Source organism: Crinia signifera, chromosome 5 (genome assembly GCF_055691185.1).
Source record: "Crinia signifera chromosome 5, ASM5569118v1, whole genome shotgun sequence".
In the NCBI taxonomy this organism is placed as follows: Eukaryota; Metazoa; Chordata; class Amphibia; order Anura; family Myobatrachidae; genus Crinia; species Crinia signifera.
Genome location: NC_139221.1, coordinates 107516678 through 107638573, shown reverse-complemented (window position 1 = coordinate 107638573; position 121896 = coordinate 107516678). Strand labels below are relative to the sequence as shown.

General features: G+C 44.8%; 1 protein-coding gene across 1 annotated transcript; it reads right to left on the bottom strand.

Annotated features, from left to right (window-relative positions):
- Window positions 1-10755: 10755 nt before the first annotated feature.
- On the bottom strand, window positions 10756-51437 carry LOC146080473 (Y+L amino acid transporter 1-like). Its single transcript, XM_083187815.1, has 9 exons — window positions 51178-51437; window positions 45010-45536; window positions 35055-35199; window positions 22911-23034; window positions 17850-17953; window positions 17039-17135; window positions 15054-15203; window positions 12841-13024; window positions 10756-11516 (listed from the first exon to the last, which is right to left on the bottom strand). Exons 2-9 carry the CDS (start codon window positions 45452-45454, stop codon window positions 11437-11439), a joined length of 1329 nt encoding a protein of 442 aa, XP_083043941.1. The 5' UTR covers window positions 45455-45536; window positions 51178-51437; the 3' UTR covers window positions 10756-11436.
- Between the last annotated feature and the right edge of the window lie 70459 nt (window positions 51438-121896).

Below are 121896 nucleotides of genomic sequence, written 5' to 3'. Positions count from 1 at the left end.
AGTCACCAGCCCACACACAGGACACAGCAAAGACGACCCATGAATTATGTAAGTGCTAGATGCAGACTTTCCCATCAGGAGCTACAGTACTTTTGATTTTCTTTGTGTGAGGATAAAGCTGCCTTACCCTTGCAGTGACATCAATACAACCCAGATAACAAGGTTATTTTACACTGCTGCTCAGTAACAAGAGTCGCACAACAATTTATTTCCAATACAGATTGACTTTATGGAGAAGGCTTACACTGTGAACAATTATTTTCTATTATGTGTTTGAAGACCATTAAATAAATATTTGACATAAACCTCTTTACCATTAAAAGTTTTGCAGCTATAAACCTAGACGTTGACATACTGCAGTGTATACTGTACAACAAAGTCATTTTAAATAATTAATAATGTATGTCTTCTGGTGATTGCTTTATTTCCATGTCTGTCATTCAAATCATTGAATATAATGTGCTCCCTCCTTATAGAGTGGGTGGCATTAAAACGAGGGAGATAACAGACATATACTGTACTTACAGTGCAGCCAGCTTTATTGAGGCATTGTCCATTGTACAGTAATACAATAGCAAACACTCAGACATCCACTGATGTAGTATTGATAACATTTGTCATCAGTTGCAGTTTTGGTAAAATAGCAAAAACGGCAACGACAGACTTTTGATGACACTTTGAAACATCACACATGAGGCTCAATCCTGAATTGGGCCCAGTATCTTATCAGTACATTAGTGATTGTGAATATAAGTCATCAATTGTATTACCATCAAAATCACATAAACAGGTTACATTAGTTACACAGGTGCTGGGTCAAATAGCCTTCTGTTCCACCTTCCGTAAAGACAGACCCGTAAGTAGACTTTTTGGTGCCTTATGCAAAAAATAGCTGTTTTTTTTTTAAATCAATTACAGTACCTTTTAGTAAATAACACATTTCAATGAACTTCCACACACAGGATTCAAACCAATAACCTGTTGCATTCAAGTCAAACACCCTACTCATTAAGTTAGTCAGGAGATGCTGGGCCTCAAAAAGAAGGGAAGCTTACAAGTGAAAGTAATTAAAACAGCTCACCCTGCAGCACTGTGTGCGTTGGCACACTCCATACCACCCTAGTTACGGCCCTGGCTAAAGATATATTATGAATCTCAGTACTTCTTTTACACATTAGACTACAGCTCATACCATCCCATCCTTACAGTATATTGGTAAATTCCTTTGGACAATTTATGTATGTGCATATTTTTTATGTTCTGACCACTACGTGAACTGACATTTTCCACTTTATAATTTATTGGCATAGATTCTAACATAACTGTGTAGAAGACCATCTGTACAACCCAGGAACTCCATGGATGTATATAGTATAGCAATAACGTCTTCCCAGAATTGTCCTAGCTTTGGACAATACCATAACATAAGCAGCAATGTTCTACAGTGTTTAAAGAATCTTTATCACGTGACTCTAATTGATAAAGCCACCAACCTTACTGTCTGCCAAGAACATAGGCACGTGGACACCTGTGTTTAGGGAACTACAATAACAATCAGTGACAGTTAGTCACGTCTTCTGATAGCGGTTCCATATCATCGTAATATAATATAAACTCATATACAAAAGGATGCCCTGATAAACAGGCATCACTATTGTTAATAAACATCAAATTAGAGACTGCGACTGATATCATCTAACTGCCCTCTACGGCCCATATTCTGGTTTACTCGCAAAGTCAAATTCCTTCTCAAATTGACAAAACCAAGTGCACTGCAGCTGGGGCAGATGTAACTTGTGCAGAGAGAATTAGATTTGGGTGGGGTTTTACTTCAAACTAAGATCTATATTGCAGTGTAAAACTAAAGCAGTCATTATTTTCCCTGCACAGAAACAAAATTACTCACCCAAATCTAATTCTCTCTGTACAAGTTACATTTGCCCCAGCTGCAGTGCACATGGTTTTGTCCATTTGAGAAGGAATTTACCTTTGCAAGTAAACCTGAATAAGGGCCTAAGTGACTAATTACTGATAGTTTAACCATACCAACAACAATATATATATATATATATATATATATCTCAAATATTGCATACTTTTGTGTCATTTAATAACTGTCACATTTTAATGAAGTACAATATCATAACAGAGTACAACAATGACACATAGTAAAGTGCATTCAATGAAACTCAATTGTCTAGGGAACATTGAAACAACAATAAGCTTTGCTGCCCATTTTTGTACTTTATCATATATACAGTATTAAGCAGCTGTGTGTTTATTTTTTCCTTTATAACACTATGCTGCACTAATCAATGTTCTTGCGTCAGTACACTAATTTTCTGACGATAGTGTATTTGTATATATATCTCTGGCACGCCAGCCTATTATTACATTACTTTATTAGTAGGTAGTCCACTGACTTATCAAATACCCATGATACTTACTTTGAAAATATCTGCCTTGAACTCGATTCCTCCATAGTCTGTTTCGAATCCATCGTAATCGGGATGAAACATCCATGACTGCATAAAATATTCTTTTAACTTAAAAAAGTCATTAAATATAATCCATGTTCAGAGACATCTCTTGAAAAGTACATTATCCCCGGTTTGTAGGGACGCTGTAAACATTGTTATTTGCTGCCGCCTGTGACAACCAATCTCCAGCTACTGTGTCCTGTGCGAGACAGATATTTTATGCATGAAGATAGATTGTAATTTATTCCACCACTGAATCAAGAGTATCTCCTTTAAAATGAGGGTAAAAGTGAAGCTATTGCCATACAAAGGCAAGGCGTAGACATGTGTCGCTGGTGATATTTCCGCTGATAGATTTTTGAAAAATAAAATTTTTCTTGAACATGAAGTATTGTATCGTAACACTGGCCATCATAATTAATTCATGCTAATGAATATTGAAAGATTCTGTCTCTTCATCCTCGGGTACACAGAAAGAACAGATGTGTGTTATATGAGTCTAAGAGGACAGATAAATAGTATAAGATGCCAACTAAGGATCTCATGTATAGTCTGACATTTTTTGGGGGAGGAGTGTAAAATATACAACAAACAAATATGTATGTTTCCTCATCCGCATCTTTCGCTTATTACTACTTGTTACACTTAGAAAAGAAGAACATAGGAGGGAAGGAGGAGGAAAGCACCTAAAGGGTGTGTGAATATGGGCCTTATTCAATTAGGATCTCAGGACAAATTTGTTTTCAAAATGGGCCAAACTATGCTGCAGTGCAGGTGGGGGAGATGTAACACTTGCAGGGAGAGTTAGATTTGGGGGAGTTATTTTGTTTCTGTGCAGGGTAAATACTGTATTGGCTGCTTTTTTTGCACACCCCACCCAAATACCCAAATCTAACTCTCTCTGCACATGTTACATTTGCTTCATCTGCAGTGCAGCATAGTTTTGAAAACAAATTTGTCCTGCAATCTGTTCTGAAGTAGTCCCGTAGTTTTACCACCATAGGCGCGCGCAGCACATTTTTTTACGGTGTGCACCTCCGGAGGGGTGTGTCTAGCACTGCACATTGGGCATGTCTAGCAATATTTTACATTTACATTTTTTTTTATATTTTGTATGTTGTGGGAAAGAATTTTTCTAAGTTTTGAGTTCTATTGAAGATGGGATGTCACCCTGCTCGCCGGGTCCCTTCCTGCGATGCAAATGCAAAATTTTGCTTTTACACTGCTATTGTGTGAGCAGCGAAGCTCTCGCACATCGGTAGTCCCCTTGCTGTGCATTTTTTGGGGTGCAGTAGCTGCGTGTTATGTCACACAGTCACCGCATCCCCTCTGCAACGGCCGGTCACTGCCCCACCCATGGCACCTTTTACTGTGGTCACCATATGACCGTAGTCTTAGGCTCACACACGCGCAGATCTACATAAATCACAATGTGTGATTTTTGCAGATTTGTGCATTAAGCTGAATTGGGTGCTAAATTATGCATGTGTGATAACCTGGAAGGAATGGTAAGGGTTACATTGGATGCAATTTAATTCAGTGTGATGTTGAATATAGCTGGGATGAGTGCCTGGAGCTATTCAATTAGCTACGACTAGAGAATTTCTGTTCACACCCTCTTGAGGTGCTAGCGGAAATGTGACTAAATTTGTGCCACAGTCCTAGTTGTGGTCTTACTGCGTGCCCTAACAGCAGCACACCGAGCACTTACGTTGGAGAATGCCTTTAATTGCTTGTACTAACTTTTGTGCTGCGCATAATACAGTCAGGTGAATAGCTCTGGGCACTCTTCCCTGGCACTTTTTGATATTGCACTAAATTGAATTGCACACATTGGGGCAGATTTATTAAGCCTGGCGAGGAGCTAAACTGGAGATAAAGTTGAGATAAAGTGGAAGGAGATAATGCATCAGCCAATCACCTCCTAACTGTGATATTTCAAACACAGCTGATTGGCTGGTGCGTTATCTCCTTCCACTTTATCTCAACTTTATCTCCAGTTTCACTCTTTGCCAGGTTAAATACATCTGCCCCAATGTGACTCGAAATAAATCAATGGTTCCCTAATTGTGTGCTGTGGCACCCTGAGGTGCATTGGAATAATTCAGCAGGGGTGCCCTGGGTTATTGGTCCAGGACAATTTCAATTTAGTGTTTGTGGCTTCAAATCATAACATATGTGGACAAACATAAGTGAGTCCTGTCCCTTCCCACATTAAGTGACATATAAACAAAATTTACTTAATTTAATACTGTATTTTTTCTTCTCAAAACTTCAAAATTGGTATAAGGGTTCCATTAATACAATTTAATTACTTTGGGGTGGTGTGATTCAAAAAAGTTTGGGAACCCCTAAAATAAGTAACAGGAAGTGTATAAGGGAGGGAAGCCTGAGCGGTTCACTCAGCGCTGCCTACCTTCTCACATTCAGGATTTTTACAGGAGCCTCCTGCTGCCCCGAAAACCCCCTCCATCCTCCTGGTTTTGGGACCCCTCCATAGAAAACCAGACTAGGGGCGAGATGTATCAAATGGAAAATGCGGTAAAACCCCGGTTTTACCGCATTTTCCAATGTATTAAAAATGATACCGCACTGAAGGGTATCGCCACCTTTGGGTGGCGATACCCTATAGATGCCTATGGGCTTCTTTTCGCCGCCCGCCGCAAACCCGCCGCCTCGCCGACCCCCCCCTCTGGCTTACCTTCCTGAAGGGTCCTCCTGGACCCCGGAAGGTAAGCCCTGCCTCCTCCTAATGAAGCAGCCGGACATCCTTCTGGCTGCAGGGGGGAGGAGGAAGCGCCGGGGACAGCATGCATAGCTGTCCCCGGCGTGAGGGGAGAGCGTGGCGGCAGGGAGGTGATGGGGCCCCCCCGCACACCACATTCCAGGTATCGCGGGGGGCCTCCGTCACCGCACCGCGATGCCAGCCGCATATGTTAGTACATATGCGGCAGCATCGCGGCGGGGGGGCGCCCTAGAAATGGTGGGAGCGGGGCCCGCAGGGAATACCACGCAGCCGGCCACCGCAGGGTTGTGGGTAGCGGTGACCAAGCTGCTGTGCAGTGTGCACGCTGACAGGAAGTCTCTCTGTGTGGCTGTACATTGGGAGGAGCAGAGAGCTGGCAGCCAGGGTTATGCTACTTCCCTGAGCCTGGCCCCGCCCACCACACTCAAAGTGCATTCTTCTAGCAAAAGGGTAGAGACTAGTTCCCATGCAGTATAGGTTACAGGATGTGAGGTTCAGTGAGGGCGGAAGTTGTTAGATGCCCTCACAACGTTTTTTAATTTATGTGTAATTCATGTAGGTGTCGGTTATTTTGTTTTATTTTTGCAGCATTGTACCCTCGCGGGCTCGTTACGCCTGCACGCTTCGGGCACGGTGGCTCGCTTCGCCTGCCACAGATTTATATTCCCCCTCCAGGTATACGTGGACCCAGGGCATGATGGGAAAATTACCTAAACTGCATGGGATCTAGACACTACCCTAGCAAAAGTAGGCAAGTATGGGTTCACTTAGTATATATAATATTGTGTATTGGATGTGGATGGGAAGGGGTTGGAGCGAACCCTCACACTGACTAAAATGCTAAAGAAACATCCCTCTTGCACATCTGGTGGCAGAACATACCCAGTCAGGTGGCTGGCCACATCTGCTGAATGGTGTACCACCACCCTTCTCCAAGGGTACCCTTGGGACAATTGGTTTTCATTGGTTATACTGTACCTCACTGTATGCACAGCTCATGCTGATAGCTGAACAGTCGTTAGCCATTAATGTACATCATAAAAGACTGATTTTATCATTTAGAAATATAATGTTCCCATCTGTTTAAAATCTGTTATACAAACATTGCACTATTCTTTCCAAAACAAGCCCACATAACAGCTGACAACTGTGTCACCATTTTCCTGAACAAATACAGATCAGCTTAATGCCACATTGACTGGTATTGTTGCGAATGTCTATATATCCATTTACAAATCTGCAAGATCTGAAACCATCCTCACTTACATTTTCCAGGATATTTTATTTTGCTCATTTACAAATAAAAATCATTGAATGGCAATCTTTCATCATCTATAAAATGAATTCTACCATGTGCTTGTTCGCTGTTTTGCTATAGAAGTATAATGTTCCTGTATATGATTAAAATGATATTTTACAGTGAAAAGTGGATGTGTTTTCCATGCATTTATTATGAAGCTGTGTAAGTTCACTATTCCATATGCATCATTAGCCTTTCCAAAAGAAATATAATTGCGGTATGTATGTAAAACTCATTATTATGGAACTGAACAAAGAAAATTAACATGCAAATTACAATTCATCCTGTGGTATTTATTTTTAGCATTTGAATAATAATAGCTAATGACCTAAAGCACTTTTCCATTCACTGCCACTGAATGTAGGGACTGGGGCCTGCAGTGGCGCACACAGGGGGGGTTTCTGAGTACCCAGAACCCCCCAGGAATCTGAGGGCCTTAAAATGAAAGCTGAGGGTCCTCTATTTCCATGGGTACAAGAATTTTAAAAATTGGCCATGGGGAACCGGAGATATCTGACTTCAAAGCAGTGGTCCCCATCCAAGCATGTTAATTGCTCTTCCCAGTCAGATATTTCAGGTTCTGTCTGACTAAAGGCCCCCATACATTATGCGATTTGGGCCCGATTTCACCCAATTCGGATGAATCGGGCTGAGAAATCATCCCAAATCGCATGTTTTGACACCCTATCCGACCCGATGCACGGTCCCGTGCGCATCGGATCGGAGTCGGGCAGTCGCACCGGCTGCACATAAGATTTCCTAAATCTTATGTGCAGTCTCCGGGCAGGGTCAGCAGGTGGGGGACGCCGGGGAAGGTGAGCTGACAAATAGTCAGCAGGCCGGGGACGCCGGGCATGGGGAGAGGCTGGCAGGGGCAGCTGACACTATATAGACAGCGGGCGGGGGGACGCCGGTGAACCGGCGAGGGGAACAGCTCACTGCTGGGCAGGAGGACCAGACAGACGCAGCTTCAATACAAACGAATGGGGAGGCAGTGATTGGCTGAGAGAGCTCTCTCAGCCAATCAGCAATTGGCTGAGAGAGCTCTCAGCCAATCACTGGCTCCCCATTCTTTGTATTGTTTTTTTTATTCCTTGAAGCTGCGTCTGCCTGGTCCTGCCCAGCACGTGAGCTGTTCCTCTCGCCGGTACACCGGCGTCCCCCCGCCCGCTGCCTATGTGTACGCTGCCCCTGCCAGCCTCTCCCCATGCCCGGATCAACAGTGTCCCCTGACAGCTGACTATTTGTCAGCTCACCCTGCCCAGCTGTTCCCTGCTGCTCCCCAGCGTCCCCCACCCGGCTCTCCCCCTGCAGCTCCCCGGGGACTGCAAATGTTAAATCCATGAGATTTATCATATGCAAAATTTGGCACATCAAGTGCCTAATCGTGTATCCCCCTCCCGGGGAGCTGCAGGGGAAATCAAGTCCGACTTGTCCCTAGGACAAGTCGCACTAATGTATGGGGGCCTTTAGAGTTTTTCTGAGGGTATATTCCAAAAGCTGGGACTCTCTCCCTTTGATGGACACTAGTAGCTTGTCTCTACTTGTTCCTATAACCAGAGATATCAGCCTTCCAGCAGCTGGTTACTGATCCAGCTCCACACACCTGGTATGTAGTTTTATATCCTCGTTGGCAGATTGCTCTGCCTGCTGAACTCTGATCCCCTAGTCCCTAATACCATTTGTAGGTGGGATCCTCTAGTTTTTATTTCTATTAAAATCTAAGAAATCTATTTCTGGGAACTGGAGATATCAGACTGATGTCAAGGCGGATTGCCTTATTCTCAGGGAGGAGACGCAAGTGTCAATATGCTCGCGCTCCTCAGTGCGCTTGGTATCGCATTTTGCCAGTTTGTTATTCTTAAACCCCTGGATGCCTACTAAGGACTGAGGAGGACTGATCTACGCTGGAGGGATGGTAAGTATAATTTTTTTTCACAGGTACCCATTTGGATTTTCTACAGGAGAAGAGGACCAAAGCTACAGGATCAAGATAGGGAAGTATGGATGGAGTGTGTAATTGAAGTTGTAGTTTATTTATGTGTGAATCACTTCTTTTGGTATTGGTTTTTTAGTGGGATTACAAGTCCCAGCAGGCTCATTAATGGCCTGCATGCTGGGACTTGTGGTTTTCCAAGTTCCAGGTGTGCAGGAGGCAGGCAGGGGTAGTTCTATGGCCGTATACAGATGAGTTGCTATTCGTAAAAAAAAAAAAGGAAAATCAGCCAAATTCATCTGTTAGTAAATTAAACGGCACTGGGTCCCAGACATATTGGACCAGTGGTAGCCAACCCTAGCCCTCGAGAGCTACCAACAGTGGACATTTTCCAGACAACCTTGCTGCTGCACAGCTGCACTCATTACTCACTGACACATTTTAAAAGATCCACAGATGGAGCTAATTAGCTCACTTGTGATTCTGTGAGGAGACCTGCAAAACATGCACTGTTGGTAGCTCTCGAGGACTAGGGTTGGCTACCCCAGTATTGGACTATATTTACTCCATATACATATGTGTAGATAGATAGATAGATAGATAGATACAGGGCGTAACTAGATATTCGTGGGCCCCATAGCAAAAGTTTGTAAGGGCCCCCTATTTAGCAACTGATGGTGATAAATGTATGTAAAACATATTACTTAGACAGGAAAGATGGGCCCCCTTCAGCTCTGGGCCCCATAGCAGCTGCACCCCTTGCACCTATGGTAGTTACGCCTTTGGATAGATAGATAGATAGATAGATATGTACACACACACACACACACACACACACTCACTTGGATTGCAGACTGCCCCTTCCCACATAAACAATTGAAATGCAAGTATGATTCGCACACTACATTACCTGCTATCAGGAGGCTATAAAGAGTACAATGAGTGCAGTGGCAAACGCAGAATTTTCAGAAGGGGGTTTCCAGAGGGGCGGAGCAAAGCACGGAGATGGACACTTAGGTGACCCAGTATATGCCTGGTCAGTTAAAGTATTATAGATAGACCAAATGTATATAAATAATAATTATATATATATATATATATACATACAGGGGCGTCAACAGCAGTGTATGACCCCTGGGCATAGCAATGTATTGGGGCCCCTACCGATCCTCCAGTGGTAGGGGTGGAGGAAGATTTGATGTCCTGTAGGTGGTAGGGGGTATTATATCAACCGCTCTGCATGTAGGGCCTGGTTTAGTCATTTCCACTAATTACCCCTTTACTGCACAGATGGTGGGAGATGGAGTGGGAGAAGGGGGCATTGGGCTGAATGAAGGGGCTCTGATATATAACTTCCAGGGTGGTAGAGGATGTTTAATATGCAGAGGAGGGGTGTATAGTGGAGTGGGCTCATTATTCATAATTTTCTGGTGGGAGGACAGCTTGCTCGACTGCAGATATCTCCAGTTCCCAGAAATAGATTTCTTAGATTGGAATGGAAAAACTAGAGAATCCCACCTACCAAATGGTACTGGGGACTAGGGATCAGAGTTCAGGAGGCAGAGCAATCTGCCCACGAGAATATAAAACTACATACCAGGTGTGTGGAGCTGGAGCAGTAACCAGGTGCTGGAAGGCTAATATCTCTGGTTCTGGGAAGAGTAGAGACAAGCTACTAGTGTCACTCAAAGGGGGAGAGTCCCAGCTTTTGGAATATACCCTCAGAAAAACTCTATGTCAGACAGAACCTGAAATATCTGACTGGGAATAACAATTAACAGGCTTGGATGGGGACCACTGCTTTGAAGTCAGATATCTCCGGTTTCCAAGGGCCGATTTTTACAATTCTTATACCCATGGAAAGAGGGGACCCTCAGCTTTCAGCTGAGGGCCCTTAGACTCATGGGGGGGGGTTTCTCAGTACTCAGAAACCCCCCCTGCGTGCGCTACTGGAGTGGCATAACTGACACTAAAAGACCCTTGGGATCTGCCTGGTTCCCTGTAAAGCTTGGCCAACTCTGTGGTAGGTCTGACTACAGCCCATTCCCAGCTCTAAAATCAGCCTGAGTTCTCCAGCTCACCAAAAAAACCTGATGCATTGTGGTGATACACCGAAAGGGGGGGTTTCTAGTTACCCCCGCCTCAGCATACACCACTGCTTATGTATACTCCAGAAATGGCCCACAGTGCCAATCTGTGAATGCTTGCAGTTTAGGAATTAGGTAATGAAGATTTTAGCATAACCATATTTTGAATAAATAAATAAAAGCAAAAGTACAAGTTAAATTTTTTATTACATGCATGCAGGAGTACAAATTACGTGAAGGGTATGCAAGGGTTCTGGTAATAGAACAATGGCTTGTACTTGTACAGTACTTCTCTGCAGAGAAAACTGTCTTAAGGTGCCCATACACAGTGCAACTTGCGGGTGCGATGCACGCTCCCGCGAACATCCCATCGCACAGTTCAAAAAGTATGTGCTGTGTGCGATGCGATCGCGTTCAAAACGCATGCATTGATCTCACCGTATATGGGCACCTTTACTCTGATATTCAAATAATCTAATCTATTACTAAAACAAATTCTGTCTGAGGCCAGATTCAACAAGCTTCAAAAAGTTATGAAGTGGAGAGTGATAAAGTACCAGTCAAGCAGCTCCTAACTTTCATTACAACCTGGGTTTGAAAATGGCAGCTGAAATGGCTGGTTGTTTATCTCTCTCCACTTTATCACTTTTTGAAGCTGGGTGCATTTGGCCCATGGCATAATTATGTTTTTTGCTAATTGTGAATAGGTTATTCATAATAGATAAAGTAAAGGTGGCTCTTTAAAATAGCAGGTGATTGCTCATGTCTGTAAAGACTGTAATGTTTATAACAATAAATACTTAAATACATTCATTATTACACAGCTGGATATTGTAATACTGCGAGGGATGCTCACAACACAGTCACTGGACAGCTGTGATCTTTTTCTATTTGTACTTCTCTCCTTCATCAGGTGAATGAGTAGCACAGCACATACACAACTTCTGTGTGTACAGGGAAATTAGACCTGCAAATATAAATATATATATATATATATATGAATGACACAAAATAATAAAAATAAAACTTAAACAGTGTATGTATTCAAATGAATTAAATAAATAAGTTAACAAAAACTTTCTGATATTAATGCTGTCTTCCTCTACATGACCAGAAAAGTCTTGGGCGGGATCATTACCTTGGTAAAAAAAACAAAAACCTGTTACATTGCAGATGAGGCAGATGTAAAATGTGGAGTGAGATTTTCTTTAAAGAGCGATGTATCCAAACTCAGATGTATATTGCCGTGCAAGAATAAAGCTGTCCAGCATATATGGTTACTGAGTTTACATGCAAAAGAAGTAAGTCAAACAATTTATCTGCACCCATTGAATTGAAAAGTTACTTGCAATTTTATATTTGCTGCGCTCGGCACTTTACCGGTTCAAATCGGAGTAAAGTGTGATAATGCGGAAATAAAAATGTAAAAAAACCTCATGTCGACATTTCCTGTGTCGACCATTGCTATGTTGACCTATCCTTGTTATCGATTTTTTGACCATGTTAAAAATATTATGTTGACCACAGAAGGTGTAATGGTTAGCATTACTGCCTCACAGCATTGAGGTCATGGGTTCAATTCCCACCATGGCTCTAACTGTGCAGAGTTTGTATATTCTCCCCGTGCTTACGTGGGTCTCCTCCGGGTACTCTGGTTTCCTCCCACAATCCAAAAATATACTGGTAGGTTAATTGGCTTCCAACAAACTTAACCCTAGAATGTCTGAGTGTGTGCGTGTGCATGTGGTAGGGAATATAGAGTGTAAGCTCCACTGGGGCAGGGACTGATGTGAGTGTTCAAATGTTCTATGTAATGCGCTGTGGAATATGTGTGCGCTATATAAATAACTGTTATAAAGAAATAATAAAATAAATACTGTATGATGTTGACTCATTGACTTTTGACCCAGACATTGTCTGACAGCCATCTGGATACCCTCGATTTCAGCCATAATCGTTAGGGATATGGTCGCTGAGCGACCATATAGCCATGTGTACGGGGAACTGTCGACAAGAGCACGCCCCCACGACCAGTTCTCGGGTGGATGCTGGTCGCAGGAGCATGCTCTTGTGACCAGCGGCTTCCCCAGGCAGAGAGTCTCGTCTTTGTCAGTGACAATCTCTAGTCCCTGATGAAAACGGGACACTTAGCAATATATTGCTGAACAATATATTGCTCAGCGATCATATTGCTCCGTGTGTACGGAGCTTAAGACTCAGCCCTTATTGAATAAAGCTTCATGCACAGACAGGCAAGTGGTAACTTTAAGCAACATTGTTGGCATTCTTACCTAAGAATTTCTTTACACATGCTGGTTGTTTTTCTGAAGGAAGATAAAGGCAGAGGTAGTATACGGGTGCCCCAGAAAGGACGACGGCGATACCAACCAGTGAATCAATAGGATCACTGTATAGTGGAACCACTACCAGACAAACGCTGCATATGCAATACACCACCGGGAAAAATAAGCTCAGCTACAACACAACACAAAAAAAATAGAGAAATTAAAGAAAGAAAATTAAAGAAAAATAATATAAATGTAAAACAAGACATAATGTAATAATACAGGGTTTGGTTGTTATGTATAGAGTTATTCCCTGTATTATACAGTATATAGTTTTTATATCTTTTTTTGTAACCTCTACAATCCAAATTCTATGTTTTATCAGTAACTGGAGGATTTGTGACTATGCAACTGTAATCTGCATAGTCTCATAGTATACCCCTTTTACACCACCGCAAAAACCCGGGTCAGACCCAGGTCAGCGGCGGTGTAAATGGGTCACACCGTGTCCCTTTACATGGGACTTTTACACAGGTTCTAACCTGAGTAGAACATGGCTAGGACCTGGTTAGTAAGCTCCCATTTACATGAATGGGGGACGTCCATCCTGCAGACCGCAGCGTTCGCAGGTTGGGGGGGGGGGGCACACACAGCCCCCGCTGCTGTTTGCTATACTCTGCAGACAGCAGCGGTGGCAGTGGAGGAGGTGAATGGATGCCTGTGTGCCGCATCTATTCACCTCCCCAAAAAGAGCTGGGGGGGTGCCGGGGGCTAGGGTCCGCCCAGGAGCTTACCTTAGTGCTGGGCTGCCCCCAGCACAGCGATCACGATGACCGTGGACCTGCCACTTGGAGATGATGTTATCTCCAAGTGCCGACCTCCGTCTACACTGCGGGTAGGCACCGAAGTGTAAACAGGGTAAATCCCGGACCCGACCTGGCTTGGATCCTTGTTCCAAATGCTGGGTCGGATCTGGGATTTTTGGTGTCAAAGGGGTATTACTAACCACAAATAAGAATATGGCCGCCATCAAGTTCCTTACGATTTATTTTGCCTGATAAAAATGCCTTGTTTTTGACCAAAGGTCATTATCGTGTTATCCAATGACAGGCCTTCTATATTGGCCCCAAAAAGTACCCGTGATAGTTATATCGTGAGAGGCACCTGATGCCTGATAAGTGCAGTGAATCGAGCTGATTGGACAGGCCTGGGCGTATCCATTAGCTGCAGTAATTTACTGCAGCTATTGTAATTGGATACCGGCCTATGAGTGCTTAGTAAATTTCTGTTTGCCTTATGCATCCATATAGAGAACATGCCCAGAGTATGTCTTATAGGACTGCCACCGTTATAGAGCTGTGTGTGTGAATCTTCCTGGGTTCAACTGTAAATGTCTTTCAAAATTCTAACAACTGCTACTCAATGAGCTCCTTTCATTAGTTTCAACATTTGATTTTTATTCTAAAATACTGCTTGGTTTGGCCTCATGTAGTGCGATATGTACTAAGCCTTGAAAAGTGATAAAATGGAGAGTGATAAACTACCGGTGACATACCTCCCAACGTCCCGCAGGGCAGTGGTAAATAGACGCTGTGCGCATGCTCACAGCATCTATTCCAGCAGGCAGAGGGGCAGCAGTGGTAAAATGGTTGCATGCCCCATTGTCACAAGGCCATGGCCCCAAATTTTGGCAAAGGTCCCGCTGCCTCAGCATTGAAAGTTGGGAGGTATGCGGTCATTTTCAAACACAGCCCGTGACATGGCAGTTAGGAGCTGATTGACTGGTGGTTTATAACTCCGTTTTATCACTTTTAAGCTTAGTACATTTGGCCTTAGTTCTTAAACTAATCACAACAGTGAAGGCACTTCAACACTTCAATTGCAGTCTTTATTAAGCACTTGTGTGTCTGAAGTTTATTTTTATTACATTGGTTGAAGTGCACATGAAACATGCAAATTATGGCACATTGAAACAATAAACTAATTCTTGGTTCTCACCACCAGTGAGGATGTATAGTGTGTGTGATTGTCTGCCGAGGTGAATATGGGACATGACTGAGCGTCTGCTCTGACTAGCTGGAAATATCCTTGCATTGGTCACTTATATTATATATACTATTAATCTTTTTCTTGCCCTTAATACATTGACTTTTTTTATTGTTTTAAAATCCTTACTGACATAAGTTGCAGAAAATGAACAGAAAAGGGGACTACAGTACCTTCACAGGTCTGGGCATGTCCGGCCGCTTCACCCGTAAAAAAATTTGGCTGCCCACTGATAGGCCAATAAATAACCAGTAACTGAAGCTGAAATAATCAATGAGCTGAAATACATCATCCACACATAGGAACACAAGAGCCATCAACCCCTGTCAGTGTAGAAGAACACAACATGTTAGTTTGAATATGACACTGTACAGTACAGTTATTCAGGGGCTGACTGGCCCCTTTCAGCTTCGGTGGCAAACACTAGCAAGTGGCCCTGGATTTTCTTTTAGCACACATATTCTTTTGATCAGGACCAGTGCTAGGGTGTTCGGCACCCCTTGCAAACTATAAATTTGCGGCCTCCATACTTTACAAAGCGACATCATATGCCGAAGAAAAATGTGTATAATGCCTGAAGTAGTAATAGTGCCTCTTATATACATAGGGCTTGATTCAGGTTCACTCGCCAAGCAGCGAATGAACGACTGATTAACCCCCCCTGTGGCAGCGAGGTGCCAGGACATTGCCACATCGTTGATCATGCCTACACATGGAATGATGTGACCATGATCCTGCATGATGGGTCATTCATCTTTCTGCCTGCTGAAGGGATCAGCAGGCTCGATGTATGACCTGCGGGCACCCGCATTCAATCTTCATCATGCCCACACCTTGGAAGGTTTTAAACGATTGGCCATTCCAATCAGTCAGAAATGGCCATAATGTTTAAAATATCGTACCGTGTGTGGGCACATTTAGGGTTAGGCTGCAAGGAGGGGAACGTTAGATTTAGGCACCTACAAGGGGGCTTAGGCTGCTGGACAGAGGTTTTGTTTAGGTTTGACTTAAGCTTATACACTAGCTGGTTGGGTTAAGATTAGGCTGCTAGAAAGAAGGGTTAGGAGGGGTACGAGAGAGGGTTGGGGTACCTTCCAAGTATTAAGACCACTGGCATCCACACCACTACTCCCTCCCTGCAGCGAACCACTGTTGCCACCCTCCCTCTCTACTCCGCACCACTCCAAAATTGGGCACAGCTCACTTACAGTTTATGTTCCTGCATGTGGTCTGAAGCCCCAAGATTTCTATTACTGACTCTGACTGAAGTGCCAAGGTTCTGTCTGCCCCTTCTTTGGTGAGTATTTATGAGGCAGGACAAACCTGCCCTGGTAGGTTTGTCCTGCCCCAGGAAAACCCACCACTCAAGCGGTTAAGGGTCACTTAATGGAGTCTGTTTATTGGGTTGTATTCAGTGCCATTGAGAGGTGGGGAGCAGGTCATTTTTACCGGGTTTGATGGAGGGTCCCGGTTCTCACGCCCCCTTCCCCCGCTGCAGAGACCGGGCAGTGGGAGTAGAGAGCACAGCCTGTCTCCCCAGCTCAGCACATGTTGCTCAGTGCCATGTGCTGAGCAGGGGAGAGAAGCAGCTGCAGTAGTAGCCTGCGCACAGGCACACAGCCTGCAAATTATGTTTTTACAGTGACGTGGCCATGCCCCCTCCCATCGGCCACACCCCTTCTCTTGACCATGCCCCTTTTTTACGAGGGCCTGGCAGCGCTTTCAGTGGCACTGGTTGTATTCAGAAAGTCAGAAGCCAGGCATGTCCAAAGTATGGCCCTCCAGCTGTTGTGAAACTACAAGTCCCATCATGCATTGCCACAGTTTTGCTATTAGGGAATGCTAAAACTATGTCAAGGCATGCTTGGGTGTGTAGTTTCACAACAGCTGGAGGGCCACTGTTTGGACATGCCTGTCATAAGCTTTCCAACAACAATGCATGAAAACAACAAAAATAGCAGGGACCCTTATGGTAGCTCATCCGATTAAATCCATCTTTGAACTTAGATTGTCCCTTAAGATGATAAGGTAGTATGCAATATGAAGATGATTAATTAAAGCATTTAGAGAGTTATCGTGGAACGTCCATACACACACAAAAACATCATTCAATTCTAGATATGTATATAGGCCTTGCAACAATGAAAATGTTCCTTACATTGAATAGTAAGGCTGGAATAGGAGTGTATCTAGTAATGTGGATCATGCACAGAAAATCTGGTAGCTGACCCTCTCTGGAGGCTACAAAAAATAATCTGAAATGAAAAAAATAGTTAATAGATATGAATTAGTGTTTCACAAGTACACATACAGTAAATGGCTTATGGGGGTCTGCACCAGGTTCCATAAAGTTGCATACCAATTTCCCAGATTTATCTGCTAAGCAGTTGGATCTGATCCATTGCACAGCCTGAACTGTGGGACATTTTCAGTGACAGGAGTGTGTGGTGGATGTTATGACTGAAACGGGGCACTGTACTGTGGCATAATTTTAACTGGGGGCCACTGTAATGTGAATGAGTTACTGCTGCAGATAGTTGTCCCCTTAAACATGTTGTTATGGGGCTCACAAAGTTCTGGTTAATTAGCCTCTAATCATGGACTCTTGTGTGCAATGTGCAATGAATTCACCTAAAAAATCCATCTGATTGTGTGATTCATGATATGGCAACTTTTTAAAATTGATATATCAGCACTTTTTTTGGGCTTTATTCACAAAGTGCTTTCTGAGGAGCTGGGGGTACAGCACGTGTCGTCTTATATTTTCACCTCCAAGCCACTGGGACGAGGTGGCTACATAAATTAGGCAATATCAGGGGAATTCAATTAAGGATGGGAAATGGAAAAACCATGTGGTGCACAGGTAATGCGGTAATCCAAAATGGGCTGTAAGAACCACAAACTTTTTACCTCGCTCCCAACTGTATTCCCTCCAATGTCATATGTAACAATACTGGTATTATTCTCACCTTGAAGATGAAATGACTACTGAGTTTAATCCACCACAACAGGACATTGCCACTGATATTGGGATAAACCACTTTATATATCCAAGAACTCTTTCAGCAAACGTCTATAAAATATTACCAAGAATCAGATTTTATTATTATTAGTGTATTGACAGGAGAAAATGTTTTAACGCACTTAGATTATTTGCTATAGTATATATATTATGTGTCAGACTATGGGCTCCATTAAGCGGATATGACCCATAAATGTAAAACATCAATAATATTAAAAGCAATCAAAATGCTGTTTTTGAAATTTTTTGTGTCAAATCCACCAAGAATTGCAGCCGGCCGTGGCCAAGTTGATGCAATCACCCCTGTACCGGCTCCCATACTGAGACACAATATTCCCCCCCCCCCCCCCTTGCTATATCACATCCACCAGCACCATGCACCAGCTGTGATGGGCTGACTGCCTTCTCCAAGAGGGGGCAGCCAAAAAGTCCGCAATTGTGATATAAATGCAAACTAATACCCCTTTTACACCGCCGAAAAATCCGGGTCAGCGGCGGGTCAGACCCGGATCTTCGGCGGTGTAAATCCCTAACGCCGTGTCCCTTTACACGGGACTTCTACCCAGGTCCTGACCTGGGTAGAACACGGCTAGGACCTGGGTAGAGGGCGGTGTAAATGGGAACGCAGGGTCGGATAACCCGGCTCCCATTTACATGAATGGGGAACGTCCAACCTGCGGACCGCAGCGTCCGCAGGTTGGACGGGTTGTCAGCCTGACACTGACAGCCGGCGCTGCTGTCTGCTATACCCTGCAGACAGCAGCGGCGGCGGGGGAGGGAGGTGAACGGATGCCTGCGTGCGGCATCCATTCACCTCCTGTGCGACGGCGGGGGGGGGGGGGGGGTGCGCGCGGTGACTGGGGGCAGCCCAGCAGCTTACCTTAGTGCTGGGCTGCCCCCAGCAGCGTTCTGGTCCGGCGGCGGCGGTGATTGTCGCTTGGAGATGACATCATCCTGTCATCTCCAAGCACCGGGAGGGGAGGGGGGGGGTGCGGGCCGGGCTGTCCGCCCGGTGTAAATTGCACTAAACGCCGGGTCGCACCCGGCTTGAACCTGGGTCTAAAAAAGCCGGGTGCGACCCGGCGTTTTGGTCTAAAAGGGGTATAAGCCTTTGAGTGCCAAGAGAATTTGCCAAAATAGGTGTGAAAATTGCCAAGCAAACATTTTTATTCATCATAATGACCAGTAATGCTTACCTTTATATAAGAAATCTTTTTGTACACAACATTTTTTATCTAAATTTATATAAGAAATGTGAGCGACACTGGCATTTTTAACTCGCTGTCACAGCTCGTGGGTCAGTATTCCACTCACCCCCTGCACGCCCGTTTTCACATTGCTGGGTTTTTCCAGCGAGGTGGAAATAGCAAGTGCAAACGTCAAAATGGCGGGTTGCTGCTATATGCAGCGGGCTTGCTGAATTAGCGGTGAACCTCACCATTCGGGGAATCGTCGCTGTCCTCTGGTGGTGAGGATTCCCCCCGGAACATAGAATAGGGCGAAGGGGTTAGCTGGCGAGGATGGTGAGGATGGCTTGATCGCAGCAGAAATCCCCTAGCCGGCGACATTGAATACCGCCCAAAAAAAGGTATATATTTAATTGATTCTGACATTCTTTTGCCAGAATGGAGATGGCGTGAGGCAGCGGGAACCTGAGAGGGAGCCTGGATGGAGCCGGGAGAGCTGCTCTCACTTGGCCCGGCAGCGCGTAAGTACGGGAGTTGGCGGAGGGTGCGGGCTGCGGCAGACAGGAGGACAGCGCCGTGTAAGCTGCTGCTGCTCACCCGGCGCTGTCCTCCCTGCCTCAATCTGGCATCTTGTTATGTCGGATTGAGAATGACAGGAAACACAGCCAAAACCTGCCAAAGCAGGTGGATTAGTGATTATTCCGTCAATCCACTTCCGTCAATCAAACAACTAGCACTGAATAGATCGGAACCCCTTCCGATCTATTCATGTCAAAAACTGCCGTCTTTTCGGCAAGACAGCAGTTTCGACACTCATTGAATATACTCCAAAGGGTTAAGGCACAGAATATAAGCAGAAGAATAAAGAGAGCCATGAGCCCCCACAGGGCCGGCTCCCCCAATCAACTGCTTTAGCTGCAGTTACATTGTTACACCACTGTAGAGGCTGCTGTAATTCTTGTGACAAGATAGATGATTCAATAGATTTTATTTTATTTTTCTATGTGTATTTTAAGGTTGGTTAAGTTGTCTTTGTTCCACTACAAGAATACTTTATAAAATAATTATTTCTCAATTAGGTGGAGCAATAAACAGTACCCGAACATTATTTAATTACTAGTTTAAATCTAATATACTGCAGTGGTTTAAACTTTGTATACACTCTCCATCAGGGTGTATACTCTCTACCCCCTGCACCCTTGGAAGTTACGCCACTGCTATCTATACCTCCCAACATGACCTATTCCAGGAGAGACAACATTTTCTTTACCTGATCCTTGCTCTTAATTTATGATTGCAATCACCTGGGTTCATAGGCGTGCGCACGGGGGGTGCCGGGGGTGCACAGGCACCTCCTAATGCCTGCCGGCACCCCCCACGCGATTGCACGCAAAATGTTTTAAATGCAGCACAGTTACTAGCCGGTGGCGGTCAGGACAGTCTTACTTGCCTGCCGCCGCCGCTGCCCACTGCCGATCTCCAGCCCCGAAGCGCTGGCCGGGACGTGGGCTGAGCACTGCAGCTCAGTGAGCTCCCTTCACAATACATTAGCCCCGGCCCGCCTCTATAAACGTCACACACAGACGTGGTGACGTCGCACCGCGCTCCCGCCGTCCTCCTGCCCACGCTCCCGCCGTCCTCCTGCCCACGCTCCCGCCGTCCTCCTGCTGCCTGAGAGAGCAAGCCCAGCAGCAGCACGCGCCCTGGGCTGGCAGCAGAGGCACTGACTGCAGTGAATGATCCATTGATCCACCACGAGTAGGAGCCAGCCAGCGTGAGTGACCTGGCTACCTGTAGTGTTCCTCCTAGTAGGAAGCAAGCTAGGTTAGGTTTTTATTCATAAGTGAAAAATTATCAATTAACCCCCTGAGTTGTTGGTTTTGCTGGGGCAGGACAAACCTACTAGGGCAGGTTTGTCCTGCCCCAGCAAAACACACCACAGATATTAGGAAGCTTCCGCCGCCCCCTCCTCCCTTGTCCGAGCATGTTTAGACTGTATATTTAATATAGTTTGCATTGATGCCCAGTGGGCGGTGATAGACACGCCCAGTGGGTGGTGATAGACACTCCCAGTGGGCGGTGATAGAAATGCCCCTCCAATTGTGCACCTACTAATAAAATGGGCTGCGCACGCCTATGCCTGGGTTGAAATTCCTTTATTAAAAATTAAATAGTGACGCATATATATAACAAGGAAGTTCCAGATAGTGAGCATTTTGTCCCTCTTGGAATGGGTCATGTTAGGAGGTATGCACAATCTAATTTACACCCCCCCTCCTTTACCCAGTCCCCAGTAGCGCACGCAGGGGGGTTTCTGAGTACCCAGAAACCCCCCCAGGAATCTGAGTACCCTTCTCTGAAGGTCCCCTCTTTCCATAGGTACAAGAATTAATATCAGCCATGGGGAACCGGAGATATCTGACTTCAAAGCAGTGGTCCCCATCCAAGCCTATTAATTGCTTTTCCCAGTCAGATATTTAAGGTTCTGTCTGACTTAGAGTTTTTCTGAGGATATATTCCAAAAGCTGGGACTCTCCCCCTTTGAGAAACACTAGAAGCTGGTCTCTACTGTGCCCAGAACCAGAAATATCAGCCTTCCAGCAGCTGGTTACTGCTCCAGCTCCACACACCTGGTATGTAGTTTTATATCCTCGTTGGCAGATTGCTCTGCCTCCTGAACTCTGATCCCCTAGTCCCCAATACCGTTTGGTAGGTGGGATTCTCTAGTTTTTAATTCCATTAAAAGCTAAGAAATCTATTTCCGGGAACTGGAGGTATCTGCAGTCAAGCAAGCTGTCCTTCCACCAGAAAATTATGAATAATAAGCCCACTCCACTATACACCCCTCCTCTGCGTATTAAACATCCTCTACCACCCTGGAAGTTATATATTGGGACCCCTTCATTCAGCCCAATGCCCCCTTCTCCCACCCCATCTCCCACCATCTGTACAGTAAAGGGGTAATTAGTGGAAATTACTGAGCCCTACATGCTGAGCGGTTGATATAATACCCCCTACCATCCGCGGGACATCAAAGCTTCCGCTCATAGCACCTCCCACCCCTACCGCTGGAGGATAGGTAGGGGCCCCAATACATTGCTATGCCCAGGGGTCTACTCTGCTGTTATGTATATATATATATATATATATATATATATATATATTATTATTATTATTATTATTAGTTATATACATTTGGTCTATCTATAATACTTTAACTGACCCGGCATATACTGGGTCACCTAAGTGTCCATCTCCGTGCTTTGCTCCGCCCCTCTGGAAACCCCTTTCTGAAAATCCTGCGTTTGCCCCTGGTCCCCCCGGTCTTAAGTGCCCTGCCCCCCCAAGATTTGATACCGTGCTTACTGCAGGTGTCTGAATCAGAGGCAGAACTCTGGGAGGCAATGGAGTCATCTGCCGCCGGGCTCCTGCTCCCAAGGGGGCACTTCTCCTCCCCTGTGAGTTTGAATCAGTTAATTGAATGCCATAAATATCACTTCTGTGGCTGACTCCCCTCCTAACATCATTTTTGCAAGTGTCACCCTGTATTAGAACCCATTATCTGTCTTACTGGAGACAGACACTTTACTGATTGAACTATTGGGGGGGGACCAATATTTATCTTGCCTCCGGGCAACTGGGACGAACTTACGCCACTGGTCTGAATGATCAGCGCTACTGGTGGCAGTTCATACATCCCCTGATATTGGCATGTTTTTTTGTAGATAGCAGTGCCAATAATGACAGCAGTGCCAGTGGATGATCTATTTATTAAGTAAATGGTGATATTAATAGGGCCTGAACTTTATAACAAGCCTTACCACAGCCACTGCACTACTGTCCATGATAGAATTCATATCCAACTCCGTATAGTATGCAATGTTCGTCATCACATAGATTACTGTCACCAGTGGCATAGAAATCAGCATGGAAAGGGGCAGGTTTCTAGAAAAATAAAAAGCAAATATATAATGAAATTCCATTCTGACCATTGAGGTTTTGGCAGCGAGACACTCCACACAATCAGGACAAAGGCCGGTATTCAATCGGGGGTAATTGTCTCACCGCAGTTCTATTCTATTAGTGCTGGCTCATTGGGGATTATGTTTCACCTGACTTCGGCAGGTGAAGCAAAATCCCCCAAAACAGCCCATTTTATTGTCAGAAAATAGAGCTTTTTCAAGCGAGACCACACAGATTTCACTGAAATCATTTTACTGACAAATAATGAACTGGACAAAACACAGACACTATCTTCAACAAGTTGTAAACCTCCTATAATATTATGCAGTAATGCCATTTGTGAATCTCCTATAACACAGTCAAAGGCAGTAAGACATTTGAGAACCTCCGATCACATAACAGAAATCAGCAATGCGAGTCAGGTAGAAATCACTATTAATGTTTGGAAGTCAACCAATTGTCTAAAGGCAATATGTAAAATCATAGTGTTTCCTTATTCACACAAACAGTTTAAAGGTTTTGGCCTGAAACCATGCCAAATAGCTATGTAATATATACAGCTTCTTGGAAGGCAAAATTACAGTCTGATAAATGTGTACAGAACACAGAAGTAATGTAATCATTTAACAAGATTTTTTTTATCCCCCCCCCCATCAGCACGGCGGCCGGGCACCCCCTCTGGAGCAGCACGGCGGCCGGGCAACCCCCCCTGAGCAGCACAGCGGCCAGACACCCCCCTCCTGGAGCAGCACGGCGCTGGGCAACCCCCCCCCCCCGGGGAGCGGGTGAGCACCTGGGTGCCCTTCCTGCCTGGGGCTCTCTGGTGCCTAGCACCGGCCCTGAATAAAGTATAAATAATCAGGGCCGGATTTGTGCCTAGACCCATGAGGAACGGGCCTCAGGGCGGCACCAATCAAGGGCGGCACGGCAGGCTGACGTTCTTTTAAATAGCAGCATGGCAGAGCGGGTGGGCAGCGGCAAGTGACAAGTGGCGCCGCCACCGCCATGATTCATCATATGTCGGAGGCAGTGCCGCTCGTCTTCCGCCGCTGCCCACCCGCTCTGCCATGCAGAGTACATCACCGGCTATCTCCGACGGTCCCCCTGCGCGTCCGGCTCCGCGAACCTCCCTGCAGTCAGTCAGTGTGAGAGAGACTGACTGAGACTGCACATAAAGTTAATTCACCCTTCCTCTGTCCGGGTCCTCCATACAGTTAGCAGTTCAGACTGCTTTACATTTTTTGGAGGATATATATATATATATATATATGTATATAGACTTATACCTTAATAATGATTATATTAAAATATGGGGGGGGGGGGCGGCCAAAGATGTTGTGCCTAGGGGCGGCCTGACCCCTAAATTCGCCCCTGTAAATAATACAGTATATGTCTTATGGGTCCTACACACGGGGCCACTGTGCTTAGCAATCAGAGCAATGCTAGATCTCTCAGATCCCACAGCAAGATCGCTCAGTACACAGCGCTGTGTCCTGAGCGATCTATCAGGGCCAGTGTTCTCTTGTGTCCTCCGGTGAGATCACTGGTCCTGACTGATGATCTGACTATATTTATCCTGCATGCAGGATCTTAATCGCCCAGCGATAGTGACGCACAATATTATCGCTATGGCCCCTACAAATGGAGCGATGTAGGGTCATTTTCTAAGCGATCTAGTCAGATTGCTTAGAAATGGTCTGAAATCGCCCCGATTGTAGCCCCCATTATTGCCAATATAAATATCTGTATACGACCAAGCATTGTGCTGCGTATTTACTGGAGCTTGCACATGATCGTGTCTTTGGAAACTAGAACTGGTAAATCATTTACTGCTGCTATAGTGAATATTTTTTTCCTTTTTACCGTAATATGCAATCTGCTTTATGCCTTATGTGCATTTGTTCCATTTTAATGGATTATATTTAGACATTTATATTTATCTTCCATAATGATGTATTATAATTAATTTAGTTTGTCTGTTTGTTAAAAGTTTTATACATTTGATTTACGTCCCTTGGTTTATCAGCTTGGTTATCTGCAAAAAACAAGAACATTTGTAAAGAGTGCCCTCTTGTGGCATATACACTTACTTGAAATTGTCTCACCTTAATACTTGGAAGCAAGCTTGTTTAACTAACTAAAGATTATACACCCATAGGTGTGCGCAGCACATTTTATTAGGGGGTGCACCATCTATTGTGCATGTCGAACAACACCCATTGGGTGCGTCTAACACCACCAATCAGGCGTGTCTACCATCAGCAATTCGCACTCGCTACAATATAAAACGCCTCTCAGCCACACTATAATCTCCTGCCTATTTCAGTTTTAATCTTCTAATTACTCTGTGTAACCGTGCATGCAGATAAATTTAGAAACATATGGATGACACAGATATGTAGTGATATGACAATGGTCTAGTACAATTAACAATGCAAAACACACATAATTGAATGATGGGCTCTTCTTTTAAAAGAATATCATTCTAAAAAGCAAAAGTCTTTGGTAAAAGGTATTGCTGGTTGCTAGCAGCAGGGAGGTGCTTATAAGGGTGGGCACAGCATTAGGGGGTGTCTGTGCACCCCTAACACTCTATGTGCGCACGCCTATGTATACACCTTTAAGGTCCATACACACTGGGCGACTATGCCCAGCGTGTATGGACAGCGATGATTGCTATCATCGCTGGGGGGAAAGCAGCTCAGTGCATACACACTGAGAGGCTTTTCCCCTGCCCGGCGCTGTCAGCGGGGGGGGAGGACGGCTTTGCATAGCGCAGCGCTATGCAAAGCCCTCCTCAAACCCACTCTTATGCTGGTATTACCAGCATATGAGCGGCTTTCCCGGCGATGATGCAGGAGCGTGCAGCACTACTCACCGCTCATCACTGGGGCATACACACTGGGTGGCTTTTCCCCTGCCCGCCGCCGTCAGCGGGGGGAGCATAGCACAGTGCTATGCAAAGCCGTCCTCGAAGCCACTCTTCTGCTGGTATTACCAGCAGATGAGTGGCTTTCCCGGCGATGATGCGGGAGCGTGCAGCACCGCTCATCACTGGGGCATACACACTGGGTGGCTTTTCCCCTGCCCGGCGCCGTCAGCGGGGGGAGCATAGCACAGTGCTATGCAAAGCCGTCCTCAAAGCCACTCTTCTGCTGGTATTACCAGCAGATGAGTGGCTTTCCCGGCGATGATGCGGGAGCGTGCAGCACCGCTCATCACTGGGGCATACACACTGGGTGGCTTTTCCCCTGCCCGGCGCCGTCAGCGGGGGGAGCATAGCACAGTGCTATGCAAAGCCGTCCTCAAAGCCACTCTTCTGCTGGTATTACCAGCAGATGAGTGACTTTCCCGGCGATGATGCGGGAGCGTGCAGCACCGCTCATCACAGGGGCATACACACTGGGCGGCTTTGAGCTGAAAGCTGCTCAAACATGCTGTTTTGAGCAGCTTTCAGCTCAAAGTCGTCCAGTGTGTATGAGCCTTAAGTTTATCTGTTCAACCATCCAACTGGCTGGATGGAAAAAATCTGGTAACATAATGGAGCAAATTACATTTGCTCCCAAACACTGGGAAACTGAAAAAAAAAAATGGTTGTTCAAACAAACTGGTCATATCCATTTGTTTTCGGCTCTTTTCAAAGCTTTTGAGAGCAAATGGTTGATTGTCATTTGCTCCCATCCATTACCAGATTTTGTTTACAACTAGTCAACGGATGTAAATCATTTAACTTAACCTGGGTACACACTATGCCAGGCATGTCCAAACTATGGCCCTCCAGCAGTTGTGAAACTACAAGTCTCATCATGCCTTGCCATAGTTTTAGCAAAACTGTGGCAAGGCATGATGGGACTTGTAGTTTAACAACAGATGGAGGGCCATAGTTTGGACATGCCTGCACTATGCTCAGTCAATGTTATTGTTAATAATTTCCCTTGAACTCCCAAGAGCTCCAGAATCAGCTATATAGTGCATACACATTGGACAATTTAAAAAATGACAAAGATAACGAAATATTGTTTGCTTTACCAGTGACCATCTTGTTTTATAAAAATATTGTTATTGTTTGTCATTATCTTATACACTGCATACACACTGAATAATATGCCCCTAGTCATCAAGGGCATAGGTCTATTTTTGAATGCATGTAAAGATGTCATGGGGTGTGTGTGTGTGTCACTAACGACCCACGGGATTGCGCATCGTTAATGATAAAGGGGGAGATTCTCTATGCAAGATATGCAGTAAAAACCCCGTTATCGTTATCGCCGGGTTAACGCGGCGGGGGGCATCGCCAGAAAAATCTGGCGATGCCCCATAGAAGCCAATGGGCTTCTACCGCATCCCACCGCCGCCCCGCAATGACCCGCCGCCGCCCCGCATGGACCCCCGCCGCCCCGCATCTCCCCCTCCTCCCTCACCTGTGTCCGGGCAGCACAGCGCAGTGCTGCCCGGACCTTTGACCTCCTCCCTGCACTGATCCTCTTCCGGGTGCAGGGAGGAGGAGAGCCCGGCGCAGCAGCAGCAGCGCCGGGTGTGTAAGGGAGGGGGGAGCCGCCGGGACCTGCTGGGACCCGGCGACTCTCACCGCAAAGGACAGCTCTTCACGCAAGAGCTGTCCTTTGCTATAATTATCGCATATGTTAGAACATATGCGATAATTATAAATGCGATGGGCGGCGAAGGGGGGCGGAGATTCTTAGAGAGTGTGTACACACTAAATGATAGATAATCGTGTTATATCGTTATTTTAGTGTGTACCAAGCTTAATGTCGCTTTAGTGTGTACCAAGCTTAATGTACCAAGGTAGACAGCTTTGTAAATGTTATGTGTTATCCTTAAACAAGAGTAACATCAAAACCATACATTTTCACATTTTTACAAAGTGGTTGATTTACTTAAACTCTGGACAAAAATATATTAATTTTATGTTGATGCATTACAGTGGCGTCCCTATCTTTATGTTTTTCATGTTTTTAAATGTGCGGTGGAGCCAAGGGCGTAACTACCATAGGTGCCAGGGGTGCAGCTGCTATGGGGCCCAGAGCTGAAGGCGGCCCATCTTTGCTGTCTAACTAATACGTTTTACATAAATTTATCACCATCAGATGCTAAATAGGGGGCCCTTACATACTTTTGCTATGGGGCCTACAAATATGAAGGTACGCCTCTGGGTGGAGCTGTCCACCAGCAAAAAGGAGCATGGCCTTGCAGAGAAGGGGTTTACTGCCTAAACCCCCATTTTAGTCACTGTGGAGGTCTGGGTGATGCGAGCTGTCACCAGAGAGTGCCTTGGCTGCAGTGCCAGCTACTACTCAGGGACAGGATCCAGGTTCTGCAGGAACCGGAGGAGTCAGCACTTTGGTGTTACCCCTCGAAGGGTACCACTCGGATGCAGCCCACTAACCCTTAGTGACTCCACTGATGCAGTATGAAGATTTAATGGGTTCTTGCATAGTTGAGAATTGCAGTTATTTTAAAGTTCTAATACATTGTAGCCCCGATGGAATAAAAATAATTTGCCAACCACAGAGTTTATGTTGTCAGCACTTTAAAATGTCAGATAGCGCGGCCTAATAATAGACTTTTAATTTATACACATTATGTTTGGATTCCTAAAATGTGAACTGACCCAGAATAGAAAAGTATAGGCATTACAACCATTTTCATAAGATGATCTGAAATTAATTATCAGTAAAGAAGTCAAATGGGTATAGCACCTGATTGGGAGTGATATCGTTATTCCTATTGTAACTTATTAAAGCATTATATATGTAACAAGTCGCTCTCACATCTCAATATGACCATGTAACAGGAGGCATTTAAAAAAAGAGCTATTGGTACTTATGTAATATCTGGGCTTCCGTTTTTCTTATGAGACCGCGTCGCTCGCCACACTATATAAAATCAACTCCATGCATAGTTGGATAGTAGGGGTATGAAAAAATGGGGTGCATTTAACATGGGAGCTCAGATAATACATAAGTACCGAGCTATTTTTAAGGATCCACTCAAATCTACAAATGTCTGTAGAAACTCTGATTACACCATCTACTACAGGTTCTGTTGCTAATACAATATAAGAGCAAGGTGCTGAGATACCCTGAGTGCAGGGGCTGATATTACTGATGGCAAAACATTTTTATGTACCTTTAATTGACTAATAATGACTGGGCATGCACTAAATTATTACTCTAGCATCCAACTAGCATACAGAATTTAGATAACATTTAGAAGTTAGTGAGTATATTTTATTACTAGGTAGTTCCACTCGAGCATGTTGCAAAGATGGACCTTGGTGCAGTGCAATATCTAGGTGAACCATGATGCAGTGTATGTCTAAGTGAACCATGGGCAGTACAATATCTATGTGGACTCTGGGCATTGCATTGTCTAGGTGAACCTTGATGCAGTGCAATATTTAGGTGGAATCTGGTGCATTGCCATGTCTAGGTGGACCCTGGTGCAGTGCCATGTCTAGGTGGACCCTTGTGCAGTGCCATGTATAGGTGGACCCTGGTGCAGTGCCATGTCTAGGTGGACCCTGGTACAGTGCCATGTCTAGGTGGACCCTGGTGCAGTGCCATGTCTAGGTGGACCCTGGTACAGTGCCATGTCTAGTTGGACCCTGGTGCAGTGCCATGTCTAGGTGGACCCTGGTGCAGTGCCATGTCTAGGTGGACCCTGGTGCAGTGCCATGTCCAGGTGGAACCTGTTGCAGTGCAATGAATGGGCAGACCTTGGTGCAGTGCAATGTCTATGTGGACCATAGTACAGTGCATTGTCTAGGGGAACCCTTGTACAGTGCAATGTCTGGGTAGACTTTGGTGTAGTGCAATGTTTAGGTGGACCAAAGAGCAGTGCAATGGTTAGAGGGACCCTTGTGCAGTTTAATTCCCATCATAATATGTTGAGTATATATAGTTATTATGTAGTTATAGATTTGGTATACAATATAATTAGCTGGTGGCCAATACCAGTAAATACACAGAGACATACTGTTAAAACCTAAGGATGTCCCTGGATATTATGGAAAGTGGGCGGCTATGGTATTAGATGTGTTGAAGGCTGCACAAGATAATAAATACAGTAACTAGAGATTTACAGAAAGAGTCATTTTCTAAATGGACTTAAGGAAATAATCTCTATACAATTCGAATGGAATTCACCAGCTGCAGTGTAACTTATTTTTTTTAATACTTTCAAATGGTTAATAACATTCATGATGAAATGAGTCAAAAATCGGATTCTATTCTTAAAAACCATGCAATAGTCACGAGTTTGGAACGTTGCCTTTTAGGAATAACAAAGATTTGCCAGTTCAGAAAGTCAACATGAAATGACACAGAAATGGCAGTTTGAAAACATACGTGCCAAAAGCTTGTGATAGTTTGCTGAACTTTGTGGCAAAGACCATGCATGGTTGCATAACCAACACTGACAAACTACTCGTACATTTGTAACTACTATACAGTGTTTGCAAATGTCAAAAAAATTGGGTCAACTTGTTCTTTTGATTTTAAGTTATGTTGCCCTCTAGTAAGAAGGTAACCTCAGTACTTGCTTGATGTAGACAGACTGCCTTTTATCAAAAAGAGGATTCATAGGGACTGAATAGAGCAGCATTCATATAATCATACTATATTGGTCCAAGACCTGCTAGACCAGTGGTAGCCAACTCCAGTCCTCGAGAGCTACCAACAGTTCACATTTTCCAGACAACCTAGCTGCTGCAAGGTGCACTTGTTACTCACTGACACATTTTAAAAGCTCCACAGGTGGAGATAATTACTTCACTTGCGATTCTGTGAGGAGACATGGAGAACATGCAATGTTGGTAGCTCTCGAGGACTGGAGTTGGCTACCCGAGTGCTAAGGTCTCATAAATATAATTTATTTTCTTAGAATTTTTTTTAGCGTTAAAAAAAAAAATATATGGTAGAATAATTATAAAATAATAATAATAATAATAATTATTATTATTATTATTATTATTATTAACACATCATAAAGTTTTGGCCTCCAATGCCGATGATACACATGTCTAACACTCATCCCTTTACTTATCTTTCCCTGTTCACACCCGTGTAACTTCCTGTGTCAGATGTGCTAAGCCTTGGAGAGTGATTAAGTGGAGAAAAAGAAACTACCAATTAATCAATGCACTGCACCAGGGTCCACCTAGACATCAAATTCGGGTTGGTGGGTCTGTCGCACAAGACAGGATTGGTAGGAATATGTACCCTACTTGTTGGGTGCGTGAGTGGCCCCCTGTTTTATCTCTATTCCATGATTCGTATTCTGATCATGGGGATGATTGGGGTGTGTTACTATGGACAAAGATAAGGACAAAAAGGTGAGAAAGGAAGTTTGTCACGTTTATAGTGCACCAAAGAGGGATAATATTGTCAGTCCTAAAAAGTGTAATTTTTATTCGGTATTGGGATAAAAGGCGGAGTATAAAAACATACAAACAAACATATAGTGAAACAAGACACCATCAATTGTTTAAAAAGACTGTGTGTGTTTCTGTGTAGTGTATCAATTAAATTCTTTCTGCCCAGCGTCTTATTTAATAGCCACTATTATTAGTATCAATATGCTTCTCAGCTGATAATGGATATTATATAGCAATGTTGCTCCTCAATCTTAAGGCCCATACACACTAGTAGACTTTCATTTCAAAAGACTTTGCCAAAATCTTTGATAGATATATCTTTCACCAAAGTAGTGCGTACACACTAGACTATTTTCCTCAAAGAGCGAGAGATTTTCAGGAGGCGAAAGACTTTGCTGAAAATCTTTCATATACAAGGCTATTTACATAATGGGCTGGGTTTAAATTCCAAGGGTGGGAGCAGGGTCCATTTTAATCAGTGCATTCCTGTTCTTGGTGCCTGATTCAGAACTGATTGCTGGCAAAATCCCGCCCGTGTGCACGGCAAACATTTTATTTGTAGCTGTGCACATAGGGAGAAAATTATTCACACCATCATGTCCATTACACATTATACCACATACTAGAACGCCCATTACACAATATGCCAAACACCATTGGGTGATCGGCAGTGGGTGATAGTGATGGATAGCGGGTGACAGCAGTGTAAGGGTGGTGGATGAGGGTGACGGGCAGTGGGTGATAGTGACAGATAGTGGGTGACAGCAGCATGAGGGTGATGGGCAGTGGGTGATAGCGATGGATAGTGGGTGATAGCGATGGATAGTGGGTGACGGCAGCATAAGGGCAACATCGGTGTGAGGGTGACGAGCAGTGAGTGATAGTAATGGATAGTGGGTGACAGCAGCATGAGGGTGGTGGATGAGGGTGACGGGCAGTGGGTGACAGCAGCGTGAGGGTGATGGGCAGTGGGTGATGGTGACGGATTGTGGGTGACGGCAGCGTAAGGGTGGCCGGTGATGGTGACGGATAATGTACTGGCTGGGGGGGCACATGCCATCCTGCCACCCTGCCACCCGACACAGTCCGCTACTGGAACTTGGGCCCCTAGGATTATGGGGCCCTAGGGCAACTGCCCATCAAGCCCTTGCATTAAGATGTCCCTGAATATATACATTGCTGGCCTGTGCCAGCAATGTATATATTACTTGCTAATACGTAATCATTGGTGCCCTGTGGCACCAATAATATATACATTGCTGGCATGTGCCATCAATGTATATATTAATGGATTATTAATAACATTGGTGCCCAGTGGTGCCAGTAATATATACATTGCTGGCATGTGCCATCAATGTATATATTAATGGATTATTAATAACATTGGTGCCCAGTGGTGCCAGTAATATATACATTGCTGACCTGTGCCAGCAATGTATATATTACTGCATTATAAACATTATTGGTGGCCAGTGGTGCCATCAATATACACATTGCTGGCATGTGCCAGCAATGTATATATTAATGGATTATTAATAACATTGGTGCCCAGTGGTGCCAGTAATATATACATTGCTGACCTGTGCCAGCAATGTATATATTACTGCATTATAAACATTATTGGTGGCCAGTGGTGCCATCAATATACACATTGCTGGCATGTGCCAGCAATGTATATATTAATGGATTATTAATAACATTGGTGCCCAGTGGTGCCAGTAATATATACATTGCTGACCTGTGCCAGCAATGTATATATTACTGCATTATAAACATTATTGGTGGCCAGTGGTGCCATCAATATACACATTGCTGGCATGTGCCAGCAATGTATATATTAATGGATTATTAATAACATTGGTGCCCAGTGGTGCCAGTAATATATACATTGCTGACCTGTGCCAGCAATGTATATATTACTGGTTTATTAATAACATTGGTGCCCAGTGGTGCCAGTAATATATACATTGCTGACCTGTGCCAGCAATGTATATATTACTGCATTATAAATATCATTGGTGGCCAGTGGTGGCAGAAATATATACATTGCTGGCATGTGCCAGCAATGTGTATATCACTGCCTTTAACATTGGTGGTCAGCGGAGGAGCAGGGAGGATGCGGCCAGTGGGCTGGGGGCGGGGCGTTCGGCTGGGGGGGCGGGGTGCTCCGACGTGCTGCTGCCTGTGTAGCCTGGAGGAGGGGGAGAGGAGACTGCGCTGCGTGCATACAGTATCTGCAGCCTGTGACCGGACAGCGTGGGAACGAGGAGGGGTGAGTATAAGCAGGGGGAGGGAGCGGGCGGTCAGCTGGGCTGAAAGTCTGTGATCTTTCAGCCCGGCTGCCGTACACATTTAGCGATGATGGCTAAAAAACCAGCCATCATTGCTAGATGTGCTGGTAAAACCAGCAGACTTCCCACCTCGCTAGCGATGATGCGGGAGCGCGCATCATCGCTAGTCGGGGATCTCTGGCCCATACACACTAGGCGATTTTCAGCTGAAAATCGTCAAGTGTGTATGGGCCTTTATTTGTAATCCTTAGTACATTTCAGTGTCTATGATTAGATATCCACTGAATCGGACAAGCAACAATTGTTGCAATAAGTGTGGAGAGACAATTCCTATCAAGTGGTAAAAGAAAAAGATTACATTTGTCTCAATGTTATCACTCTCCACATTGCAACCAATTGGGTGCTGCAGATTCTTTGTGCTGCAATATAAATAAAGGATAATAATCAGATCCAGACACAGCCTGTAAAATGACAGTTATGAGCTGAGTGGCATTTTCCACTTTATTACTCTCCCCCTGTCTGAAAGAAGAAGAAAAAACTATTTGTGGATGTCACAAAATAGTCTGGAAAAAAAAAAAAAAACAGAATATTTAAAAAACATCCTTTCCCCAATAAAGGTCCATCTACCTCTTCCATTATTTCTCTCTCTGTTGATAATATCTCCCTGTCCCAAGTCTGATGGTTGGGTGTAACTGCCCTTTCTTTTTCACATCATTCAGTTCCTCCACCAATCCTGTCATCTAGGCCTCTGCCATATATTTAATTTGCTTCTACTTTATTACTCCAAATGACACAATCTTATATTGTAGATACCTGCCTACCCCAACGCTGCTTAGACACTAATCAATACTTCCAAAACTAGAATTTTATGTGCATATCAACAAATGAAACATAATTCAATATTGTTTCTTTGGCATACATTGTCCTTATAAAGTGACGTAACTTCATACTAGGAACCCATAGACTTCATGTAAAATGCCTCATGTAAGGGATGGCAGGACCTTGTAGGAATTACACTATGAATTCAAATTCAGCAAAATAAAGAAACCAAGATCCAAAGCATTTGGTTGTGTCCTTAACATTGTGCCACTTGACTTTCACAGTGATGATGAAAGTTGTTGGAATGTGTCTGTCCCGCGAAAATCGGGACAGTTGGGAGGTACTGTAAGTAGATTTGCTCTATATTGTTTAATAGACAAGAAAACCCCCTATGCATAGTATTTTAGTTACAGGTAAAACAATTACTTGCATGTAAAAAGTATAATATAATTAGCTGTTTTAAACAATTAGAGGAATATTAGTTACTGGGATACCTCTTTGGGTTTTTCATTTCCTCTGTTACATAATTGATGCAATCCCAGCCAGAAAACGAATACAATGCTGAATAGAAGGCCATAGTTAGTGAGCCTATATTTGTCTCTGAGCCCTTGAATGAGTTTTCCAGATTATACGTTTTACCTGGAAGAGAAATCGTTTGTTATAATAAACCCCACAAAGCTGAAAACTAGTCAACCAACAATGATGATGTATTTTTCCTTTACGTAGCAAATATATTTGTTTTGCATACAGCAAATGTACTGTTAAAGTACCTATGCTTCTTCTTACAAAATACTTTTCTTATTTTATTAGGATACCTTGATGATACTGCATACCTCCCAACTTGTAGGGAGACAAAGTAGGGACACATGGATGCACGCCGGAGGCGCGTTTAAATTTTTTTTGGGGGGGGGGGGGGGGGGGGGGGCTATACGTGCGGCTCCCCACGAGGCCACACCCCTGTTTTGACGCTATGGGGGCATGACCCAGAGGCTCTGTGAGCCTCTAGCCATACCCCCAGCCCATGCGCACAGCGCTTATTCCCCGCTGCTCAGCAGCCGACAGGGGGACTCCCAACAGCACCCCGTCGCCGCGGACCAGGGTTACCTCTGATGATGAATCCGATGTCTGCCGGGGATGTCTGAGTAACACAGTGGAAACAGGTGAATATGAAAAAAACAAAATTCACAATCAGAAAAAAATACCTTCTCCAAAATGCTTGCAGACCCAAGCATTTTGGATAAGGGATACTCAACCTGTCTGGGATTTGATTGATTGAACTCACATTTGGCTTGCTTTTCTGTTAGCAGAAGGGCCTGATATCGTAAGCACACACTAAATGTTTTTGTTTCGTTACTGATTTTCTGCTTGCCCACACTGAATTTGCATTTGTCAAAAGGAGAAGGAGGTAATCAGGATAAACCATAGGAAATATGGAAAGATTATTATGAATACACACACTGCACGGTTTTGTGACCCTTTAGGCAGTATTCAGTGTGAATACTCGGCATGTGCAGCGAATCCTGTTTAGGATTTGCTGCACAGTCGCCATGTTCCGGAGGGCTGGAGCCTTCGCTGCCAGCCCTCGCTGTCACAGTATTCAATGCCGCAGGGGCTCGCTGCCCCTGACGGCGATTCTTGGGAGCCAGGGGATGGCGGCAAGCAGGGAGATAGAAGTGGGGGGGGGGGGCTCCCCGGGACCCAGGGGGGGCTCCCCGGGACCCAGGCAGCACAAGCTGCACCCCAGGAGAGCTAGCAGGGCACGCAGGTAGGGAGCCGCTTGCACTGCTCCCGATCGTGCATATGTAATGATCGGGAGCAGTGAATATATGAATATCTAATGAGCGGCTCTCGGCCCTCTGCTGGCTGTTATGTGTAAAAAAAATTTTTTTACATTTCATTTTATTTAATTTCATTTTACACCAATTTAAAAAAAAAAAAAAAAAAAACCTTTATTTTGAAAATTCACATTCCAGTTCATCATAAAAAGATGCCGATTTGCTACACAGTAACACGCGAAAATCACTTAGAAAGCAATTCGCCATCTGATCATTGAAAACACTCACGGCGAATCACATTGAAAAACCCATTGAAAAACCACAGCGAATTGCGGAGACTATCAGACGGTGAATTGTCCGTCATTCACTGTTCGCTGTCGGCGAATATTGCACGTTGAATAGGGTGATTCACTTTTTCAGTAAAAAGATTGGTACTCTTTACCTAGAAGGGCGCCCGCGATTTTGATCTTGGGCATCGTAAGGGAAAAAAATCGCGTCGGTCGCATCGCATGCGACCAAAAAATCGCATGCAATGCGACCGACGCGATTACCGCGATTTCCCATAGGGAACAATGTTAAATGTCCCAATTGACCCGATTTTCCATAGGGAACAATGTTAAATGGCCCACAAAGGCTAAATAGGCACCCTGAAGTGTGAAATGGCCCCCCCAATTGTTAACGCCACCCCACGATCAACGTCAACCCGAAGCGTGGCGAGCGGCGGCGGTACGCGTCCTCCGACCTTTTCATACCCCCACTATCCACGTCGGCGTGGAGTTGAGAATAGAAAGTGTGGCGAGCGCAGCGAGCCACCGAGCCCGAAGCGTGGCGAGCGCAGCGAGGCTTTGCAGGTGTCTGCGTCCCCTCGCGGGGCTCGCTGTGCTCGCCACGCTTCGGGCTCGGTGGCTCGCTGCGCTCGCCACACTTTCTATTCTCAACTCCACGCCGACGTGGATAGTGGGGGTATAAAAAGGTCGTAGGACGCGTACCGCCGCCCCTCGCGGGCACGCTGCGCTCGCCACTCTTCGGGTTGACGTTGATCTTGGGGTGGCATTAACAATTGGGGGGGCCATTTCACACTTCAGGGTGGCTATTTGGCCTCTGTGGGCCTTTTAACATTGTTCCCTATGGAAAATCGGGTCAATTGGGACATTTAACATTGTTCCCTATGGGAAATCGCGGTAATCGCGTCGGTCGCATCGCATACGATTTTTTGGTATATGCGATGCCCGCAATGGGCGCCCTTCTAGGTAAAGAGTACCAAAAGATTCACCTTAGAGCATGAAAATAGCACACATTCACCATAGAACATGGCGAATCAGCCTCATTGTGGGGTATTCAATGCCGCAGCGAGCGGCCGGCGAGGGGGTTAAACAGCGAGGATTGCTGAAAACCAGCGATCCTCGCTGTTTAACCCCCGCGCCGGCCGCTCGCTCTATTCAACGTACTGGGGAAATCCTCGCCGTCACAGGACGGCGAGAATTCCCCAAAACAGCGAGACCCGCGGCTACTGCAGAAAACTCGCTGTTTTTAGCCGCGGGTCTCGCTGATTCTGGAGCCGCATCTGCCAATTCTCCCTCGCTCAAAAAACGGAGAGAGGGGGAATTGGCGGATGCGGAGGCTGTGTTGAATACTGTCAGGGTGAGTGGTGACAGCGAGCAGGAAGCTCTGCTCGCTGTCACCACTCGCAAACAGCATTGAATACCTGCCATTGAATACTGCCCTTTGACTGATATTTTCTGGCAAGTCTGACTGATCAAGTAATTGACACTGGACTCATACCTAAGCTGCTAAGCACCACACAATAACACAGGCCAATTGCCTTCTTATTGGCAAATTGTCCCAATAAGTGTTTCTGAGGACAAATTGACTCTTTTCTTTTGTTATATCATGCTCCTATTTTAATAGGTGTATGCATACTTTGGTCATGTATTGGCACACCTTATTGTCTTTATCAACAGCCAAGTGTAATCAGAGGATTCTAGGACAGAAGCTGCCCACACAGTGCTGTAGGTTTCTTGTCGGCCCTTCCTAAATAATTTGTTTGGTTTTGGGTACTTGTTTCCTATCTGGGCGCCCAGGTTTTCTACGTACGGCACCGTAATGAAATCGGATCGCATCGCATCGGATTCGGTACTCGATGATGTACGATGGCATACGATGCTATCCGATCCGATTTCATTTTAAATCGGATCGCATCGCATGCGGTGACGCGAATAACCCCGATTTTTACATTGGAATCAATGTTAAATGGTCCCTGAGACCCGATTTTACATTGATTTCAATGTAATAACCCCGCAAACCCACGATTTGTATAGGAACCCCCCCCCCTGATGGTTTAAAATGCGCCTCCATTGTTAACGCCACCCCAGTATTGACGTCAACCCGAAGCGTGGCGAGCGCAGCGAGCCCCGCGAGGGGCGGCGGTACGCGTCCTCCGACTTTTTCATACCCCCACTATCCACGTCGGCGTGGAGTTGAGAATAGAATAGTGTGGCGAGCGCAGCGAGCCACCGAGCCCGAAGCGTGGCGAGCGCAGCGAGCCCCGCGAGGGGACGCGGATACCTGTGAAGCCCGCGAGGGGACACGGATACCTGTGAAGTATCCGCGTCCGCTCGCCACGCTTCGGGCTCGGTGGCTCGCTGCGCTCGCCACACTTTCTATTCTCAACTCCACGCCGACGTGGATAGTGGGGGTATGAAAAAGTCGGAGGACGCGTACCGCTGCGCTCGCCACGCTTCGGGTTGACGTCAATACTGGGGTGGCGTTAACAATGGAGGCGCATTTTAAACCATCAGGGGGGGGTTTCCTATATATCCTATGGGCCAACCATAAAAGCGGGAACGAAATCGGATCGCATCGCATCGTTCTATATCGTGTATGTGCATTTGTGGTATCCGATGCGATGCGATCCGATTTTTATACGGAGAATAGCATGGTGCGCAATTAACGTAGCGGGCGCCCAGATAGGAAACAAGTACCTGGTTTTGTCACTGGCGGGACAAAAGCCATTTTACTGGTTATTTCCCCTGTCCTCTCTGGGCCTAAGGGTGGTGATTGGCGCTCTTGTAATAAAAACTTCACCCTAATTATTGGCACAAAAGTAAAGTAGATATTTAATTCATTTTGTAATATATTTATTTTAAAGATGCCGTTTACTTCTAGCCTACGGGTGGGATTGAGAGATGAGAGATGCCTCTGATGAAGGACTACTGACAGTCCGAAAGCGCTCAGGCACAGGAGACTGCTTACATTGGATGTCCAGAGAACGCCTATTGGTGAGACCAGACGGGGAAACACACGGACAGTAACCGGGACTGAACGAGTGTCCCCTTTATTACATCACCTGGAACTCTACCTTGGAACTCTGGCTTCCCCTGGATACCATATTGTTATGGTGATATGCGTTTTTATTACTTTTTAATTGTGAGTGCATTTTATGAATAAATATATGTGTGGTTTAAAAACGTTATTGCACTATTTGTTTGCATTTGGAGTTCTTTGCAGTGGGATCGTGAAAGATTCCAGGAATTGAAAAATATCTGAATTCCATATGGATGGAATGATATGCCTATTTAAGTGAAGGCACATGTGAGTGTGAACTTGACTGAATAAATAAAAATTCCATCCGATACAGACAGTATTGCACTATTTTTGTTTCTCTAAAAGTTCTTTCAGGATAAGGACAAAGAAACAAAAAGAAAATTGAAATTCTTGGGAGGAAAGTGCTTTTTATCATTCTCACACTGGCCCTTATTCAGAATCGTGCGGTACGGCCCGCGTGCGGCCGTACCGCCGATGTTTTTTGTCTGCACATGCGCAGAGGTCATTCTGCGCATGTGCAGCCCCCTTCGCCGCAGACGGATTTCGTCCGCCGCAAAGGGGGCGGATAGGGGCGTGAGGGGCTTCAGCCCCTCATTTCCCTATGTGTACGCCCCGCGTTTCATGGGCGTTCCCATGCAAACGCGGGGCGTATGCATGGTAATGAGGGCATGACGCCCTCATTACCATGACATGGGGGCGGAAAGCTGACGTCGCCGGATGTCAGCTTTCAGCCCCCTTACAAGCTCCCACACGGACGATTGTCCGTGTGGTCTGAGCTTGCGGGAGCTGCCGCGGCGTGCGGGCCTGCCTTCGATGGTCGTCGACCATCGAAGGCAGGGGGCAGCTCCCACCATGGTGGAGGCGTAGCCTCCACCATTTTTGAGCGGATCGCCAGCCGTCCGTGTATGGACGGCCGTGGCGATCCGTCTGGTGGGCGGCCCTTGGTTTGTGCGGTCGGAGCCCCGTGTGCGGCTCTGACCGCACCAACCAGAATAAGGGCCACTGTTTGATTAACTATTGGGTGGCGCTTAATTTTAGAACACATTGTAAAACGATTTTGTGAATATTTTTTGGTGAAAGTTCCTGGTGTTTTGAAAAAGCTGCAACCTATAAGTGAAGCGCAATAAGTAGACAAAATCCCCTTTCCTATAAGTCGGAAGAATAGAGCCCAGATTGAATAGGTAGAATGACATTCAACCTAACAATGTCGTAAAAGGGCGCTATTTCCAGCCAGCGAAAATAGTGTCCAGGACTGACTACCCCCCATAGGCTTAATTCATAATACAGCAAATCTTTGGCTCTGAACATAGGCCTATTTCTAAAGCTAGAAGCTACCAAGAGCTTAATGGAAACACATGTTGCAAACATTTTTAACAGAGCTATTAACAATGCTTCTATTAAGCTCCATTGAAGAGGACAGGATGTAAGGTATGCATTAATATTAATGATATGGCCGCATGGCTGTTGAGACCTCCAGCAGTTGTGTGCATGTGCGTGTTTCCACAAGAGGGGGTCTTACTCCACTCTCTCATTAACCCATTGAGTGCCAGGGAATTTGTCAAAATAGTTGTGAAAATTGCCAAGCCAACCTTATTTATTAACCCTTTGAATGCCAACATTGCTGTGAGAGATCCTCAAAATATCTCTTAAAAATGCCAGCATGCTCACAGTGACTGTATACAAACACCATAGGTAATAAAATAAGACTCTGCATTAATAAAGAGATAAAGAGGTAACAGGTAAGTACCCTGAATCTTTTTGCACTGTTAACTGTAGTGCAATGTAGCTCATGGTAATTCCCTGCCATACTTAACTGGAGGGGTCCTGATTTGATTTATTAGCATGGCAGTACAGAAAGCAGTGGTTTTGAGTACAGAATGGGGCTGAGAATGAGGACTCCAGATGCTAGCCCTGTCTACAGAGGAAAGGATGGAGTAGTCAGTCAGACAGACAGGCTAAAAACTCTGTCACTCTGCATGCAATTTGTGGGGACAATTTCCTCAAAGATATCACTGATAAGATGGCACTGACCTTAAGTATAGGTATGCTGGGGAGGAGGGGGGGCTGCGGCCCTGGGCCCCTACAGCAGCGTAGCTTAGGTAAGTAGTATTTGCCTCCCCCCTTCTTGGTGCCACTGTGCATCTATAGGGGTTTTGGTAACAGTATGTCAGGGAGAAATTATTATTACTAGAGTTATTCTTGTTTCTTTTGGGAGAAGTAGGAGCCTGAGAATTGCATCATTATTTTGCCGTCTGCGCTTAAACAATGCTTGGATCATAGCCCTGAGCTGTCAATTCAGTGGGTTCTACTCTTTAGTATGCATCCAGATAGAATGTGAGGGTTTTACTTGTTACTGATGACATAAAGTAATACAAGAGGACTCATTACTTACCCTAACACAGTCTGACAATCCCAGCAATGATAATGATGACCAATGCAAAGACTTTGGCAAATGTTGCCAGCACTTGGAGGAAGGCTCCCCATTTCACTTTCGCACAATTCACCACAGTTAAAAATGCTGTAATTTGAAGTAATTCGATTAGTGTCCATATTTCAGAAAAAAAGAATATTTGGAAGCACAGTTATCAATTTGATAGCATCAATTACCAGACTCAGGGACACATTTAGGGGTCTATTTATTAAGCAAGTGGTGCTTGAAAATTTATTAGACTTTCGGAATTTTCTATAATTCTGCTGCCATTTGGCCTAAAGCTATTTTAGATTTATCTACTCAAGTCCCAAAAGTAGATAAAGAGAACTAAATCAAATAAATGAGACCCAAAATTTTGTAATGCTCATTTTTTTTATTCAGAAGAATGATCCAATATCACATATCTATGAGTGGAAAATGAGTGTAAAAAGTACAGGGGTGGATTGGTAATGAAATCCGGCCCGGGAAACAACTGGAAGCAACCCGGGGGGTGGGTGGGTGGGTGTGTTTGTTACTGCTACTGCCTGGGGTGTGTGTGTGTTACCGCTACTGCCCGGGAGTGTGTGTTTGTTACCGCTACTGCCCGGGGGTGGGGGTGGTGGTAACGCTACTGCCGGGGGTGGAAACGCTACTGACCATGGGGGGAGAGGCGCTCCACACAGGTTCCGTGATCCATCCGTGCTGCAGCTGCTTCCGACGTCACCGAACAGCGACCAGCAGCCGCATCCTGGTCACAAAGGGCAGCACAGCCCTAATCAAATATGGCCACCGCATATATTCCCCGCAGGATGACGCCAGCACCGGCCCTGGTAGAACAGCTTTTTGGTTTCAACGAAACCTGTTATATTTGGTGAAAAGAAAACACTGCTTTCCTACCTAAAAACCACATACCATCTATGAAACACAGTGGGAGTGGTGGATTAATGGTCATTTATGAGATACTAAATTTTGTATTATACCAGAATATTTTAAAGGAAAAGGTCAGGACAGCTGTCCAAGAGCTGCCTCTCAATCTCAAAAGAACATGGGTCATGCAGCAAGACAACCACCCAAAGCACACAAGTCATTCAAGCAAAGAATGATTACAGAAGAATACATTTAAAGTGTTGGAATGGCCAAGTCAAATTCCTGACCTTAATCCAATCAAAATGGCGAGGAAGGACTTGAAATGAGCAGTTCAAGGGAGGAAACCCACCAAACATAACAAAGTCAAAGCTGTTTTGTATGGCATAATGGGGTAAAATCCCTCCATGCCGATGTTCAGGAATAATCAACAATTATAGTTAATGTAGATGCATTTATTGCTGCACAAGAGGCTCAAAACACATACTGAAAGCAAAGGTTGACATACTTTTTCCATTCACAGATATGTGATATTAGATTATGTTCCTCAATACTAAAACGAGCAGGTCTAATTGTTTTGTCTCATTTGTTTTATTTGGTTCTGTTTAACTACTTTTAGGACTAAGGTCGTTTTTGGCCATTTTTCAGCACAAATATAGAAAAGGGTTCATAAACTTTCAAGCACCACTCTATAAACTTCTTTATGCCTATGGGGACTTTGTTGTAGGAGAGGGATCCCGCAGCACACAGAAGCTGACACTGGGTGCATGTGCATTGTCAGTTTCTCAGGAGTCCCAGAAATATGGCCTGATTTTGGTGCGCACATGCAACTAATCTGCACTGTACATGAGCAGCAAATGATTTTTGATTGCACAGAGTATTTATTTGAAAATTGAATGTAAGCTACTTTGTGGAGGTAATCGGATGAGGGCTCAAAAATCACAGGCACGTAGAGTCCATTTTCTGACCGCCGGCGCTGCAGGAGCTTCAAACAGTGATCCTCTGGGATTGGGAAATGGGGAGTGGCAAGGTGTTGTATCAGCAGGAAGGGGTGGCGGTGATAGTGACAGTAATGGTGGCAGAGGAGCATGTGTAACCAGTGGTGGAACTTGTGTGTGGTTGGCCCAGGTGCAAAAAAATAATTTGGGCCCCCCTCCTCTACTCCAAACCAAGTTCACAATATGCCATACAGCCTGATAATGCTGCAGAGAGCCATCGTAGGGACAGAGCTGTAAAGTTAGTGGCACCTTCATTTGGCTAGCAGGATGCCTAGTGTGGCAACCTGCAGACTACAAAACCTCATATTTCCTCTACAGCACATAACGAGGATGCTTGGGGCAGACAAGTAATTCCTTGCACTGGTGAACCTGCTGCCTCATTGTCATAGCTCCCAACTTTTTTCAGTCTCAAATTGGGACCAGCCACGCTGAAGGCATGAAAAAGGTGTGGAGCTACCGGATGATTGGGCATTTCTGGTAGAGGGGGACACTCATTTCCCTATACTCCCTCCCTCCCTGCACTGAACCCCCCTCCTCTGCGGGACATTGCCACCACAGGAGGGACAGCGGGACTCCATATAGAGGGACTGTCCCACTGTAATCGGGACAGCTAGGAGGTATGCATTGTGCCATGAAGATGTCAGTTTTTAGGGGCGGAGCCAACAGTACAGAGTATCACCCTATTACACCTCTTCTTATCAACAGCTGCTGAAAATTGCTTAGGGGCAGATTTATTAAGCTTGGTGAAGTGATTAAGTGTCTGTTTTTTATCACCGTCCAATCAGCTCCTACCTTTCATTTTTCAAACCAAGCCTGTAACTTCACAGGTAGGAGCTGATTGGCCGGTGATAAAAACCAGACACTTTATCACTTCACTGAGCTTAATAAATCTGCCCCTTACTTCTTGTATGTGAGAAGAGTAATAGTAGAAGAAACTAATTATAACACACAGTCCAGTACCATATGCCGACTTATATGAACAAGAAGATGCTTTCTTACTAAGCACCATAGTGACATAATGCATGCATTTTATGTATAATGCAGTTTCAGGAAATGAAGAGAACTTTCAGATACTCACCCACACAAACAACAGAGAGCAGCAATACTGCTGACTGAGGTAGAGAACATGTTGGGAAAAATGACTCCATTATGTACTGAGAAAATGTCACTGCCAGAATAGCCTGACTGGCAGGATTGATAATCAGAATGTTGGTCCATAGGTTTAAAAAAGCCAAAAACCCTCCAAATGATTCCTTTATATAAATGTAGCTGGCACCTGATTTTGTGATTGTCGTTCCCAGTTCAGCGTAGCAGAGAGCTCCAATTACTGAGAATATTCCTCCTAGTGCCCAGATGATGAGCGATAATCCATAAGAGCCGCTGTACATCAGAACTCCCTTTGGGGAAACAAATATTCCTGCACCAATAGTATTCCCAATAACTAGGCTTACGCCATGCAGAAGGGAGATTTCTTTCTTCAGTTCTACTGAGTTGTTGGGAATATCTTCTGTGGACGTTTTCATTTTAATTTGTGTGTTTTTACAAAGAATACAAAGACTTCAGACTACAGATATAGAATAAGTGAAGCCCCGGAAAAGGAGAATGCTAAAATAGAAACATAAAAAAATGCAATTATTAAGTATTTGTATAAAAGTAAATCATCCACTTGACAATTTATAGATTATTACTATAAATTTACCTTTTGGCTGCTGTCTCACCATCCATATCAGCAGTCAGCACTTACTGTGAGGGTACTGTGGGGAAAGAGGGGTACGCTACTGCATTCTGTCCTCCAAATAGGCTTCATGCCATAACCAAGATGGCCACTAAGATTACAACTGAGCATGTGCATCTTGTCTTTACTGTGCAGAGCATGCCATCCTAATCTAGGTCCTCAAGGCACACCAAAAGAACAGGTTTTAGTGATATCCATGCTTAAGCACAGGTGACAAATAGTATCTCAGTTATTTTGATTTAACCATCTTAAAACCTGCTCTGTTAGTGTGTCTTGAGACTGAGATTGTGAATGCCAGAGGTAGAGAGCTGTTCCAGCATCCCTGCACCATTACTTGTTTGCATCATACACTCTCCATCTGGTGAGCAACATGAAAATTCATTCTACTCAAGCACTACTGTATCATCACTGTGCATGTAACAGTGAGTACGGATAAACCCGCTATATCTCAATAAACCAACGCCACTGGTTAAATAACTGGGTTGTTCAGAGTGAGTTATCCACTGGTGTCTGCATGTATAACTGCAATATCAACACTTACACACACATATCATTTTCAACGATAAAAAAAATAAATGAGTATAATTACATCACTCAGTATTAGGGCCCCTTGTAAACTGGGAGTTGTAGGTGACTGTAATGTCACATGTCTATTATAAAGATGCAGAATTAGCATAGCTGAACAAGAGGTGAAGATTCTAGAAGCTACAAGAGACATTCTCGATACACAGATTGGGCACACTAGCATATAATTATGCCACAACTTAGAGACTGACATATTATTATTTGCATAGGCTTGTTCTCTAGTGATAATGAAGAAAAGAACTGTGGATAAATATAAAACCCCCATTTATAAATTACTAAGAAGGCATACAGTTCAATTGTTCAATATACTCTGAAATTGAAGTATGGAATAAATAAAGAATTAAGATTGAAAAGAAAAAATCATAGAATCATTTTGACTTTTTCAAAGTAGCCTCATTAGGCAGGTATAACTGCTGTTTTATATTGAGACATTTGTTCTTCAATATAAATCAAATATTGTTCGGGTGGTTCTTTCCAATAATGTTCTACAAGTTCCCACAAAGCTGTTGCACTTGTAGGTTGCTTTGCTTTCAATCTTCTATCCAGTTCATTCCAAACCAACTTGATGGAGGCTTGAGTCTGGAGACTGTGCTGCCTTTTATAGGATTTTAAGACTATTGTCTTTATACACGGATAATATTGACATACTGTAGCCTGTCTGAATGTTCTGGGGCAATATCTTCGTGTAGGATGGACCCTTGACCATCTAGGTACAGAATACAGTGTACTACTGCATGACACTTCAAATGGCTGTGGTAGCAACCAATCTGCAAGATGCCGACTTGGGATTTAGCAAAAGAGCCACAATCCATCATGCTCCTTCCTCCATGTTTGATCGTTGGTTTCAGTAGGATTTATTTACAGTGTTCCTTCTTTGTGCCATGTTTAAGTCTAAAATGTAAAAGGGCAATGCTTGTTTGGGTGACAATATGCAATCCTTTCGGTTGAATGTACTGTATGCCCCTATAATCTGCTTCACTGGTTGCCAGGGGGTGTCTGCGCATGTGCAGTCAGCACTGACCCCCCGCCGATCCTGCTGACCACACCGCACAGCTTCAATGGGCTACCGCCATCTTAGAATGGCGCTAGCCTGGGGACCTGATGTGATGATGCCTGATAATGATACACTGGGCAGCATTGCATCCCCCATAGAAATCTATAGGGGATGCGGCTGGCAACGGGACAGGAGGGTTTCACAACAGGGATCAAAGAATCCTGCTGCGGCATGGTACTTAATATTTCCCCCAAAAAATGGGTTTTCGGGCAGCTAGCTGCAAATATTTAATAGTAACTGGGCCCCATAATGAGAAAAAATCAGGAAAAAAACCTACACAATGAACTACAGGTGTAACATGTTTATTTATAGGTCCATAAGACCTTTCTCCAGTCTTCAGAAGTCCCTCTGACGGTGCTTCATGGCCAAGGAAAACATCTCCTTTATTGCTGCAGCACAATTTATAACCCATTACTTGTGCCCTGAAAAGGCCCTTTTACATTTTTATCATAATTGTGGGTGTACGCCACCCATCCATTGGCTTCCACTGTGAGGAAGACAGTACACTTCTATTGCCATAGAGGAGTAGGACTGGACTGGCCTCAGGTAAGGGATACATGCTGGGGACCGTGTAATTCGTTCCCACTGATCTGGAATTGTTTTTTTTTTTTTTAAGTGTGCAGATGCAGCTCTGTGCAGCAGGAGGTGAGGGGAGTGGCCTGCCTACTAGCCTTGCAAGAGTTGCTCTGCATTGGGGGTGCTCTTGGTCCTGTCACTGCCACCGCTGCCCTTGGTCACCTGCAGTCCCGCTTCTCCTGTTCTTAACACTGCGGCTCGCTCTCCTCCTTGCTGCTGCCGGATCCCCACAGGGCATCCACGTGTGGCACACCCTGCTCTCCTCCTGGCCACAGCTGGATAAACGCTGGGGGGGCATCCATGTGTGTATCACTGTGCAGATGCAGAGACAGGAGCTCTGAAAGCCCGCCACTGCGATTTGCTGTGCCGGGTTGCAGGACTGCGCATGTACTGACCTCACTGCATAGGGGTCACTTCCAGGGAGGGTCTCAGTGTAACCCTCTGTCCATCCGGCAGAGTCTAGCCCATACATTACTAAACTATCGCTTTCTGAGATGGCGGTAGCTGCCGGGACAAAATCTGACCGCCTGGCAGAGTCTAGCCCATACACTATAATGAACTACCGCTTTTCTGAGATGGCGGTAGCTGCGGGGCCAAAATCTGTCTGGCTGGCATATACTACAATGAACTACCGGTTTACTGAGATGGCGTTAGCTGCGGGGGCCAAAATCTGGAATGTTTCGTAAATTGGGCAGCATAACATTCCCTATTAAAACCTATGGGGGGGGATGTGGCTACATGCGGGACTGGAGGAATTGCAACAGACATCAGAGATACCTGCTGTGGTCACTTCTACTTACATTCTGGGGAAACGTAATGTTTGTGGCTTACCCTAAAAAATGGGGGTGTTCAAGGAATTAGTCGCAAGTATTGAATGAAAAATTAGCCCCTGTGTCTGGGTAGAAAGTTGTTGGATAGGTCAGAAAGCAGAGAACATTATCAGGATAATTATGTTATGAAGTCACCATATGGAGCATTCGATTATCGCTGAATTAGTCTCATGCATGTGTTGAGTGAAAGAGTAGGGTGAAGATTAGCAGCAAGATTGGTGGTGGCAAAGGGAGAATTTATTATGTGTTTGCTGCTTTCTTTTTATTAATACAGAATTGTCCTCTCACCCATACTCAGACACAGCAGGGGGAATCATTTAAGCAAATTTTGGAGTAATGGTATCCTGCGCATACACCTTTGGCCACCTTCCAATTGTCACAGAAAGGTCTCCCCAGACCTTTTAGTGGAAAAGTGGTAGTGGGTTGGTGTGAGAATATATCAGGCGCCAAGGTAAAATCTTGAACATTTATTAAACAAGTAAAAGGTACAAAACAAAACAATGAGGTAGATTCTTACCCCTGCAGGTAGTCCGGAAGTGTGCCCTGCCTGGCTCCAAAGGATTTGTGCACGGGGTAGTCCCAACAGGTAGATGGTCAGGTCACGCCCAACGCGTTTCGAGCATCACAAGTGCTCTTCTTCCTGACCATCTACCCTTTGGGACTACCCCGTGCACAAATCTTTTGGAGCCAGGCAGGGCCACTACCGGACTGCTCCCTGCCATTTTTCCATCCTTGCTGGCTCCAAATACCTGCAGGGGTAAGAATCTACCTCATTGTTTTATTTTGTATCTTTTGCTTGTTTAATACATTTTCATGATTTTACCTTGGCGCCTGATATACCGTATTCTCACACCTACCCACCACCACAGTAGAGGGAATATTAAGACCAAAAGATACATACTAAAGGCCAGTAAACAGTAGACGACCTGCGCGACCATTAATATTGTTAACAATATTGGTGGTTTCGGGGGTGGACGATATTGTGCGTACACACTGAACGATATTGTTCAGTGATGTCAGTGGCACTTTGCTGTCACTCTCCTTGTTCTTGCTGTCACTCTCCCTGTTGGTATATCCTTGCTGTCACTCTCCTTGTTGGTATGGCCTTGCTGTCACATTCCTTATCCCTGAATTTTGGCTCATACCTTGTGGCATAATGTGTAAGGGGCACTGGTACTAGATAGTAAAAGGGGTCCTACTATTGTGGTGCATAATTAGTATACAGGGTATTTGGTGTGCTACATGACACTTAAGGACATACCCCTTGTGAGTGGCTACCAGGGGCGTAACTAAGTTTTTAGCGCCCCCCCGCCGGATGGTTTTTCGGCGCCCCCCCTCCCCCCTCGAACACCCCCGCCGCCGCCGCCCGCCCGCCACCCCCCCACCTAACCTGACCCCCCCTTCTTACACTTACCTGTCCCCGCAGTCTGCATCTCGTCCGGCTCTCTGCCGGGACCTGCCTGACGTCACGGTCCCGGCCGGCTCCTGCTGCTGCAATGAAAACTGACTCTTAGAAAATGGCTGCCCCCATACTGCAGACAGAAAACTGTCTTCAGTATGGGGGCAGCCATTTTATAATAGTCAGTTTTCATTGCAGCAGGAGCCGGCCGGGACCGTGACGTCAGGCAGGTCCCGGCAGAGAGCCGGGCGAGACGAAGACCACAGGTAACTATACCTCTGCAGCCCCCCGGCGGCGCCCCCAATTTCTCTGCGCCCCCCCGCCACCGCGGGGGCTGCGGAGGTATAGTTACGCCACTGGTGGCTACACCCCCTCTTTAGTAGCAGGCACGCACATAACTACAGCCATCACTTTCAATACCCACAATTAAAAATGTCCACTTCGACAGCTGCATATATAGTATGTACCCTAACTACAGTATTTGAATGAAGTGTTTCTTTAGGTTGGATTAATTTGGAGTAAGGATAGAAGGTACGTATTACCCATGTTTTATGCACCATACTGTAGGTAAGGGGTACAAAGCCAGAAGGGTTCAGTGGGATTGATATGGAGAAAATTACACAGGGAAGGCAGACAATTAGGCACATAGGGGGTTATTCTAGTTCATTCTTTCTGACAAAATCCTTCTTAGATGGACAAAACCATGTGCACTGCGGGTGGGGAAGATGTAACTTGTGCAGAGAGAATTAGATTTGGGTGGGGTTTTTCTTCAAAGTGAGATCTATATTGCAGTGTAAAATAAAGCAGTCAGTATTTTCCCTGCACAGAAACAAAATAACTCACCCAAATCTAATTCTATCTGCACATGTTACATCTGCCCCCCTGCAGTGCACATGGTTTTGTCCATCTAAGAAAGATTTTGTCAGAAAGAATGAACTAGAATAACCCATAGAGAGAGACATTAAAGTAGATATGTAGGAAAGAGCAGATAAGAGAAGTTTAGTTTAAATATTCATGCTTTAAAAATATGAGACTTTAGCATAAGAGATCAAGCACCTTATACTTACTGTCACTGAAACAGGTGGATCAGCAGAGACTGAGAGAAGTCTAGTACAGATAGAAGTACTGGGCTACTGGTCAGCGGAATTGATTACATATCTAGTTACTGACCCCAATATGTGTAGTGCATGATCAGTGCTTGACCTTGCATCACCAACCTTTGTCCTGTCAATGAGCTGAATGTTGCAAAATACAAAGTGACACAATGTAAATGCACGTTGTATGTGAATGCTCGAAAATGTAGGTAAAGGGTTATAACAGAAGTGGAAATTAGGTACTTGTTTCCTAGCACGGCCACAACGATCATGATCGTAGGCATCGTGAGGAAAAATCGGGGGCATCGCGGCCATCGCATGCACTAAAAAATCGGGTGCGATGGTACAGACGCGATGCCCGCGATTTCCCCAAAGGGAACAATGTTAAATGCCTCAATTTAGCCGCGATGCCCCCGATTTCCCATAGGAATCAATGTTAAATGGCTCAATTTACCCAAATCATCATAGGGAACAATGGTAAATGGGCCAGAAAACCCAAAAAACACCCCTGAACAGTGAAATGTCCCCCCAAAAGTAGTTGACGCCACCCCACGGTCAATGCGAACCCGAAGCCTGGCGAGCGCAGCGAGCCTGCGAGGGGCGGCGGAACGTGTCCTCCGACCTTTTCATACCCCCACTATCCACGTCGGTGTGGAGTTGAGAATAGAATAGTATGGCGAGCGCAGCGAGCCACCGAGCCCGAAGCGTGGCGAGCGCAGCGATCCCTGCGAGGGGACGCGGATACCTGTGAAGCCCGCGAAGGTACGCGTTTACCTGTGAAGGTATCCGCGGCCGCTCGCCACGCTTCGGGCTCGGTGTTTTCCTGCGCTCGCCACACTATTCTTTTCTCAACTCCACACCGACGTGGATAGTGGGGGTATGAAAAGGTCGGAGGACGCGTACCGACGCCCCTCGCGGGCTCGCTGCGCTCGCCACGCTTCGGGTTCGCGTTGATCGTGGGGTGGCGTCAACTACTTTTGTGGGGACATTTCACTGTTCAGGGGTGTTTTGGGGGGTTTCTGGCCCATTTACCATTGTTCCCTATGATGATTTTGTGAAATTGAGGCATTTAACATTGTTTCCTATGGGAAATCAGGGGGCATCGCGGCTAAATTGAGGCATTTAACATTGTTCCCTATGGGGAAATCGGGGGCATCGCGTCTGGACCATTTAAGCCTTTTTTAGCCGCATACGACGCGACCGACGCGATTTTGACTTTTTTTAATGCATTTCAATGGGAAAATTGGGGGCATCGCGTCGGTCGCGTCGCAGACCACTAAAAATGACACCCGATGGCCGCGATTGTGGCCGTGCTAGGAAACAAGTACCGGAAATTACAATATGGTTTGGATCATTAGCTGATTGTTTTCAGAACAACCTTGGGCTTCAGAGATATATGCAGGGCGGACTGGCCATCTGGCTCTTCTGGCAAATGCCAGAAGGGCCGATGGCCTTGTGGGCCAATTTTGTGCTGCCAGTTTGCATAAGATTCAGCAGCAGCACTGAGGTGACTGCCCCCTGGGCGTCACTGTATTCAGTGCCACTGCGCGTCATTTGCATATGACATCCATTAGCGTGCGCAGGAGACCAGCTGCATGTGTGGAGTCTCCTCCTTCTGGGATGCTTCACCCTCCCGCCCTGATTGACATAGACACCTTGTGTGGACCGCCATGCGTTTGATGTCCCACCAGGAAGAAGGCAGCGCATGCGTTTGATGTTCCGCCAGGAAGGAGGCAGCGGAGGAGTGCTGCTGACCGAGGGAAACGGCTCAGCCTGATCTCCAGCACCGCGGTATAACTACAGCCACAATATTAAAACAGCCTACTGTCGGGCCCCACCTGCCACCCCTCATGGGAGCCTGGAGCCGCACACACCACCATGAGCCAGGCCCCGCCTGCCATCCCTCGTGGGAGCCAGGGGCCACACACACTACAGCGAGCCAGCCAGGACAGGGTGACATTTAAAGTATTTGGGTCGCGCTGATCTGCCTTTCAGTGGACTGCTGCCTTGACATGAAGTTGGAGCCAGCCAGCCAGACAGCGGCATGCTCCTTCCCTCCTCCCCAGCTATAGCACCTCTTCGTTTTGCATGCCTTTAACCTCTATGACTAGGCTTGGCGGTGTCTCACAGGACCAAAGACAGGGATACTTAGCCGGTGCGAGTTGCCCTGGTATGAATTGCTAGGCAGCTGCAATGATATGTGGAAAGCCAGCAGTAGCAGCGCACCCTGCCTTGGCTGTCTGCAGCTCCTCTACACTGCCGCATCCTGCCCCTGCTAAGAACAAGGAGAGAACTCAGCAGTGAACGTCCCAGCACAGAGGAACAACTACCAGCCTACTATTTAGATGAAAAAAGTAGGTTAATAGTGTGTGTGGCATCATGAACTAAGCATACAGTATATACGTTGGTGTAAAATTGTTGGGGGTGAGGATGCTAGGCATATATGTAATGTATATAAGGGGTATGTGTGTGCAGCAAATAGGCATAAGTATATAAGGGAGGTGATAGTCATAAATTAAATAGTGTGTCTATGTGTGGAGGAGGTATATATATATATATATACATATACTGTATATATATATATATATATATATATATATATATACACACTGTCCCCTCTCTCTCCTTCCTCCTCTCTTCCTTCTCACTCACTATCCCCTATCACCCCCCCTTTCCATTCCCCCTCCCCCCCCCACTGTCCCCTCTCTCTTTCCCCTCTATGACATTTCTTCTCTTTTCCCCTTCTCAATAACTTTTTTCTCTCTCCCCCTCTATATACCTCCCTGTCATATACCTGCTGAGCCCAGTGTAATGCCTCCTTTTTGTGATGCCAGGCCTCCTTTCCATTAGGCCATACCCCTTTGCGCTGCACGGCTTCGCCACACAAGGGTCCCGTCTGCTGCAAGTGGGCCTGTGTGCTCAAAATGCCAGGGCTGATTTCTGGTCCCAGTCCGGCCCTTTATATATGCAACCATAGGTGCCGATTCTGTGGGTGCTTGAGGGCCCGAGCACCCATGGAAATCGATGAGCACCCACCCGCTCAGCAGCGGCCCACCCGCCCATGTCCCACTGCACTACCCCCTCCCTCGTCGCTGGCGCAGGTACTGTGTGGGCATTTATGTACCTGCACTGTGTGGGCATTTATGCATTTGGCACTGTGGGGGAGATTTTTGTACCTGCACTGTGGGGGCATTTATGTATTTGGCACTGTTGCCATAATTTGAATATTGGAGGCAACTGTGCTGCATAATATACATCAGTATTATTTTTTGGCCATGCCCCTTTCCCATGATGCCACTCCCCTATATTTTTGGCTTGAGCACCCACCAGCAAAAACATAAATCGGCACCTATGTATGTAATATAGATGTCCCTCGCATCAGAGAGATTTTCAGCATTGCGTGTGTGTCAAGGTGCTACTGTGATCCCACTCACAATGAGGATTTCATCACAAAGTGATTGACAGGAAATTGTGTAAAATGTATATTATATACAGTAGAGGCCACTCAAATTGTGGCTCCATTGTGGTGTGATACGCATGCAGCAACGCGTGCGGCCACTGGCATGCGTCTCTATTGTACTCACACCCATAAGCGCCTGCATGCTTGTTGCCAAGGCATTCTTGCTTGTTGCCAGTGGCTACAGTATATGCTTGTTGCCAGTAGTTACAGGTGTTTCATGTTCTTTGCCAGGGGTTACATGGCAACCTTTGCTTTGCTTGTTGCCAGGGGTTTACATGCTCTTTGCTAGGGAGTAGGTGTTCACAGCGCGCCAGTGTTCCCTGGAATCCAGCACTTCCAGGTAGAGCTGTACGCACTGCGCTTCCCTGAGAGATGCAAGAGGTCAAGTAGGATTTCTAGCATCTGTCTCATGCAAGGCAGCAGCCGTATTTGGTGGGCCATATTCAAGCAGATTCTATGTGGCCAGACCATATGGAAATGCTGATAAAATTCCTGCGCAACCCCAGCACTGGATCCATCTCTTCCTCCCAGTGCTTGGGATGCCGTGGCATTTTTACGCAGCTGGTTCGCTCACAATTCAATGGCTTGCTCCACTTCTCTTTTATTTATGGGCTTTTTCCTTCCTCTTAATAAACACTGTGCATGTTCCCACCTTGCCGTGCTGCCCAAGAGCATTCTGGGATGCACAGTTTCTGACAGCCGTGACTCCTGTTCCTTCTGTAGTGGAAGCTATAGTGAATCTAGATTTTACCAAATCCCATAGCAAAACAGCAAAACCATTGTCAGTATAAGGTTTCCTGCATTCAAAACATTCTCAGAAGTAACCAAGGAGAATGTAGAGTGACATGAGTACATACAGTGTCATCAGGGGTGAAGCAAGGGCAGTACCATGTGATACAATGTACAGATGTAGCACCGCTCATTCAGTGCTGGGGCTCGCCAGACCACCCCCACTGGCGAGCAGACGCTACATCTGACTGGGATTCGCAAGCGTTCCACAGTTTCCTGTTGGCAGGGGACGGGAAACCTGGTAATCTCCACTTCAGGGAGACGGGCAGGGTTAGGGGGGGAGCGGGGAGGTGGGGAACGCATTGGAGACTGGCGGTGGGAACCCGGGGGAGCTCCATTGTAAGGGGAAGCACGCCCGTCTCATGCATGCACGCTTCCTTCCGGCGGCTGTCGGGGGCTGGCTACTGGTGAATCTACTGCCAGCCCCTGCCTGAATGAAGGGCGCTCCATCTGTAGTCCACCTATTCCCGGACATTGTATAGTCCAGGGACGCCACCCCTCCAGACGCCAGTCTTTATTGCTGGACTGTCCGGAGTAATCCCGTACAGGTGGTAACCTAGTTATATACATTTTTCAGCATTGGGTGGTGCACAGGGGGCCTTACACACTTTCGCTATGGGGCCTGCTACTGTATGATTGATTGGTCAGAGAGAGGGAGTAGAAGCCAGGGCTGCTGTGCACTGACAGTGTTCATATTTAGTGTGTTTTGCTATGGAGAACTACATCTCCCAGCATGTACAGCCTGCTGGGGATGTTAGATACCAAAGATTGCTATCTCTGCCCATCAGGGCCAGTGTACGGATTCACAGGCAAAATTTAGACCTCCTGCCCCCCCCCCAAACCCCCCCCCATTCAAACACCACAGCCACTAATTCCCCCCACCAGCTACTCAGGTAAAAATGTCTTTGTTCTGTCAGCCCCCCGACATGAATTTTCTAGTCTCCTATCCGGGCTTCTTCGGGAGAGGAGGGAAAAAAGTAGGCAGGTACAAGTGAGGCAGATTCTTGTACCCTATGTAGCTGACTAATGGTTAGAGCAGGCCCTGCTGCCCAACTCTGGAACAATGATCCCGAACCCACTAGCATTACTGAATATGTGTGTGTTCTTTAAATACAGCTGAGTGGAAAGAATTGTCACAGTTTTACAAGTTTATTTTCTGTTTCTATAAGTAGCCTTTTTAAATACAGACACTAGATGGAGCCTGTGCTTGCTGTTTAACAGAACATTTATACACATCTAAGGTACAATGACCAGCCGCATAAAAATACAAATGTTCATAATGTATATGCAAATGTTCATAATGTAAATGGATACTGTATTTTATATGCATAAAACAGTCAAGGCTTTTAATTCCCACTAAATATACCTGGCACAATAGATGTATTATAGAAATGATAGAATAACATGTATAATAGCGTTTTTGAGACACCTTCTGTAACTAATCTAATAGAAAATCGAATCTAACATCAGATATAAAGCAAATATAAGCGTGTGTACAGGGCTTGACACTGAATAACACACACATTGAACAAAAACCTGTATACATATACTGTATATATCCCAAACTTATTTGTGTTATTAAAGTGAGGTGTGTTGCCCACCCAGGATTTATATGAAAGGTATGCGTTCCTATATAAATAGTATATACCAGTGGTTCCCAAACTGTATGCCATGGCACCCTGGAGTGCCTCGAAACCCTTGCAGGGGTGCCTCAGGTTGGTGGACCAGGACCAATGCTAAAAAAATTTATAGTCATTGTAATAGGCAAAACTAGTGCTGGTAGCTGCCAATCATAAACTATGTGGACAAACAGAAGTGAATTCTGTCCCTCCCCATACAACTTAAACTAAGGATGACATGTAAACACAATTTACTTAAATATATATATATATTTTTAATATTTATCAATCACAATCTTATCCTAGGGGAGCCACAAAAACTTTCTGATACTCTAGAGTGCCGTATTTAAAAAAAAAAAGTGTGGGAACCACTGCTATATACAGTATAATTAAAAGGCTATGGGCGAGATTCTCTATTACAGAAATGCGGTAAAAACCCCGTTATCAGGGTTTTTACCGCATTTCTGTATTCTCTAACCTCCCTCCGCAGTGTCACCGCTGCGGAGGGAATCGCTAGCAAAAGCTGGTGGTTCCCTGCAGAAGCCTATGGGCTTCTTACCGCAGCGGTGTGTGAGGGATATGTCACGGATCCCTCCCAGCATGCCCTGCGGCCGGCGCGTCAGTCTGCGCATGCGCAGACGGACTCCCGGGTCATAGACCCGGAAGTCCAGCAACGGCGCCGCATCGCAAGGGACAGCTCTTACCGCAAGAGCTGTCCCTTGCGTTAATGACCGCATATTTTAGAGAATATGCGGTCATTAGAAATGCGGTGGCCGGCGAAGAGGGCTGCGGATTTTAGAGAATCCCGCCCTAATACTACTCCTCACATCTATGGTGAAAATGCAAGTGTTTTGTGCATCGGTGGCCACTAGATGGTGCCAAAGGACCCATTCAAATTACTACATTCGGGTATGCACACCCTTCAGTGCTGACATTGCTGTTATATTGTTCCGTCATTTTGATGGGCTGGTAAATAGTATATATAATAGATAAGTAGATGGAAAGACCCCTGACAGCGTCTCCAGGCCAAAAGATTTTCATCGAGAAAAATCTGAACAAAAAAAAAAATGAAGTTGAATAAATTATGCTCATATCTCATCCCTAGGGTTGGTTATGTGGTAATGGGCAGAATTCACTTCAGTTTGTCCACAATTTGCCTATTAAATTAATCATTATTTGGATTGGTCATGGACAACCAATCCAGGGCACCAGGGGAGTTACTAGATATTTATAGGCCCCATAGCAAAAGTTTTTTAAGGGCCCCCTATTAAGCAACCAATGGCGATAAATGTATGTAAAGCATATTCCTTAGACAGTAGAGATGGGCCCCCTTCAGCTCTTGGCCCCCTATTATCTGCACCCCTTGAACCTATGGTATTTACACCCTTGCAGGGCACCCCTGCAAGTTCCCCAAGGCACCCCAGGGTGTGACGGAACCACTGCGCTAGTTAAAATATTTTTGTTTTCTTCAGGATACTGAATGCATAACTATCAAAAAAGTCCCATGTTCTTAGACTGGGTAAAAACTGGTTTGACCAGCAGTCAGAAATCGGCCCCGAGTCCAATGATGGACGGTTTGCACATGTGCATGCGCAAATATGCACATGCAAAAACCCCAGGAGAGAACGGCTTTGGCGAGTTTCCCACTCTTGGCCCTTCCACAGGGGTATTTCTTGCAATAAAAAGATTTTTCATCTTAACGGACTGTGCATAATCATTGCGAATACATCCAACATTGGACACATGAAGATGATCTCCAGAATTTATTTCTGATTTCAATTTAATACCAACTGGGTGGTACATTTTATGTATTAGGTTGCGCACCCCAATCATTTTTTCTGTTACATATACTGTATATATATATATATATATATATATATTTTTTTTTTTTGCACCAGTACAGGCACCAGAGCCAGATTAAGGTCTAAATGGGCCTGGAGCTGAAAATGATCAAGGGCCTATTATGCGCCATAATAGGGGTTGTGGCCAGCACCTAATAATGTGGGGGCGTTTCCAGTGTTCTGGTTGGGTGGTCTGCTCATGGGTGTGTCTCTATTTTTGTAAATACTTTCAACTAATTATATATGCCTGGAAAAAGCAGGGGGCTGACATAGGAAAAATGCAGGGAGATATCCAAAGGTGCACCCGCAGGATGCCGATGTCCTAAGATCCTAAGATACTTGTGGGGTGAGGCGGCACTCCAGTCATAAAAAAAAATACTGAAAGCCAAAACTTGGTAGACAACATTTCAGCACCTTTTATGTGGTCATCTAAGTTTACCACACCATATACCGGGATGCAGTCAATATGCCGGCGGTCGGAATCCTGGTGGTTGAAATACAGATGCCGGAATACCGACCACCGCAATGCCAGCACTTTGTCCCTCTGTGGGTGTCCCACAGAGGAAGAATAAAATAGTGTGCCGAGCGTAGCAAGGCACCATGCCCTCTGCTTGGCGAGTGCAGCGAGCCCGCAAGGAGGAGCGATCCACAGCCCCCCCTTGTTGGCATTGCGGCGGTCGGGAGTTTTGACCGCCAGCATATCATACCGGACCCCATATATCCCTTAGACAAATCATGCAACACAATAGTAACCCCTTTATACTGTACACACCCCTTTATACTCTTACACATTCTGCCACATGGATTGAGCCAAAATACACACTATACCAAACAGATTGAGCAATAATGCACAATATGATTCATAAACGGGCATTGCGCGCCAAAGGTGCGCATTAAAAATTACACCATGGTATCTATTACATGTTAAGCCACACACCATAATGTCCATTACGTATTAAGCCAAACACCATAATGCCTATTAAAAATTATGCTACATAAGTGCTGCTTACATATATGCTCATTGCCAGGGGTTCCATGCTCATTGCCAGAGTTTCCATGCTCATTGCCATGTGGGATTACATGCTCATTGCCAAGGGGGAATACATGCTTGTGGTAACTGAGGGACAGCCGCCGCCAGGCAGAAATGACAGCCATTGACAGCCGGACAGAGAGCAGGGGGCTGCCCGGCTGTATTCAGAGCAATGTAGGTCCCAGCTATTTGAAATAATACCCCTTTCACACCTGAAAATGCAGGGATTTACCCAGGAATATTGACCCAGGATCATGCAGGGACATTCCCGGACTGGGCCCTTTTACACAAGCATAGTTCCTGCATTTTCTGGCGTGAGGAGGAGAGAAAACTACCCTCCCCCCTTTAAACAACCAGCTATATCTTCGGAACCAACTGACCCATTTACACGAGGGATTCAAATTATTTTCAAATGAATTTGTTCCTGTGAAACTGGGCCATTTGGTTCCAGAGAAATCTGTCCTTAAACAACATGAACAGCCATGAAATTACATTTCAAAAATGAAAAACAAAAAAAAAAATCGGTTTACACGAAATTTCTCTAGAACCAATGAACCCATATTGACTAGGCTGGTATCAGATTGAAGGCCCAGCAATTTGGGTTAGACTGAGATCAACCTTGAGCTTCTGTGATGCCGTTGGAACCAGGTGGGAGTCGGAATTTGCGGGTCTCATGTTATCCTATGGGGAAAACGTGACAGCTTTGCCTGGCAGTATCTCCGGTTCCCGGGGGGCTAGAGATGCGGGGCTGGGCTCGTTGGAAAGCCCTGACCCTCAGCTACAAATTAATTGTGCCTATTTAGAGAGTGGGCCTGGAGCTGTAGCGCCATCAGGCCCATTGTTAATCCGGCTCTGACAGGCACACATATTTATTATACATGCCAGCTGATTACAGCTGGTCAGAGCCGAATTTCCCATTAGGCACGTGAGGCACGTGCCTAGGGGCGGCACATGTTTGGGGGCGGCACTTGGATGCCTGTGATGGTACTGTCAGCCCAAAATGTACCAATAACTGCAAAATATCCACTGTACTGTACTATATTCCATCTTAAATAGAGTGTAAATGGATAGGACAAGCAGATACTGCCCCTGTAAACTGTCCTACTTAGTAAATATATGTAACACCCCCTTCTGTAGTATGCGAAGTGAGGGTATATACAGTATGTACCAGATGATGTAGGTGTATCTCACCTCTGAACTTTATTGGCAGTGCCTCCACCCGAATCACGGCTTCTCTTCTGGGGAGTGTTCTGGAAGTACACCAGGGGGAGATTCGGGAAACCCCCTGCCCAGTACTAATACGCTGTGACACACTGTGTGCTGCAGAAGCCAACTTGGCACATTTATTTAACTGGGGCAACTAAATGCAGCTTTTATAATTTTATATGAAAATCATACATTGGAATGACATGACAGAATGACGGGAAAAATACAATAATAGGACATTGGGGATGAAAGCATAACACCAGCTCCTAGCTTATACTGTGGACAATCGGCTAGCACAATAACTCTAAATGATACCAACAGTCTCTGACATAAACATCACTTGTCATACACTGTTACACTGACTCAGTATCTCAGAGACTAACCTTACAGGTGCTGGCTAATGGGAATAACCACATGTGCTGTATGTAGCATATTTACTTATAACTCTACAATACCTTCCATGCACAATGATACCACACACAACCACACAAATGGAGCAGTGCACTGCAAGTTGGGGCCCTTCTATATTGATGTCAGCATGGCTTGGAAACACTCTGTCCAGTTTACAGCTTTGCAGGAGTTGTTAATCCTTTGCAGTAAAGAAGAACAATCCCAGTGTGTACACATGTATGCAGCAACAAATAGTAATTCCTCAGCATGTATCCTTGCTTAGGTGTATCCTGAGACTTGTAGTTCCACAGCTTTTAGTTATCATCAGGGGAATACCATGGAGTATAAGTTCAAATGCATGATGCTTGCTGCATATTTACCTGCCCTCCCATCTATCCCTAACTCTTCAGGCCTTGTGGCCAGACACAGTCCAAACCCCACTTAAATAACAGTTACTTATCTGCACACATGGGGATCACAAGACTTGAACTTAATTCTCACTCAAGATGGCTGACTAGCAATGTGTCCTTCCTCAGAGGTGCATGCAAGCCTCTCCCTGGTGCTCCTCACTGTCACTTCACAGCACTCCCTCTGGCTCTGGAATCCTTCTTCAAACTGTGAGTTCTGTCTATATCAAGAATATTGTGCCTTCTTGTACAGGGTCCCCTCTCCTGGACTTCTCACACAGCACAGTCTCTCTCTGGATACTCTGTGATCTCCTCTCCCTCATGCACTGGGGGATTCCAGTCCTCCCACACACAGATCCGTTTTTAGCTCCTCCCCCTTTTTACAGTGGCCTCCTGGGAGGTGTAGTTTCTCTTCCTGGAATGTTAAAAGACATTGGCCCTTATTCTGATTGACGCGGACTTTACCGCATACTTACGGATCGCGTCTTTACGGCGTCTGCGCATGCGTGGAGAACGCAACGCGCATGTGCCACGCATTGACTCGGTACCAGTTCGGCCAGATCCCGTCCAGAACTGTTCACCGCTATCATTCGGGAAATAGGGGCGTATTATGGGCGTCATGCGGAATGACACATGGGCGTAGTTTCAAAGTGGGCAAAACGGGGCGGAAACATGGGCGGACACGGGGGAGTACACTTATGTTGGGGGGCGTACATTCGGAAACCACTCCGAATGCACGCGATCAAAAAGGGCAGAAATGTGCGGTGTCCACAAGTGTACTATTGCTTTGCGGACACCACTCGTTCATGCGCTAGGCGAACGTACGCCTAATGACTACAACCATTAACACCTGAACCCAATAGAATCTACTCCTTTACTCATTACTCACTAATAGGACGCTTGTCAGTGCTTTAATTGAAACCATTGCACTTCAATTGCTGTAAGGGTTAATGTGTGCAATGCATGTGTTAGGCATGCTTGTAAGGATATATTGGAATCTAATTGATTCCAATTCCAAATAAGCAGTTTTTTATGAGGATAGGTAATTGAATAAGTGGGTCATGTGATGTATTGCAGAAGATACTTCATAGTGGGTTGTTTGGCGTAAATACTCCGCTTACGTGCGGTAGCACCGCTTGGCTCCCGTTCGGATGCGGTATTCCCGAGCATACTCTGTAATACTCTGTAATACCGTGCCGAATCGGAGTGTTTCTCCCGCACACGCATGGTTTGTATGTCGTCCGTAAACACGCCCTGTTCTTAAAGAGTGAGTCCGTCCGAATGCGGAGGACACGTGGGCGTTTCTACGGACGATGGCCGCATGCGGCAAAACACCGTTGCGTGCTGACCGCTCCGTAAGAATGCGGGAATTTCCGCACAGATCAGAATAAGGGCCATTGTCCATCTCTCTCCTTATTTGTGTAGAAGTTATTAGTAGCCTCTGGGTGCTCAAGTCCAACTGCAGCACTCCCAGGGGTTACACACTCCCCCTGTGGGGCAAGTCCATAATGAACAGATGATGCGGCTTGTCCCACAACCTGAAAATTAATAGGGGTTAAGACATCCTGTCTAAATAAACTTTCACAGTCATACTCAACAAGCCCTGTCGTAATAGATATGGGAGTTACATAAGGCCACTGGTAGACCCAGCAAGGATGAATCATCCTAGGAACCTCACTTATTTGACCTGGACTATCATAAGTCAGCATCATTGGAGCTCTAGGTGTCCTTTTAGGCCGACCTTGAACTGCTGGGGTCCCTTCCTCTCCCCCTGACACTCCTCTGGGGCATTCAGTATTCTTCACATCTGGAACAACCACATCCCTATCAATGTCATTGATTGGTTCAAGTCCTTCCTCTGGATGCTGGGAATCTAACCTTCCCGATATCCTTGGGTTGATGCCTATTTCATATGGTATGGAAACCATAGGTATACTTTCTTCTACTTGTGGATGTCTCATAGGGGCCCCCTCGGTAGACCCAGTGAACCTTGGGATATCTTGTATGCAATTAATTTCTCTTGATGGCCCTGGAGCATCATAACCCCAATCATCTTCTTCCTCATTATCTTCTGTGAGAGGCTCTCTGAATCTTTTTGATCTTCTGCTTGTGGACACTTTAGGCACATCTTTTTCTTGCTCTTCCCAGAACCTGGTTTCAGCTTTGAGGGGGAGCAAATGCTGTCGGTGGTAGGTCTTTATAGGGCCTATCTGTCCTTCAGGTTTTATCGTGTAGGCTGGGATGTCTGGCAATTTTGCAATCACAACATGAGGATCCTTTCTCCACCGATTGGCTAACTTGTGTTTACCTGGGATGCCCAAGTGTCGAAGTAGAACCCTATCGCCAGGCTCCAGAACATGCTCCTTGACCCGTAAATCAAATCGACGCTTGTTTCGTTGTCCAGCTTTGGATGCAGCAGCTTCAGCTATTCTGTAGGCCTCATTTAGTTCCTGTTTCAGCTGCTGTACATATTTTAAATGGGGCCTTTCTTTAGGGTCAGCAGTGTCTACTCCAAAACAGATGTCGATTGGTAATCTAGCCTCTCTTCCGAACATTAGGCGATATGGTGAGTATCCTGTGGACTCGTTTTTCGTACAGTTGTAAGCATGCACCAACTGGCTGATGTGCCTACTCCAATGTGCCTTTTTATTAGTGTCCAGAGTGCCCATCATGCCCAAAAGTGTCCGATTGAACCTTTCTGGCTGGGGATCTCCTTGAGGGTGGAAAGGAGTAGTTCTTGATTTCTTTATCCCGCACACAATACACAGTTCTTTTATGAGCTTGCTCTCAAAGTCCCGACCCTGATCTGAATGAATGCGGGCAGGCAATCCATAATGGACAAAGAACTTCTCCCATAGGATTTTGGCCACCGTCACAGCCCTCTGGTCTTTTGTTGGGTAGGCTTGAGCATAACGAGTGTAATGGTCTGTCACAACAAGAATGTTACAAATGTTGCTCTCATCTGGTTCCACTGACAGAAAATCAATGCAGACTAACTCCAAGGGGCCATTGCTGGAGATGTTCTTTAATGGTGCTGCCTTCTCTGGGAGTGCTTTACGGAGTATGCATTTCCCACAAGATTTACAATAAGCTTCAATGTCTTTCTCCATTTTCGGCCAATAAAATCTATCTGAAATTAAAGTCATGGTTTTCTCTATTCCCAGGTGGCCGTGGTTATCATGCAAAGCACGGAGGACCATGGGACGGTGCTTCTCGGGTAATACAAGCTGGCTCCTCTCTCTCCCATCTTTGTGACTGGTTTGTCGAAACAGTATCCCCTGCTTTACCACCAAGGACTCCCTCTGTCGGTTCAGCAAGACAGCTTCCTCCGTTTTTAAACTCTCCTGGAGGAGTCTTTGTCTGTGTTTTACAGACCACCTAACTGCTGCTATAGAAGAGTCATTCTGCTGATCTTCTCTGACTTGGCATGGACTCAGCTTTTGAAGATCACTGAGCTCCAATTGACTCAACCAGCAATATTGTCTTGGTAGTGCATCTATTGTGGCACCTAAGGCTGTTAGGCACTCTTTGACTGGGGGCACCACAACTCGCCCCTCGTGGCACATCCCCTTCACATCTGGAGCAGGCACCTCTATCCATTCATCTTCTTGAGACTCCACAAACCTGCCCGGTAATCTTGACAAAGCATCTGCATCTACATTGCTTTTTCCTGGTCTGTACTTTATGGTGAAATTGTAAAGGGCCAGGGCCGCCAACCATCTGTGCCCCGTTGCATCTAGCTTTGCTGTGGTTTGCACATAGGTAAGAGGATTGTTGTCTGTGTGCACTTCAAATGGTACTCCATATAAATAGTCATGAAGTTTGTCAACAATTGCCCACTTAAGGGCCAGGAACTCCAACTTGTGCACTGGGTAGTTTCGTTCACTGGGTGAGAGGCCTCGACTGATGTAGTAGACTGGTCTCAGCTTTCCTTCTTTCACTTGGTATAGCACTCCTCCAAGTCCCTCGAAGGAAGCATCTACATGAAGAATATATGGCAACTCTGGATCAGCATATGCCAGAACGGGTGCTTGAATCAGGCAGTTTTTCAAACCCTCAAATGCTTGTTCACACGATTCATTCCACCTTTCACCAAAGGTATCATTTACCCGGAACAATGGTTTTTCTTTCTGGTGAGAGCCTCTTGGAGCTGGGTAACCCCGAGTTAGATCTGTAAGAGGTTTGACAAGTTTACTGTAGTTGGGGACAAACCGTTTGAAGAAGTTACCAAACCCCAAGAATGACCTTAAGTCCTTCAGTTTTGTTGGTCGAGGCCACTCTATCACTGCTTCTATCTTTGCCGGATCTGTAGAAATTCCATTCCTGTCCACAATATGTCCCACATACTTGACTTTGGCTTGGCAGAAACTACACTTGTCAAGAGATAACTTCAACCCCTTCTTCATTAAGCGATCCAGCACCTTGAGGAGTCTTTCATTGTGCTCTTCTAATGTTCGGCCAAATACTATCAAATCGTCCAAGTAGACCAGCACTTCTCTGAAGTTCATGTCACCCACAACTTCATCCATGTATCTTTGGAAAGTGGCTGGGGCTCCTTTTATTCCTTGTGGCATTCTTTTAAACTGAAAGAATCCAACTGGACAGATGAAAGCGGTTTTGTCAGCATCCTTCCGACTCATCAATATCTGATAGTATCCACTGCGTAGGTCCAGCACAGAAAACCACTTGCTTCCCTGAAGACAGTCAAGGGCTTCATCTATCTTAGGGACTGTGTACTGGTCCGGAATAGTGCGCTTGTTTAAAGTCCGATAATCCACGCACATTCGTATTTTCCCATTCTTCTTTCTAGCTACTACAATAGGGGATGCATAGGGGCTCTCTGATTTCTCAATTACATCATTCTCGAGCATCTCTCTTAAATGTTCTCGAACATCATCCAAGTCAGCAGGTGCTAGGCGTCTTGACCGTTCTCGGAAAGGCCTGTCATCTGTCAGCCTGATGTGGTGTTCTACCCCTTTGGCTTGGCCCAAATCCCAGTCCCCTGAGGAGAAGGCAGCCTCTCTTTGCAGCATCTGCTCAACAAGCCATTGTTTGTCTACTTGACCAGCATCACTTCCAGCAAAGCAGTGATCAAAACTTTGCATGTGTAATTTGGTATCTTTTGAAGAACTCTTTCCCTCTTCCTTCTTCTTATAAGCATCCAAACACATAGGGTGAATTTTAAGAGTTTTACCATAATTTGCCCCTCCTGCCTCTTTGCACCATTTGGCCAGTATCTCAAACAAGTGGGAGTTTGTTCCAATAATCACTGGGACATCTCGAGGTTCTCCTTCACTATTAGGGCAAACAAGTGCAACCACCTCTACCTCCTCTTCTATTCCAGCTATTTCTTTTGGGAACTTCAATGGTACAGTGATGTATCCGAGGTAGGGATAACTCTTGTCACTCAAGCCCCAGATAGTCAGTCCACATAATGGCTTGATGGGGAAGTCAGACAGATTCTTTCGGTACCAGTTCTCAAACACAATGGACACTTGAGAACCACTATCTAGCAAAGCTATACATGATCTTCCATTCAACGATGCAGGAACATGAGGCGTAGGGCCTAGCAATCCTTCAGGAAAATGGCTCCATCCTGGGTTAGAGTTCCCCACAGTGTTAATGTTCACTTTCTTTAGAGGGCCAGTGTGGGGTATCCTGGTCCTCCCCCTCAGTTTTCCGCCGGCTTCCCATTCCTTGGGCATGGTGAAGGAGACCTCCTCTTTCTCCACCTATGTGAACATTGTCTAGCGAAGTGCCCAACTTCTCCACAATTGAAACACTCTCCCTGCCTCCGAGCGGAGATATCTTCTGACATGGGTAGTCGTTCTGCAAGGTGGCCTTTCTGCATCTGGGACTGGATCTGTTTCTGCATCTCCAACAGCTGGGCAATCTGTTCCCCTTGTTTCTCCACAATCTTCATTAGCTCAGCACCGGGAAGGGCAGCATCAGGTTTTGGCTGTACAACCTTGACTTTCTTGGTCACCCTTTCTCTGGACTCGACTATAGATTCCTCTTGCTTAACATCCTCTATCAGCTGAAGGAAGGTAGGTGATGTTTTCCCAAGTTGAGAATTTCTTATCTTCATTGCTACTGGGTCAAGGGACAAAGCTCCCCTTAACAACTGTTGCATACGCATGTTGTCCACTTCTGCTAGGGATATCCCTTTCTTTGATACGATAAAATGGATAAGCTTGTCCAGCCGATATATATAACTGGACAATTTCTCCCCGGACTCCTGGTAAGTGTGTCGTAGCTGGTATAGAAGATCAGTGGCATCCCCTGCTATCCCATATTCCTGGTCCAGAGCCGCTAAGTACTCTTGAGCAGTGGCTTGGGAATTACTTCTCCTTACAGCTTGGATTAATTCTCCAGCTGGACCTCTAAGGCTTTCCACTACCCGTTGTCTCTTATAGGGTTCTGAGCAATGCCATTCTGCCAGGTATTGGGAGGCCATCTCCCTCCAAGCTTCATAAGTTTCTTCCCCAGCAGGGACTGGCGTTAGTCCTGAGAAGATTCTGAGCCTTCTGTAGCTCCCATCATGCTGTGACTTTCCTAACTGTTCCACCAATTGCTGTACTGCAGTGAGGAACAGTTCACTTTGACCCTTGTCAGTTTCACTAGTACAGGAGGACGGCATAGGATTTTCTTCCCTGGTGGCAGAGAATACTTGTTGGCTAATATTTCCATCAGACACTTCAGCAATAAGAGGTGTTGTAGCTAGGGGTGTTGGCTTCAAAGGAATAACAATGTTCCATCTTTGTTTACTTGGCCCAACTATGATGGAGGGAAGAAAATCTCTATCCAATTTTGCTTGTGTCTCACATAATATCAGGCTGGTCTTGTCAGCATCTCTATGGCCCTTATTCTGATTGATGCGGACTTTACCGCGTTCTTACGGATTGCGTCTTTACGGCGTCTGCGCATGCGTGTAGAACGCTACGCGCATGTGCCACGCCTTGACTCGGTACCAGTTCGGACAAAGCCCGTCCAAAACTGGTCACCGCAATCAGTCGGGAAATAGGGGCGTATTATGGGCGTCATGCGGAATGACACATGGGCGTAGTTTCAAAGTGGGCAAAACGGGGCGGAAACATGGGCGGACACGGGGGAGTACACTTATGTTGGGGGGCGTACATTCGGAAACCACTCCGAATGCACGCGAGCAAAAAGGGCAGAAATGTGCGGTGTCCACAAGTGTACTATTGCTTTGCGGACACCACTCGTTCATGCGGTAGGCGAACGTACGCCTAATGACTACAACCATTAACACCTGAACCCAATACAATCTACTCCTTTACTCATTACTCACTAATAGGACGCTTGTCAGTGCTTTAATTGAAACCATTGCTGCTTCAAGGAAACCTTAGTAATCCCCCACATATGCTGTACTTCTCAGACACTTAAAAACTGCTAACAATTGACATGACAGAATATTAATACTAGCAATACACATGTGTATTCGACATGTACTCATGAAACCACACATTTTGGGTAAAGTAAACACATTTATTTATATTCATGTCACACTCAATGCCACTGTCATGCAATGGCCATAAAATTAAACATCAAAACTCTAAACAACATGCCAGGAATGCAGCAAAATAAATAATAATAAAACACAAATATAATAGCACACAGATGGACTCCAGCACCTCCTATGTGCCACTGCACATGTAGCCAGTGGGAAATGAGGAGGCTGCTGGCCCTTCGACAGCAGGGCAAGCTGCACCTGACCATTCTCCAGCAGGGCACCCTACACCTGGCCCTTCTGCAGCAGGACAACCTGCAGCTGGCTGATATGCACCATCAGCAGACTCATTTGGAACACAACCGGGGACTTCACCAGATAGTACCATGGCCATCACTTCAAGTACAGCTGACAGTAATGCCAGGCACAAGAGGGCAACAGGGGAACCACAAAGGACATATGAAGCAAGGGCTCATCTGGTTCCCCTCAGCACGTGATTGGACACAAGAAGCTGACACACACAGCACAATGGAAGATTTGGGAACACATAACGGTAGAGATTAATGCGGCCACAAGTTCATTTCCGACCACGTTTGGCCTTGGTAGGCTCCTTGGCCTGTGCAGCAGCTCTTCGGGGACGCCCAGATGCTGGGGCAGGTGGAGCAGATGATGTGGAGGGGTTGGCTGGTCTACCCCTCCTGCCAGCAGGGAGTGTTTCCGCTGGTAATGCACCAGAAACGGATGACATTAGGACCCTGTTGCTGGTAACCAGCTCCACCATAAGCTCATTATGGTGGAGGAGGAGATCATTTTGGCGGGTGGCTTGCTCGGCCAGCACCTGAGCACTTGCAGCCATGGCCTGATGTGACTCAGCCATGGCCTGCATGCTCCCAGCGATGGACTGCTGGGTGCTGACCAAGCTCGCCAGGATCTCCTCGGTCCTACGCATCCGTTCTGATGCCAAATCTCCCTGCTGGTTGATGTCCACAAGCACCTGGGCCAAGGCGGCCAAATCGGCTTGGCCCGATGCCTGCTGCTGCACAGGCCTACCTCTGGGGCCAGGTGGCACGGACTCCTCCACCTCCTGAGCAGAGTCCTCACCAAGCGGTGGGGTGTCTGTGGGAAAAGATAAACACAATTAGGAGACATTCTACGATAATTACTTGCACAAGTTTATGGCATGACCAATATTTACCTTCCAGAAAAGACGCAAACACTTCAGCTGGGGCCTCGCTATCCATCGTGCTCACCCCCCTGATCTCCTCAACTGAGATACAGCTCTCCGCCATCTCCTCCAGGGGGGTGAGCTCTAGCCCTGATGGCATGGGGCCGGCCCCAGATGTCTGGCTGTGGTCCCACCGCTTGGTCATCTTCCTCTTCAGGTTGGTTTTGAAGTCCTGCCACCTGCAATGTAAGTTGACATATTAATACATGTCACTCCCAATGTTAGCTGTTGCAGCCATTGCTATGTGCTACATCTTACAACATGTGATTAATGTCCCATATATAATATTACATGCAACTATGATATCAACCGTTACAATACACATTCACAATCACCCTACTCTGACTCTCAAGGAAATAACATGGCAATAATGTATGTGTATCGTAACAACCTCATGTGCCATTTGCAAAATGCATATAAGCATCAATTAAATCATTACTTGGCTATTACTGGGCACATGTATGACAAAACAACTTGCCTCTTCTTCACATGGTCCGTCTCACGAACTTGTGGCGCAACTGCATTAATCTCTGCCGTTATCTGTTCCCAAATCTTCCATCGGCGTGTGTGTGTCAGCTTCTCGGATGGGCACTCTATCCAATCACGTGCTCGGGGAACCAGGATGGCCAGCTCCTGTGCTTCATATGCCTTGTTTTTTTTTGGTGGTTCGGCTGTTGCACTGGCTCGCCCCTTGCTACGTCCCTGGCCACGCCCCCTGGCACCAGTCGCTGCACTTGAAGTGCTGGCCATGGTACTACCTTGTGAAGTCCCCTGTTGTGTTCCAAACAAATCTGCTGATGCTGCAGATGAGCCAGCTGCAGGTTGGGCTGCTGCAGAAGGGCCAGGTGTTGGTTGCTCTGCTGTCGAATGGTCATGTGCAGCTTGGCCTGCTGTAGAAGGGCCAGCAGGCTCCTCATTACCCACTGCCTGCATGTGCAGTGGCACATAGGTGGTGCTGGAGTCCAGCTTGGCAAAAAGTTGCTGGAGCTCTGGGTCTAACTCTGGTTGGGAGCCAGACATGTTAGCAACAACATTGTCACCCTGTAATACCCCTTTTTATACTGTTTGAGTATCCTGTTTGGCGGACATCAGCGGCAGCTGCGTTCCGTGCGTGAGCGTACGTCGCTGTTCTTTCGCGCCGCATACGGTGGCGGAAATTCCATTGTGGAAAACCTGGCGAAAGTTCTAAATGAAATACTGGTCACCAATGATAACATTGCATAGAATCTTCGGATACACCTGGGACTATTGCACAATACACATGCTATTTGCTAGCATGACATGACATTTGATTCATGACTACTGTCGTATGATGGCGTTTCATTGCAAGCTAAAAGTAGCCCATTCCCTTAGAGAATCCACGCCACAAGTCAGGCAATACTCATCTCTACTGTTATAGACAACACATGTGAGAGCCCTATAAATAGTGAGTTGCTGGTAGAATCAGTTGTCTCCAGATCACCACTTGTCAGGGTCTAAGGTAAGCTCTTCCATGCTCCTTGTAGATATGATATCCATTCACTATGTAAGTGTATGAAGGTATGCACCATTGCCTCACTGCCTACAGATTGTTGGGCCAGCAAAGTGTGTGTATCATTATTGCAACATGTCACATGTTCACTATTTCACTCACAGGTCTTAAACCTGTGTGGGTTCATCTATTGCAGGACAACATGTCCCAGCAATAGATGAAATGTCTCATAGTACATGATGTTGGCAAAAAATGCTGACACCTTTATCTGTGTGTTTTGGACGGTGTGTATTGAGTTCATATTATTGTGTCATCATTAGAGAGTCAAATGGATCTGCGGGATTACACGGGGCGGCCATCTATTGTACGTATTGAAGGCTACAAATCAATTTGTAGTGGGATATGGCCATTATGTGCATAGGTGCATCAGTATTTATGTTCATTTCTTTATAGGTTGCAGAAGCTATTCTGCGCTACATGGAGAGGAGGGTAAGGGCACTTGCGGCTCTCCCCACTCGTCGCCCAAGGAGGCCAGGACGTGCTAGAATCTATCGCACACGGGTGACTCTGTTTGCTATGCCCGATGATGAGGTACTTACTAGGTACCGGTTACCCCCAAATGTAATTCTGGATCTGCTCAACCTAATTCAGAGCGATTTGGAACCTCTACACGGGATCATGACAGCAATTCCGCCTCACACACAGCTGCTGGCGGTGTTGCATTTCTGCGCCTCAGGATCGTTCCAACAAGTAGTGGCAGTACTTGCTGGAATATCTCAGCCGGCCTTCTGCCGAATCCTGAGGCGTGTGACGTCGGCCATGTTCAGGCGCAAGGGGCACTTCATGGCCATGACATTTGCCCCCGAGACCCTGCGCAGAAGCCAGCACGCCTTCCAACAAATTGCTGGCTTCCCTAATGTGATAGGGGCTGTGGATGGCACCCATGTACCATTTGTGCCTCCATCTCGAAGTGAGAAGATATATAGGAACCGCAAATTGTTCCACTCACTGAACGTGATGGTGGTATGTGGCCCATCCATGGAAATTCTCGCCTTCAACTCGAAGTTTCCCGGAAGTGCCCATGACTCTCATGTCATCCGACAAACCGGGATATGGCAAAGACTACAAGAGCTGGAAGGCCGTGATGCGTGGGTTCTGGGTGACTCCGGTTACCCATGTACGCCCTGGCTACTTACGCCGTACAGCTACCCAGCACCGGGCCCACAGGAGGCATTCAATGTGGCGCATGTTGCCACCAGGCAAGTGGTGGAGCGCTCAATTGGCCTTTTAAAAGGTCGATTTAGAGTGCTCCACCGCACTGGTGGTGACTTGCAATATGCGCCTGAAATGGTGTCGAGGATCGTGGGCCTGTGTGTATTTTTGCATAACATTGCTGTGCGGCGTGAGATACCCTTTGAGGAGTGGGAGGTACCATCTGAGCCGCAAGATCCGCCCATGCGCCCATCCCGCGCCCCTGAATGCCGGAGGGGATACCAGCTGCGGGACTCTGTGGCGCAAAGATACTTCAGGTACATGTTATTGAGTTGACATAACACACCCATTTTAGTCACAATCACCCCTTCAAATAAGTCCCTTGTGTTAGTTGTCAGTGTTACAAAACCAACATTAGCCAGCCTGCCCTCCTAATGGCAAAGAAATAGGAGATATTTAGCATATGTGAAGAGTTTTGGGGGAAGTTCTATATAGGTGCTAATTATTAGACCTTGGACAAGGGATCTTATGTGTTTGTTCTATCTTCATTTTTGTAGTTGATACTATCCCTGATGACTGGTGAGTACATTGATTTCTTCTGTAATGTGTTTGGGATTTTATCATGTGTTGATGTCTGATTTGTTTGCATATATATATATATATATATATATATATATATCTATATATATGATATTAGAATTTATTCACATGTTTCTACATTTCAAGGAGCAGCCAGGCAGGCAGACAGGCAGGCAGACAGGCAGGCAGGCAGGCAGGGCTGTTGGATAATGGTGGTCTCAGGATACCTGCAAGTGTGTGTATGTGTCTTTTACACATAAATGTACGCATACACATAGATGCATAGAGTAAATAATGCTAACTACAGCTATGCGTTGCTAAGCTATAGCACGCGTTGCTTGGCGGAGCGAGGCGTCATTGGATTTGCTAAGTGCATACACACTGTGTTTTATATATATCAGATTTGTTCATTGCCATACATCAACACTACGGTTTTGAAGGCATGCGAATTTGTCACCATTTGTGTTGGCGCAGAGACGCTGTTAATGTAAAAATGAACAATAAAGTTATTAACACAAATAACTGTGATCAACCAATGCCACCACCTGATTGGTTGATAGATGCCATTGTCAACATGGCGGAGACACGGAGGGCAGAACCCTTCACGCATGAGGAGCTGCGAGTTCTTGTCTCCGTCATGGAGACAAGGCTGGGCCGTGCGGGGCCCTTCATAACCAACCGCCATAAGCGGAGGGCTTACGCTGCGGCAGGGCGCCGGATTTACGCCCGCACTCGGGTGCGTAGGTCCCTCGGGCAGCTGGAGAGGCGGTGGTCCGACCTCCGCAGGCGCCAGCCCCAGCTGCTGACACAACTAAGGGGCGAAATTGCGGAATGTGAGTATTTTAGCTATGAAATTTCGCACTTACAACATAGCATATATAAACAATAAAATGTGTCTCATGATAACTGGGTGTCCATGGGTTTAAAAGCCCATAGACTGTTATGTGTGCTTCTTCCTGGTTAACATGCAGTCATGTGGCTTTTATATGTAATGCCATAGCATTGAGGATTCTGATGCATACAATGTGCCAGATCTAATATGTGTTACACAGTGATAAATGGCTGGGTTGTAATGTGTGAACAAATTACTACCAATCACATACTAATTTAAATGTCACTATTTTGAATCCATTAACAGTAAGGAGCTACTTTCCTGCATAGTTTGCCATCATTATCACCCTTCCATATATGTCTTGTTATGGATTACTACATGTGCCCCAATGACCCCACATTGACCATGATGTTTTTTTCTAACACACAGCACGAGCCCAAGCACAACAGGCCCGTGAAGAGGCGGAGGCAGCCCTGGCACAGGAGGAGGGCCAAGACCAGGAGGAGGAGGTGCCGGCAATGGTGGAGGAGGAGGAAGTGGAGGAGGAGGAGATGGTGGTGGAGGAGGAGGAGGGGCGTGAGGAGGTGGTGGAGGAGGATGTTGAAGGCGAGTTGGTTGCGGAGGAGGAGGTGTTGGTTGCGGAGGAGGAGGTGTTGGTTGCGGAGGAGGAGGTGTGGGTTGAGGAGGAGGAGGAGGAGGAGGAGGAGGAGGAGGAGGAGGAGGAGGAGGAGGAGGAGGAGGAGGAGGAGGAGGTGGCGGAGGAGGAGGCGGTGGCGGAGGCGGAGGAGGAGGGGTCTGAGGAGGCCACGGTTGCCCCGGAGGAGTCCGATGACGATGGGGAGGAGGCGTGCCAGGCCCCGGAATCTCAGGAGATTGGTATGTTAACATAATGCATCATTCATGAAGTTATTGTACAGGTATTTGTTATGTGTCAGTGTTGATAACAAAATTTTGGGCCCATACTATTCATATAGACCCCAAAGTGGGTAGCTACAGATACAGGTACGGGTTAGATGGGGTGTCCAAGGCATCCCTTTCATCCAGGACACCTCTGAATTACACCGGTTTGTGGGATGGGTTGGAGCTCCATTTTGAATGCCACATAACCGTTGTAGTTAAACAGGATCCTGGAGTAAAGGGATGAGTGGTTCATTTGTGGATTAAATTCACCTGCTGCAAGCGTTGATTATGACCCATCAAATAGTGGAATCTATATTGTTGGTCAATGTTATTTATCAACTGTAGGATGTATGCTAGAAATGGAGTATGGGCCGGCCTACCTTGGAATGGAGTCACAAGTTGGCAGTGTCCCAGGAGCCTCCTCTACCTAAACCCCCCCTGTAGTTCTGATTTATTTTTGTCCCTCACAGAATTGTAGTTTGGTTTAGACAGAATTATGATTTTGAGGATGTGTATTGTGCATTCCTGACATTTGCATAACTCCCATGCCACCAACCATCACTGAACTTAGAGTGAGCAGATTGTGACAAGTTCTTATTGACGGAGGCCATGACCTGCTTGTCATTGGTTAGTCATGGGTGGGTTGTGACTGCGAAGAAACAATATGACTGTTATGTCTTCTGCAGAGTTAAGGGTGGAGGGCCAAAAATACACTATGTAGCAAATAAGTTTGCATGTATGTATATATGTATGTGTCATATATATTTATCTATGTGTGTCTCTATCTGTCTACATAGATAGATATATATCTGTATATATATATATATATATATACACACATGTCACCTAGCATTTGTGCAATTTATGTCGTAGTATGTGAAATGTATGCATGAATAACATGACTAATTTTGGCCCCTTTGACATGCCCACAGATGACACCACACCGGCAGATGAGGGGGTGCGTGGGGCCCTCATGAGAGTTGAGCACCATCTCCGGCTCCTGCAAGCTGACCTGCAGGACTTGAAAGACCAGCTGCTTTAAATTTTAATTTTTTTTTTTTTCACTTTTGCTAAATGTATATGTTAATAAAATGTTTATGCAAGTTCACAGTTGTCGGTTTTATTTGCACTTTACATAGTATATGTGTAGATTGTTTATAATGTTTGACACAGGGTGTAATAGAAACCATTGCACTTACATTGCTGTAAGGGTTAATGTGGGCTATGCATGTGTTAGGCATGCTTGTAAGGATATATTGGAATCTAATTGATTCCAATTCCAAATAAGCTGTTTTTTATGAGGCTAGGTAATTGAATAAGTGGGTCATGTGATGTTTTGCAGAAGATAGTTCATAGTGGGTTTTTTTGCGGAAATACTCCGCTTACGTGCGGTAGCACCGCTTGGCTCCCGTTCGGATGCGGTATTCCCGAGCATACTCTGTAATACTCTGTGATACCGTGCCGAATCGGAGTGTTTCTCCCGCACACGCATGCTTTGTATGTCGTCCGTAAACACGCCCTGTTCTTAACGAGTGAGTCCGTCCGAATGCGGAGTACACGTGGGCGTTTCTACGGACGATGGCCGCATGCGGCAAAACACCGTGGCGTGCGGACCGCTCCGTAAGAATGCGGGAATATCCGCACCGATCTGAATAAGGGCCTATGTTTCTGTCCAAGTATTTTAGGCTGTTCAATCCCATAAACCCTGTGAAGCACCTGCATGACTTCATCCTCGGTCACACCTTGAGAATCCCCATAGATCCCTAAACATTGGGTTGGGTCTGCAGCCTGCTGTTCACACCACAAATACATTTCCTCTCTTATACTATCCATGGCGTCTGTGCTGAGTGGTGTTCACTGAGGGTGTCTTCAGAATCTCAGCAGTGCCTCCACTGTAACACCCCCTTCTGTAGTATGCGAAGTGAGGGTATATATGTACCAGATGATGTAGGTGTATCTCACCTCTGAACTTTATTGGCAGTGCCTCCACCCGAATCACGGCTTCTCTTCTGGGGAGTGTTCTGGAAGTACACCAGGGGGAGATTCGGGAAACCCCCTGCCCAGTACTAATACGCTGTGACACACTGTGTGCTGCAGAAGCCAACTTGGCACATTTATTTAACTGGGGCAACTAAATGCAGCTTTTATAATTTTATATGAAAATCATACATTGGAATGACATGACAGAATGACGGGAAAAATACAATAATAGGACATTGGGGATGAAAGCATAACACCAGCTCCTAGCTTATACTGTGGACAATCGGCTAGCACAATAACTCTAAATGATTCCAACAGTCTCTGACATAAACATCACTTGTCATACACTGTTACACTGACTCAGTATCTCAGAGACTAACCTTACAGGTGCTGGCTAATGGGAATAACCACATGTGCTGTATGTAGCATATTTACTTATAACTCTACAATACCTTCCATGCACAATGATACCACACACAACCACACAAATGGAGCAGTGCACTGCAAGTTGGGGCCCTTCTATATTGATGTCAGCATGGCTTGGAAACACTCTGTCCAGTTTACAGCTTTGCAGGAGTTGTTAATCCTTTGCAGTAAAGAAGAACAATCCCAGTGTGTACACATGTATGCAGCAACAAATAGTAATTCCTCAGCATGTATCCTTGCTTAGGTGTATCCTGAGACTTGTAGTTCCACAGCTTTTAGTTATCATCAGGGGAATACCATGGAGTATAAGTTCAAATGCATGATGCTTGCTGCATATTTACCTGCCCTCCCATCTATCCCTAACTCTTCAGCCCTTGTGGCCAGACACAGTCCAAACCCCACTTAAATAACAGTTACTTATCTGCACACATGGGGATCACAAGACTTGAACTTAATTCTCACTCAAGATGGCTGACTAGCAATGTGTCCTTCCTCAGAGGTGCATGCAAGCCTCTCCCTGGTGCTCCTCACTGTCACTTCACAGCACTCCCTCTGGCTCTGGAATCCTTCTTCAAACTGTGAGTTCTGTCTATATCAAGAATATTGTGCCTTCTTGTACAGGGTCCCCTCTCCTGGACTTCTCACACAGCACAGTCTCTCTCTGGATACTCTGTGATCTCCTCTCCCTCATGCACTGGGGGATTCCAGTCCTCCCACACACAGATCCGTTTTTAGCTCCTCCCCCTTTTTACAGTGGCCTCCTGGGAGGTGTAGTTTCTCTTCCTGGAATGTTAAAAGACATTGTCCATCTCTCTCCTTATTTGTGTAGAAGTTATTAGTAGCCTCTGGGTGCTCAAGTCCAACTGCAGCACTCCCAGGGGTTACATATATATTCATAATAAAAGAACATGTCACAGTTAGTGGCTTTAAAAAAAAAAAAAATCCATTATATTGGCTGTTTTCAAATGAGAGCTTATAAGTAATCAATAAAAATAATACAATTAGGCAGGGGGGGGGGGGGGAATTATTGTTGTGCCTAGGGGCGCCCTCATCCCTAAATCCGCCCCTGCAGCTGGTACACTGGCAGACAGCCATTCGATTTTGAAGTTGGTGCTGTTCTGAAACCTTGAAAAAGATCGCAGTAGTGATTGAAACGCATTGGTGATCGGGCTGAGCGGGGCTTGCAGGAGAAGGAGTTCAACATTACCATCAGAGGGGACACCTTTGGAACCGAATCCCGACGGGACCAGACATTACCCCTGACATCCATGCTTTACATGAGAAAATCCCTAATCGGATTTCTCATGTACCTCTGGTAATTACAGAACTTTTGCCTTTTCCTCACCACCCCTGCCACAGCACTTTTGTTTTTATCTGTTTTATATGTATATGTGTTTTATATAAATAAAAGGACCACTGCACTATATGCATTTTTCCTTTTCTACACATGTAAACTGGATGAGATACCCTAAGAAAAAAGGACAAGGACTTCTAAGATACATGTTGATCTAAAGCCTGTCTGTCTGGTTAACCCCTGATTGACTGATACGGAGAAGAGGAACAGTACCTCCCTATAAGGGATGCACATTTCTTAATTTCCTCTTCACACTAGTGGCGCCTATAGCTCGTCTATCCCAAACCCTTTTTTTATTCTGTACCATTTAAAAACAGGTGGGAGGACACCTGAAGGGATTACCCACTTGGGCTGCCTATTTGCGCACGGGAAGGGACTTATACACTTTCCATTTTCACGCTGTTCTGGAGCCAATCATAGCTCATGGACCAGTAGTCAATCAAGAACAGCTGCAGAAATTAGGCATAATGTTTAAGCAGTATTACTACTGCATTTGTAAAGAGCATAGCTATGTATACAAAATGTACATGGGGCATTAATGTGTGGCATAATGTACAGGAGGCATTACTGTGTGTTGTATTGGGTTTATGAGTGGGACTACTGTTGTGTGCTATAATGTGTATAAGAGATTCTACAGTATGGCACAATGTGTGACAAGGTGCACTATTACTAATTGGCATAATGTGTATAAGGAGTATTACTGTGTGCAAGAATGTGAATAGGCTCTGTGTGACAAGCAAACAAAAATTGGCTTTTTGTGGCATAATGTGAGTGTGCTCTATTGTGTAAATCTAAAGAGTTATATTGTGTGGTGTTAGGTCAATAAGGGGCACTACTGTATGCAGAGGCGTAGGGAGGGCGGAGCCACCGGAGCTCATGCTCCGGGCGGCGATTGGTCGGATGGCGCCGCCGGCCCGCCCCCCCTCCGCAAAAATCATCCCTGCACGAAAGACTATACGGGCAGCGTGCGCCGGCGCCTGCCCTGCCCGGCGTCTGCCCTGGCCGGCGCCTGCCTCCTGCCCCCTGCCCGGTCCGTGACGCTAGGTGACTCCCTCATGTAAATTCGTGCTGCTGCTGCTGCTGCTCGGACCAGATTCCTCACACAGTGTCCTGCCTCTCACTCCCTCCTCCGTCATCAGCCTGCCACAGCCATCCCAAGCGCTGGTGAGGAGAGTTTCTGCTGCCGCCCGTGCCGCCCTGCTAACATTATTCAAGGTGGATTTCTTTTTTCCCTCTTTTTACAGCTAATTAATGATGTAATAATAAGATTAATAATACACTTGGGGTTTGGGGGATTCGTGGGTCCTGGGGGGGGGGAGAGTGAATCTCTCTGACATCTGCTGCTGCCCTGCTGTGCTGTATATATATTTATTTATTTACAGCTGTCAGCATGTTATATAGCGCAGCAGATTCCGTTACAGCGTCTTATATAGTGTCTTATTTTTTAAGTTTTTTCTTTTCAAATGTAACATGCAAACACATGTTAGCCACGCCCCCAATTCATTGCCGGGGTAGGGGGGGGGGGGGCGCGAAATATGCCCTTGCTCCGGGCACCATGGCACCTAGCTACACCGCTGACTGTATGATGCAACATGCATAAGGGACACTCATTTGTGACGTAAAGTTAATAAAGGGCAATAATATGATGTAACGTGAATAAGGCAAACTACCGCGAGGTAAAATGAATAAGGGGCACTACTGTGTGATGTAACATGAATAAGGATTACTATTGTGACATAACATCAATAAGATGAGAAGGGGGCAGTACTCTATATATATTTTTTTTTAATTCTTTTTATTGCGTGATGCATTGCAACATTAACATGTCTAGACATTGCAGTATTTGCAAATTGGTCATACAGTATTGCAAATAAACTTCAAACAATTACATTTCTTTGTTGTTTAACAATATCCAAAATTTGAAAATTCAAGAATGTCCTCTGCACATCTCTCCAATAAAAGGCAATATATGAGTAACCATGAAACGTCTCCTGAGAATTTTTTGGCAGTTATTTCTTTGAATGTTTATGTGTGTGGAGGTCCCATCCTAACAAATCCCTCATCAGCGAGTAGCAACATGAAGACCCCTTTTTTTTTTTTTTTTCCTTTTCCTTTGTACAAGGTTTATACCCGAGATTCTCGCCTCTACACCACTACTATTGGTGGATCTCCCAGCAGCCTCCTCGTCTCATACCACTCTGTGCATTGCAAGGTGTTTTGAATTCTCTTTTGAAAGTCTGCTGGTAGAGTCACAATGTAACTTTCCCAGGTTTCAAAAAAAATTTGGGTTCGTTTTTCTTTATCTAAGGTTGTTTCCAACCAGTCCATCTGAAAGATGTGGTGGAATTTAGTTTTAAAGAGCGCAAAGGAAGGAGGCCGCGTGGACATCCATTCGTGCAAGATGGTTTTACATGCTGCTGCTTGTACAGCCAGTACGAGTTTTCTGCATCCCCTAGTTATCCTCTGTTCTGTAGGAATGATTCCAAATATGGCCCATTCTGCATTAAAGGGTATATAATTAATCAAATTATCTAGCGTGAATCTCCTCACTTGTAGCCAAAAGCCTCTTGTAATTGGGCATGACCAGAGACAGTGTAATAACCCCGCTTCTGCCTCTCCGCAGCGAGGGCAGGACCCATTTGATGGCATACCCGCCAGGAGCTGTCTATGTGGTGAGAAATAAGCTCTATGAAAAAGATTTAAAAATTGCTTCTGGTATTGAGCAGCAGGTAGCATGCGGCAAGAGTTCACCAAATTTTTAAGCAATATTTTGCATGATAGGTCGGGGAAATCTCTTATCCATAGCTTCATACCTGACCTAGTGTCCTTGTGTACTATAAGTGGTCTGAGGTAGTTATATTGTACAGATATGGCTTTTTCAATTATGGGCTTAGCTCTCAAAACCCCATCTAAGTCATTGTACCAATCTTTGTCAGAGAGGTGTTTTACTGTTGTTTTGGCATAGTGGCTCATTTGGAGGTAGGCGAGGGGATAATTGATCAATATAGGGAATTTCTGGCAAGCCTGCTGAAAAGTTAATACTTTATTTGTGGAAGGGTCGCATACATCCTTCAAACTGGAGATTCCTTCTCTGTAGAACAGGGTAAAGGGGAATGCAGCCTCTCCATGTTGGAATTCTTCATTACCCACGAATGTTAGGAATAGTGAGTGATGTGAATTCAAGTGTTTTGCATGTCTCAGCTTATGCCATAATTTATAAATTGTCCACATTAGTGGATTATCTTTGATAGATTGTGGGATTTCAGCCTCAAATTTATGAAGAAAACTTATTAAATTACCTTCTGGTAGGAATTGTTTTTCAATTAACGTGTTAGCATAGGTTTCCCCATTATTTAACCAATTTTGGTGGGGTGTTCAAGTGGTTAATGCGCATAAATTATAAAAATGCAGCCTGCTAGTGAACCATAGGGAGGATACCTTCCCCCTGGAGATAGAATTCTGTATAGTGGGTATATGGCACAGCTTGGCGCAAATTTATAATAAAAATGTGTGAGTTGTTTAAATTTAAAACAACTTTTATTGACATCAATATTTTTAAAAAACAGATTTCTTTAAAAACATATAATTATACATACAAGGTACACATGGACATCTCAATGGTTCTTTAAAATATAAAGAATACCTCACCCTATAGCTGGATTGCGGTGGGCTAACTTTGAATATATCAAATCTGCGGCACCACCGCAGAAGATGTGAGGGTGGAAGTCCCAGGGTAAAGTGCAAGTGCGTCCCCTTTCAATGGATGTCCAAGTGTCCAATGGTGGGTGTATGAACACCAGCGTGTAGCAGCAACGCGTTTCGAGGAGTAATCCTCTTCTTCAGGCTCATTATGTAACCAGTCACGCAGAAAGCGTAGCAGGGTCGCATAATTATATGCCTGAACATTAGGGAAATTAATCCCCCCATTTATCTTTGGTTGTTGTAGTTTTATTAGTGCTATACGGGTTTTTTTCCCCCTCCATATAAAACTCCTGAACAGGCTGTTTATTTTGTTAATATCTGGATTATTCAACACAATGGGGAGAGATTGCAATATATACAGGAGTCGAGGCAATGTTGTCATTTTAATTAGATTGGCTCTACCTAAGTATGATAGAGATAGTGTCTTCCATTTGTCTAGTTCTGCGGCAATTACTTTAATGGCCTCCGTGACGTTGACTCTGTAAAGGTCAGCCGGGTTTTTGGGGAGTTTTACCCCTTGATACACTATATAGGAAGTTGCCCATTTTAGGGGTAGATGAGCGCTCCATCTAGAGATTCCCGGGGTTAGGTATAGTCCTATTGATTTAGTTAAATTTATTTCGAAGCCTGACACAGTACCGAAGTCTTTTAGCAACTTTAAAATATTCTGAAGGGATTTGCTGGGTTTATCGATGTATAACATCAAGTCATCTGCAAAAGCAGAGACCCTAACCTCTTGATTACCTATCTCAATGCCCTTAAATGTTGCAGTTTATTGCAGCATTCTCAAGAGGGGGTCAATAGATAGATTGAAGAGTAGGGGGGATAGGGGACACCCCTGTCGTGTACCCCTAAGCATCTGGACCGGTGCACTCTTCATTCCATTGACTAATAGAGCCGTTATTGGGCTTTTGTAGAAATATTGTATCAAGTTTATGAAATCCACATTAAAGCCCCGGGTTTCTAAAACTTGGAATAAGTGCGGCCAGGCCACCGTGTCAAATGCCCTCTGCGTATCTAAGCTTAGTAGCATACGTTCAGAGTTTTTTGATTGTACCGCTGCTATTGTTGCAGCTATGGCCGTTCGAATGGCCTTGACCGAGTGGCATCCCCGCACAAAGCCCAATTGGTGGGAGGTCAATAAATCGGGTAGTATATCTTGCAGCCTATTTGCCATTATTTTTGAGAGTATCTTGAAGTCTACATTAAGTAGCGTTATCGGGCGGTATGAGTCTACTCGGAGCGGGTCTCTATTTGGTTTTGGTATCAATGTAGTATAAGCGTTAGTGAAGGAGGGGTAATCTGGTTTGTTCTGATATATATTATTATATAGTTCCAGAAGGGAAGGGGTTATTTCGGTGTGAAGTATTTTGTAATAGGAACCTGTGTACCCGTCAGGGCCAGGAGCTTTATTTGGTTTGAGCGTTTTGATAACCCTTGTAAGTTCCTCTTCTGTTATTACTCCCGTCAGGCCCTCGTTCTGTTCTTGAGTAAGTTTGGGAAGATTTGCGCTCTTAAGCATGGATTGGCTCAGTAGGGGCTGGTGGGGGATAGGACTATACAGTTCCTTGTAAAAACTATGAAAGCTTCCCAAGATATCTTTAGTTTGGGTTACAATCTTGTTTGAGGAATAGTCTTTTATAGCATTAATATAAGTTCTTTTTTTCCAGGGTCTGGACATTGCCGCTAATAATTCCCCCCCCTTATTACCCCATCTGTAGTATGTATTCTTTGTGTAGTCTATTCTTTGTTGGGCCTGTTAGAAAGGTTTCTAGCAGTTTTCTATCTCTCAAATAGGTTTCCATATTTTCGCTCGTGGGCGAGATTTTGTATCTTTCGAAACTTTCACTGGTTGCAAATTGCAAGGAGCAGTATTTTCTCCTGTTGTCTTTACATAGTTTTGATACATAGCTCATTATGTATCCCCGCATCACCGCCTTTGACGTCTCCCAGAGCAAGACCGGGTTGTCCCAGTGTTCGATATTATCGTCTAGGAAATTGGACCATGTGGTTTTCATAAAATTTTTGAAGTCCTCTGACTTAGCTAAATACTCTGGGAAACGCCAACTGGGGCTGCATGCCTCCATCGAGTCACACCACCACTCCAGGGTGACCGGGGCATGGTCTGAAATTACTATGTCTTTTAACACAGTTGATTTGAGTTTGCATAGTAATGAGTTAGACACTAGTATACAGTCTATTCTAGACAAAGAGCCGTGGGCCCTGGAGAGGTGGGTGTACGAGTGGTCCGTTTGATTCAATAGGCGCCAGGGATCACTGAGTTGCAGTGTTTCTCTAAGTTCCTGCATTTCCTTCCAACCCGGGGAAGCTTGCCTCGCTACTGGCGGGGATCTGTCTATCACTGGGTCTGAAACCGCATTAAAGTCTCCCCCAACTATAAGTGGGTAACAGGTTCTAGATGCTAGTATATGAATGATTTTACGTAGGAATGCACCTGTCCCCACATTGGGTGCGTACACATTCACTAGGGTGTAGTTTGTGCCTTCTATAGTTACGTCAACTAAAATATATCTCCCATTGGGGTCTAGTATAGTGTGTAGAATGGTGTATTTCAGGTTTTTATGAAACAGGATGGCCACCCCTCTTGATTTAGATTTATATGGGGCCGATAAACATTCAGCTATCCAGGGGGCACGCAGTGTGGAGGTTTCCGCTGCCACCCAGTGTGTTTCCTGAAGAAAGGTAACCGCTGGGTGGCTCTTGCGTAGTTGGGTCACTACTTTTTTCCTCTTTATAGGCGTGTTGAGACCTCCCACATTCCAAGAGACTAGAGATAGGTTAGGCCTTTTAGGCGGCGGAGCCATCTCCGCTGTAAATGTAGAGGATGTCATGGTGGTCTAAAGTTGAAATTGCGTAGTCGGGAGCAGGGATCTACGGGAGGTCTATCCCCCCAATAGCCCTCCCCTCTAAACGTAAAGCCGAGAGGACCCTAATTTGGATCCCCCTCCAGCCAACAATACTCTCGGAGAGGCGTACAGAGAAACAGAACTTTGTGAATAACATTACAATGCACAACATTTTTTGTGTAAACTTTAGGTGAGGAACCAAACTTTGTTCCCCTCGAAATTTCGGAGGATTCCCCAGTGGAATTTGGGGGATGCTCCAGAGTATAAACATCACAGTATTATACATATTATACTGTTCAAATCATTGTAGGCATAGTGTGCCTCAAACTGAATTTTGAAACAAAACATACATTTCTGACACATTGGTCCTGGCCCATAGGATCTAACATGTAACACAAATAAACAATAGATATCAAGTGAATTAAATTATTAAACTTGGAATGTTATAAAGATTGGGTGACTCTTTCGAGGTTAAATCCTTAAAATATCAGGGAGATGGAGCAGTAGATTCAAGTACATTTCTACACCTATTTTCCCTTTTGAGGTGATTTACCAGAGTAATACGTGGGTCATTACATACATATTGGTGTTATTACTCGAAGATATAGCTGATTTAGATCCTGGACCTTTTGTCGGCATATATTCATCCATTATCATTAGAATCCTCATTAGCATGGGCAGGAGAGGGCGGCCTGGCTGCTGCAAAATGCAAGTTGGCTTGAGCGGGGTCTGAGAATATGATTGGGCGGCCATTCTCAATCACCCTGAGCTTTGCTGGATATAAGAGGGCGAATCTGATATTTTTAGATACCAGCATTTTGCAAACCTCTGAGAAAGCTCTGCGTTTTTGCGATACCAGGACTGAGAAGTCCTGGAAGACCAAAACCCTCTGCCCTTCAATTTTGAGGTCAGGTTTAGCACGGTATGCCTGTAGTACTTTTTCTTTTTCTCTGTAATCTAAGAATTTTGCTATGACAGGTCTGGGCCGTTCGTCTCTACCCCTACGCCCCATCCCTATTCAGTGAGCTCTTTCTATTTGTATGGGTGAGTCCTCTATATTTAGACCCAGGTTTCTTGGGATCAATACGCTAATATAATCAGAGAGTTGGGAGTCAGGTACAGACTCTGGTACCCCTATGAATCGCAAATTGCATCTTCTTTTGCGATTTTCGAGATCGTCAAGTTTTTCTGACATGTTTTGGATCAAAGCCGATTTGGCGTCTAGCTCCTGTCTTAACTCATGCATTGAATCTTCGTTGTCACTTGTGCGCTGTTCAAGATTCACAATTCTAGCTGTATTATTATCAATTTTAGCTAATGAGGCATCTAGCCGTGCATGGAGATCTTCAAATCTTTTGTCAATTAGGGGCATCAACATATTAATAACCTCCCTAGCGTTATCCGCTGGAGAAGGTATACCCAAGTTGCTATCCTCCCGTCTCTGAGAGTTGGCGGGGGATGGGGGTTGGTGGGATGGACCCGCTTTTTGAGCTGTTTGGCGTTTAGGCATGTTTGGAGTATTATTTTTTCCCAGGAATCTGTCCATACCAGACATCACCTGGACCAGAGAAAAAGGTGTATTTTAGTGTCAGGATGGTGTGTGCACACTCTTACCCACAACTTACATATTGGTGTTTACATTAGAATAGTTAGGCTTAACAGTTTATCGAGAATTGACTTGTATACTTAGCGTAGCAGTCTAGTCCAACGGGCTGTCCCGCTGTCTGTATATACACCCCAAAAAAAAAAAAATAGAATACACAGTGAGGGTAATGTCTTGCAGGATGGAACTGGATGTAACTTATCTGGAGCTGTGTTGAGAGACCCAGCAGATCAAGCATACAGTATCGGCAGATCTCACTGTGTAGATAAGGTAGAGGTTAAAGTGAAATAAAGCAATACAAGTCTGTGCTTAAGTTCAAGCAATAAGGTTAAAAGGTAGTATCTTTTAGAATAACGATCGAAAACAGAATTCCTTGCTGTATCCCTATAGCTGGGAATATTAAGATGCTTTGTTTTTGGGAAATATAACGTGGGAAGGGTATCCTCTTCAATATACACTAAGCAATGCGGTATCTGTATCCTTGAGGAGAGAATGTAATCACAAAGTCCAGAAGTTATTTTATAATAATATTACACAGGTGATATTTTGATGATATTCCATCAAACAGGGTCAGTGGTGTCAATTTCTATAGTGTGGCCTGTAGGAAGGATGAGATTCTTGAAGTTGGCCAGCAGGTGGCGCCAAAGCCCTGTAAATGGTAAAATGTCCAGTCACAAGTTTATTTTATATGCCAGGGAATATCACTATAGCAGAATATCATTCGATTTTTAAGGACACCCCTTTGATGTTCAACCTGGTAACAAAGCTGATGTTGTGTACAGCTGTGAATCCACAAGTGGGAACTTGATGTTATATGTATAGATGAAGATGTATTTGGGGATACTTTACACCCTGTCACTCCCCTATGGGCTAATTGCCAGTGTTTGTTGGTATGGAGCCCCACCAGGGCCTGGTGATATCCCAGGAGGTAAAAGTCATTCAGATGTTTTCCAGTATGTTATCCTGGGCAGCAGTATCCACTGATGTTCTTGGGGTCACCTTTTGGGCGTCTCTGGGAGAATGGGCACTCCTAGTTATGCTGCTGGGTTTTATTTGTTCAGGGGGGATAGCCCGGATCCAGCCACCCCACAGCCCCCTCTTTCACCCTTATGGCGTGTATGTTTGGGCTTCCTGCCCTATCCCTCTAGGGGCCAGCGTCTGGGTTTTGGGGTACACACCTGGAGTGTTAGGCAGATAGGGTAAACTGGGTGACAGGCGGCAGCGTTAGGTAGCAGAAGCAGGCCTCTTCCCTCTTCTGGCTCTCCCCCACGCGGGTTAGGACAAGGGTGACTCACCGCCTCTTGGTTTTCGGGGGTAGATTCTTCTGCGCGCTGGTCCGGGGTCCCCGCAAGCGGCTCCGGCAGATCCAGCCGACGATCTTCCTCACAGACCTTCGGAGGGAGGTCTGTGCGTCACCGTGCCCGCGTCCTCGAGGCTCCCGTCGGCAGTCAGATGGACCGAAGCTCCGGGTAGCGGCAGTCACGTCCGCACGTGAGTGACAGAGTACCACACCGCCTCTTCCGTGCCGAATCGTCGGAGCGCTGGTCTCGGCGTCTGCCCCAAACGTCTCCCGCAGGTGAGAGAGTGGGGCCTTGTATCACGCCTGGGTGGATTCAGGCAATCATTCAGGCCTCGTTATGCTGGAGGCCGGACTCCGGGGGCATAGTGAGCTCGCCGCCCTGTCTTCCACGGCTCAAACTGCTCCTTAGGTGTTGGGGAGCAGATGTGTTGGCTCCCTTTGTGGATTTTTTGCAGTTTTGTGCAGGGATGGCCGTGGATTAGGTCAGTGCAGCGAGGAGCTGGATTAAAACGCGGCCATACTGGATGGCCTGCCCACCGGAAGTCTGCTATATTTTTACCTCGGGTGCCCAAAAACCTTTCACCGGCCCTGAGTAAATGAAATATAATGCAGCCATAGTGCACATACTACATTACTAGCTACAGTATACAGATCCCATTGCAGAGACTGGTTCTTATTCAGACCTTTTAGCAAGGCTGCTATTTTTGCAGATGGACAAAACCATGCTGCACTGCAGGTGGGGCAGATGTAACGTGCAGAGACACTTAGATTTTTGTGAGGTGTGCACAACTAAAATCTAATTTGCAGTGTAAGTATAAAGCAGCCAGTATTTACTCTGCACAGAAACAAAATAACCCTAAAATACATGTTACATTTGCCTTACCTGCAGTTCAGCATGGTTTTATCCAGTGGTTCTCAACCTCAGTCCTCAAGGACCCCCAACAGTGCACGTTTTCCAGGTCTTCACACACAATCAAAGGGGAAATAGCTCCAACTGGGATCTTTTAAAATGTGTCAGTGACTAATGAGTGCACCTGTTCACCTGCCAGGTGACCTGGAAAACGTGCACTGTTGGGAGAGTCCTTGAGGGCCGAAGTTGAGAACCACTGGGTTTTGTCCATCTGCAAAAATGTTCCTTACACACATTCACATTGTCTTCCTTGAAACTGGATTCGTACATTAAAAAAGTTTAATAATTAACCAATGTAGTCAAATTTGAAATTGCTGCACGTAGCAACCATTGTTATATATTCATTGAACCAAAGAGGAATGAATGTGCAACACAGCATGTTTCAGGTAGTTTAGCTCCAGTTTAGTAAACAACTACCGGGTCTCAAAACATATAATTAAAGATCTGGATCCGACTCCAGAGCCAACAGAACCTTTGTGCCAAACTAAGAAGCAAAACAGTATCTGGTTGTTTCTCCCAAGCAGAGAATTCATGGAAGGCAAACCTAATATTGATAGCTGTACTCAAACAAGGAGAATATCATACCCTCCAACTGTACCTACAGTATTTGGCAGGTACAGTACCATTTTTTATGACCTGTACCTAGGGTTGCCACCTCTCCCGTTTTTCCGGGAATCTCCCGATTTTGGTGGCAACCCTCCAGGAGGCTTTTCCAGTCTCCCGGATTCTGGGATTCTCCCGGAATCCGGGTGTCTAGAAAAGCCTCCTGCGCCTCTCCCTCTCCCCAGTGGCTAGTACCGGATCGCCCGCCCGCCACTCGCCGTCCGCCAGCACTCGCCGCCCGATGCCCGCCGCCCGCCGCTGCACTTGCCTGACGCTCGCGAGATGATGTCATAATCTCGCGAGTCTTCCTCCTGCAGTCCCGCCGCGGCCGCACTCCTCTCTGCTGCTGCTCTGCCAGGCCGCTGAACTCCTCTCTGCTCCGGCAGCCTGCCGCCCTCCTCCTGTCACTGACACTACAGATACCCTGCCCAGCCTCTCACAGCCAGCCAGCCAGCCAGGTGAATTAACTTAAGGAGCCAGTGTTTATATATATATATATATATATATATATATATATATATATATATATATGTGGAAAAGTGGAGTATAGGTGGATCCAATCAGCGCTAATTATGTGGTCAGCTAGCATCAGTCAGAAGAAAAAGGATATGAGCACCCTTTTAAATAGACACTAAAAGTTCCAAGTTTGAACTGCAGCTTCCTCCAAAGTAATTCCTGGGACTTACAGGAACAAGCGACAATCTGTACAAAAAGAAACACAGGAGGAGCGCTCCATAGTGTAAAACCTGTAAAACCAAATGTGATTTAATAGATATAAAATATCCACGGTACAGTCAATCAGTACTCGTACCGTTTTAAAAACAGCAGTGGGCTGGTTACCACATGATGTAAATATAACAAGCCAGGCAAGCCTCCTACCACCATCCGGGGCAACTGCAGCACGACACGGAACCTCACCGAACACTCTGTGAGGGAAGCGGTGTACCGACAGGCTGGAGAGGATCAGATGCGGCAGGGGATTCCCAACAGACACGGAGCTTGCCGTCACCAAGGCCCGCCCTAACGCGTTTCGTAATCCACTTCGTCAGAAAAGAATGAGGTGCGCAAATACCTTAAAAGAAATGTACACTGAAGGGAAGTTTCTTTGCCCCAAATGTGGGGAAGCAGTTCTTTGTACAAGCACTCTGGGTTCTTCTTCAACCCAGCAGCTCCAAACATCCTGGTTTCCACAGGTGACAAATTTGATCAATAAAAGAAATGAACAGGAGCGCTCCATAGTGCAGATAAAAGATGGTACAATATTTTATTTCCTTTAAAACACTGGATCACAAAGTACAGAATCACGTACCACAGCGGGCGGTTAGACAGAACCGCACCGTTTACAGCATGAGCGTTCAGCGTCAGCTGATCCTTGGACGAACAGAAATGATGACGCCAGGCCACGCCCCTACACGTTTCGTCACTAGGACACTGCTGCTGCTCCGCCAGGCCGCTGAACTCCTTTCTGCTCCGGCAGCCTGCCGCCCTCCTCCTGACACTGACACTAGAGATACCCGGCCCAGCCTCTCACAGACAGCCAGCCAGCCAGGTGAATTAACCCCTTCCCGCCGCAGCCTGTTTTTGCCTTCCTGACAGCCCTTTTTTTCAAATCTGACAGGTATCACTTAAGTGGGGATAACTTTTTTTTGCTTTTACTTATCCCAGTGATTTTGAGACTGTTTTCTCGTGACACATTGTACTTCAAGTTAGTGGTAAATTTGGGTCGATACAGTCTGTGTTTTTTTGTGAAAAATACCAAAATGTCGTAAAAAAATGGAAAATTTAGCAATTTTCAAAATGTTAAATTTTCTGCTTGTGAGACAAATAATCATACCACTCAAAATAGTTAATAACTAACATAGACCATATGTCTACTTTATGTTTCCATCATTATTTCAACATCCTTTTAATTTTTTTGGACACTAGGAGGCTTAAAATATGAATAGCAAATTCTCAAATTTTCAAGAAAATTTCAAACACTGATTTTTTTAGGGACCAGTTCAGTTCTGATGTGACTTTGAGGTACTTGTATGTGGGACACCCCCATAAATGATGCCATTTCAAAAACTGCACCCCTCACAGTATTCAAAACAGCATTTTGGAAGTTTGTTAACCCTTTAGGTGTTTCACAGGAATTAAAACAAAGTGTAGGTGAAATTTCAAAATTTCATTTTTTTTGCAGATTTGCAATTTTAATACATTTTTCTAAGGAACACAGTAGATTTTACTAGAGAAATGTGACTAAAAATTGATTCCCCCAATTCTTAAGTTTTCATAAATATCCTATATGTGGCCCTAGTGTGCACGTTGACCAAACCACAGGCTTCATAATAGAAGGAGCACCTACTTGATTTTGGAGCCTCCTTTTTATGAGATTATTTTTTAGGCACCATGTAGGTTTCTAGGCACCATAAGATGCTAAAAGTTAGGAACCCCCCCACAAGTGACCCCATTTTGCAAACTACACCCCTCAGGGAATTCATCTAGGGGTATAGTGTACATTTCAAAACCCCAGGGGTTTCACCAATTGTGGTACAACTGGGCAGTGAAAATGAAAAATTAAATTTTTTACACAAAAATGCAGTTCTGGCTCAAAATTTTTCATTTTCACAAGGAATGAAGGAGACAAAGCACCCCAAAATCTGTGCCCCAATTTCTCCCGAGTACGGCAATGCCTCACATGTGACCAAAAAATACCATTTGGGTGCATGGCAGGACTCAGAAGGGAAGGAGTGATATTTGGATTTTGCAGCACAGATTCTGGTGGAATGTTGGTGGGTGCTATGTCGCATTAGCAAGACCCCCGAAGCACCAATACAGTGGAACACCCCCACAAGTGACCCCATTTTGCAAACTACACCCCTCAGGGAATTCATCTAGGGGTATAGTGTACATTTCAAACCCCCAGGGGTTTCACCAATTTTGGTACAACTGGGCTGTGAAAATGAAAAATTAAATTTTTTACACAAAAATGCAGTTCTGGCTCAAAATATTTCATTTTCACAAGGAATGAAGGAGACAAAGCACCACAAAATCTGTGCCCCAATTTCTTCCGAGTACGGCAATGCCTCACATGTGACCAAAAAATACCATTTGGGTGCATGGCAGGACTCAGAAGGGAAGGAGTGATATTTGGATTTTGCAGCACAGATTCTGGTGGAATGTTGGTGGGTGCTATGTCGCAATAGCAAGACCCCCGAAGCACCAATACAGTGGAACCCCCCCACAAGTGACCCCATTTTGCAAACTACACCCCTCAGGGAATTCATCTAGGGGTATAGTGTACATTTCAAACCCCCAGGGGTTTCACCAATTGTGGTACAACTGGGCAGTGAAAATGAAAAATTTAATTTTTTACACAAAAATGCAGTTCTGGCTCAAAATTTTTCATTTTCACAAGGAATGAAGGAGACAAAGCACCCCAAAATCTGTGCCCCAATTTCTCCCGAGTACGGCAATGCCTCACATGTGACCAAAAAATACCATTTGGGTGCATGGCAGGACTCAGAAGGGAAGGAGTGATATTTGGATTTTGCAGCTCAGATTCTGGTGGAATGTTGGTGGGTGCTATGTCGCATTAGCAAGACCCCCGAAGCACCAATACAGTGGAACCCCCCCACAAGTGACCCCATTTTGCAAACTACACCCCTCAGGGAATTCATCTAGGGGTATAGTGTACATTTCAAACCCCCAGGGGTTTCACCAATTTTGGTACAACTGGGCAGTGAAAATGAAAAATTAAATTTTTTACACAAAAATGCAGTTCTGGCTCAAAATTTTTCATTTTCACAAGGAATGAAGGAGACAAAGCACCCCAAAATCTGTGCCCCAATTTCTCCCGAGTACGGCAATGCCTCACATGTGACCAAAAAATACCATTTGGGTGCATGGCAGGACTCAGAAGGGAAGGAGTGATTTTTGGATTTTGCAGCTCAGATTCTGGTGGAATGTTGGTGGGTGCTATGTCGCATTAGCAAGACCCCCGAAGCACCAATACAGTGGAACCCCCCCACAAGTGACCCCATTTTGCAAACTACACCCCTCAGGGAATTCATCTAGGGGTATAGTGTACATTTCAAACCCCCAGGGCTTTCACCAATTTTGATACAACTGGGCTGTGCAAATGAAAAATTACATTTTTTACACAAAAATGCAGTTCTGGCTCCAAATTTTTCATTTTCACAAGGAATGAAGGAGACAAAGCACCCCAAAATCTGTGCCCCAATTTCTCCCGAGTACGGCAATGCCTCATGTGTGACCAAAAAATGGCAGGACTCAGAAGGGAAGGAGTGATATTTGGATTTTGCAGCACAGATTCTGGTGGAATGTTGGTGGGTGCTATGTCGCATTAGCAAGACCCCCGAAGCACCAATACAGTGGAACCCCCCCACAAGTGACCCCATTTTGCAAACTACACCCCTCAGGGAATTCATCTAGGGGTATAGTGTACATTTCAAACCCCCAGGGGTTTCACCAATTTTGATACAACTGGGCTGTGCAAATGAAAAATTACATTTTTTACACAAAAATGCAGTTCTGGCTCCAAATTTTTCATTTTCACAAGGAATAAAGGAGACAAAGCACCCCAAAATCTGTGCCCCAATTTCTCCCGAGTATGGCAATGCCTCATATGTGACCAAAAAATACCAGTTGGGTGCATGGCAGGACTCAGAAGGGAAGGAGTGATTTTTGGATTTTGCAGCTCAGATTCTGGTGGAATGAATGGTGGGTGCTATGTGGCATTAGCAAGACCCCCGAAGCACGGTGAAATGATGAACCTAATAATCCATAGATGTGTGGTATATTTTAAAACACTCCTTTATACATAGGCCCGGTTTGTCGGGGCAAGTTTCACAGTGGAAAATAGTATCCTTTCTTATTCCCTTTTTATAGCAAACTTTGCACCTTTTTTGTGTCCTGCCCTTTCTTGCAGTGGAGGGGATTTCGTTAGGAAAATGCTGCCCTGGTACAATACGGGGGCCAGTACTAGAAGTACTGGGGCCCTCTGCCTGCTGGTTCCCAAATATTAGGCCCTTTATGACTTCCTCTTGAAAGTGCATAAATGTCCCCCTCTGGCTGGTAGAACGGAATAGCACGTAAGCGTTATACAGTGCCATCTGGATGATATACACGGCCAGCTTCTTGTACCAGATTTTTGTTTTCCGCAGGGGACTGTACGGCTTCAGTACCTGATCTGAAAGATCCACTCCGCCCATGTACTTATTGTAATCTAGGATACAATTAGGTTTTGAGGTGTGGGTACTGGTACCTCGTACAGGGATGGAGGTGGTACTGTCTCCATGAATTGTTGTCAGTATAAGGACATCCCTCTTGTCCTTATATTTGACCAACAACATATTTTCGGTGGATTGTGCCCTGCTTTCACCCCTTCTCAGTACTTGGGCAATGTGCGTTTTTGGAGGCCTCTTTGGTTCTTGCGCACAGTACCGCAAGCTGCTGTACCTCTTGAACCAAGGGCCTTAAACAGGGGGATGCTAGTGTAAAAGTTATCCACATAGAGGTGATAACCTTTATCCAGGAAGGGGTGCACTAAATCCCAGACAATTTTTCCACTAACACCTACGAGGGAGGGGGGGCATTCTGGCGGTTCAATTCTTGAATCCTTTCCTTCATATACCCTAAACCTGTGGGTGTACCCTGAGGTGCTTTCACACAGTTTAGACATTTTTATGCCATACCTTGCCCTCTTACTGGGAAGGTACTGGCGGAATTTAACCCTTCCTTTAAAATGTATAAGGGACTCGTCGATACAAATAAATTTTTCAGGGATGTACATCTCTGCAAATTTGGCACTGAAATGATCAATGACCGGCCTGACTTTGAATAGCCGGTCAAAGGTGGGATCATCTCTGGGTGGGCACTGTGCATTATCGGTGTAATGTAAAAATTTAAAGATTATCTCAAAACGGGTCCGAGTCATGGCCATACGGTAAAGTGGGGTGCTGTACAGAACATCTGTACTCCAATATTGCCTAATTTCTGGCTTTTTTACTATGCCCATATGTAACACCAGACCCCAAAACGTCATCATCTCTACTGCATCTACAGGGGTCTACCTAGCAAATTATGACGTGGGGTTTTGAGCAATAAACTGCTGGGCATATAAATTACTTTGGTCCACCATTAAATTTATAAAATCATCAGAGAAAAATAATTTGAAAAAGTCAATTTCTCTGAGACCTGTTGAATCAAATTGCATTCCTGGGATGGCCAAAAACTCAGGAACCTGGGGCTCAAAATTGTCTGGTGGTGGGGTCCATACGGGATCAATCATTTGGGGGGGGGTCTCAGCTGCTCTACGGGGGCGTCTTTGAGGGGGTCCCTCATCACCAGAGGAGGAAGAGGAGCTTAAGACCAATCCTTCAAATTCCCCGCTTGCATCACTGGCTGTGTCAGAGTCAGAGGCAAGCATGGCATATGCCTCCTCCGCTGAATACATTCTTCTGGATGACTGGGATGACATTTGGGATGACATTTGGGATGCCATTTTTATTTTTGTGTTTCTGTAAGTGTAATGTTTCAACACGTGTATAGTGTAGGGGGGGTACAAACTTTATTTCAACACGGGGGGGGTATGTAGAGTGTAGTGTGTATGTAGTGCAAAAAAAAAAATACTTTATACAGGAATTTGATCCCAATAAAAAAAAAAAAAAATTGAAGGGGTTAAAAAAAAAAAAAAAAGGTCCTGCGCCAAAAATTGAGCACAGATGTTGGTCAGTAACGTCCGTCACTGAACAGCGCTCAAAGGCAACAGGACACCCACAAAAGCAACGTGGGTGTAAAACCAAAAAAAAAACAATTTAAAAAAACTGCAGAAAAAAAATTATATCAACCCTGTGCCAAAAATGCTGTTCAGTGATTGTACGTCACTGATCAGCGCTCAGCGGCCACAGGACACCCACAAAAGCAACGTGGGTGTAAAAACAAAACCCCACTACACTCTCCAAAAAAAACAAAAAACTGCAGATCTGTGATGCAGTGATGCAACACTGCAGATCTGTGATGCAGTGATGCAGTGAGGGGCAGCAGGCACACAACTGTGGGTGCAACCTGACAGGGTATATATAAAAAAAAAAAACCCTGGACCCCCAAAAAGTTGCTGATTAATTAATTTAAACTGATCAGCACAAAAGGGGGGGCAGCAGGGGGGGCAGCAGTCAGTTGCACACGCAGCACAACCTTTGGTGCAACTGACAGGTATATATATATAAAAAAAAAAACCTGGACCCCCAAAAAGTTGCTGATCTTAATTAATTTAAACTGATCAGCACAAAAGGGGGGGAAGCAGGGGGGGCAGCAGTCAGTTGCACAGGCAGCACAACCTTTGGTGCAACTGACAGGTATATATATATATAAAAAAAAAAAACTCTGCACCCCCAAAAAGTTGCTGATCAGCTCAGATATAGTGATCAGCACAAAAGGGGGTGCAGCAGACACAAAATATAGCACTCTCTATCACTCTCTCTCACTATATCTGACTATCTCTGACTATCTCTCACAATCTGTGACTCTATGACACTGCAGCAGCAGGACACAGGAAGTCACAAGATCCAGGAAGCATTCAGCTGCTGGCAGCACGCTACCAGCGGTGATCAGCGGTGATCAGGGAAGTATCAGGCAAGGTTCAGGTATGTATAGCAGGACAGAGTGGCCGGTGACCGCTCTGCACGCAATTCCAGACCGGAATGGCGTCTGCAGCGCAGTCACCGTTAGTTTAAATGGCGCGCCTTGGCTGTGATTGGTCCGTCGGTCCGACGGACCAATCACAGCCTTGGGGGCAGGTGGGGTGAGGTGTCGTCGTCACCGATGACCCCCTCATGCCCCCTCACACCCGGCGGTGATTGACACCTGTGTTACCGAGCGTCTGATTCGCCGGTAACATAGGAAAACGCTGCGACTGGCTGTTCACATTGAACAGCCAATCACAGCGATCGCCGACGGGGGGGCGACATCGCCGCCCCCCCTGGGCATGCAGGGACATGTCTGCTGTCAGGGACAGCAGACATCGTCCCTCTGTCACTGCGTCTCTAGACGCAGTGGCACTTTGAAGTCATGACGTATATATACGTCATGTGTCGGGAAGTACATCCCGGCCATGACGTATATATACGTCAAATGTCGGGAAGGGGTTAAGTTAAGGAGACAGTGTGTGTAATATATATATATATATATACATATATATATATATACATATATATATATATATATATATATATATATATATATATATATATATATATATTAGAGATGTGCAGGCTCGGATTCCTCAGATCCGAGCCAGCACGGACGTTATCAATCCGGGCCCGTATACGAGCAGCGCTCGGCGCTTCCCGCCTTACTCGAATCCGGGCGCACGGGCAAAACGTCATCGCCCGGCGTCGGATTCTCGCGAGATCACGGAACACTTAAATTCCGCAACCTCGCGCCGCCATCTTCACTCCAATCTCGGAGAAGGGAAGGGAAGGGTGTGCTGCTGCTGTGTGTGGTCTCTGCTGGGGCCTGTGCTGCTGTGTACTGTGTCTCTGCTCAGTGATCAAGACATCACCATTGCAAGGATGACTGGTGCTGTGTTCTGTCTCTCCTTTGTGCTGGGGCCGGCCTCTGCTGAGTCTGCTCCTGTATAGTCAGTCACAGTGTGATAGTCCACTGGTGCTGCTAGTGCCACTGCCTGCCCTGCACTGCCTAGTGTCTGCTGCAGTCTGCTCTCTGCTGTTGCCACTGGCTAGTGCCTACCAGTACCTATTGCAGTATATAATTCCAGTGTGCTGTTGCCCCTGGCTATCAGTACCTATCACAGTATATAATTCCAGTTTGCTGTTGCCACTGGCAGTGGCTACCAGTATTTTATTTATTGCAGTATATAATTCTAGTCTGCTGTTGCCACTGGCTACCAGTATTTATCGCAGTATATAATTCCAGTCTGCTGTTGCCGCTGGCTACCAGTATTATTTATCACAGTATATAAATCCAGTCTGCTGTTTCCACTGGCTACCAGTATTTATCGCAGTATATAATTCCAGTCTGCTGTTGCCGCTGGCTACCAGTATTATTTATCACAGTATATAAAAATCCAGTCTGCTGTTTCCACTGGCTACCAGTATTTATCGCAGTATATAATTCCAGTCTGTTGCCACTGGCTACCAGTATTTATTGCAGTATATAATTCCAATCTGCTGTTTCCACTGGCTACCAGTACTATCAGTCCAGGGGTGCCCACATGTGTGCTGTATCCATCCAGGGGTGCCCACATGTGTGCTGTATTTGTCCAGGGGTGCCCCCATGTGTCCTGTATCAGTCCTGGGGTGCCCGCATGTGTGCCGTATAATTCCAGTGGTGCCCCATGTGTCCCATATCAGACCAGGGGAGCTGCCCTTTTTTTTAATGAAAATAAAATTAAGGTGTTTTTTTTTTTTTTTACTGCAAGGGCTGTTAAATGCGCTGTAGTCCAGGGGTGAGCCAAGAGTTCTGTATAATTCATGGGGTGTTGCTAAGTAAGGTGTGCTGCTCTTTTTTATAATTAAAAGAATACACATTTTTATTTTTACTGCAGGAATTTGTCTGCCGTATAATTCCATGCCTGCCGCCATGTGTGCCGTAACAGTCCAGGGGTGCCGCCATCTGTGCCGTATAATTCCATGTGTGCTGTATCAGGTCAGGGGTGCCACCATCTGTGCCGTATAATTCCTGGAGTAAGCCAAGTCTGCCGTATAATTCATGGGGTGCTGCCAAGTGTGCTGTATTAGTCCAGGGGTGATGCTAAGCGTGCCATATCAGTCCAGGGGTGATGCTAGGTGTGCCGTATCAGACTAGGGGGGATGCTAAGTGTGCCATATCAGTCCAGGGGTGATGCTAAATGTGCCGTATCAGTCCAGGAGTGATGCTACCTGTGCCATATCAGTCCAGGGGTGATGCTAGGTGTGCCATATCAGACTAGGGGGGATGCTAAGTGTGCCATATCAGTCCAGGGGTGATGCTAAATGTGCCGTATCAGTCCAGGGGTGATGCTACCTGTGCCATATCAGTCCAGGGGTAATTCTAGGTGTGCAGTATCAGCCTAGAGGGTATGCTAAGTGTGCCATATCAGTCTAGTGTTTGTGCCGCACACTTGTGTGGCTTATCATAGTTATCCAGCTACCTCGGTGCAACCTTTTGCCCTAAAAACAATATTGTAAGGTGTGAGCTGTTCAGAATAGACTGTAAATGAGTGGAAATGAATGTTATTGAGGTTAATATAGCGTAGGAGCAAAAAATAAATAAAAATTCTGCAATTTTAGCAGTTTTTATGCTTTTTTAACAAAAAAATCAGAACCCAAAACCCAAGAAATCCAAACACAAAACACTTAGGAACCCATTAGAACCCCAAACCTCAAGGTAATCAGAACCCAAAACCCGAAAAGTGGCCGGTGCACATCTCTTATATATATATATATATATATATATATATATCACAACCAATAGTGTTATGTAGCGCCCTATACAATTGATATAGATACTTCTAGTCTTTCCTTTATGATACAATTACCATCGACATTTTTCAATATAAAACATTTATTAAAACATTTAAAACAAAATGTAAATGCAAGTTTTTGAGACAAATTTTCAATACAAACGTATTCTTTAAATTTACAGATCGTGATGGTTTTCAAAGGTTACCCAACGCGTTTCGTCTCTTTATGAGACTTCATCAGGGGTGAACAATTTGATATCAGATCTACAAAGTAGAATATAATTTTAGAATTTCATAGGAAAGACAAGTATAGACATATTTACAACTATAATTCAAAACGAATTTATAAAAAGAGAGAGAGAGGGAGGAGAACAAAGGAGGACAATAAGTGCATATATACACATATATCATTTAATTAACCATGTTAATTTAAATTAAATATTCGGGAAGAGGGCGAGGAAACAAGAAAGACTCTGCATCCACAGATTGGTATTGTAAGTTCAAATCACCAACCATTTAAAGTGATTATATAGGATCTTACTGTACCTTATTGGATCTTTTATCGGAATAAATCTTGCTATTTTGCAGTAGTACAAGGTCCGTTTAAAGGTTCAATTTTTTTCAAATTTTTTAACTAAAAATAAATACATGTAGAATAACATGAGGGTATATAGGTATATGCGTAACTTCTATATAAGTGTAGGGTAACTAGAATAAAATCCTACTGTACCTTATTACGTCTTTTATCGGAAATTCTTGCTATTTTGCAGTAGTACAAAGTCCGTTTAAAATGCTCAAAATTTCTTTAGCTAGAAATGTATAGACATATAATAGCATAAGGATTTTTATAAGGATTTTTATATATATTAGTGTACGTGTAGCTTCAGAGTAAATAATTGATAGTTACCTCAGAGGAGTAAATTCCTGGATCTTTCTATTCTATTAAAGACCCTTATGCAAAGGGCGGTTGCCCGTACTTGCAGCTCGAAAAATTATAATCTGTTCATAATTTTATGTACCTATCGGTATACAATTGAAAACATAGATCACTTTTAGTGATTCTCATGATATATGTTATAATTAAATAATTGATTAATTAATTAATTGGCTGTGGGCTTAAATACCTACCATTATAAATCTTAATTGGAATATAATATACAGGGTAGATCTTTGAAAAGTGGTCCCCTTATATAATTATCTGGAGTATACTGAAATATATAATCGTAATAGTAATTAATTATTAATTAAAGAAAATAATGATATTATAAAAATTTTTTATTTTTTATATATAAAAAGTGACTATCATACCTCCAATTTCCAAAAGTTCCTCAAGGATCACAGGGGTGAGAGTGTGGTTTCTAAAACCTACCCAATAGTACAAACATCATTTAGTATTTCTTTTTGGAATTTAGATAGGAAGAATTAAGTGAATGTTGTTATTACCTTTTAGCTCCTATAGATGTGCTCCCTCCTGTGTCCAGACACCAAGTGAACTATTAGCTGTATTAGCTGAGATATTTATAGGGAGTGGGTGGTGACCTCACTTCCTGTGGATAAATATTATTCTATTAATGATTTTAAGTGTTTTTGAGTGTATTTTAATAACTAAAGTGTTAATTTTATAGCTCTTTTCTATTTCTATGTGTTGGTGGTGACATGAAATAGACATTTTTTTTTTTTAAATTTTTTAAGTTTTTTAAAATAAATTAATTTATTGTGTGAATAAAAATAATTAATTACAAAGCTTAATCCCATATTTATCTGATTCGGAATATACAACAAATTACTAGCGAAAAAACGGGATTAAAATCCCTTAAAAAATACATATAATAACTTAATTGTATGGTTTGCGTTGCAAACCATACAATTAAGTTATTATATGTATTTTTTAAGGGATTTTAATCCCGTTTTTTCGCTAGTAATTTGTTGTATATTCCGAATCAGATAAATATGGGATTAAGCTTTGTAATTAATTATTTTTATTCACACAATAAATTAATTTATTTTAAAAAACTTAAAAAATTTAAAAAAAAAAAAATGTCTATTTCATGTCACCACCAACACATAGAAATAGAAAAGAGCTATAAAATTAACACTTTAGTTATTAAAATACACTCAAAAACACTTAAAATCATTAATAGAATAATATTTATCCACAGGAAGTGAGGTCACCACCCACTCCCTATAAATATCTCAGCTAATACAGCTAATAGTTCACTTGGTGTCTGGACACAGGAGGGAGCACATCTATAGGAGCTAAAAGGTAATAACAACATTCACTTAATTCTTCCTATCTAAATTCCAAAAAGAAATACTAAATGATGTTTGTACTATTGGGTAGGTTTTAGAAACCACACTCTCACCCCTGTGATCCTTGAGGAACTTTTGGAAATTGGAGGTATGATAGTCACTTTTTATATATAAAAAATAAAAAATTTTTATAATATCATTATTTTCTTTAATTAATAATTAATTACTATTACGATTATATATTTCAGTATACTCCAGATAATTATATAAGGGGACCACTTTTCAAAGATCTACCCTGTATATTATATTCCAATTAAGATTTATAATGGTAGGTATTTAAGCCCACAGCCAATTAATTAATTAATCAATTATTTAATTATAACATATATCATGAGAATCACTAAAAGTGATCTATGTTTTCAATTGTATACCGATAGGTACATAAAATTATGAACAGATTATAATTTTTCGAGCTGCAAGTACGGGCAACCGCCCTTTGCATAAGGGTCTTTAATAGAATAGAAAGATCCAGGAATTTACTCCTCTGAGGTAACTATCAATTATTTACTCTGAAGCTACACGTACACTAATATATATAAAAATCCTTATAAAAATCCTTATGCTATTATATGTCTATACATTTCTAGCTAAAGAAATTTTGAGCATTTTAAACGGACTTTGTACTACTGCAAAATAGCAAGAATTTCCGATAAAAGACGTAATAAGGTACAGTAGGATTTTATTCTAGTTACCCTACACTTATATAGAAGTTACGCATATACCTATATACCCTCATGTTATTCTACATGTATTTATTTTTAGTTAAAAAATTTGAAAAAAATTGAACCTTTAAACGGACCTTGTACTACTGCAAAATAGCAAGATTTATTCCGATAAAAGATCCAATAAGGTACAGTAAGATCCTATATAATCACTTTAAATGGTTGGTGATTTGAACTTACAATACCAATCTGTGGATGCAGAGTCTTTCTTGTTTCCTCGCCCTCTTCCCGAATATTTAATTTAAATTAACATGGTTAATTAAATGATATATGTGTATATATGCACTTATTGTCCTCCTTTGTTCTCCTCCCTCTCTCTCTCTTTTTATAAATTCGTTTTGAATTATAGTTGTAAATATGTCTATACTTGTCTTTCCTATGAAATTCTAAAATTATATTCTACTTTGTAGATCTGATATCAAATTGTTCACCCCTGATGAAGTCTCATAAAGAGACGAAACGCGTTGGGTAACCTTTGAAAACCATCACGATCTGTAAATTTAAAGAATACGTTTGTATTGAAAATTTGTCTCAAAAACTTGCATTTACATTTTGTTTTAAATGTTTTAATAAATGTTTTATATTGAAAAATGTCGATGGTAATTGTATCATAAAGGAAAGACTAGAAGTATCTATATCAATTGTATAGGGCGCTACATAACACTATTGGTTGTGCTATTGGTTGTGGATCTCTCTAGTAGGAGATCAAGTGTTATAAAGCGACCGACTCCACCTAGCGCAAATTCTAGAGATATTGTGTACTATATATATATATATATATATATATATATATATATATATTCAGCACTTTTTTCAACCCGGAAGTTTTTTTTTTAAATTAAAATATTAGCAAGCACTGCAGTGAATGCAGCATCAAACAGGGAGAGGGCCAGCCTGCTTGATGCGGCTCTGGGATGCCCCGAAGTCCTCCTGTCTGGTGGCACGTTAAGGTGCGCCCGGCTCATACTTGTTACCTCCCCCCCCCCCGCCTGCCAGCCCAGCCAGCCTTATGTCAATTAATTAACATAACAGCCAGCACATTTAATATATATATATATATATATATATATATATATATGTGTGTATGTATATACACACACACATATGTGTATATATATGTGTGTGTATATGTGTGTACATATAAATATATATATATGTGTATGTGTATATATATATGTGTATATATATATATATATATATATATATATATATAGTAGCTGGGTTGGTTTGCTGCAGCACAAAGACGGAGTCGAGTCAGCTGGTGTAGAAGTAAAGGTTTTACTGAATGACAACACAAATCTCTGTGCCGACGTTTCGGGGTTCCGTGTGCCCCGTTTTCAAGGAAAACGGGGCACACGGAACCCCGAAACGTCGGCACAGAGATTTGTGTTGTCATTCAGTAAAACCTTTACTTCTACACCAGCTGACTCGACTCCGTCTTTGTGCTGCAGCAAACCAACCCAGCTACTACATCCACCTAGCTGCGAGCACCGGAGCACATAACGAACAGAGCGGAGTGCCGGGCCATCCCCCCCAAGCTATATATATATATATATATATATATATATATATATATATAGATGTAATGGCCAAAAATCGGTTGTTTTTAGCTATTACAGGGGCCACGCCCACTGTATCGCATAGGCCATGCCCCTTTTATTAGGCCACACACCCTTCTCCGGGAGCGCGCGCCAAAGGCGCGCGCATAAATGAGTGTAAGGGAAAAGTCTCCAGGGATCCAAGATTAGTAAGGTGGCAACCCTATCCGTACCCTTTTTTGTTGTGATTGTGTGATTCTTTTTGTTTTCCAGTGTCACTTTCCAAGTCAAACCTGGGCAGTGCTATCTTGTTAATAATTCTGATTTCCACAGCGCATCACCTCCATGGGCTTCCCAGTCTCAGCATTTGATACTTATAGGCTTTTTGAGTGACTTTTTGCAATTGGCAAACAAAATATTTCTGGTGACCAGTGTATCACATGTACAGATGTGTCCTCATGAACCTAGCCTCAGTATGACATGTATTGGGAATGAGCAGTATAGAGCAATGTAGTGTATTTTTATGTCATTTTCCATGGCTGGGGTGCCACACACTGTTATAATGCACTACAATAAAACTGTTTCATGAGACTGCCCTGTTTAATTTGTTGTGCAACACATGTATATCTCTGTCTCTCTATGAGTCTGTATCCATACCTCCCACTTTTCAGTCAAGGCAGGAGGGTTGTGGCAACAAATTGCATCACTCCCATGCCCCCATTTTGCCTCTGTGGGGGCATGCTGGGCGGTTTTGTAAACTGCTGGCCAGCCCCAGCCCCTCTGCTTGTGGGAATAGATGCATCTATTCACTGGGTTACAGAAGTTCCATGTGCCTCGTTACGCTGGGCACAGTATTTTATTCTCCCACCATGCCCTAGTGGATGGTGGGGCATTAAATACCTCCTGTCGGCACATGCTGGCTCAAAAACAGTGAAAATCCCCGGTACTTATATATTAGCTTTGGCTACGTTATCAGCATAGCCATTGCTGGGTGGCCGGCTAATCTCGGGTGTCGGTCGGGGATTCTGCGGCGGGCGGGGGTGGCCTGGGCAGACAGGGGGGTTGAAGGACAGGTGGCGGAGTGGGCGGCGGGGATTCAGCGGCGGCGAAACATGTAGGCGGCGGTGCAGCAATGGCGGCGATTTAGCGTAGTCACTGCTGGGGGAACATCACATGGTTTTTCAGCTGCCCCAGCGGCACTACGCTAATAGGGTACATGCCTGGCGCAGGCGAGGACTGTCATGGCGGTCGGGACTGCGGGGAGCCGAGTGCCGGAGGCGCCGGGGACATCGTGGATGGTAAGTATCAAATACACACACACTACACACACACACTACACGCACTTACATCATATGCCCACTATCCACGTCATAACCCCAGTGTCCACGTGGGCGTGGAGTTAATTTTAGAAAGTTAACTTCGCGGGGCTCGCTGCGCTTGCCACGCTTCGGGCTCGGTGGCTCTCTGCACTCGCCACACTTTCTAAAAATAACTCCACGCCCACGTGGACAGGGCCGGCGCTACCCGCTCAGCGGGTCCTGCAAAGCAGGGAGGCGCCGTGCTGAAAAGGCGCACTCCCTTGCTCTGCCAAAGTTGCCTGTGCCGCAGCAGCAGACAGCATGAAGAGCTGGTCCGTTCTGCACTGTGCACCGAGTCCAGCCCTCTATTGCTCAGCGGAAGGACCCTTATGTCACATGCCTGTCAGCTGTCTTACAATATGACAGGCAGCGCCACCTTAAAAAACAAAAAGCGGCGCCTGTTGTTTCCCCCAGATCGCGATCAATTACTATGTCCAATGTAAGCTGAAGCCTTTGAGAGGTTCTCAGAGGCTTCAGCCCAGTGATGCAGTGTGCGGGTAGCGTCATGACATCGCCCGCGCACCGCTAGTGAGGAGCAGACACCGGAAGAAAAGAAACGGTGACAGGGTGATCATAGCAGCGGTGGGACTTAGGAGCCGGTAGCCCTCAGTGTCAGCGTGGACTCTTGGCGGCAGCGACGCGGAGATCAAAGCAGTGGTGGGACTTGGGAGCTTGGAGCCCTCAGTGTTAGTGCGGACTCTCGGCATCAGCAATGAGGCTCAGCAGGCAGCGGGGATCCTGATTCCTGACAAGTACAGTAAAATTGTGGGGACATGCACTATATGTGGGGTGGGTGGGAGTTGGGGATTTCTCCAGTCCATAGCGTTTTCTGCTATGCTTATACACGGGGGGAGGGGGAAGTGGGCATATTCACAAGTGTAATGGCGTCCCAGTTGCTGACTGTGATTGAAGTTTTGTGTCTCCCTTAAAAGTACATATACATTTTTAATACTGCACAAAACTCCATCACATGCAGTAACTGAGACAACATTACACTTGTGAAGAGACCCTCCTCCCAACGAACTTTGCATAATCTGGTGAAGCAAAATGTGAATTTTGGCTCATTCTGTGTAATATATTGTGAATTTCTGCTCATTCCGTGTGACTTATTGTAATTTTTGGTGCATTCCGTGTGACTTACTATGAATTTTGATGCATTCCGTGTGACTTACTGTGAATTTTGGCACATTCCGTGTTACTTACTGTGAATTTTGGCGCATTCCGTGTGACTTACTGTGAATTTTGGCACATTTCGTGTCACTTATTGTGAATTTTGCCACATTCTGTGTGACTTGTGAATTTTTGATTTTTTTCCGTGTGGCAGAATGTGAGTATCTGCGCATTTCATGTGGCACACTGTAATGTGAATTTTGGTTCATTCCGTCTATATTAATAGTAATATTTTGCACAGGGGGAGATTCCGGTAGATTCCCGGTAAGTAAATGTATAAAAAGTAGATCCCGGGTTCCAAAAGTCCGGCCACCCCTGGGGTGGGGTACAGTATGTTTATGTATAGATACTGGGCCAGATTCAGCTTGTAACGCTGAAGTGTGAAAATCACTAAAGAATTTGGCGACTTACACATTTCTGCACATGCTGGTATGGGCATATGTATAGGCAGCGCTACTACTGTCGGCAACTGGTGTGGGCATATGTATAGGCAGCGCTACTAATGTCGGCAACTGGTGTGAGCGTTATCTATAAGCAACGCTACTACTGTAGGTAACTGGTGTGGGCGTTACGTTTAAGCAGTGCTACTGCTGTCAGTCACTGGTGTGGGCATTACTAATGCCTGCAACTGGTGGGGGCATATGTATAGGTAGCGTTACTACTGTTGGCAACTGGTGTTGGCATATGTATAGGCAGCATTACTACTGTCGGCAACTGGTGTGGGCATTATGCATAGGCAGCATTACTATTGTTGGCAAGTTGGGTGGGCATACGTATAGGCAACGCTACTACTGTTGGCAACTGGTGCGAGTGTTACGCATAAGCATCGCTACTACTCGTGGCAACTGGTGTGGGCATTACATATAATTAGCACTACTACTGTCTGCAACTGGTGTGGGCATTACGTATATAAGCAGTGCTGCTGTCAGCCACTGATGTGGGCATTACTTATGAGCAGCGCTACTTCTGTCGGAAACTGGTGTGGGCATTGCGTATAAACAGATACTACTGTCAGTGACTTATTATGTATAAGCAGCAAGCACTACTACTACTGTCGGTAACTGTGGGCAATATGTATAAGCTGCAATACTACTGTGGGCATATGCAGGAGTACTCAGGGCATTACATTTAGCATAATGTGTGTCATAATGTCTTACAGGCATTAGGGTGTGTGGCATATTGTGTAAGGAGCATCATGATGTATGGTATAATGGTCATTACTGTGTGTGGTATAATTAGTGTGGCCAATCCCGGGATCGGGATCGACGGGATCCCGGGATTTGGCCTAAAAAAGTTAGGGATTTCAATACCGGGATTGGAGAATCCAATCCCGGGATTTCGGGATTAGACTGCGCATGCGCAGTCTAATGCCGGGCAGCGTCTGAGCACTCGCTCAGACGCTGCCCGGCTGTTCCCTTAAACTGACCAGGCGTGCGGCCTGCGTAGCGTGACAGTAGAGGTCACGCTGCGCAGGCCACACGTCACCAGTGACCGCCCGCCCGCCTACCCGCCGGCCTGCCTCCGCCTGCCGGCCTCTTCTCTGCCGCCCGCCTGCATGCCAGCCTGCCTCCACCCGCCCACCTGCCTGCTGTCTTCGATGGAGGTGCACTTGCCGGGAGGCACCGTGCACCTCCAAACCCAGACCCGGCCGCCTGCCCGCTCCCTTATGTAAGTAGATGTGCGGGTCGGCCGGGGTGGGTCCAATGCTAATAATGGGCTTTTTGGTTTGGATGCCAATCCCGGGATCCCGGGAATCCCGGGATTGAGCATTTTTCAATCCCGGATCCCGGGATTGAAAAAATGCCCCGGGATTAGCATCCCTAGGTATAATGTGTTATGGGCATTAGTGTGTAGCATAATGTGTGATGGGCAATACAGTGTGCTGCATATTGTGTTAGGGGCATCAAGATGTCTCACATAATGCATAATGGGCATTACTGTGTGTGGTATAATGTGCTATGAGCAGTATGATGTTATTGGTACTTTTATGGGGCCACACCCCTTCCCCATGAAGCCACACTCCTACATTTTTGCGACGCGCCTTCGGCGCGCACTCTCCCTGTGTTAACTGTGGTGGGCCAGTCAACAATTCCCTTTCTGGCACAGGGCACCAAAATGGCCAGATATGGCACTGGTGCTGTATAATATGAATAAGATTGTGCTACTGTATGGTGTAATTTGGAATGGGAGTACTACTGTGTGGCCATGCTCCTTCCTTGTGAGACCACACGTCTTTCTTTCAGTGTGCGCTGTCCCTATGTAAAGTATGGAAGGGCGCAAATTTATAGTTTGCAGGAGGGCGCCGAACACCCTAGCACCGGCCCTGCACGTGGACACTGGGGTTATGACGTGGATAGTGGGCATATGATCCTTTAAGTGTTAGCAGGGCTCCAGCTAAATAATTTGCGTAATTTACGTCATTACCTAGTTACCTAGTTTACGTAGCCAGCATAGTGGTGTATTGGTATTCTCAATACACCACTACGCAAACTACGTAACGGGCGCCCAACTAACATATAAGTACCAAATCCCCATGTCGACCTTTTAACTGTCAACCTAACCCCATGTCGACCTTCAGTCATATCGACCTAATGCTTGTCGGCCTAGTGACCATATACCGGAATCTATAGTGCCTGGTTGAGTTAGCTCTCCATCTAAATACACTAAATAAATACTGTAGATGTTTGCCCAAAAGTAGGTGCTATTATCATGTAGTATAGGGCCACAAGAGCAGAAATGCCTTGCTGTGGCCAGTGGCTTATCACATATTTATGCTGGGAGTTTGTGTTTTTTTTCACGCTAAGAATGGATGTTTCGGATGACTGTAGCAATTGAGTATAAGGACACATGTAAAAAAGACACTCATAGCAGAAACCAGCGCTGGAGCTGATCTATGATTTAGGAATAAGAGGGGGATAAATCCCTGTTTCAGAAATGCAGTAGAATTTGAAAGTGTGGACTTTATGTAAGGTGGGAATTTTGAACTGCATTATACTATGTGCAGTGTGCCTGCCAGTGTACTTCTCTGTGAAGAAACTGAAACAATTAGGAAAATCTGTACTCTTTATGCCTCCATACACTATGTGATTTGGAGAAAAAATATATAGGACTGTCCCCTAGGGGTCAGAACTGGGGTCGCTAAGTCACAAGTGTGCTTGACCTGCAGCTGCTCAGTAACCGGGGTAGTTAGTCCCATAAAGGATAGAAGCTTGGAACAAGAATTTGAACAGCGCAATAGCTTTGAGAATCGATATGAAAATGTATTAATCACAATGAATAAAAAGAATAAACAACGGTACAGTTAAAAAAGACTGTGATAATAAAAAACAACAATGGAAGACGGGTATAAAATGTGGGGGTCCCCCTGCATAGGGATGGGGTAGGAGAGTCCGTTCCTATATTTCCCTTGGAATAAATGAAAACTGGGTATAGTTACCACCCTAGAAGGGTATATACTGTCCTCGTCCGAGTGTCCACTTTATCGGCCCAAGATGGCACAAATCACCGATGGTGGGATGTAGATTATTTGCTCGGATGCTCCAAGGGTGGGTATTCAGTAGATGTATTACCAGCGCTGGTCTTTTTGATGGAGACACAATGAGAACAATGTCCCAGGTGGTGTTTTAGATATCCAAGGGATGGTTCGGACTGCAATCCAAGGTAGTAGAAATAAAAGCAGGGGGTGCAGGTGGGTACCCCAGTAGCTCCCTGACGCGTTTTGCCACTCCAGGTGGCTTTATCAAAGGTGGGTAGCTAGGTCTGTGTGTTTGGGTCTTATATACCTCATAGTAAGGGTCACATGATTCGTTAGTCACAGCTGTACCACAGTCAAACATGTAATAATATTTATAAAAACATACAATTGAACAGGAGGCAAAACCTAAAATATATTTTCATACAATACAGATAATAAAAACAGCTGAAATGATGTTGTTATTGAGTGTTTGGGCCCATATATAGCGGGGCCTCAGTTTCGTTTTTACACGTGTCATAACGCTAATGATATTTAGCAGCTGTGTGCTGCTGATCTGGGTCTCCGTTATTAAGGGAACCTGGTGTGCAGGGCAGGTAATACGGTGTGTCCGGCGTCTCTGTTGCTAGGCAACCGGACGCCCGGACAATGATGTGATACATCTAGCGTCCCCGCTGCTAGGCAGCCGGACGTCTGGGCGGAAGTGGTCCATCCTCTAATCAGGACACGTAGTTGATGTTGCTAAGTAGCGGGAACATGCAACCGGAAGTCCGGCTACGTGTCATCCCTCACAAAAGTGGGTGTTTTATTTGGTCTGATCACGTGAATCACGTGATCATATGTCCTTTCTATGCTGCCGGAGTTCCATGGCGTCCCTGTTGCTAGGACACAGCGGCAGGTAAACATCGTTAGAGTAACGGTATATAGGCACAATCGTACATTAATATGGCCACATGAGGTTAATATTTCAGAGAGGAGAGATTGTATATATATCTCCTCCTAAATTGTTCTATGGTGCATATATTGCATAATCAAGAAATTTAAAGTCGACAAACTGGTTTTAGACATTTGGCAGAATAGTACCAATGAATAGTACATAGAGAGAGTTATATAAAAAGAAAAGAATTATATACATATAATGATATAGGATAATAAAAACAATTAAATGAAAAAAAACCCACTGGGGGATTTATTTGCTAATGATGAGATCAATTTAGAGATGATAAATAACAAACACAAATATATACAATAACTGATAAATGGATGAGTAAAGAAGGGGTACTGCAGAGGGGGATAGGGAAAGTACAGGGAGAGGATCCTGGTTTTTATATACGTATACAGGGGTATGTTGGAACAACATGAAGAAATAAAGGGATAAATATATATAATAATCAGAAATAATAGTAAATAATAATAATAGATAATAAATAATAATAATAATTTGATTCACTGGTCTATATTATATTATTAAGTTCAACCATTTCGTTGAGGCCCTCTGGGTAGATGGTATTGAGGGCATGCATCCAAAACGCTTCCTGTTTACAGAGTCTCCTGTATCTGTTCCCTCCTCGTTTTGTTACGGGTATGTGTTCCACCCCTATGATTGACAGACTGGCAGGGTCCCCTTGATGGTATTCGGAGAAATGCCGTGGTATACTGTGTGTGGCCAGGCCTTTAAGTATACCCTTTCGATGCTCAAGAAAATGGATTTTTATCTTTCTGGTGGTGCGTCCAACATACTTTAAGCCACATCCACAGGAGAGCATATATATGACAAATGCCGTATTGCAGTTTATAAAACTGTCAATACGGTAAATGTCACCCAGATACTCAATTTGGGTGGTCTTGGTGGTTTTAACATGGGAACAAGTGATGCATCTGGTTCCGCCACATTTGTGGAATCCCTTTGGTTTAGGTGGTAACCAAGAGGTCGGGGCCTCTACCAGGGAAGGTAGGGTTTTTAATTGGCTGGGAGCCAGAAGGGTCTTTAGGGAGCGATTCTTTTTGAATACAAAGCGTGGTTTGTCTGGGATTCTATTTATTAAGAGTGGGTCTTGACGTAGGATGTTATAATTTTTCTTAATTATTGATTTTATTTGAGGACAGTAGTTATTATATGTAGATATATACAAGATCTCTTGTTCTCCAAAGTTTTGTTCCTCTCTAGGGGCGGGATGTATTAAAATACATTGCCGCCCTTCGCGCCCCCCCCCCCGCCGCGATGCCGCCGCATATGTACTAACATATGCGGCTGGCATCGCGATGCGGTGACGGAGGCCCCCCGCGATACCTTTACTGTGGTGTGCGGGGGGTCTCCGTCACCTCCCAGCCGGCTTCTGCAGCATCCACGCCGGGGACAGCTAAGCAAGCTGTCCCCGGCGCTTCCTCCTCCCCCTGCAGCCGAAGGACTGCCGGCTGCGTTGCTAGGGGGAGGAAGGGCTTACCTTCCGGGGTCCAGGAGGACCTGCAAGAAGGTAAGCCCAAGGGAGGGGGGAAAGGGGGGGTCGGCGAGGCGGCGGGTTGCGGCGACGCGGCGGGCGGCGAAAAGAAGCCCATAGGCTTCTATAGGGTATCGCCACCCAAAGGTGGCGATACCCTGCCCTGCGAAACCGCTGCGAACGGGTTTTAGTACATAGGAAAATGCGGTAAAACGGGGGTTTTACCGCATTTTCCCTTTAGTACGTCTCGCCCTAGGGCACACACTTCTTTAAATGCTTTGTTTATAATGGGTTTCGGATACCCCCTATTTTCAAATGTGGCAGACATAACGGTGGCTTGTTCGAGGAAATCTGTGTTATTGGAACAGTTTCTTTTTAAACGTATGAGCTGTCCCTTGGGAATGCTCCTCTTCCAAGGGGGGTAATGATCACTCCTATAATGAAGGTAGGAGGATTTTCCCACTTCTTTAGTGTAATTCTTTGTGGTGATTTTATTGTCGGTAATTTCAAGAGCCACATCCAGGAAGGAAATGTGGGTGGGGTGAAAGGTGTGGGTAAAATGTAAATTATAATCATTCTGATTAAGTGAATCAACAAAAAGAGTGACAGAATTAAGGTCCCCATCCCAAATGAAAAACAGGTCATCGATGTACCGCCCGTATAGTACCAGGTTCGCGCCAAAGCCGCCTCCCCAGATGAGTTTCTCCTCCACCTCCCCCATATAGAGATTGGCGTAGCTGGGCGCGAACCTGGTCCCCATGTCGGTACCCATGACCTGTAAGTAAAAAGTGTCCAAAAATAAAAAATAATTATGAGTGAGGATGAAGGTGATACAGTTCAGAATAAAGTCTTTTGTGTCCACTCCCAGGTCATTGTCCCTATCAAGTCTTCTGTTAATCACATCTCGACCTTTTTGGTGAGGAATATTAGAATATAGACTTGTGACGTCCAGCGTGAGGAAGTTGTATGATTCCTTCCACTCCTGGTTCTGTAACATTTTTAAGAATGATGTAGTATCTTTTATATATGATCTGAGAGTGGACACCCGTGGTTGAAGAAAGGAGTCAACAAAAAAGGAAAGGTTGGAGGTGAGAGAATTGAGGCCGGAAATTATAGGTCTGCCAGGGGGTGAGGTGAGGGATTTGTGGATTTTGGGAAGGTGGTAATAGATGGGCACCACTGGGTGATCGGGTAAAAGAAATTTGTATTCCTCCCTGGATATGGCTCCATTGACCACAGCAAGGTCGAGGAGAAGGGACAGCTCTGTCATAAACATATTGGTGGGGTCTTTGGCCAGTTTGGAATAAAAGGTGACATTATCCAACTGCCTGTGTGCTTCCAAGACATAGTCTTGTCGGTTTTGGATGATAAGGGCCCCACCCTTATCAGCCTCTTTTATTATGATCTCATTATTAGTCATGAGTTTTTTAAGGGCCTTGTTTTCTTTTTTGGTAAGGTTGGGCCTAAAGTTTTTGTCTGTCCCTGTTTTTATTTTTTTGCATAGTGTTTTGAAGTCTGACATGGTAGTTTTATAGAAACTGTCCACACTGGAACCCTTACATTTTATCGGAAAAAATTCAGATTTTAACTTGAAATTTTTCCTTTGTATGTTAAACAATTTAGTTGGGGAGTTCAGTTCACCATCTAAGGTATTTTCGTCCAAAAGATCTTGTAACATGGTGACAAAAGGTTGGTCTCCTGAGTCCAATAAAATGGGCTCTGCGGGGTCAAGATTCCTATTTAATGTTTGTTTGGCAAAATAACGTTGCCTACACAGGGTCCTCACATAGCGGTTTAATTCCAAGAAAAGATTAAAAATGTTGGGGGTAGATGAAGGAGCATATTTTAATCCACGATTTAGTAAAGTCATCTCGGCTTCATTCAGTATTGTATTTGAGAGATTTACTATGTTGGACTGTCCTATTTCTGCTGATTTTTTGTTTAATTTCTTTCGTGCCTCTCTCTTCCCTCCTCTGTGCCCTCTGAATGTGTGCGTCTTCTTTTGGGGGTGGCCTGCCAATGGTTCGGATGATTTGGGTTCCTGTTTTGGCCCCTCTCTAAAAAATTAGTTTGACTTTTGTCTGTTCTGGTTTTATCAGATGTTTCATTATGTCTGTCCTTGGGTCTGGCTCCCAGGTCTCTATCTTGGGTTGTATATCTAGTTTGTTCGTTATGGTCTCTGTTATAATTGGTATAACGATATTTTTCCCTCTCTGAGTTTTTTCTGTATTTGGTGGGGGTTTCTTGATGGTATACTTTTTTATTTCTTATTTTTTCATATTGGCTTTTATTTCTTGGGATAGGGGTCCCTTTAGAGTCTGTGTTTCCCATTTTTCTGGTCTCCTCTCTTTTATTTCTATTTAGGAGTTTGTATGTCCTTACATGTCCATCTCTATAGTCTCCTATGTCGCGTCTGAATTTCTTACATTTGTTTTCCAATAATGTTTGTTCATATGTGGTGATCTTATCCATAAGATCTTTATCTCTCTCTCTATATTCCTTACTTTGGCTGTGTGGTTCTAGGGTCTTTTTTAGATGCTCGATCTCTCTGACCAGGCCATCGGCCTTGTTCTTGCGGTATCTGATGACTACCTCCATCAGAGAGACAGAGCACCTATCCAAGATTCCCTCCCATTCTGACTGATAGATTTCATCATTCTCAAATACAGATGGCTTAAAGAGTCTTAATCCTCTAGGGATCATTTTTTGATCTGCATATTTTTGCAGATTTGTGCTGTCCAACCAGTGTCGCATTTCTGCTTTTAAAAGATCTTCTAGTTTGTTGAAATCGTCTCTTCAAAATGTGGTTTTTCCACAGAAACATCACTAGTGGTATCCCACTGGGACAAGTAGGTTTGCCTCCTGTTCATTCGATTCTCAAAGCTTGAAAAGCAACTCATGACTGCTGCCGCCACAAAGAAAACTTGAAAAATCTAGAAAAAATATATAGGACTGTCCCCTAGGGGTCAGAACTGGGGGCGCTAAGTCACAAGTGTGCTTGACCTGCAGCTGCTCAGTAACCGGGGTAGTTAGTCCCGTAAAGGATAGAAGCTTGGAACAAGAATTTGAACAGCGCAATAGCTTTGAGAATCGATATGAAAATTTATTAATCACAATGAATAAAAAGAATAAACAACGGTACAGTTAAAAAAGACTGTGATAATAAAAAACAACAATGGAAGACGGGCATTTAAAGAAGTGTGTGCCCTAGAGAGGAACTCCCTGCTAGAGCCCAAAATAAAAAATGCTGACCAACAAAACTTTGGAGAACAAGAGATCTTGTATATATCTACATATAATAACTACTGTCCTCAAATAAAATCAATAATTAAGAAAAATTATAACATCCTACATCAAGACCCACTCTTAATAAATAGAATCCCAGACAAACCACGCTTTGTATTAAAAAAGAATCGCTCCCTAAAGACCCTTCTGGCTCCCAGCCAATTAAAAACCCTACCTTCCCTGGTAGAGGCCCCGACCTCTTGGTTACCACCTAAACCAAAGTGATTCCACAAATGTGGCGGAACCAGATGCATCACTTGTTCCCATGTTAAAACCACCAAGACCACCCAAATTGAGTATCTGGGTGACATCTACCGTATTGACAGTTTTATAAACTGCAATACGGCATTTATCATATATATGCTCTCCTGTGGATGTGGCTTAAAGTATGTTGGACGCACCACCAGAAAGATAAAAATCCGTTTTCTTGAGCATCGAAGGGGTATACTTAAAGGCCTGGCCACACACAGTATACCACGGCATTTCTCTGAATACCATCAAGGGGACCCTGCCAGTCTGTCAATCATAGGGGTGGAACACATACCCGTAACAAAACGAGGAGGGGACAGATACAGGAGACTCTGTAAACAGGAAGCGTTTTGGATGCATGCCCTCAATACCATCTACCCAGAGGGCCTCAACGAAATGGTTGAACTTAATAATATAATATAGACCAGTGAAACAAATTATTATTATTATTTATTATCTATTATTATTATTTACTATTATTTCTGATTATTATATATATTTATCCCTTTATTTCTTCATGTTGTTCCAACATACCCCTGTATACGTATATAAAAACCAGGATCCTCTCCCTGTACTTTCCCTATCCCCCTCTGCAGTAGTCCTTCTCTACTCATCCATTTATCAGTTATTGTATATATTTGTGTTTGTTATTTATCATCTCTAAATTGATCTCATCATTGTATCAAAGAAGAAGAAAAAAAGGGTGACTCTTTTTGTCGGGGCACGACTTAATAAATTCTATATAATTTACTGACCTCACACTATTACCTAATTCATTGGGGAGAGAGCTATTACAGAAAAAAAGAGATTTTATTTTTTCATTTTTTCATGCAGTGTTTCTGTGAATAAGTGCGTGTCAAATTGTCTTTATGTTGTTAGTCACGGAATCACAAATTAATGTGAATGTATCAGCCTTGATCTCTTAATGATCTCAATATAGGGATATTCTCCCATGAGGCATCAGAATGGCCTGGCTGACTTTTTAATGGAGTGACATTACTAAAGAATGTATACGTGCAAATAATAAAAATTGTGCAATCAATTATTGATATGTGTTTAGTTAAAAGTTATTACGGCGAAGTATCTGTTTATCGGGTGATTGTCACAGAGGGATTACCACAGCATATGGTTCTGTGGTATTTAAAGGTAAATACCTAAATTTGCTGGTGCTTAATTTTTGAGAATTTATCCAGTGAAATTTATTAATAGATAGAAATTTAGCTGATTTCCCTTAGTCTCCAATCTTTCCTACTTTCTGGCCGTGTGTCACAAGGACAGTGAACGGACCAGATGAGGGGATGATTATGGTGGAGACCTGTGGTTGGATCAGTGGAAGGAAGAGAATAGGGATCTACTGTTGTGAACCGGATCCAGTTTCACCCCTGATGGTTTTGACCAGTGCAGAGGATCACCCTGGTGCCGGGACCAATGAGAGTCCCTTAAATAAGAGAAGTGACAGTCCAAAATGGAAAAAGTAATCTTTCGTTTGTTTACTAATAATGATGTAAACAATTAAAAATATCCCTCACTTGGCACTGATTCGGTTAAAGACACTCTTAATTAGTATATCATGTCCTAACCACAGGTTTGGTAGAGTCAATTGCTACAGTGTACATGCTCTAACACAGGGAATCAATCAATTGTTACAATGTATCTCTCACATACACAGCAGGGTTTGAATCCCACAGCTATACTCTCACATAATCAGCAGGGTTGAAATCCCGTAGCTTAGCTGTACCAGCAGTAAGATAATTCAAAACAAAGACAAAACTCCTCAAATAGCCTTCACTGGATCATCCTGTGTGCAACGAATTCCCCAACTGTGGCTATCAGCCCAAATACTGGTTAAGTATAACCCTCACTAGACACTGAGTTGGTTAAAGACACTCTTAATTGGTATATTATATCCTAACCACAGGTTTAATAGAGCAATTGCTACAGTGTACATGCTCTAACAAAGGGAATAGATTCATTGCTACAGTGTATCTCTCATATAGTCAACAGGGTTGAATCCCGCAGCTCATCTCTCACATAATCAACAGGGCTCAATCCCGTAGCTTAGCTGTACCAATAATAAGATAATTCAAAGCAAAGAAAAGAAAAATGATACTCAAGTAGCCTTCACTGGATCATCCTGCGTGCACCAAGTTCCCCATCTGTGACTGTCAGCCCCGATACTGGACGCGCGTTTCGCCTGGAGGCTTGTTCACCAGTGTGTATTGATAGTTAAATAGCGTGTATTTGTACTCGCACCCGTTCGCGGGTAATTCAAACTCCCGTTTGATTGGACCTCGCCACTATACCAGCATCTTTGCCATTTGCCATATGTCCTGTCACTCCATGCGAATGTGGACTCTCATAGGCTACGGTCCCGCTATCAGCTGAAACTCACAGCCACTCCTCCTCAGCGTGGGTTCGGTCAGCGTCTGCACCATGGTAGCGGGCAGCGTCACTACGTAACCAGCTGTCATTCAGGCACGGGTTCCGTCAGCGTCTGCACCTTGGCAACGGGCGGCGTCCCTACGTAATCTGCTGTCATTCAGGCACATAAGTGCTCTGACGACTAGGCTACTCCCCCTTCAGGCGGACTCCATTCATATCTTTCTTGCGGTAACTGTGGGCTTACTATCAGCTGTGGTACGTGTTAGAATCATTAAAAACACATACGCCTATGATCCCGCGGCTGTGGACAAAGTACTAATAGCGTCAGCATGCACGTATGTGTTTTTAATGATTCTAACACGTACCACAGCTGATAGTAAGCCCACAGTTACCGCAAGAAAGATATGAATGGAGTCCGCCTGAAGGGGGAGTAGCCTAGTCGTCAGAGCACTTATGTGCCTGAATGACAGCAGATTACGTAGGGACGCCGCCCGTTGCCAAGGTGCAGACGCTGACGGAACCCGTGCCTGAATGACAGCTGGTTACGTAGTGACGCTGCCCGCTACCATGGTGCAGACGCTGACCGAACCCACGCTGAGGAGGAGTGGCTGTGAGTTTCAGCTGATAGCGGGACCGTAGCCTATGAGAGTCCACATTCGCATGGAGTGACAGGACATATGGCAAATGGCAAAGATGCTGGTATAGTGGCGAGGTCCAATCAAACGGGAGTTTGAATTACCCGCGAACGGGTGCGAGTACAAATACACGCTATTTAACTATCAATACACACTGATGAACAAGCCTCCAGGCGAAACGTGCGTCCAGTATCGGGGCTGACAGTCACAGATGGGGAACTTGGTGCACGCAGGATGATCCAGTGAAGGCTACTTGAGTATCATTTTTATTTTCTTTGCTTTGAATTATCTTATTATTGGTACAGCTAAGCTACGGGATTGAGCCCTGTTGATTATGTGAGAGATGAGCTGCGGGATTCAACCCTGTTGACTATATGAGAGATACACTGTAGCAATGAATCTATTCCCTTTGTTAGAGCATGTACACTGTAGCAGTTGCTCTATTAAACCTGTGGTTAGGATATAATATACCAATTAAGAGTGTCTTTAACCAACTCAGTGTCTAGTGAGGGTTATACTTAACCAGTATTTGGGCTGATAGCCACAGTTGGGGAATTCGTTGCACACAGGATGATCCAGTGAAGGCTATTTGAGGAGTTTTGTCTTTGTTTTGAATTATCTTACTGCTGGTACAGCTAAGCTACGGGATTTCAACCCTGCTGATTATGTGAGAGTATAGCTGTGGGATTCAAACCCTGCTGTGTATGTGAGAGATACATTGTAACAATTGATTGATTCCCTGTGTTAGAGCATGTACACTGTAGCAATTGACTCTACCAAACCTGTGGTTAGGACATGATATACTAATTAAAAGTGTCTTTAACCGAATCAGTGCCAAGTGAGGGATATTTTTAATTGTTTACATCATTATTAGTAAACAAACGAAAGATTACTTTTTCCATTTTGGACTGTCACTTCTCTTATTTAAGGGACTCTCATTGGTCCCGGCACCAGGGTGATCCTCTGCACTGGTCAAAACCATCAGGGGTGAAACTGGATCCGGTTCACAACAGTAGATCCCTATTCTCTTCCTTCCACTGATCCAACCACAGGTCTCCACCATAATCATCCCCTCATCTGTTCCGTTCACTGTCCTTGTGACACACGGCCAGAAAGTAGGAAAGATTGGAGACTAAGGGAAATCAGCTAAATTTCTATCTATTAATAAATTTCACTGGATAAATTCTCAAAAATTAAGCACCAGCAAATTTAGGTATTTACCTTTAAATACCACAGAACCATATGCTGTGGTAATCCCTCTGTGACAATCACCCGATAAACAGATACTTCGCCGTAATAACTTTTAACTAAACACATATCAATAATTGATTGCACAATTTTTATTATTTGCACGTATACATTCTTTAGTAATGTCACTCCATTAAAAAGTCAGCCAGGCCATTCTGATGCCTCATGGGAGAATATCCCTATATTGAGATCATTAAGAGATCAAGGCTGATACATTCACATTAATTTGTGATTCCGTGA

Excerpts from the sequence above, each read along its gene's own strand:
- LOC146080473 (XM_083187815.1), bottom strand. The coding sequence starts at position 45,454 with ATGAAAACGTCCACAGAAGATATTCCCAACAACTCAGTAGAACTGAAG. Across the intron at positions 15,204-17,038 it reads TTCCAGCCTTACTATTCAAT|GGGTTGATGGCTCTTGTGTT; the intron begins GTAAGGAACATT and ends CTACACTGACAG. Across the intron at positions 13,025-15,053 it reads ACATGCCCAGACCTGTGAAG|CTGAGCTTATTTTTCCCGGT; the intron begins GTACTGTAGTCC and ends GTTGTGTTGTAG.